We start from the raw sequence: 144,179 nt of genomic DNA on the forward strand, positions 1-144,179 counted from the left end.
TGTTATCTCTCTGCTGTTGCATCTTTATCTTTCTGTTCTGTTTAATTATTTGCTTTGCTTAGTGGTTTTTTCCTTTGTGTATCTAAACTGTCTTTCAATATTTTTTGCAGGGTCGGTTTGGTGTTCATGAAGTTCTTCAGCTGTTCTTTGTCATGGAAGTATCGTATTGCAGCATCTATTTTGAATGATAGTTTTGCAGGATATATCAGTCTTGGTTGGAAATCATTTTGCTTTAGGATCTGGAATACTTCACTCCATGCTCTTCTTGACTTTATCGTTTGTGCTGAGAAGTCTGCTGTGATTCTGATAGGTTTCCCTTTATAAGTGATCTGTCTTTTCTCTCTGACAGCTTTTAATAATCTATTCTTATGTTGGATTTCTGGGATGGTGATTATTATATGTCTGGGTGTAGTTTTATTTTGGTTATGACTGTTTGGAGTTCTATATGCTTCACTGATCCTGATGTCAGTTTCTGATCTCATGCTTGGGAAATTTTCAGCTATTACTTCTCTAAATATCCTCTTGACATCCTTTATGTTGTCTCCCTCTCTTTCATTAATCCCTATCATTCTTATGTTATTCTTCTTTGCATCGTCTTGCAGTTGTTGAATTGTTGTTTCCTGATTCCTTGTTATTTTCAAAAGATCTTTCCTTTCCTGTTCACTAGCTGCAATCATGTCTTCAAGGTCTGAAATTCTATCTTCACTTTCATTAAGGCGGTTTTTACAACTTTCAGTGGAGTTTTTTATTTCCTGTTTATCTCTGTGCATCTGCATTATGTATTCTGTTTGTTTCTTATATTGCTCGTCTAGGGATTCTATCTTTTTGTTTAGTTCCTCCAATTTTTTATCTGTGTTTTCTTTAGATATATTTAGAATCTCTTTCATTTCTTTTATCATTTCTTCTTTTATCTGGGAGATTATTTCGAGTTTGAATTTCTTTAAAGCTTCCTGGAGTTGTTTGTCAACTTCAGTAGCTATTATGTCCGATATATGAGGTGGATGGGATATATTTTCTTCTATATACATCGCTCCTAGGGTTTCCTGAGATGGGCTGGAGGTTTGAGGTTGTAATTTGGTCTTTCGTTTTGTCATTTTCTATATTTCTGTGTTTCAAGTGTTATTTGAAAGCTTCCTCCGGATCTGTTGAAATCCCCTTCTATGTTTGGAGCTACTGAGACTCTGGCACCGCGCTACCCCAAGCCATTGGGCCTACAGAACCAGTGGCCCTCCTCTGCCTGCTCAGAACTATGCAGTTCCAGACAAGCTGGGCCTCAGGGACACTGTGTGCCTACCTGCCCCTTGGAAGATCCACAGCTCTTCAATCGCAGCCGGGTTAGGGTGCTCACCACAGGCCGCAGTGCCTCAGGAGCCTGTGATCCCTCCCTGCTTGCAGAGATATCCACAGTCCTCCAGACAAAGGAAGGGACTTCTGCAGGCACTCCAGATCCGCCCAGCTCCTCCTCTGCATGCAGATGGCTAGGCGCGGCTGGGCTCGGGGGATAGTGTAGGCCCGCCCATCCGTCAGGAGCTCAGCAGACTTCCAAGTGTAGCCGGGAGGGATGGGGAGGCGGCTGTAGTGGCCTCTAACCCACTGCTCCACTTCACTGCACCCAGAAGCCTGGGGGGTCCGGAACAGTCTGAGATTTGGGCAGACTGTGCTGGGCACTCACCACAGGCTGAGGTGCCTCAGGAACCTGCGATCCCTCCCTGCTTGCAGAAATATTCAGTCCTTCAGACAAAGGAAGGGGCTTCTGCCCCTGCTGGTTTTTTTTTGAGGACTATTCCTCCCTTTTACTCCCCCAGAATGAACTGTGTATTTTTGGGTCTCCCCAATACTCACGGTTTTGTATTGGGGAGCAACTTGCTATTTACTTAAGTGTTTCCAAACTTTCTCACTCCTGGGCTGGATTTCTAGTTATGTTTCTTCATTTATTAAAGCCGGTCTGTTCAACCTATCCATAAATATTGGTCTAGTTACCCCTATTACTCTCTGGTTCCCTATCACATTGAGTTCCATTTTCTCATGTTTGATTTTGCTCCATATAACTTTCTTCAGGCTAATTATATTTCCTATAAAGAGCCTCTTGGTGGACCCTATCTCTTGATTCACTCTGCCTGAAATTCTCTCTTTTCTCCCTTAAGTTAATATATCTAGGTCATCTATATTTGAAATTATATCCAACCTTCTCTGTCTCGTTTCTGTTGAGCTCTTTTTCTGTCATTAGTTGTCAGTTTGTCTTCTTCATTTCACTTTCTACTCCATTCATTGTGGCCTCTCTCCCACTGTTTCTGGAATTTGGTACTTTTCTCTTTTAGAATGTCCTGCAGTATTCTCTGTAGAGTTGAATTGGTGGTTGCAAATTCCTCTAGTTCCTCTTTATCCTGGAGGCACCTTGTTTCTCCATTAATTTCTAGGGACAGTTGGGCAGGATATATCAATCTTGGCCGGAGGTTATTGTCTTTCAAAGCTTGAATTATTTTGCCCCACTCTCTTAATGATTTGATGGTTTGTGCTGCGGAGTCTGCTGTAATTCTGATGGGTGTTCCCTTGTAAGTGATCTGTTTCTTGTCTCTGACAGCTTTTAATATTCTGTTCTTATATTGGATTTCTGGAATTTTGATTATTATATGCCTTGGTGTCGTTCTGTTTGGGTTGTAGGTGGCTGGAGTCCTGTATGCCTCATAGATCTGAGTATCTTTACCTTTTCCCATATTAGGAAAGTTCTCCTTGATTATTTCTGTGAATAGCCTTTGCAGTTCATTTGTTTGTATCCCTGCTTCTTCCTTTACGTTCTTTTTTTCCCTTTACATTCTTAATTCTTAAGTTATAGATCCTCTTATCATCTTCTAGCCTTTGTATTGTTACTGTTTGTTTCCTTGTTATTTTTTAAGAAGCTTTTCTTTTCATGCTCCCACATTACAAATCAGCCCTCCAGTTCAGATAATCTATCCTTAGTTTCTTTGAAGCTGTTATACCAGCTGTCAATAGAGTATTTAGTTTCCCAGTAATCTCTTTGAACTTGCTTCATGTATTCTATGTTTTCTTTATTTTCTCCATCAAACAATTCCCCCCCCCTTTTTTTCTGTTCTTCTATTCCACTATCTGTTTTTTCTTGGGAGGTGCTTAGCATTTCTTTAACTATTCTACTTATATCTTGCTTTATTTGGTTAAATACTTCACTTTTTTTTTGGTCTTTTTCATTTTTACTGGTACCAGGGATCGAACTCACGACCGCCTGCTTACAAGGCAGGTGCTTATGCTGCTGAGCTAAACCCCCAGCCCCCAATACTTCACTTTTTAACCTGTCTATGAGGTCCTGGAGATATCACTTTAAGTCTATTGGTGCCATGTCTGATATTGCATGTTTTCTGTCCTCATTCTCCTTTGCATTTACCTTTCCTGGATCAGTGTTCTCAGGATTGGGGACTGAGGATGCTTTCTTGTTGCCTCCTCTTCTCATATTTTTTGTTCCTTCCATAGAGGCATATATAGGAGGCCCAGTTTCTTTTTATGTCGGTTACAATTTGTTTGAATCACGCCGGCTAGGTGTTCCCGCCCACTGCAGTGTATTAGAGAGACACAAATCAGAGCAGCCTATGCTGGGCCCGCCCCTCCAAGTCAGTCAACCTACTGAAGGCTTCACTGCATTAGCGTGCACTGCCAGGCGCAGGGACCTGGTTTGGGCTAGACTACTGGGTCTTAGTCCATGGCTTCACCCAGGTCAAACGCTCCCCACCAGTCTCACTTGAGAGGGGAATATGTGACTGAAGTCACTGCAACGCCCTGTTCTGGCTAGTCTGCTCGGTCCCAGAATGTCCTCTGTTGGAGCCTCTTTGTCTATGGAAGGGTCCTCTCACTCACCACAGGTTGATGCAGGGCTCCCCACCATCTCTGCTCTCAATTTGGTTTGCCGATTTCCACTCTCAGACATTTCACATCTCTATCCCTGCTGTGCCAATTCAGATACAGCAGTGGCAGGGAATTCAAGCTGCGGTTTCCAGAGGCATGGGTTCCAGCGGTAACACTGAGACTTTAGCGCTTCCAACCTCAGCACCAGATTGCATTTCCAATTGGTTTCTCTCAGCTTAGTTTGTTCCTTGGTTGGCAGGGTATATCTCCCCCTGTTTAGGACTCCCCACACCACACCATTCCTGGAATCTAAGCTGGCTATCTCAGAGAGCCTCTGTAGCTGCTGTTATCTATCTGCCATGTTCTCCGCTCTCTCCCTCACACTGACTTCTTTGCTGTTCCCCAGACACACTTGGTGTGTTCCCTCTGCCTGGAGTGGTCTTTTCCCCAGAAACTCACTTGGCTTTCTCTCACTGCCCTTTAGGCTTTGCTCAAGTCTGATCCTCTTGGCGTGCCTACTCTACCACGATTGTTCATGTTGTACACACTGCCTGCACCCCATGCAGTCTTCCTTGCCTTCATCTTGGCCTGGGTTCCTGGAAGTAGAAGCTGAAGCCCAGCCTTGTATGCTGGTGCTTTCTGCAAGGGCAAGTGAGTGTGAGGAAGAAGGGCAAAGCAGCCCAGAGAAGGAGGTTTTAGCAAATCTGCTAAACTCCTCTTAGTAGAGGACTGTTGTTTGGTCTTTGTTCCACAGAGCCATCTGAGAAGCAGAGGACATGAATCTCAGGCCGTTCTGGGGTTGGTATGGGTGGTCTTTCCTCTGCCTCCTGTCTTCTGCAGCTGAGGAGCACCCTGGGGAGTTATCTCCCCTGCATTCTGAGTCATGAGCACCTTGAGAGCATAAATCTGAGGGGGAACTGAAAACAATATCATGTCTTCATGCTGATGTTCCTGGAGTAAAACTGGATGTTCCTCCAGTTTTGGGGGGCTTTTTCTAGCCCTGTTCTCACTGTGTTGCTTTTGAGGGGCTGAGCACTCTGACTTCCTTTTGCAGGAATTACCTCTCCCCCATGCAATAAAGTCACAAGGGTGTTGAGGAGCCAATGTCTCCCCCCAACTCTCCTCCAAAGGATATAAGGCCTCAGAGAGGTTGATTGAAACTTCAGTGATTAGCAGTGATTAAAAACACTGGAAACAGATGGAGCACATTACTTCTAGTGGTGGCCTGTGGCGCACTTGTAAAAATTGTCTGTACTCACATTCTCAGTGTGGCTAAAAATTGACCTTTACTGTCTTCTTCTCCAATCATATTCTTTTCATTTTTTAAAGTTCAGTCAACTCCCCAATACTTTTCCAGAACATTCTATTATGTGCTCAGATCAGCACTCTCTCTGCGTTTTGACCAAAGGAGTCTGACTGTGCTCCAGGTCATTTTCCTCTGCTATGTCAGCTTTGGTGATGGGAGCCTAGACCTGAGTCTTACCTGCCTTCTCCTTGGATTTTTAACATATCTTTCCTTCTTTGAACTAACCTGCTCCTCCAGATCCCACCTCTTCTACTCCCTTTCATTAAAAATGTTTCAAGAACTAGCCACACTCTGCCTTCACGTTTTCACATCCCTAGCTTATAGAATTAATGGGAAGTGAAAGTGTGGAGACCAGGTAACCAGCAGGCATCTTATGGCTACATACAGTGTCCACTTTTTTCTTGGTGTTGGAGATTGAAGCCAGGGCCTGTACACACTAGTTGAATGCCCTACCACTGAGGTGCATGCCCCACCCCAGTGTGTATTTCAGTGCTTATTTTCTTAGTCTCTCGAAGGAGTTCAATGCTACTGACCCCCAGTCACCAACATTTTCCTTGTTTGATCTCAGAGACATCTCCTTTTTTGCCTTTATCTGTCTGGTTCCTGCTTTCTATCTTCTTCCTAGGTTTCTCTGTCTCTGCCGGATTCCTGAAGGTTGGCCTTCTTTAAGCTCCTGTCACAAGTCTTCTTCTGTTTGTTCCTTTTCACTTGTCTGTATCCCATGGATGATCTTGTATATTGAGATTTTAATTAATAAATATATTTACTGATAGCCAAAATCTGTATCCCTAGGTCTGATCATATTTTTTATGGGCTCCTCCTCCTTTTGTCATCCTCTCCCTCCTCCCTCCCTCCTGCTCCTCCTTCTTCTCCTCTTCATCTTCCCTTCCCCTTCCTCCTTTTCTTCCTCCTCCCCTTCTCTTCCTTCCTCTCCCCCCTCCTCCTCCTCATCCTCCTCCTCGTCCTCCTCCTCATCCTCCTCCTCATCCTCCTCCTCCTCCTCCTCCTCCTCTTCTTCTTCTTCTTCTTCTTCTTCTTCTTCTTCTTCTTCTTCTTCTTCTTCTTCTTCTTCTTCTTCTTCTTCTTCTTCTTCTTCTTCTTCTTCTTCTTCTTCTTCTTCTTCTTCTTCTTCTTCTTCTTCTTCTTCTTCTTCTTCTTCTTCTTCTTCTTCCTCTTCCTCTTCACAGAACTGGAGATTAAACCATCAGGCACACATTAAGCAAGCACTCCACCCATGAACTATATCTGCAACTTATCTTCTGGGTTTCTTTCTTCTCACTTGACATTTTCATTTGGTTATTTCACAAGCACTTTGGAGCCAACATATCCAAACAGGTGAAAAGTTTGTGTTTCTCACAGATGGTCCATGACATAATTTTAACAGTCTTCAATTGCACAACTCCGTGGTATTCAGTACATTCATATTATCATGCAGCCATTCACTGAGGATATTTTAAGCATCTTAAACTGAAGCTCTCTTCCCGTCCCACATGGACTCCTTGCTATGATTTGGATATGGCTTGTATTTGCCTTCCAAGGAGTCACATGTTGGCAGCTTGGTCCTCAGTGTGGAGATGTTAGAAGGTGCTGGAACATTTAAGAAGTGGATCCCAATGGAAGGTACTTAAATGGTACTGCCTGCAGAAGAGTTTAAGGTATTTCTTATGGAACTCCGAGTTATCTTTCAAGACAATGAATTTTTTTGTCTTTTTTGAGACGGGTCTTGCTATGCAGCTCAGGCTGGCCTTGAGCTCACTTTGTAGCCCAGGTTGGTCTGGAACTCACAGTGACCCTCCCACCGCAGTCTCCTGAGAGCTGGGATTACAGGCGTGAGCCACCATGCCCGGCTCAAGATAATGAATTGTTATAAGAGCAAAGCTGACCTCAGAATCTCTTTGTTTGGCTTCCTGTCTGTTTACATCTCCCACTTGCATATGTCCTCCAACATGCATCATGAAATTCTTATCAGACCAGAGCTGATGCTAGCATGTGTTCCTGACCCTCTAAAAATCTAGCTAAATAAATCTCTTTTTCTTTATAAAGTTACCCAGCTTGAAGTATTTTTTTTATAATAATAGCCAACAGACCAATGCATTTTGGATCTCCCTTTCATTCTGTAGCAGCCTCATGGTAACCATTAATCAACTTTTTTGACTCTATGACTTTGATGCTTTGAACTAATTTATGCTCATAGACAAAGAGCTATTTATTTTATTCTTCTTATTTCAAAGAGATGACTTTATTGTTCTAGTGGCATAGCAGCTATGACATTTGTATTTCTGTTTGGCTTACTTCACTTAGGATAATGTGTTCAAGGTTCAGTGTGTTCAAGCACATATCAGGATTTTCTGCTTTTTAAAAGCTGAATAGTACTCTGTTGTGTGTATCCCACATTTTGTCAATCCATTCATCCATTGAAGGAGTTGTTTCTAACTCTTGTATATTGTAATAATACTATTGTAAATACTGGAGTATAAATATCTGTTTGGATCCATGATTTCAATTTTTTTACTGATTTTATTTGTTCAAAATGGAGCATTTGGAGAAACAATCACTTCTCTCAGTGTTTGCAGACTGACTTTGTGCCAAAGAATATCTTCACCAATTAGTTGAGTATGATTAAATTATTCTTGGATCTGTCATGAGCACTCATCTTGCCTGGACCTGTGGCTTTTTAAAGTCTCCCATAGGGAGAACTAATTTCAAATCTTGTCACTTCCCAGATTTTCACCTCAGCTTCTCCTCCAGGTCTTAGATGGTTATCATAAGTCTCCACCTGTAATGTGGATTTGTAGTTTTTCTGCAGCTTTCCAGAGTAGAATTCTTGGCTGAGACCCTAGGCAAGTTAGAGGCCTATCCAGGATACAGCACTGCATATGAAGTCCATTCAACTCCCTCTGCTCCAAAGGAGGGTTTGGGCACTGAACTGCTACATTTTCCATAGCATGACTGTACTTCACTGGGGAGCAGGAGGACCAACGGCCAATTTCCTGCTACTTTAACTGTGGGATTTTCCTGACTGAACATTCACTTGATTGCTTTAGATCTTTGACTATTTTTGGAGCTTCTATAAAATTATTTTGGTCATTTTCTGGTTGGTTTTAGATCTCCCAGGGGAAAACACAAGCTAGAAGCTTCCTAGTTGGCCATTTTGACCTCCCTGTTCTTGCCTTCCTCAAGCCAGCCTCCTCACAAGGGCCATAGTGACACTTTTCATGTAAGCTGTTCCATCTGTCCCTCTTTTGTCTTTGTCAAGCTAATTCCAACTGACAAATGGGATGTTAGAGTTGGAAGAATGATTAGAGACTCACTCTATTTCACAGATGAAAAAATGTGACCAGAGTGTGAAAGTGATTTATCCCCAAACACATTAGGTAGTTTAGAACAAAGATTCCATCCTTCCCCTTACCACTGTCCACAGGTTTTCTCCAGAACTTTCTGCTCTGCTTCGAAGATGTTTCCAATTTAAAGAGCCTGCATCTGTCTTCTTTATTATCCATTACAATGTTACAAACAGAGAATTTTAAACTTGCTTATGAGTTTAGCCCTTTGACTTGCAAAGACTTCTCTGGGGGTGATTCTTGCTTTAAGCACATAGCCACATGCCACATGATGAATTTGTTAGATGTACCCTGAGTGTCATAAATAAACTCAGCAACATTCCAGGATTTTAGTTGTCCTCCTTTTTGGTTATTTGTACACTGGTCTTGATGTCCACAGCAGGAGGAAACCTGAAGGCACTGAACTGTGGATTCAGAGACTGAAATGCTAGTGTAGCATCAGAAAGAAATGGTGCCTTAACTGCTTCACTTGAACACATGAGGACGGAGCTGTGGTCCAATGGGAGAGCTCTTCCTGGAGCCTTTGGAGTTGAGAAGACTGCCTACTAAGGAAACCCAGTATAGTAAGAGGCTTCTACAGCTGTAAGACAACTATAGATTCAGGGTCCTTACATTACAGAAGAGGAACCGAATCCTATAAAAATGAAGTATTATGCACCATGGGGTAAAAGATAAAATTTGTGTTTGAGACCACACCTGAGTGCCAGTTCTGCTTCTTACCAGCTCTGTTGCCCTAGGCAAGTTACTGGAGTGAGTGATTCTCACTTTCTCCTTTATGAAAGTGGGGTTAACGCTCTGTGCCCTGAAGGGCTGCTGTAGGTTATAAATAATGTAGAATACTGTCTGGGATATCTGCTATAGAGCACACGCTTGTGGAATGTTGATGCTCTTCATCTTTCCCTTTTAACTTGTGGCTCTTCTTTGTGTTCCAACAGGCTCTTTTTCTTTGGGTCTTCAGTTAAATTATGTTGGTAAATGCTGTAAGAAAAAATGGAAGATAAGAATTAATTTCCAAGCCCGAGGTTTAGAGCTGGTTTATTTTAGTGCACTGAGGATCATTTCTTTTCTTCTTCCTACACATATATATTTCAAATAAATAACTTCATTTTTGCAGAAGCATGGTGGCTACTTTTCACTCTTCAAGGATAGCTATTTAAAAAATTTCCTCAAACAAGAAACACCAGTGATTTCTGGGCTCTATTCCTACTGGCCGGTCTACCCTAGAAAGAATTTAGTTCTTTTCCAAGTCCAATTCTGGTTCTTTGCAGGACTCTTAGCTAAGGAATTTCCTTTGGAGTCATTTTTGGACTTGCTTGTGTACTACCACATGTAGGAGGGAAATGAAATCCGTCTGTTGTGTGACTTTTGTGACAGGATCTTGTGAAGGTGGATGGGTGCACGGTAGTGGTGCACAAATCTCATTGGCCCAGGAATCAAGCAATCTGGGTTTTAGTCCTGGTTTAACAACTGTCTGGGCTTCTGGCCTTAGGTGACATGGGATTTCTGCTGCCTGAAATCCCAGTTCCCCTGCTGGTAAAGTGAAGCAAGTAAGGTGGAAGGACCTGTTTTTGACTGGTTGTCCCTGCTTCCTAGCCTTCTTTGCTATTGGGAATTTCTGGTCCTACTCCTTATTTTGTCCTTTTCTGAAACATTCATAACATTTTCCCTTACTATATGGTTGTAAGCTTTAATCAGTCTTACACTCTCATTTTTCTTGAAAGATTCTCAAGCTTTTTAAAGGCTGTTGCTTTTGAAGACATAGCCATATACAAAGACTTTGTTGGTAGTGATAGAATTTCAGCCTGTATCTTATTCTCTCCTTTCTAAAACAAGCCCCATAGCTCTTTAACCCTGCCTTAACATGATCATGGTGGTATTTTGAGCTGTAATAATGTAGTTCCTGTTTTCAAGATTCATTCATTCAGCAAAGTATTTATTGAGTGCATATTATATGCAAGGCATTGCTCCAGACATGGAAGATGTAACTGCAAACAGACTAAATTATACCCATTGAAGATAGTAAAGGGAACAGACAGTAAACAATGTTAGAGTGTTTAGCAGTGAAGAGAAGAATAAAATAGGCAAGGGGGGATAAAGCACTAGGAGTAGAATTACAACTTTGATTGGATAGCTATGGAGGATTTCAGTAAAAAGATGATGTCAATAAAATGAGAGTCATTGGTATTCAGGTGATTGTAAACATCATGAGGCTAGATGAGGTTACTCAGAGAATATGGGAAGATAGAAAGAAGGCCCAAATACAAAATCCTGGGGCTTTCTATGCATCTTTGAAAAAACAGGGAGAAACCAACAGAGTCAAACTGCAGAAACTGAGGTACAGATGGTATATTTAATTGAGATTTCCAAGCCCAGGAGGCAAAGGGAAGACTGGAACTCAGATCTCCACAGTTAGGATTCAGAGCTCCTTTTACTAGCCCAAGATACCTTCTCTTTCATGACACCAGCTCACCTCTTGGGTTGGAATTCTGCTTGTGTTCTTTGCTTGGTGTGTTTCTTTTTAAAAGTCTGAACAGGATGTAGATTTTCATCTGTATTTTTCCAGTGTGTTTGAACTATTTCTTAACTTTAAAACGAAATAAAATAAAAAGACTTAGTGGGAACAGTGCCAACACCGAATGCACTGGACGTGCAAACTCAAATCAAAAGATAGTGTTGTCAGAGTTGCTTAAAGGAAGGAGTCCACTGTCTTGGATCCAGTGGCAGTGCATGGCCATGTGTGGGCACTTAATGGGCCTGAATTAAATAAGCCACATCTTCCTATAATGTCATAGAAAAAATAGTTCAAGGGAAGTTAAGAGTCCTTACTTTCAAAACAGGCCAGCATATTGTGAGATCTTGATCTTGGCATGTATCTTCATTGTACACTTAGAATTCCCAGGACTGGCTAGGCTGGTCTGTTGGTATGATCTGCAGTTTCATAACTTCTGTACTAGTCCCCCTCTCCTGTGATGGTTAGTTTGTGAACTTGATTGTAATGAGAATCACTGAGGGTATTAGTAAAGCACACTTCTAGATATGACTGGGTGGTTCATGGACATAAGACTTTGGGATATTTCTGGTCCCTGATTACTTCTTTTCTGTCACTGTGCCCCTGAATTTGGCTTCTTAGCCATCATGAAATGAACAGCTTTGCTCCCTCATGACCTTCCATCATGATTGTTCCTGCCTCTGGGCCAGCCCATCACAGATTGAAATCTCTGAATTTGTAAGCAAAAATAAACCTATCCTTTAAGTTGTGATTCTTTTTGTTCAGCAATGGAAAAGCTGAAAATACAGAAAATTGGAATCAAGAAGTAGGATTGTTGTTGTAACTACACCTAGTCATGTTGTCCAGAAGACTTTGAAACTGTTTTTGAGGAGGTGTTTGGAAATGTCTGGAGATGCAGGCTAGAGAAACCCTGGAATGCTCGAGAAGAATCTCAGGGGTGATTCTGCTTGCAGTTCAAAAGACTGGAATGCTGATAGGAATGGAGATATTAAAAGCCGGGCTAAAGAAAGTTTAGTACGGAATGGGGACCCTGTTTGGGTTTAGATAGAGGCCATTCATGTTTTTCTCTGTGAAAAATGTTGTCTACATTTTGTCTGTGTCCTAGACTTTATAAGAGGCTGAATTTTAGGATGGTGAATAATTAACTAGGTAGATAATGTTTTAAGACATCCCGACATTAAGGCTGTGCTATGGGTACTAATTGCTTATTTAGCCTGACTTACAGTGATACTAGGGAAGACCTTATCAGTAAGACTTCACCCATTTAGGATCCAAAGATACACAAACATAATCCTTTTATTTGAAAACAGAGCCCTTGGGAAGGGCCACTTGAGGAATTTTCTTTTCATTCTGCTCAACCATGCAGGTATTCAGAGGATAATATAGCCATGGTCAAGGGACTTAGCTACTTTTTGAGCTGGTGGTAGACCTTCACCTCATCTGTGTAATGCTAGTTATTCAGACATAAAGAAATTAAGAGCTGTAGGGTCATGAAAGCTTCCTTCCAGATTTCAAAAGAAGGTCTGAAAAGCCAGGTAATGTTCCCCTGAGAGACAGTATGTGAAGCTATGGCTATGAAGTCAAGGTGCAGTAGAGACATGTCATGGTTTATGTTGGTGGGCCCCAGACCTTATGCACTTGATTAGTTTGTGATTGGTTCATTGTCTAGCACTTGGATTGGGAGTGTGAGTGCTACCTTGGCCTAGGGGTCGAGCCAGGATGTAACATAATGGCAGGAAGAAGGTGTGTGTCTCTCTTGCAGGTTTCTGCTTGCTGTTTGTAGCTGCCATAAACTGCGGCCCTGCCATGCCACCCTGCCTTGGAGCCACCTGAGTATGGACTGAAACTTCCAAAAAATGTAAGAAATAAACCTTTCCTTTCCCAGCTTTGGGCATCAGGTATTTTGTCTTAGAGATGAGAAGACTCTAGCAAGTTGGAGATGCCAGAAACATGGAATGCCTGAAAAGGAAAGCTTCAGACCATGAGCAAAACCAGTCTAAGAAAGAGTTTGTGTGGGATGCAACCAGCAAGGCTATAGTGTGGGGCCACACAAGCCCTTGGGAACTCATGTCTCACCACCATCTGTCATAGACGCTGGGCTTGTAGACATAGGACTCAATGTTTGTCATACTGAGTTCTAGCCTTGCTTTTTTGTATTTTTCTACCATGCTATTCCTTCCTTTTGGAATGGTAGTGGTTGCCCTGTGCCATTGTGTTTTAGGATTAAGTTACTTGCTTTTTCAATTTTACAGAGACTCACAGATAAGAGTTCGGCCTAGACTTTTGAGCAATGCTGGAACTGTTGAGAGTTTGGGGGAAGGCATATTTGTTTTTGATTGAATGCAGCATAGTTGTATCATATGAGGTAGAATTAGTAACTTGTTATTATATTTATTTGGAGATTAAATGTGTGTTAAAGAGAGGTGTTAGGAGTTAAATTGACAAGGAGTAGGGTGTGCTAAGCTTAAATGTCAACCTGACTGGTTTGAAATTATTGAGGAGATTAATAAAGCACACTTCTGGGTGTGTCTGGGTAGGTCACAGAGATGTGACCTTGGTGCCTATGAATAGAGCTGGTCCTTGACTCCTTTCTCCCTGGCACTATTTCCCTGTGCTGGCTTCCTGGCCACCATGAACTTATCAACTTTTTTCTACCATAGTTATTCTTGGCTTGCAGCCAGCCAACCACAGACTGAAACAGCGAGCCAAAATAAACCTGTCCTCCTTTAAGCCATGGGTGTCAGATATTTTTTCTCAGCAACATGAAAACCAACTACTATACATGGCTACGACAAAATACCTGACACAGGATACTTATGAAGTAAAGAGAGGTTTATTTTGGATATCAGTGTTGGAGATTCAAGGGCATGGTGCCTGAATTGGCCCAGGTCTGGTGAAAGTGGTGGATGGCAAAGGTGGGGAGCATGTATCACACTGAATTCTCTTTTTTTAAAAAATTTTATTTAAGGAGAAAAAAAAGCAGAGAAAGGGTACAAGTTATACAGATTTACAGAGAAAAAAAAATAAACAGTAGGAAATCACTAGTTAATGGATTACATATTGTCATCTTAGAAATAATTGTTCAAGTCACAAAATTAAAGCTTGTAAAGTGGACATTCCAACAATGATACTGCAAACAGTTCTGTTCAATGATCTAATAAAACTCAGTGATATCATTTTCTATCTTATACACTTAAATATACATGCAGTTATATAGTTTAGAGCACTTTCTTTTCCTCTCTTTTGTACAATGACTATTACACCTTTTGGGTTTCATTGCTCCCCCGGTTCTTATTATTTTTTTGGAAGAGAGTAAAACCAAATGTGACATAACAGAACAGAGTTGGTCAAATCAAAAGGGTGGACATAATAGATAATGTAAAAACATAATACAAGGTGATCAACAATGGTTACCATAAAGCCTCCAGCTATCTCTAATAGAATTGCCTATATCATTAGTTATAATAAAATTGAACAAAACAGTAAAGAACAAAACCGACAAAACCAAAACATTGGAGACATTGTAGGTCTTCAAAAGTAGATAAAAGTCAACGAGAATGGGCGTCATAATGAATCTCATTATCTTCACAGCTGTTGCCTAAATTTTCGAACCTGATACTATCCAGCAAAACAGAATAGGGGAACATCAGTCAAAAACAAGATGGTGAGAGTAATACAGGGCTTTAAATCGAGATAATGGAAAGTCAAAGTGGGTTACTATAATATATCCTGCTATTTTTATTTTTCCCTTAATTAAAAGGATAAAAATAAAAAAGTAAATAATGGAGTGGAGATTGAGATAAAAGAGGGCATAACAGCAAAACAGCGCAGATCAAAACATAACCATTTAAGCAGAATAGTGTTTCACCACCAGATAATCCTGACATAAAAGTAGTTACCATATTGTCTCTTTCCTTGAACTCCTTGAGTACAACTTCGTATACTGTAGCATTAAATATATCAAAACAATGTAAAACCATTTAAGAGAATGACAGCATTACAGAGTATTTAGAATCGACTAACAGAAAATGAACAATGGTTTCTGTATAATCTCCTTGTCTTTAAAAGGTTTTTGCTTATACCATCGTACATAATAAAATCCAATAAGATACAACCTGTTTACACCAATGGAGACAGAAGAACAAAAGCTTGATGAGACTTCAAAACAAGATGATACTAAATCAGTATTACCTATTTATGAGTATGCCTCATTTCTGTTGAGCTCTTTTTCTGTCAGTAGCTGTCAGTTTGTCTTCTTCATTTTGTTCTCTGCTCCATTCGTTGTGGCCTCCCCGCCACTATTTCTGGATTCTTTGCATTTTTCTTTTTTTAGAATATCCTGCAATACTCTCTGTAGAGTTGAATTGGTGGTTGCAAATTCCCCCAGTTCCTCTTTATCCTGGAAGCACCTTGTTTTTCCATCAATTTCCAGGGACAGTTGTGCAGGATATTTCAATCTTGGCTGGAGATTATTATCTTTCAAAGCTTGAATTATTTCCCCCGACACTCTTTGTGATTTGATGGTTTGTGCCGAGAAATCTGCTGTAATTCTGATGGGTGTTCCCTTGTAAGTTTCTTGTCTCTGACAGCTTTTAATATTCTGTTCTTGTATTGAATTTCTGGAATTTTTATTATTATATGCCTGGGTGTTGCTCTGTTTGGGTTGTAGGTAGCTGGGGTCCTGTATGCCTCATACATCTGAGTATCTTTACCTTTTGCTAAATTAGGAAAATTCTCCTGGATTATTTCTGTGAGTAGCTTTTGTAGTTCACTTGTTTGTGTCCCTACTTCTTCTTTTATGTTCTTAATCCTTAAGTTATGGATCCTCTTATCATCTTCTTGTCTTTGTATTATTGCTGTTTGTTTCTTTGTTATTTTTAAGAAGTTTTTCATTTCATTCTCCCATATTACAAATCTGCCCTCCAGTTCAGATAGTCTGTCCTTAGTTTCTTTCAAGCTGTTATGTCAGTTTTCGATAGACTTCTTAGTTTCTTGGTAGTCCCTTTGAACCTGCTTCACGTATTCTATGCTTTCTCTGTTTTCTCCATCAAACATTTCTCCCCTCTTTTTCTGTTCTTCCATTCTACCATCTGTTTTTTCTTGGGTGGTGCTTAGCATTTCTCTAACTATTCTGCATACTTCTAGCTTCAGGTCATTGATAACTTTACTCCTGAACTGATCTATGAGGCTCTCTATATGGTGCTTTATGTCTATTGGTGCGGTGTCCGCTATTACCTGTTTCTCAGAATTGGGGGCTGAGGAGCCTTTCTTGTTGCTGCCTCTTCCCATATTCTCTGTTCCTTATATATACAAGCTTATATAGGAGGACCAGCTTCTCTTCCTGTCAGCCACAGCCTGATCGAATTGCGCTGGCTAGGTGTTCCCACCCACCGCAGCACACCAGGAAGTTCCAGACCAGGCAGCCTACACGGGGCCCACCCATCCCGGCCACCGTCAGGCTCTGGGATCTGGGTTGGGCTAGCCTACTGGGTCTGCCAGCAGCGTCACATAGGCTAGGCACTTCTCACCAATCCCGCCTGAGAGGGGGATGTGTGGCTGAAGTCGCCACCGCGCCCTGCTTGCACAGGACTGCCCGGGCCCAGAATGTCCTCCACTGGAGTCAAACTGTGGTAGAGTGTCAGTTTCTATCACTCACCTCACCACAAGTCAGTGCATGCCTCCCTGCCTGTCCTGTTTTCGACTCCGTTCGCAGATTCCCATTCTCAGAGCTTCCGTGCGTCTCTCTCCTTGTCGAGTCGATGTAGACGGCAGCCACCGTGTGGCGGGAAACCCAAATCGCGGCTTCCAGTGGCGTGGGCTCCAGCCTCCACACTGAGGCTTTTTTGTTCCTGTTTTAGCACCAGGACTGCATTCTAAGTTGGTTTCTCTCAGCCCAGTTCATTCCTGAATCAGCAGAGCATATCTCCACCTGCTTATGTCTCCTTACTCCGCACCCTTCCTGACTTCTGAGCTGAGCCTTTCAGAGAGCCTCCGTAGTAGCTGTTATCTGTCCGCCATGTTCTCCCAGAAGTTGAATTCTCACATGTTGAGCTGGAAAACAGACAGAGATGGAGAGGAGGGATGGGATCCTGCAGTCCCTTTTAGGGGCAGGCCCTCAATTACCTAATGATCTTCCATGAGACCCAAGTCTCTAAAGTTCCCATTACCCCCTGAGTTTGCTACCCTGGGGACCACACCCTTGACATATGGACCTTTAGGAGACACTACCCATGCTCAAATCACAACAACCTCTTACTTTATAGGGGCCTCTGCTGGGCCTAGCAGCTGTTGGCAGGGGCGATGTGCTCCCACCCAGAATGATCTAGTTTCCATTCAGCACGCCAGCTCCAGGCAATGCCCTGGTTTGACACACCTTCCTTTTGTCGTGACACTGCTTTTTCCTAATACCCATTTCTCTGTGGGGACTCCCTTGGAGGCTTTTATGATTTGTCTAAATGTTGAAATAGCCTTGGCTCTTTTTCTGTGTGATCAGAAGCTCATTGCTGGGAATTGGGCTTGTGTTTATGCATCCCAAAGACATTTTCTTGATCTGTCTGGAAAAAGAAAAGGCCAATGTGTACCAGATGCAAGAAAGCATTGCAGAGGGCCTGTTTGTTTCCTCCTTTCAAGTTCATAGTACTCTATGTTTCCTTTCTAGAGGCAACAACTGATGCCAGCAGAGCAAAGAAGTATCAAGGACCTGGCAAAGTTATCCTTTTGTGTTTTGTTACTTTCCATTTCTTCTCTTCTTCAAATCCTCTCTGAAGTGTTCACAGACTCTGGGAATCTGGTGGCTTCTTTATATGCAATCCTATGTTCTCAGAGCCCCTAGAAGCACTTTGTTCTGTTCTCCACATGCCTGCCTCATTCAGGACCATTAGGTTTCCTGACTGGTGTCTTTTAACCATCTGAATCTCCTAGAGTTCACTCTCTGAATTAAGATCTTACTGGAAAGGTAAAGGTGATACCATCTTGTCTTGGTTAAAAAATAAAACACCCACAAAGTCTCAATTCTTTTCCTATTCTGTAAACCAAGCAGAGTAGCAGGGATTTCCTGACTTTTCACTTACAGATTACCTCCAGTGCTGTGGTGTCCTTTCACCCAACACATCTGTCTCTCAAAGGACACTGTTACTCAGTGCCCATGCCTTGAACAGGGTGGCTTCATATCCTCTTTTTTCATATACTATTCCTCAGTTTTTGGAATGTTCTCCTCCTTTAGTTTACCATTGCAGAAGAAGAGTATTGTTCTTTTCAGGAAAACACTAATGTAGAAATGTCTTAGCAATGATTTTTTTTACTGAGACTCACAAAAAAGTTCTGGATCATGAGCTGGAACATCTGGCCATTTGTTCCATCTCTTACCAGATGACTCATCTCAGTCAGAGATTGAGTCTGGGAAATAGAAGCTCCGATCATTCTTCAGGGGTCATGTACTGGCAGGAGAGCTCAGAACAGTGGTTCTCACGCTGGATGCACATTAGTATCACCTAGAGTATCTTCTAAAGACCATAATGCTCTGGCCTTATCAGAGTAGTCATATTCAAATCTCTGAGGGGAGGGACCCTCGTGTTGGAACTCAGTGCTTGTTGACAAATACTGGTGAAGAAGTTCAAGGACTGGACTTTAGATTTCATCAGAAGCAGTTTTCAAATCCAGCTGAGAGATCTTGGGTCAGATTTTTTAAGAGACACTTATTTTTAGAATAGTTTTAGATTTATAAAAAATAGTGAGGATTGTATAGAAATTTCCAATGTATACGACACCAGTCTTACCTTTTGGCATCTTACATTAGTATGGTACATTAGTCAAAATTAATAAACAAATACTGATACATTATCACTCCCTAAAGTCCATATTTTATTTGGATTTCTTTGTTTTTATCTAACTTTTTCGTTGTTGTTGTTCTAGGATTCTAGGCATGATGTCACATTAGATTTGCTTGTTATGTCCCCAGTATTAATGTCATAGGGTTGCTGTAACCAAACAGCTCAAGTTGGGTGTCTTAAAGCAACAGAGATTCTTGCAAGCAGGCAGTCGTGAGTTCGATCCTCGGTACCGATAAAAACGAAAAAGACAAAACAAAACAAAACAACAACAACAAAAAACAAAAAAAACCCCCAAAACCACAGAAATTTTAATACTCTACAATTGTGAGGGCTAAGAAGTCTGGATTCCAGCAGTTCCTTCTGACACCAGCAGGAAAAGCCTTTTTTGCTGTCTTGAGCTTCCTTTGGTTTGCTGACAGCCTTGGCGTTCCTCGGATCACTCTCTCTATGTGTGTTACATGGTGTTCTTTCATGTGTTTTTGTCTCTGTGTCTCTTCTATTCTTATGAGGACACTATTCTAATTGGGTTAAAGACTCGCCCTGCTCTATAATGACTTCTCAGTTAATTACAAACTCATTTGGGATTAGGAATTCAGCTTGTTTTTTGAGGAGGACAAAACTTAATCCAATATAGGCTTCTTTTGGCTATGACAATTTCTTAAAATATTTTTGTTTTTGATGGCTGTCACAGTTTTGAGAAGTGGTAGTCACGTGGCTTGTAGAGCGTTTCTCAAATGCAGTTTGCCTGATGTGTTTCTCATGATTAGGTTGGGATTATTAAAGTGGGGGAGAAGGAATACAGGTGTGCAGAACTATTTTGGGTGCACAACATCAAGGTCACGCAGTATCAATATCCCTTATCACTGTTCCTAGTCTCGTTGTCCACCTGGCTGAAGCAGTGTGTGTCAGATTTCTTCACTGTAGAGCTGCCATCTTCCTCCTTTCCATATTATACTCTTTAGAAAGTGGTCACGGGGTGCTGTCAACACCAAAGGAATTGGGGAGTTATGCTCCATCTCCCTGAGGCCAGAATAGTCACAGAAATTACTTCTCATTGTTCTCTGTGGGAGATGTGTCCATCTTCACAACTTATGCATTCATTTGCATCAGTATGTACTAATGGATGTTTATTTTATAATTTGAGTTATTATTCAATGCTATTTTATGTGTTTTGTTGCTGAAATTTTCCAACTTTGGCCATTAGAGCTCATTTAGTCGGGTCTTGTGTCCTTTTCATATACTCCCACTATCAAGAGGTTCTTTGATTATTTCTTTACTTTCTGGCACTATAAGATGCTCCAGGCTCCTCTTGTGTGTTTCTTGCTGTAGTCTTAGAATCAATCATTTTTTTTGGAAGGGGCCCAAGATACTTTCATTGGAGAATGATATTAGAAACCAGGGTCTTGTGTGCTCATTCTGAATCTTGTTGGGTGCCATTTTTATTTTACTTTATTTCAGTAAAGTGGAGATACTAATTGTACTTTCATCACAGGTTATTGTCAGGCTTAAGTTAGAGAATGTGAGTAAGAGCTTTCCTAACCAGTTAGTAAATGCTTAAAAATGTGATCATTTTCTATAGAGCTTTTTAAACTTGGGCAAAGTTGACAATTTTCCTAAATATTTCCTTATCTGGTAGATCATCTGATTCAACAGTCTCAGACAGAAGGGGGAAAGATCACGCTGCCATGGTAGAGACAGTAAAATTAAGAGGATAAAGGAGTCAACCTACATTACACTGTAACCAAAGTCTTACTTTCCAGCCCCATTCTAGCTGAGACTGGTGACACTCCTGCATGTGAGTGGTTTGAAGTTTCACTCCTTGACTCTCACCTAACTTTTGCTTGAAGGACTTTGTAGTGGTCCTGTGTCTTTGAGTTATCCATCTCCAAAACCATGAACAAGATTAACTCATGACACAAGGAGTATCTATACACTCACCCCACACAGGCCAGAGCAGACGGGGTGCCACATTTTCTGAACCAAACATTGAATATATACATGATCTGGAAATATTTTTTATTCAAACATGGGTAGCATTCAAGAAATCCAATTTGGGTGCTGAAAACATTGGCATTATGGATTATTTGGACTATTGAAAAATAATAATAGTACAGTGCATTTAAGCATAATAGACCCCAAAAACCCAAGACAAGCTTTTGTATCTATAATGTAAACATCCCATCATTATCTCTCTTTTCATAATACAGTGATCCTAATCAAATAGAACAGAACTTTGAAACATGAAAGCAACTCATGAGAATCATCATTGCATGCAAAAACATATAAACCAAACAACGATCCTTGACTCATTGCAGATGTTTATTAGAAGAAATCTGTAACTTCCCATAAGAACAGCTTCTGTCGCTAATGAAATCCAGGCACAACCATTATTGCTAATAACAGGATTCACAGTATGAAATTATGGCTCTCATGATACAAACTATACTCTAAGGAGGTAAATTCTGATTGCATTGAAGCAAACTCTGGCTAAGAGCAGCACATTTTAAAGTTGGAAAGGGCAGCATTTGGAGGTAGTGAACTTCTCATTACCAGAGGCATCCAGGAGGGCATAGAGGTAGACAAGCCAACCAAACAGACACTTCTGCTTGTGCAACCCTGAGAGATCTGGGTAGAGCAGGAGATTCCTGCCTAACAAATGCTTGTAGATCAAGGACAGGTGAGGGTCCTTGGCCCGTTCAGTCACTTTCTCAGTCTGTATGATACTGCAACTGGGGAAAAGCAGGACACACTGAGTCCAACCAGAACTCAGTATCTGTGTACAAATTATGAGGCTGCTTCCAGTCCCAATTAGTAGTCTAAAATTGCAGAGGCTAATGTTCTAGACTTGTAGGAGAAAGCCTCTTTCAGATGTTTATTCTAATCCCAGAGCACCTGTCTCCTGAATATGCCATTTTCATTGGAAGAGCTGGTGTAATTTGAGGAAACTTAAAGTGACATTTACTCTTGCTCTCCCTCCATCTGGAAGCCTGTCTCTGTCTCATCTGTGGCAATGCCCACCGTGAGCAAACATATCTCTTCCGGGAAACCTTTCTGGTGTTGCCTTCCCCAACAGCTCCACGCCAGAATGGCCTTTCTTTGACCTCCATGCCTCTTCAAAACAAAGCACTGGGTAGTGTCCATTCCCATGCAGCAGTCTCTCAGATACTGCTCACAGCTCCTTCTAGGAGCTCCTGGAAGGCATGGGTCACACTCTGCTCATCACAGTAGCCCAGTAGCAGCAGTCAGCCTAGCCTAGAACTGGGGGTGGAGCCAGGAAGTGCAAAATGGGAAGGTACAGAGTCTTGGACTGCCTCGTGAGCAGCCTCAGAACTCTGTGTCACAATTCTTTGGTGTTTAAAATAGAGCACCGCTTGTTTAGTAAATATTTGATGAAGTTGGACCTCCTTGTCATCTCTCTGCGGGACACACAGAGTTAGACTTTCTCCTAGGACTGGGTCGGGCTGCGAATTGCGGTCTCCAGGTGTTTGGCACAGCGTCTAATACCTACAGCTCTCAGTTCCTGTTGTTGTTCCCTTTCAGTAACACACTCAGAACAACCTAGAAACTGCAGTGCTAAGGTCTTCCAAGAAAAGAAATTCTGATAGAAAAGAAGACAGGGACTTGGGGCTTCTGATCCCTTGAAATCTTCCAGAGCTCTGGAGGGGGTAAGGTCTCTAGAAAGCTCCCTGAGGAAGAAAGTGTTCTTGGGTGGCAGAGGCACACTGCTTGGGCTAGGACTCAGGAAAGAAATTCTGCTTGAGAATAAGGAAAGACCCACAGGCTTCATGTTGCCTGGAATGGGTCCTTCAGGACCAGGTTGAGGTGGACGGGGTGAGCGTATATTGCAGGAGCAGAAGCCACATTTTGTTTGCTTCAAAGCTTTTTTGAACCTAATAAAATTTTTGCCTTAGGGTTACTTTAGTTTTAACTCACGTCAGGGAAAATAAGGCTTTGTTAGATCTGGGATTGTCAGAGCTGGTAGGACCCTTCAGGATGAGCTAAAAGAACTTTCATGGGGCCCCATGGCAAGCTGGGGACGGAGCTGGTCCAGGTGTTATTCCCAATCCCCTATCTCTGTCCCCAGTCACCCTTACAATTTGGTGCCTACGTAAATTGCATAGCTATACTGCTGTGGGCCGTGCCACAGGACCAAGAGCCTTATGTGTTTTATCTTTTTGTGGAGGGAGGGCTGGATCAAGGTTGATAGAGATACACGTGGGGGGAAAAAGCCCTAGGGCATGAGAGGACATGTAAAGTTGGTCAGAGTGGGGCCAGTCATCCTTAGGAGTTGGTAAGAGAACTTCGCTATCTGCTTCATCATATTTACTGAACTCGTAGTTAGGCCATTCACATGCTTAAGTGCGTTGTATGTATTAATTCGTTTCATCCTCATCAGGCTTTGAAGAGGTAGGTCAGCTGTGCCCTTTGCACCTTGGGGACAAACAATCAGGTTCAAAAAGTGACATCTGGGCTGAGGACTTCGCTCAGTGTCATAAGTGCCTGCAGCACGAGGTCATGAGATCGATCCCTGGTATCAAAAAAGAAAAAAAAGGTGACGTCAGCTGTCCAGCATCACAAAGATCCTAAGGAACAGAGTGTGGACTTGGCCTTGGCTTCTAACTGCTGTCACAGACGCTCCGTAGCAGTATTGCTCAGTGGTAGGCGGGATGAATGGCAGGGTATGTGGCAGGGCGCTCAGTTCTTCACCCCGGTGACATTCTGGATCCAGCCTTTGTGGTGGTAGATGTAGGAATACACTCCGTAGTGGTCCTTCAGCCCACAGCCCTGGCCCCAGGACACAGTGCCCACCAGGTACCACCGGCCCCTCTCTGTATCCAAGGTCACCATCGGGCCTCCGGAGTCGCCTGCGCAGGCGTCCTTCCCCCCTAGATGAAAAGAAGAGGAGATGAAAGAGCTCCCTTCCCCAGCCCAAACCTAAGGGTTCTCCCTCTCCAAGTCTGACTTGTAGTTCCAACACCAGACACTAGAGGGCGGGGCAGACCGTGTGACCCAAATCTGGGCTGAGTCTGGGAGCCCTGGGCCTCTCCAGAGCTCAGATTTAAGAAAGTGCTGGTTTTTGCAAAGGATTGGTGGAAATTCTCAGCAGTCCTCTCTCTGATGCATCGTCTCCAATGGAATCTGTCTTCTGCAATCTGACCACCACCCCTCCAGCAGCCCGCCAGTCTTTTCCTGCTGGCTACTCCCCACCCCAGGTCTCACCCAGGGCTGACATTCTGTGTCAGCTTCGTGACGCACCTTCCTTCTCCCCAGCACAGATCATGTCCTCAGTCACTTTCTTCTTCAACGGGACATAAGCCTCCTTGCAGGTGTGGTGATCAACAAGTGGAATTTCAATCTGCGGCACAACACTATCATTAGTCCACAGAGCCCTGCTCTTCTGAGGCCTGGAGCTGGCCAGGATCTGTCTGAGACTTGGGCTCAGAAACTGCTCTGTGGTACAGGTGAAGGAAAAGCTGAACGGACAACCAGGAGAACCATAAATGTTACAGTTTCTGTTATGAACTTCTTGTGCAACCTTGGACCAGTAACTTGCAAGGGACAGGTAACTCTGGGATTGTTCTCTCATCTGCAAAATGGGGATAATACTACACATGCCTACCACAGGCATCTTTTAAAATATGACAGTATGTATAAAAGCCAAGGTCAGTTTTCTTTCTCCCACCCTACCGTGGGACCTGAAGTTCTAGGGTCCACAGCATGTGGCTTAGTCACTGCTTATGAGATCTCTGAGACTCTGTTTCTTCACTGAAAAACAGAAGCCATAATATTTAGTGTTACTAATCACCTGGGGTTTTACAAAGAGGAAATGTAGGAGCTGGTGCTTTGTAAGTTACAAATACTGTATCAAACTGTATACTGGTAGGTTCTTTAGGGGTTCTCATTGCTTATTTGCAGCAAGCATTCACTTGTGTTGGTTTCTCTTGTTACAGGATGAGCTTCTAGACACTGAGACCTTATCTTGCTCATTCTGCCTTCCATAACTTGGACAATAGGAGGCACTCAGCAAATGCATGTGAACTATGATGATAAATTGCTGCCTAAAAGTAAGGGATTATGATTATTACTGTTCTCGATTTGACATGAGGATGAGAATTGGAATAAGTGCTTGGAATAAAAGGGAGCAGATGATTTTCATTCAGCCAAGAACCAAGAACTCACTGGACCCCGTGCCTCAAACATGCACCTTCTCCAGTGAGGAGGGACCAAAAGTCCCTCAGATTCTTTTTGGGCCATGGCTCCTTTGGAGAGGTAGGGAGAGGAACCACATGACAAGGATGTGCCCTGGAATTGTCAAAGCTCTGATTAACCTGCCTTCATTAGTCAAGTGTCATTTAAAGGGTCATATTTTGGGGAGGCCATCCTGAACTCCCAAGGTAAAATCAAATCCCTGCTGCATCTTGCACAGCTTCCTTTACTTCTTCCTCATCACCTTCATTCCATCCATAGCTACTGTTTAGGCCCAAGGAGACCAAGAATCACATCTGTCCTTTTATGCCCCTGCACTCCAGGTAGTACACAGGAGACACTAACCATTTGGACACTCACAGATGATCAGGTGAATGGGTGCTGGAAATCCAAAATTTTTACAGTGCATTAAAGTAATGTGTGTTGAAGGATTTAGAAATTGCCTGAAACCGTGGAACTTGGTGGTGTCAGAGCAAAACGGTTCTTTGAGAAGGTCTATAAATGCTTTTAACTTCACAGTTTGAGATTGTACACCCTGGCCTAGTGAGAACTTGCTTCAGATAACTCAGCAAAGCAGTAGAAACCAAGACTCTCAAACATGACTTCCTATGCTTAATTCAGCGTTCTTTACTTAAGTGACAGGAAAGTGAACTCCTACACGCAGCCAGTCAGGTTTGTTTCTGCAAGGACTGTAATTCTCAAGAACTGAATGGCTGAGAAGCCCTGCTCTTCTGAGACCTGGAGCTGGCCTGCATCTGCATGAGACTCGGGCTCAGAAACTGCTCTGTGGTACAGGGGAGGAAAAGCTGAATCGGGCATCACCGGGGAACCATGCCTGTTACAATTTCTGTTACGAACTTGCTATACAGCTTTGCACCAGCAACTTGCAAGGGACAAGTAACTCTGGGACTGTTTCCTCTCATCTGCAAAACGAAGACAACCATACTTGCCCACCATAGGCATCTTTTAAAATATGACAGTGTGTATAAAAGCCACGGTCAGTTTTCTTTCCCCCACCCCTACTGTGGGACCTGAAGTTCTAGGATCCATAGCACGTGGCTCAAACGGTGCCCCAGCATCCTCCCACCACCCTTACCCAAGCTGCCACCCCCCTGACCATCCTCCCACCACCCTTACCCAAGCTGCCACTCCCCTGACCATGTCACATCACCTCCATGAGAGTCTCTGGGAACCTTTGCAAGAACTGCTTCCCCCAGCCACTGACGATGACCATAGATCCTGGAGGAGAGAAGATACCCTGAGCACAGAGAGACAGTCTGTGGGAGGTGCATTCTCCTCTTCCTGTGGGGGAAGGGCTGGCTTACTCCGCCAGAGAAAGTCAGCAAGATGAGGAGGAATACGGGAGAGGCTGCTTGGAGAGGACCTCCCCAGAGCAGTAAATTATCATGTATGTTTCTATATCATATCCTTGGGTTTGTTGGTCTATTCTCTCCCACCTCCATCTGGCACAGAACCTAGACTCTGTGAAAACAACAACCCATCTCCCTAGTTTGCTGCTGCATCGCCATGTCTAAAACAGTGCTGGTGTACAGGTGCTCAGCTAGTAATCGTGAGTAGATAAAAAGCTCAGCCTCTCAGCAACGACCTGTGCTGTCTCACAGCAAGCCTTCTCGCCTCCCCACCCCTTCTCCATGTCAGTCATTCTCCTCAGAAAACTGGGAAGTATTCTGGACTTGGTATTCTTGCAAACCTCTTCCAGCTCGGACATTCTAGGAACCTATGCCATTGGTAAATCTGAGGGTAATGGAAATTCATTGGATGCTGATTGAGCAATTATGTTCTTAGTTGATAAGAAGCCTGTATACTTAACAAAGCTTTGGGCTTAAAGTATCTGTGGCGAGTTCCTTCACTGTGGTGGGCCTCAGTTTTCTCCTCTGTAAAATGGAGTGAAAATGCCACCTTCCAGAGCTTTTATGAATAGTAAGCAACCAGCACATAGTAAGTGCATGACATTCAATCACGTAGTCCCTCCATGTTTCTCGATAGCTCAATTTCTCTAAATGCCTCTCTGGGCCATCTAAGCAATTCTTTACATCTTTGAGGTAAAGGAAGTGAATTATCATATGGCAACAGTGAATTTAGAATGAGAAGGAAGCTAGCTGGCATGGACTGGACTCTTCATGTCTGAAAGTTATTTTTATTTTTGAATTGAAATACCAGGACCACTCCCTAAGGAATGTCACTTCTAGTTTAGAAGTAAGGGGACTGCAGCTTAATGAGGTCAAGTAATACCCTCAAGATCTCTCAGATAGGAAATGCCAGCCACGGGATTCAAACCTGTGCTGGTTATTAAGCTGTGGCCCCTCGGTTTCAGACTTTGTCTTCTATATTTTGCTTTGTGGTGCTAGGGATAAGACCTGGTATGGAAGTTCTTGGCTCACTCATTTCCTGAAAATAGGGATACTTTCAATCTGGCAATGGTTCTCCACCATCATAGTGGCAGTTTGTCTGAGCTGGATTCCTTAGTACATTAGCCACATCTACAGAAGTTCAAATTCTGGTAAGAGTCACTTTTTCATGCTTGTCAGTTCTGTAAGTAGTCTCTGCCTTTCATTCCCCATGCATCTCTATCATCTCAGCTTTCCCCTTTTACTTACTAGGTCACCTTTACATTAAATCCTCTCTTCCAGTCACCAGTCTGAGTTTATCTTCTTATCTGGACCCTTGATCCTGCCTGTTTGCTATGTGCTTAACACTCTTTGTGCAAACTAGGGAATTATGTAGACTCCAATCAACTGACTGCCTGGGCAACAGGGACTCCCGGGATGCAGGATTCCCTGCCAAGGCCCCTGCTGTTCCGCAGAGGTGAGATCAGGGGTTGGGGGGAAGTACCTTCTTGTGAGGGCTCCTCAGGCAGACAGATGGGCATCACAAAGTTGTTCAGTGTTGGGCTCTCTGACAGCTCCAGTAGAGCCACATCATTCTCAAATGTGCTGGGGTTATACAGGGGGTGCAAGATGATCTGTTTGACTCGGAGGTGCTGCTCGTCTGCATCTGAGTGGCGCCTCCAATGCTTGCCTGGGCAAGGAGAAGCCATGTGAGGATGAGGGAAATGGCAGATAAGGCCATACCTTACTTCCTGTCTCCTCCCGGTCCCATCCAGCACCTGCCTCTACCCTCAGCCTTTCATTGCCCTTTGCCCAGCTCCCTCAGCCTGCCTGCAATACCCTATAGGTTTGCCTTCCGTCTTTCTTCATGAACTGCCCATTGCCTTCGACTCCTCCCTCTTGTGTCAGTTGCCACAGCCAAAGCCTTGTGAGCATCCTTCAGGGCCTGGGTTGTATGTCGCTCCCTCTGTGAATCCTCCCAGGTATCCCACTTAGTAGTCTCTCCCCTACCACCTCCCATGACAGCTTTTCTGTCCCTCTGCTAGAGAACTTTCTGCTTCCTAGCTTATAACAAGAGGGTTCTGCACTTGCATCTTGTTCCTTTATTAGACTGTAAGCTCCTAGTGGGCAGGAACTTGTTCTTGATTATACAATGCCCCTAGAACCTGGCTGAGTGTTGGCAGGCAAAGGGATGTTAGACGGAGTTGAATCAGAGGGCAGTCTTGAATTCGTAAGTAAAGGAGAGCCTTGGAAAATGGCAGTTGTGGAACTTCCTTCCCAGAACAACAGCTGGCCTCAGGAGTCAGCTTGCCCCTCACTCACCCATGATGATTTTGAAGTCAGAAGGGTGGAGTAGGTAGGAGGCGTGTAGTCTTGGGTCCTCGGAGTCCACTGGCTGGTGGAGGCAGTGAGCAGCAGTCACGAGCCAGTTGAGGTCTAGAGGGCGGAGAGTATGGATGTAGGTCATGTTGTGCCCCCTCTGTCTCAAGCTGAGGACTTTGGGACCTCTCCAAGACTCTTCTTAAGACCTTGAAAATGACTATGTCTCCTCTATTGCATTTCACAGCCTCAATCTGATAGGACCTACTCTGAAGACAAGGAGTGCTTTCAACTTCTCCTTTCATCCCAGGCCAGGTCTGAACATTTTAAAGAGGATTTCAGGGTTTCCTTGAACCCATGGGGTGGGTGAGAGCCAGAAGCCCAACTTGGGTCAGTGAAGACCCTGTGCTCAACAGCTGCCTCTTGAACTCGTTTCTCAAATCATGGTCCAGGGGCTCATAGTGTAAGCATCACTCTTGGACTCCTCAGAAATAGACTCTCAAGCCTACCTCAGATCTACACACCAGAGCTTGCACCTTAGTGACATGCCCAGATTAATCCATGCACATTAAAGTGTGGCAAGTCCTGAGGAGAATGGTCAGTAGCTAGCTACATGGCTGCACACCTGGAGTTACCTGGGAACTAGAAAACATCAACAGTATTTGAGCTATGTGTGTAGGGCACAGAAGTGCATTAAAGGTTTCCTCAGGTAATTCTGGGCTGCCAGGATTGAGAAGCACAGGTGCAGACCTCTCTTTTTCGGCCATGAACCCGGAGGCCCACAGGAAAGCAGTGTGGCAACAGTCACAGGTTAGCAGGGGACGGTCTCCTGGTGTTCAGTCTCTGGAAATCCTTTAAGTGGAGCAGATGGCAAACCCATAAGAAGCTGAGCCTGTAGCATACCCAGGAGCAGCCAAACAACCTGAAAAGATCTAGGTCTTGGAGGGAAAGAGTCAAGGGTATCAGGTTATAGTTCAGAGTCAAAGGCAGGGTTGCTTTTCTGGAGCAGATTCCAGGCAGGCTCTGCTTAGAGGCAGCTGTGTGCTCAGGCTCCTGGTTCTGGCTAGAGCTCCACACAGCCCTCGATCCATGCAAGAGACCACTGGGTGGACTTCCCAGGTGAGCATCGTAGGAGAGTCTGCCTCAAAGCAGGAATCCGGGCCACTTACACAGTCCAGGGGTGTGTGCTGGCCAACCCAGAGAGGCAGCTGTGGCTCCTGGCTCTGCCAAGCCCTCTAGCCAGCCTCAGCAGAGGTGCTGAGTTGGTGCTTTGCCATTTTTAAAATCCCTTACCTTCTCTTCAGGTTATTCCACCTTCACCTAAGTTATTCTAACTTCACCTCTCCTCCCTTTCTTCCACCAACGGGAGCAAAGAGCTCAGAGTAAGAGTTGTGGGAGGGTAATGCTTAGCTGGGGACAGAGAAGAAATCTTCAAACGACTGTCAGACATAAGTCACAGGCAGTAAGCATGCAATAAAACACAAGTGCTTTAAGAAAATGAATTTAGGTGAAATTGATGGCCACATAATCCATTTCTTCTACTCCCAACAAAACTGAGAATGTCTGCGGAAACAGCCCCTGTCCCTTCCTTCCTCTCTTCCTCGCCATTTCTCTGCCTCTCTTCAGTCTCTCTAGAGGCCTCCTCTCTCTTTTCCTTCTCCTCTGAGTTTTCCTCTTCCTGGGATACCTTGTGTTTTATCAGTCTCTCTTCACCTGGTTGCATTGTCTTGTTTTTCTCTTCTTTCTTCAGTTCCCTTCCTCTGTCTCTTTTTGTTTTCTTTCTTGCCATCCTTTGCCCTCTGTTTCCCTCTTTGCTCTGCTCTTTCTTGTCTCTTTCCTGCCCACGGGCCCCCTAGACTGCCATCGGCTCTGCCCGGCCAAAATCTACCTCTTGGAACACCTCTACTCTTCCCTTGACTTTTGCAAGGCTTGAGGACACAAGACTACTCATCTAACTTTTCTAGAAATATAAGGATCGTGTATTCAACTGGCCATTTTACGTATCTGCAGCACCTCAGCTGCAGCCCTAGCCCTATGCCTTTCCTGATGGATTTGGTCTGGAGCTTCCCATCCTAACTGCAGTCTGAAGGAGGGCAAGGCTGAGGGAAAGGCGTGGCCTCTTCCCCTGCTGGACGCTGCCCACCTAGAGATGGAAAGATCTCGCACTTTTTGCTCTGTGAGGGGCTCAGATGTAGAGTAGCCTGGGATTCTAAATCTCCATTTTCTCATAATTCCAGAGTTTGAATGAACTTTAAATCCTTTAGATCAGGACCTAACTAAGGCAGAGAGGACACCAGCTATGCTTTTCCTCTTTGTGCTGGCTCTTGCCTGTGTTTAGTCTGCAACCAAGCTGGCAATCTTATTTTCCAACATTTTGGATCTGCCCCCTTCTTTCTATCCCTCCAGGACCATTTTTATTTTGACACTAATTACTCTCCCACTGTTGGCCTTCAGATTTCCTTCTTTTGGGTCATGCTGTACTTGGAGAGAACTTTCTAGAACATGTATTCAAATCTGCAGCAGTGTCCAGGGTAAGATCTAAATTCCTAAGCATGGTCTATCTTCATTATCTATGCTTTTCCTGACTTTCCAGAGTTTCCTGGTTCTCCCGCAGCCCTAGCTACCTGCCTCATGCTGTGATTTATGCTGGACGTTCTAATGCTGACTCAGTCCTTCAGGAAGTGTTCGGTGCCTGAAGAATCATCAGGAATACAGGGCTCCTGGGTCCAGCTAATGACTCGTTTTTCCACATCATACTTCTAGGCTCTGATGCTGTTGTGAGCAGTGATTTTCAGCAAAGAAACCTTGGTCAGTCTCCTCAAAACCATGTCTCTAATCTAGCTCATCCAAGCCTGAGACTTTTGCCCTGCTACCTTCTCCTTACCTAGAAGCGTGCCTCCACAGAAGGGCACATCAGTTGGGTGAGACAGCATGGCAATCCAGGGAGTGGTGCCCTTCTCGGCTGGGCGTCCATTGAAGATTCTGGCCATTTGCTTCCGGTGAATCTTCGGGGATCCACACACTGCAGCCAATGGAGGAAGCACACATCACTCTGGCTCCACTGCATCCTCTGGTAGCCAGGGCTACCAGCTCATCATTTGTCAGAAGCATCTGTTACGTTTGCTCTCCCAGCATCTGGTGCCCCTTCTGATAATCACATACTGATTTTTCCTGGGGTGGCCCATTTTCCCACTGCTGATGTACGTATTCCAAGATGAGCTGAACTCATCAGGGATAAGGAAGTTATTTATCAAAGCCTTGGACCTCTAGGTCACAGCCATTGCTCAGGGATGAAATGTCACTTTGGCATGACCAAAGAAAGGCTGGTTTGCAAATTATGTTAAACATATTAGAGAAATTCATTCTCTCTTGAGGTTGCTAAGTTGTTGACCACAAGCCCAGATCTGGTAATGATCATTTCATGGAGTGTCTATGGAGAAAAATACTACAGACCTGGAGGAAAGTGGAATGGAAGGCTATGAGGGAAAGCAAAACAGGTTGTGTCTGATATTTGAGCCTTTTTGTCTAATCATCCTGGAAGCTTTGGTCTCTTTATTTCCGGTGAACCTATACACTCTCTATCACTTTCTCTTTATGCTGTTTATGTTGAGATTTTGTGACCTTCAAATGGAAGTGTCCAGACTAATAAAGAAGCCTCTTGTGCTACCCACAGGACCCCACAACAATAATACATGGGATCTACCTGTTTTTCATTGAACTGGATACATACACACACAGACACAGAGGTGAGTAGCCTCAGAGACTATGCAGTCTATTATTCTTATACAGCAGAAGAAATTCAGGACTATAGTGAGAAATGGACTTACCAAAAGCTATTGAATCCATTATGGCAAAGCTGTAATTCTGGGTCTCTTGACTATACTCTAGGCTTGTCCTACTCTGGCCAGCACCACTGTCTCTTTACTGTGTGACTTCCTGGGGCACTCAAATCACAATCGCGACATGTGAGCAGTTCCCAGTTGTCACCAGGCTGAGCTAAATCAGACAAATGCGTTGCATGCTTGACCACATCTTCAGCATCTCGCAGCATTGTTCTATGTACTGTTGGCCTGCCAGCCCAAGCTAATTTCCTGCCCCTGTTCCCGGAACAGGCTTGTAGTCCATTACTGGGAACTCTCTGACAATCCTCCCTGCTGTGTTCTTTCCCTGTAAGTGTTCTTCCCTTCAGAGCTGATTATGCATTCCAAATGTCCTTACTTCTATAGGTTTAGTAATCTGGCCTTCAGGCTTGTCACACATCCTCTGTATTTTCCATCTCCTTCTCTTATACCTCTAAAGACGGTCGAGCCTTTCATTTTAAAAGTCCTGATTCCCTTAAATTTCAAATCTTTCCTTCTCCTCCATCCACAGTCAAGCTTCTGCAAAAAGGAGTGGACAATCAAAATTCATGCTATTCCCTGTGTTTTGGAGATAGGTTTAGAGGAAGAAAGTATCACATACTGCACAAATCCAGAAATAAAGTGGTCATTTGAATTTTTAATAGAACTACACTCATCGATGGCTCTGGGTTCATAAATGGAACTTCAACAGTGATATTAATGTGTATGGGAAGATAATGTTCTTAATATGTTTTTCATCTTCAAGAATTCTCCTTGCCCTGCAGCTCCCCAAATACTAGGTCTGGAGTATCTATCATTTTAGGTGAAAGACAGATAGGTTTTGGCTTTCTTAAGAGCAAAAACAGAATCCAAAGTCGGAAACATTTTAAGAGTTATGCAGTGTGGTGAGAATAAAAGATGTGCAAGTATTAAGGAATCAAAATGTGAAGAACTGAGCATATAATACTTACTATAATCCATAGAGGATAAAGGAGGCACGAGCAGTTTCCTGTCCTTTGAAATAGTTGAAAGGCCTTTTTCAGGTAGAGTGAAAAGGCTGGAAGGAGACCGGGAAAGAGAAGATACTCAAGGAGAAGGGACAGTTAACAGTGAAAGCACCCTACTCCTTGGATGTTCCTTCAGGGATGACAGGAAAACCTGGTCCCCATTCCAGAAAAGGTCCATCCTGGAGGCCTTCACCTGGACCTTTGAGCTGCGGGGTGCTGCTGATTCCTTTGTCCTGATTATGGCTTAGATCTAGAATGTTCCCCCAAAGCCTCTTCCATTCATGGGAAAGCTCTGGGAAGGTGACTGGATCATGGGGGGACTATAGCTATCTTGCCGTCAGGAAATGAGGTTTGGTTGGAAGTGGCGGGTCACGGGGGCGGTGTGTGTGAATTGGAAGGGTCCATCTCCCTCCTAAGTGCTCAGTTCACTGTGTTTCCTGGCTACCATGATGTGAGCAGCCTTCTCCCCCAGACCCTTCCTCTTTGCCTCTTCTGCCTTGCAGACTGCCAGCTATGGACTGAGGTTCAATAGACCATGAACCCCAAAAGTCTTCGCTTTCTCTAAGTAGTGGGTGCTGGTTATTTTCTTCAGGAATGAAAAAAGTTTTAAAGACAACTCCTCTTGCCTTTTATTTCCTCCCTGGCTGCTGAACACTTTCCTTCTTTTTGGGAACCCAGTTCTTCCTATTCTCTTTGTCTCTCTTTCTTTCTTTCCTGGCTTCTCTTTCCTTTATCCCTTCTAGGATGGTGTCTGCCTTGCTCACCCTCTGAGGAGTCTTTCTCTTCTGCCCATTTCTAACAGGCCATATCCCACTACATCCTATTAAACTTCTTTAAACCTGTTCTGTCTTCTGAATTCATTGTTATTTACTGCCTACTTGTGTTTCATAAACTCTTCAAACTCAGCAAAGCTAAGTCCTGGCCTTAGACTTCACCAGTCTTCTCCCCTTGTTATTGTAGACCCTTGTTGGTACCTGCACAAACCACAAACTGATGGTCTCCCTTTTCTTCAGTCCCCCTACCTAATCCACCACTAAATCACCAGGAGAAGCAGGGGAAAATCTCTCTCCCACTCCATGTCAAAATATTCTCTCCATGTAACCTCTGTGTCTCCAGATGCTATAATATAAAATCCAACATACCGTGGTCCACCATGACCCCAAACAAAACTCTCCAGGGCAAATCATGAGCATGTCTGGGGGGAGCCCTCCCCCTCTGTTAACTTATATCACCCTTTGTATCCTTATGGTGGTACAGTCTCAAGAGATGCTATAGCACATAAATGGATTAAACCACCTTCACCCCATGTGGACACTGTTGCATCACTAGGTCTGGGAGATCGTCTCCATCTCTCACCAGGATGGATGCAATTGCTTCCCCTCACCCCAAGTGCAGCTTCTAACCTGTTCTCTTTCTGCACCATGCTGCCCACCCGCAGACTTGTCTAATTCAGATATTTCCATGTGTGAGACCCAGAAGTCTGCAGGTTTAACAAGCACACCTGGGATGATTCCAGTGTACTGGTTATGATACAGAGTTCAGAGTACAGCTTTTAAGATTCTTTCCACTCTTCAAACGCACACTGCCCTCATGACAATCATGACCTGCTTTCTTGGTTTGATGCTTTTTCCCACTCTGTGCTTCCTCTGCCATCTCCTCTGACCCCCTACGAAAATCTATTCTGATACTTTTCATCTACATAAAACCACATCTTCAAGTTCCCATGATGCCTAAATCTTGATTCCTCTTATGACATTCAACTCATTTTGGCCACGTAAGACCTACACACAAAGGAGAGTATCTTCCTTCTAACATGAGCTCTTGGAATACTTAAATAGCAAACAATTAAAGCAATGTGTAGCCTCTAAGAAGCAAACATATTAAGGAGCACTTTTTTCCCCCTCATTATCTCTTTTTGCTTAATGAAGGGAATGCAGTTTCTTTAAAGTTCAAAACAACTAAACACACTTCAACCATAGTAACCATACTCCCAAACCAAGATTATTGGTTACTCACAGAGGGTTTATTTCCATTTTAGACCCCTGACAGGAGGAACAGAGTGCAGAGACCAGGTACAGAGCAGTGAAGCAGGTTGTATTAAATATACACAATACAGCATACTCTACATCACCATAAAAGATGCAAGAGTGTGTTTTGGTGAGTGAATCAGAGAAGTGGACACTTCTCATTGTTCTCTGGGAATCCCTCTCAAGGGCTTCTTTGGCTGTCTTTATCAGATGGAGATTCCTGGGATGGAGTGTTCCGGGGAGAAGGAGAAGTCAGTCCAGCCTATGAGATCCAGGGAGAGGCTGAGTGTGAAAGCTGGAAAGATCCTGGTGGGATCGTGTGACTTCCTTTTATAGATGGAGAAACTGAGGCTCATTAAGGAAAATAATTTTCGAGAGGCTACATAGCCAGTTGGAAATCAGAGATAGGGATAGAACCCAGAACTCCTCGCTCTCCACCACTTTTTGTTGTTGTTGCAAAGGAACTCTACTTTTCTTGGCCTCTGGCCCCTGGAAAACAGAGAAGTGGGCCCCTCTGATGTCCTGCTGGGTAGGTTTTCTGATGAACTCAGGTCCCAGGGTTGCAGGGCAGCCTGGTTGGATTTGGGTGACTCCTAATGGTCTAAGCTCCTTTTCCTTTTATTTCCTTCCCAGAAGCAGTGAGATGCAGTGTGGGTCTTCTCTCTTTCAAAGTAACAGCCAATCTTCACACTTGGAGCTGGAGCTAGGTGGCCTTTGCAGATGGTGTATGTCAGGGCTGGAAGCTGGATTTGTGCTTGTCTGCAGTGGCAGGTGTGGACATCTCATGGTGTCAGCTGTTATCTTAAAGTAGCACCTGGATCTGAATGATGTGCTTTGAATTGATAGTAGGAATTTAAGGAGCTTGGAATTGTACCTGTGCTATTCTTTTCCCTGTTGCACAAACCTTCCCAGTTTTCTCTTGGTCCTTTGAGATTCTTGAATGGGGAGCATAAAGGAAAAGGCCTGGACTAGAAGAAGATTTTAGGAGAGAAAATCCCTGGAACAAACAGTGCTCCAAGATGCTATACTGGCAAAAAGCATCCTCCAGCCTCTGATCTTTGCCCTGCAGCCTTGAATGATTTTTTGTTAAGGAGGACTAGATTGGGTGCAGGTCTAGAGAGTAAAGTTGGTAGAACATACAGATGCAGAGCTTAGTCCAATGTGAGAAATTATTTCCCAACCATCAGGCCTAAGGTCACTTGTGCCAAGGATGAGACCAACAAGATTGGTAAGCGAGTAGGAGTGAATAAGACACTTAAGGTACAGCTTCATGCTTGACTGGCCAGTGGCCAGTTCAGACTGGTTCAGTTCCCACATTGCACTGCTGTAGAGAGTGAGCCCAGAGAGGAGAGGGGACTTGGCTAAGGTCACAGACCCAGATCTCTTGCCCAGAATTTTTTCCTTTTACCACTTGCTTCCTCTCAGAGCTCTGGAGGCTGTCCTGGGAGGACAAGTGCCCCAACAGGTCAGTGTGTCCCACTTTATTTGGTCTGCCAAGTAACATGGAGTGTGCTTTTGGATGTGTGTATACAGCCTCACTTGGTGGGGGCAAGGTAAGCAGGCCCCAAGGAAAAAAGTCAGCTCACCGCTCCACCTGGAGTTCCCCTTCACTTTGTGGGGAGCGCATCTGCTCCCACAACCAGTCTACATAGTTAGAGACCTTCGTGTACACTCCATACACCTGCTTGGTGCCACATTCTTCAGGGCCCGCCCAAGAGACCAGGCCTTGGGCCACCCAATGCTGGCTCAAGTCATCAAGGATGACAAAGGCCCCACCACTATCTCCAAGGCATGTGTCCTTGCCACCCTCGTAGTAGCCAGCACAGAACATGTTCTCTGTGACACTGTAGTTTCCCGAACGAGACTCATAGCTGGCTTTGCACTCGGCGTGTGGCACCACTGGTAACTTGACATACTGCAGGATATCTGACAAGGTTCGTGTGCCGCTGCTGATGATGTCATCTACTGTCACATTGGGACTGGAGATGCCCCAGCCGGCCACCAGGCCCAACATGTGGGGGGCTAGACCTTCAGGCTCTGGCTGCGGCAGGCAGACAGGCATGACGTGTGGTCCCAGGGGCACCGGCTCCTGCAGCTGCACCAGAGCTATGTCATGGTTGTAGCTCTGGATGTTGAAATTGGGGTGGAGAACCACTCGGGCAGCTGAGCTATTGACAGCACCTGATTTGTCCCGTACGTCGTGCAGGCCCAGGTAGACAGTGATGTGCTCCTTGGAGACCGGGACCACCGTGTTACCCCTGCGCTGGGACCGTAGCACATGAGCTGCTGTGAGGATCCAGGACTCAGAGAGCAGAGCTCCACTCCCAAACCACTTGTTGTTTGGCACTCTCGAGGTGTCTTCTACCACTATCAGGGCCTGCCACGGAAAGAGGCCTGGCTCTGCATTCCGGCCTCCAATAATCCTCTTGACCAGGTTTGGCAGAGACCGGGAGGGCTGACCACACACTGTGAGAAGAGAGAGAGATTGGGGACAAGAGACAGAGACTGATTACGGCAGGCACATGAAAGAAGACACTAAGAGAAATTCACATGTCACTCACTGTCGATTATGCCACCACAGGGCCCTTACTTGACTGAATCAGCTACCCTGGGGAGCTCTGCCCTGGGTTACTTTGGGTCTTACTCCCTCCAGGATGGCTCATGTCCCATTGGAGCTGGCGCCATCTCTGGACTAGATCATTTCATGCTTAGGCCTTCTCCATCCTGAAGCACTTTTGGCTAAGAACACTTTGAGCCAGGACTTTCCTTTGCCAGGTCCCCTCTTAGCAATGGCCACATGTCTGCTTTTTCCCCTAGGAAGAGATCTCCTGTCTCAGAAGACCTCCATGATTGGACACCCAGAGAACTCTTCTCCCCATGTCACTGGCACAGAGAGATGGAAAGAAATTAAGAAACGGTGTCACAGGTTGCAGGATACAATGGGCTGTAACAAGACACTTGGGGCTTTGGCAAGCTTTTCTATCACCCATGTGACTCTGAGTCAGGACTTTTCCTTTTTGGATTTCAATTTTTGACTTGTCAAAGGAAGCAGTTGGTCAAGATAATCTCCAAGGATTCTTCAGATTTCAAATTTCTTTGATTTTTATTTAATTTGCTTTGGTTACTCCTAGTGACATTAAAACACTCTCCAGAGCTTAAGAGACCTGTTTAAGGTGACACAGTTGTCAAGCTGAGTAGCAAGGTCCTTGCAGGATTCTAAGACATGCCTTGTCCTGTATTCCACATTGCCTTGTTACAGATTTAGACGATGGCCATGGACCATCAAATCCTTCCTTTTCTGGCCTAAAAGACTTTGGTGCCTATGGATTAAGAGGTCCAGGACATAGAAGGTTGGGAGAAGGTGGCATAATCCACAAGCAATGATGCATGGGCCCTGCTCAGGACCACCCATCATTGCACCCAGGAGCCCTGTAGTACCTTGAAGGGAAGAAGAAGGGTCTGAGCAACTTCGTTCCACTGAGCTGCACCCCGAGCATGCACAAGCACCACCAGCCTCCTGCAGACAAATAAATGCCTCTGGCCCATGGCAGAGGGTCTTCCTTACCTGCCCCCTGCTGGCTAAGAACAAGTTGGCACAGACCTTTCCCAGGCAAGGCGCTTGAGCCTGGGAGGGAAGTGTGGTGTGAGTGTGGGCTCCCTCATTTTGCCATTAGGTATGACACACTCTGGTTCTGGAGACTTTCCACAGCCCTTCAGAGACCAAGGAGCATTTGAGTTTTCTTGGCAACTTTGGGAGGCAGGGTTTCAAAACTTAATTCTTTTCGGCTGCTCTTGCTGCTGGTGCCAAATACTTCTTGCGTGATCCCAGGGTACCCTGTCATTCACCCCAGACCACATGTGGATGGGCTTTTGTAACTTTCTGTGGCTTGACCTTTCAAAGTTAAGAGTTAGTCTCCCACTTCACCAGTAGCTTTCAGAAGGACATCCCAAAGCTGTCTGTGACTCGTCTTCAGCTCATTTTACACGGAAAGACCTTAATCTGGTAAGGGATGTGTTGATAGTTCAGTCCATGGTCACGGCAAAGTCCATGGTCAGGACTGAATGTACCTCCCTCCCTTCAGGTGCTAGTGGTACACTCCAGGTCACAGGGGCTTAGAGTTAGAGGAAGCTCAGAGAATCACTAAGTTACAGAAACGAAGTGGAATTAGAGATGGCCAGTGACCTACTCAAAGTTATTAGTGCCAGAGAAAGAAATTGATTCTATTGACCCTTGCTTCATTTTCCTACCCAAAAGTCTTCTTGTCTTTTCTGGAGTCTGAATGATATAGTATATCTTTAGGAGAGCTCCCTGAAACGGGAGTCATTTTTTCTTTCTTCCCTTGATTTTGAGTAGGTATACTCCATTGTATCCATCTGAAAGGGGGCCATTTTTATTAGCTGCCACCATTCTCCTTTCAGGCTTTCCCTGGGACAAATGAATATTTTTGAAATGTTATGGCAATGTTGGAGCCAGACTTATTTTCTAAAAGACAGTGGTGACTGAGGGAAGTGCCAAAAAGCAAAAATGTGAACCTGTAGGATTCTGAGTGCACGAGGGTGGCATACAGTATGACCAGAGTGTAAGAAGATTCAGGTTTCCTTGGGTTGACATCAAAAGTCTTGGGTTCATATCCCAGCTCTGCCATGAACTCTCTGACTGTGCTGTGTACAAATCACGACACTATTATCCTCAGTTTTCACATCTGTAAAATAACTGAAGCAGATATTTGCTTAGCAGTCCTCCTGAAAATATGGGCATTTAGTGCTGGATTAATGGCTTTCTCCATCCTGATTAGCATCCTGGTTCCATCCCGATCTTTTAGGAGGAAAGGATTTGGAAACTTCTATCTTGGTCCAATGACACACCACAGTTTTGCCCAACACTGAGTCTTCAAAGAATTTCATGACTCACTGTATCTAAGATGCCTCATACAAACACAGAGGGTGATGAATACCAAAAGTTCTAGAATGCCACGGATCTCCTGATGACTTCTGAGGCAAGAAATCCCTGCCCCACAGAGGTAAATCACTTAGTAATGATCACAGTGTATTTTCCCCTTTCAGAGGTTGCCACATGACATCCCAGAATGGAATGACCCCTGGTTTTCTTTATACCACATAATATTTTAGCAAAATCGAACCTCTAGTTTGCCACAACCAAGCCATTCCTCTCTTCCTTGAGGCTTCGTGTCCTGGTATCCTTGCGCATACTCATGGCCAAGCCAACTTGAAGTGAGTGGGACCAGCAGAGTGCAGGTGAGATGACACAAGTTCTTTCTAAGGTGAAGTCTTCTTTCCTGTTGCTCTTTCCCCTACTCCTGAACCACTGTGTGCAGCTATTTCCTCCTCCAGGATCCCTTTGCATTTGTGAGGTTGGAGAACTGACCTTCGATGCTAGAATTTTCTTCACTTTTTAAGGATCAATGGTACTTTGGTACTGATCAAAGGATCAGTCTTTCTTTGTGATGTCTAGCCTTATTTCTAGAGTGAAAGTTACTAAAATGTGCCATTCACCTAATATGTTTCTCAGCTTACCTGATATTTTATTTAGAAAGAGACAAAGCCACCCAATGCTTCACCATAATGCAAGGTTCAAGCATTCATATGAAATCAGGAAGGACAATTACTTTTCAGTGTTCTTCAGTGTCATCTTTAATGATTGTCTCATGTATGTTCTGCTGTTATTAATGTTTTGATTTCAAAATGTGCAAGTTACTATGAATATTAAATTTATTTTAATGAGATATTTATGTAACTCTACAGTCTATGCTTTGGGCTAAAATTTGAAAGTTTGATTTAAATGTATATGTATTGTACTTTCAATACAAGGTGTCCATACATTTAATTCTAAAGCAAATTTCCCCCAAATATATGTGCACAGTGATCATCCCTATTACCACAAATGTCTCGAAAGTCAGATGGTAGATAAGCATGAAGAAGGCGGCAATCAAAATAATTTGTGCAAAGGCTTCTGTGGAAGAATTTGTTTCTGTGTCCTACATTGTTCCTTCTTTGTCTCATGTGGTCATCCACATGATACACCAGTAGGTACCCAAGGGCAGGGCACCATTTTCTTGATGTTAGATGAAAAGTCTAGGGGGAAGGGAGTGGAGCTAGACAAAGAAGAAGGGCTCCTGGAGGACCAGAACAGGCTGAGTGTGGACAATGGTTAGTTTGAGGCCTGAGGCTGGATCTCCCTGGCCTTTTACCTGCCCAAGGTATCTTTTTAAAAACAGTTCAAGCACTTCCCTCTCAACTCCGTCCACAGCCAGCAGGCAGACCTGGGGCCCTGGGGCCTTGGATGGGGCTCTGAGGATTTGGAGGGTAAGGTACCTGGAAGGCAGATAGGCAGGCTTCTCCCCAGCACTTCATTCATCCAGATCCCTTGGGCAGAGCAGGTGTATATTCCTGGATGAGTGAAAAATGGTAGGAGGAAGGAAAGTAAATGATTGACCTGTAGTACACAGAGAGCAGAGCTGGGATCTAAGATTCTCTTGTCAGATCATCTCACTTTGAAAAAGTCTTCCAAATGGTCTCTCATACTATTTTTTATGAGCCGGTTCTCTCTGCAAGCTGAAGGGTATTTCTGAAATGGGAACCGGACTGTGTCCCTCTTTAGCTCAGAATCACTGGTGAATTCTCACAGTCTTCACAAATGAACACCTCCCTCTTCAGCAAAGGTCTGTGCTGTCTCACTCCTGGCTGTGTGACGGCTGCTCCCCACCCCACCTAGTGCCTCCCCCACCCCGCAGGTGCCTCTTGCTGTTAGTCACAGAGACCTTGTTTCATCAGCTCTCCGCTGCGCAGGTATCCTGTCCTCAATTTTCATTTAAACTCTTTAACAAGCCACGTGTATGTCTCTTGTCCTATGGAATCTCACAATACCTCTGTGATCTCTATCACCATTTCCTCATGGAAAGTGGGGATTTGAAGAATAGAGAAGCTAGAAGACACTTTCTAGTGCTTGTACACCCCAGAGGCAGAGTGGAGGGGGCTTTTCCATCTCTCTGAGGCTTTCTTTTCTGCGAGGGACTGAATGGGTGGAAGTGTGGGGTGTCACAAAGTCTCACTCTTGGAAGAGGTGGGGGCCTGTCTCCAAGTAGTTCTCCCAGTTCCTCCAAATCTTTGCTGCAGCCAATAGTCTTGTAATAATGGTGGCCCTTCACCCTTTGGCCCACTGTGCTTCTGCCCAATGCTGGGGCATCTTGGGTCTCCCTGCTCAATGGTGTGGATAAGGTCTAGATGAGGACAGCTATAGCTGTGCTTAGGCGTTGGTCAGGTGATCTACTGAGCCACCTGGCAAGAGACAGATCTGCACCTCATTCCCAAGTTCCATCTGGACCCTGTGCCTACCGGAGGAACAGGTCTTTGAAGGGCTCTTTTGAGGCCTGCCAAATGGCACTGACCGGGATAGACATTACACTTGGCCAGCAGATGAGGCAGAGACTGACTAAAATAGCAACACTGGTCATTTCCTGGAAACCCCAGCTCGGCCTCCCCCTATATGAATGGGTTTACTTTGGTAGAACTTAGGCTTAAATTCCTATTTCTTCTCTTAGTTAGGTCATGCTTCACCAACCAGCTCTAGACTCATCAGTAGAATCAGTGTGAGATTTAAAATTAAAAAGAAACCAGCCCGGGTTTCGGTCCTGAGATTCAGTGTTTACATCTCTAAACGAATTGTTAACATCAGCTCATGGAAAATGACATGAGATGATAGGTGTGAACACACTTTGTGCAAGGGCCCACAGACTTACGAGCAGCTGTTCCTAAAAGAGCTGTTTCAGTTCGCAGTCTAACTCCCAGACCCAGCAGACATGAGGAGGAGCAGGATGGAGGGCTTACCTGTGATATTGTGAAGCATCTTGTAATAGGGATGCTGGCAGGAGAATCTGATTTCAGATTTGTAAGTGGTAAGGTTGTTCATCGAGGAGAAGGTAACCAACCCATGTTCCAGCTCTGTTGGGGCTCCGCAGTCTACAACTGAGAGAGAAGTGAGACCCCTTAATTGTCTTTTGCTTGTTAGCTTAATGCCATCTGATGGATCTCTTTTGCAGATGCGCAGGTTATGTACTGCACTTTGGTTATCACTGCATCCAGAGTCCTGGGAAAACTTATGGTAACTGAATATACTTCTAGAGTCCTCATAGAGCAGCCTTACTATGGTGGTAAATCTGGTTGGTGTTCATGGGGTTGTACAGTGTGCAACTTGTACAGCCACTTGTGGACCTGCTACAAGTTTTTTTCCCCGTTATGATACTACTATATGATCAACTCACCTGGGCATGAGGTCACTTTAAGGGCAGGGACAGGTCTTCCAAGATTGAAGGAGACCTCCATCTCCTCTCCTCTGCTTCCGTCTTATTATGAAATTGCCTCTGCTTCTTTTGCCCAAGTTTGAAACCCATGACTCAGAAAGAAAATTCCGGGTGACATGAACCAAAAAAATCTTCCATTCTTTTAGTCCCAACCACAGGCTATATAAGAGCAGTTAAAGTGCTCACATTGGAGCTTAGTACACACACATACACACACACACAATAACCAACCAGACAAAAAAACATCTTTCTCTGGCATGAGAGTACACAGCCACAGCCTGCTGGCTCAGCCACAGAGGGTAGGAGAAGGTGAGGGTGGACCAACTCTTAGACTTTATCTCCTCACTATCTCAAATTATTGGTGGCTGGATGTTGGAATTGGTTGTACTCACACACTACAGCATGTAACCAAAGATGCTTGCTCCTCCGCCATGGGTTTGGGGAGCTGGCAAGTTTAGTCAGCTCTCAGGGGATCAGCAGCACTGGTGGAGTTCAGCAAGCGTCAGCCCAGATTCAGGCCACCTTGTCATGCCGTATTAGAGGCTGAAGGCCCGATTTATAAACGTCTTTTCAGGAGCCTCCTTTAGGAGGGAGAAATGATGCTTGCTTACTTCTAAAACAACCCTGGTCTTAGGTATTAACAGCCTAAGGCAGAGTTGAAGGATCAGAGGGGAGCTGTGGAATTTCACAATGGAAAGGGACCCTGGGTAGGCAACCTAGAAGATTCTCTTTATTTTTCAGACAAACTCAGAGAGGAGACTTGGTTCATCTAATGTCACCATTGAGTTAAGCACTAGATCTGATCTTGAATTCAGTGCCTTTTTAATAAATGGTACCGATAGTTTCTAAGTTTTCCTGCTCAATGGTTTCTGTTTTCCTGCTCAATGGCCTATATTAGATGTTAGCTAGCTTCCTGGTGGACTTTAAGTCTCAATATTTCCTGAGTCTTGGTGGAATTTCTAAAGTTTTACCTCCTCTTGACTTCTTTAGGAAACAAAGGGACAATTTACTCCTATATGTAAAGTAAACACTGTGTTCTTAACTTTAGGATTTCTAAGTCATCTTTTTCATCTTTAGAGAGTCATTTAACTCAAATATGTAGGACTTCAAGATTCTGTATGTTAGAAGAAGGGGATAAAGGAAGGGAGTAAATGTAGGTACTACTTATCTTCAAGGAAAGCAAAATCCGAAATATATACAAACAAACTAAAAAACAAATGGGTATTTTTCCCCTGGCCTCTAACCTCTCTGGACAAATCATTTTCATTTGTTTAATCACCCAAAAGTGAAGATACCTTTCTAGTTTGTGAAGTAAATGTGTAAAGGTTAATATCAGAATAATAAAATGTAATAATAATATTTATTATCTGGAACTATAAACAATTTTAAATTTATTTTTCTGCTGAGTCTCAAGGCAGACTTTACTTCTTCTTTAGGAAATGCCACTGTCCAATTCCTAGATACTCATATCACTCTTGTCTCCCTTAGTATTTTGTAGCAGTTCCTTTGGTCTAAAGTATCCTGGAGATTTAACTGCTTGGTTCCTAGTGGATGAATTCCAGGGCCAGCCTTGGACTTGTGTGGCTGGGGCTGGTGGAGAGATATTTTCCTGATCGAGGGCATGATTTTGCAAGGCTCCAGAGAAGTGATTCTATTCACTGCCAGAGCTAGTTCTATGACCAGATAAAGGGGTTGGTAAGCACTGGAAAACAGAGGGTGATATCAATATAGTTACAGTGAATGGGGAAGGGTGCATCTTTTCCCATAGGTACAGCAGCTGGCAAAGAGCTTTTTCTTTCTGGGACATGCAGGCCACTTCCTTCGCTAGGTCCCTGAGCACACCTGGCACCATCAATACATGTCTACTGCTGTGCCTCAGCTCACCTACCCCCGCTTCAGGCAGGGTCTCATCTTTTTTTTTTTTTTTTGTAAAGCTTTCTCTGACGACTTCTATATGCTGGACTCAAAAATGCTTGTTCTTTCCCATTTCCTTGACCTTCTCTGCTCATCATCCTTCAGTGTGCCTCCACTGTTACCACTTGCAATTTATCCTTCTTAGCCTGCAGCTCTGAGCATGCTCAACTGCAATCTGAGGCCTTCATAGAGGGCTAATTCTCTGTCATTGTCTCTCAGAACCAGAGATCAGACCCCAGTACCCCTTTCCAGCCTCATCTTTTTCTGTCCCCACATCTCAGCTGCCTCTGCTTATTGTTCTTGCCGATGCCATCATTTCTGCGTGGGACACCCCATGTCCATGTGGCCAACCTCTCTCCCCAGGTTTTGATCAAATGCTACTTCTTCCTGAAAATCATTTCTAATTCTTCTTACTGGACAAGGCAGCATCCTTGTTCTAGAACTCTTTATATAGGTCCCTCTGATAGCACCTGTCTTATGTTGCCTGGTATTACAATTATTTGGGCAGATATCAAACCTCCTTATTTCGTTATGGTTCTCTCTATTGCAAGGAATATGGTTCTCTCTATTGCAAGGAATATGCTGCATGAATCAAGCAGTTAAACCTCCATTTTTTTGAGCTGACACTGGGCATCAGCAGCCAGTGGTATTCCTATGCTAGCATGGCACGTCAGCCTCCAAACTGGTCACTGAGTGTGCCGGCAGTATCCTGCCCTCACCAAGTGGTCAGTTACTCATTGGGGAGTCACAGTCTAATGCAGGGAACCTCTGAAATGCGTGTCCAGACCTCATGTGTGTTGGAACAGAGCATCTGGCATGCAGGCTGCTGCTCCTCAGCCCTTCAGCAATCATAACCCAGTAATGTCCACCGTGCCAGAGCTGAGCCACTGCTCTCACAGGTGATGCCTCTCATTTCAAAGTCTTTAGTCAGCAAAGTCTAAAAAACACAAAGCTTGTAAACCCCAGAGGAAAGAACCTCCAATGGTAGGCTTTCAGCCCTGGGTGAAGTATGAGTAGGAAATATTCAGATTCCCCAAAATCCATACTGTGTGGGTCATTTTTTACTGACTCATGGTTGGTTTTTTGTTTGTTTGTTTTTGTACCAGGATTGAACTCATGACCTCATGCCTACCAGGAAAGCATTTGAACCACTGAGCTAAATCCCCGGCCCCTGTACTCATGGTTGTTAAGAAAGTAGCAATAGATATGAATTTTAAAGTCAAAAATTCATCAGCAATCTAGGTCATTTGAACATGAGATGTGGTATGGATTAGAAGCCAAGGCTCGTGCTGATCTCCTTGGCCAAAGGCTGTGTGATTGTATGGAAAATTTTGCATTTCTAACTGAAGGTATTCTTGCTTTGAGAAGTGTGTGATCCATTGAGAGGGTCTAAACATTGTCCATTGTCTTTTCATTATTTTCTGAAGCAATGTTTGAGTGCTGAGTGAACCCCAGATACTCGGCAGCTTCAACTGCTGAGTTGCATTGTTTGGTTCAGCATCCATGCTGACCCACACCAAAATGGGCAATGGAGTGCAGGTGGGTGGGGAGAGGTGGAGTAGCTCTGGGACCCGGGGTCTTTGAGAAGGTCCATTCCTGGATGTCTGCACTGTGTGGGATTCCCATCATTCATCTGTCACTTGCTCTGCCTGGAGTTCACTCTCCAAATCAATCTCGCTTTCTGCCACCATGGTGGAGTCAGAGTGGAGTCAGGAGACACAGAGGAAGGAATCAGAGAGAGGAAAAGAGAGAGACAAAGGAGAGAAAGGGAAAAATTAGCAAGCAAAGCAGAAATAGTTGATGCAGGAAATACAGAAATCACTCAATTGGAATTGATTAAGAATGCACAGTTTAGGGACAGACAGCATGAAGGACAGTTTGGGATAGTTGAATTTGTACCTTTCTAGAATTTGCACACTTACACTCCTTGGCTCTTTAGGAGAGCCTTGTGAAGTTTTCCCTTGTAGGGAAGTTTGCATTTATCAGGTCCAAGTTCTCGTCCGACAGATAGCATTTAGAGTCTAAGAGGACTTGTCTCTATATCAAGGTGCATGTGGCACCAAGCAAACTTGCACAATTGCTACTTCTTGATTGGGTGCATACATATTTATCACACACTGAACCTTTCTTATCTGTTCTTAGTGCCTTCTCCCAGAATTCCTGGGACTCAGCCCACCATGAAGGAGTAGGGTCATATTTTCTTTTCTTTTTGTTATTTTTATTGCTTTTCTTCTTATTATTCTTTTTGATATCTCATTATTTTAATTTATTTTTTATTTTAAAAAAGCAAAACAAAAAAGAAAGAAATGATGCAGAAATTCAAAAAAATACTGGGAAATTAATATTAGTTAATATATTGCATATTGTTATCTTAGAAGTAGTTGTTCAAGTTACAAGACTTAGGCATAAATGATTAGTCAAACAATAACAGCAGTTTTTGTTTCTTTTTTTCCCCCTTTTCTTCCTTTCAGTGTTGGGAATTGAAAAAAGGGCTTTCATAAGTGGTCCACTATTGAACTGTAGCCTTAAGGTTGTATTTTCTTAAAAGAACAGAGAACTTTTTATTGCCTCCTAATACAAGTCACAAAAATAGTGTTTCTGATTATGGTAGTGATATGTGTTAATGCTGCCTTTTAAGAAAAAGTATGTGTCTCATCAGGGAAAAATATTAATAATATTCCCTAATCTCCTAAAGGGCAAATGAGTCTCTTTTGCCCTTTCATTAGGAAATCCTTTTCCTAATGAGTGGATTAGGCTAGGTATAGAGAGAAATAAGCTTTTATTGAGCTTTATTTATTCTTGGCTCTCCAGAGGTGTGGTACATATATTAATTAACCTGGTTAGTTCTCAGAACAATCTTAAGATCAGACACTGAGGTCAAAAGAATCTGAGTGGGTTCCTTGGGGACACTCAACTCAAAGGATCTGCCTCTGAATCTGGAACTTCATGGCTCTAGAACCAAATCCTGCCCCAAACATCTCAAATCTTCCTTCACTTTCTTCATAATGACTCTTGCTTCGTCCCAGAGTGCCTAGCCTAGGCATAGCGCCACATGCTAAGCTGGGCTGTGTAGGATTGGAGTTCCTCTTGCTTGGATCTTATCTTCCCCACCTGAATTCTCCTAGAACTCTGTGTAGGCATGCGCTAAATGATAGTTGAAACTTTGCCATAAAGTATCTTTCTTTTCCCACATTGGGTTCTGACTATAGCCACACTATCATATGAAAAAGAAAGACAGGCATATTGTATTTCCAAATTCTGCCTGGAACTTGCTTCAAGGAAATCCTCCTGTCTACCAGTATCCTCTCTGGTAAGATCAATGTGGGAGAAAGAAAAGACGGCAGCACACCCAAGTTTGCATGAAAAGTCATGAAGTAGAGGTGATTAGGACCAAACTTAATTCTTGACTTCCCTTTCTCAAGCCAGTTCCCACCCACTTCTTTCCTTCTCTCACTTACTCTGTCACTCATTTCATCAGTGTTGTCCCATGTGAGTTTCTAAAATTGTAGTCCACTCCGGTCTTGCATTGAAACCACTTGGGTGTGAATGGAGAAGAGTTAATAGATGTAACTTGAACAGTGGTCAGTAAGAGGATGTATATGGATTGTACTGTTTTAGAACCACTGGCATATGTTCTAGAATATTAAAGCTAGTACAAATTAGTTTTCAGTTGAGATAAAAGATCATGTCCATGATTAGTGAGGGAGTTAGGGGCAGAGCCAAGGCAAAAACTCTAGGTCTCAAAAGCAAGTAAGTAGCTATATCTTCTCTGCTTCCTATAGTGCCACTGTGCTGACCCAAGAGCCATGTCCACTAAGCCCTAAATTATGAGCTTATCCTGAAGACTCAGCGAACATAGAGGATGGCTATATAGACAAAAGGATGACTCAGCTCTGGGCACCAGTGCCAAACTGGTTTCCTGAATGAGCAACTGTCAGAGCTCGTTTCAAATCTGGCAAAAATGCTATTCCTTCAGCAAGTTTGGCAACTTTTCTGGAGACTGAGGTAAAAATTAATATTTAGAAAGTAATCTTGGGCCCACAAAAGTTTGCTTTGGGATCCCATGTCTAATTGCAGGGAGAGGAATTAGCGTTCTTTCTGCCAACTCTCATGGGCCTCTTGAATTCGCGCCCATGTCCCTCTTACAGAGCTCTCACCAAGCTCTTGTCTTGGCTTGGTCTCTGCTTCCATTCCATCAGCAAAGGGGGATTCATTAACCTAATAATGAATTCATTTGCTTTTCTTACTTTGACAGGTGGGTATCTTGTTGCTCCATGTTCCATCTTTCAGACACTCAATTTGAAACGTGTCCATCATCACATTATCCTGAGAATAAACCAGAAGAAGGGAGGGAGAAGAAAAAGGGAGTGGGGTCAGTGGTTGTTTTCCAGAAAAACTAATTCATACTCCAAATATGGCTGAACTCAACTGGGATTTTCCACACATGGACTTCCAAGGGCAAGCTGGAGGAGAAGGGTAAGGTTGACAATGAATTCCATGTCCCACTTTATACTCTGAAAAGACACAAGGTCCATGTGCTCACGAGTCTGGGGCAATAGTTCAGAAAGAGAAAGCCTTAGCCTTGATTCCTTTTTCAGAACACTGGTCTCGAACAAGCGGTCAGCATCACCTGGAGGGGTTCTTAAGATGGACTATTGGGCCCTGCCCCAGAATTTCTGATTCAGCGAGTCAGTCTACCTAAGCATCTGCATTTCCTGCAAGTTTCCAGGTGATGCTGAGGCTGCAGTCCAGGGGCCTTTCTTGGAGAACCATAGAAACCAGTGGTCCTCTAGCTTGATTGTACTTTATGTTCACCCGGAGAACATACAAAACATGCCTTGCCTGGTCCCAGTTCTTTAGTTGATCTGAAGTGAGACTTGGGAGATATTTGCTTTATTTTTAATGAGAAGAACCAGTATTTCAGAGGATGGTAGAGTAAGCAGTGCCTGTTTGCTACCTTTAAAAGCTCGACTTCCCTTTTTAGCACCCCACCCCGCTCTTACAGGCCTGATGAACTATGTTACAGTTCTGAGCCCTGATTGTACAGTTGTATGGACTGGAAATTTTAAAAGCCAAGCCATTTCATTCTCTGATACAAGACTTTGGTGCCAGTTCTAGGAGTAAGAGAAATCTGGGACATATGCTTTAAAATGCTAGAATATTTGGGAGGCTCACAGGGTGGCTAGGAAATACCACACTAGCGCTAAGGCAAGTCCCAGCAGCCCGTCTGCTCTGGAAGGCTCTGGAGAGTTTCTGTAGCCTGGCTACTGCTCACCTTAAGCACTTTGTAGCCTGTGTCACAGCTGACGAGCACTTGGTCTTTGAAAGAGTATGTGGTTTGCAAGGGTTCGATTTTCCCGTGGACAGGAGGCCGTAGCCCTGGGCACTCGTTGCCTGGTGGGAAGCAAATAAATAGACAGCAGGTGAGAAAACAAGGAAAAGTCTGCAGTAAGTATAAGCCCCTAGAAAGCATGGCCTGATGAGGCGGAAGTAACATAACTGGGTACTGGAGAGGTTTCTAGGCCCCCAAAGACACATGCTTTGCAGCCAGGAGCAAGTTAATTTCCAACCCCCCTTCATTTGCTGATTGGCAAACCGAGGTGGTTGGCCAAATGATTTCATTCAAACTCAGGGTTGTGAGGAACACTGAAGTTCATTAAATCCAACCCTTGTCTGACGCTTTCTTTACAACACCTTCCATACTGACTCCAGTGTCTATTTGCATTCCTACAGGGACCATGAGCTAACTCCTTTCCAAACCTGTGCATTCCATCTATGGATTCCTCTAATTAAATGAACATTGTTTTTTTATACAACTGAAATTTGTGCCCTTGTAAGCTTTATCCGCCCAGGACAACTGCAATCAACCTTTCTTCCCATACCTGTTCTTCAAAGCATTAGAGGTGCCATCATACCCTGCTGAGTCCTCTCTTTCAAGGTGAATTATGACAAGTTCCTCCAGGTCTGGGCCTACCCCTGATACTTTTTCCTAGGTAAACTCTCTTTTGTTAATTTTCTGTCCACTGATGTCCCCAGAGTGGGTGCTAGATGTGATAATGAAGACAGAGCATCAGGGTCTATGAAATCGACCAGTCATGCTGAGCTGCTAGTCACCCTTCTTTTCCTTGAATGCATGGGCTTGTGGGGTCCAATGGTCCCATCAGAACTTGGGGCAGGACTGGCTGCTTTGGGACATTAGAGGTGGGGATTTGTGCTTTACCAGTTTAGGGGCCTACAGGGAGGCAAACTACCAGGATCACACATTCAAGCTACGAGTCATACCCAAAGTCCAGTCCCAGAATTAGAGAAGGCTGGAGCTGGAAGCCCCTCTGAAGATGTGATGAACCATCATATGGGGGTGTGAGGGTGGGGTTCAGGAAACAAGATTTCTCTTATTATTCTCCTCATGCAATGCTGAAGGATAGCCAGTTTGGAAAACTACCGATCCAGTCTGAAATAACATCACTGCTCCCCTTGACCTCCTTTTATCAAAGGGAAAGTAAATCAGGAGGGAGCATATGGCTTGGTCCCAAGTTATTCAGCCAGGAGTCTGGCTTAGTCCCAAGTTATTCAGCCATGTTCCTCTGTTGGGGACTTGGTAGGTCCCTCTCTTATGCCCTCCTTCCTGATGAGGACCATGCAGGGTGTTTCAGTAGGGCCCAGCAGGACAGGTGTTACCTGCAGCCCTGTACGAGAGCCTCCAGCCCCGGTTCTCGCCCGAGTTGTCGCTGTGGAACAGGATCTGGACACTGTGGCTCTGGGTACTGATGAGTTCTGGTGCCTTCTCCCCACAGAAGGGTCCAAATACATTGGAGCCGGCTTTAATCTAAGGAAAGCAATATAGACAAAGAGAAGAATTACATCTGATCCACAGAGCAGCATCCCTGCTACACTGCACTCTGGGGTTTTCTGGAAGATGTGATGGGAATCCATGAACTCACTTGTGGTTTTAGTAGGACTTTCCAATCACCAAACAGCTTCATCTCTACTCTCTTATTTACAGTTTACAATGGCCCTGGCAGAGGACTAGGCAAGTTAATAATCTTCTGCTTAATGGTGAATGAATTGTGGCTCAGAGAGGGATAGCACCTTGAACCACACACAAACCAGAAAGTCTCTGCTTTCTATGGATCTGCAGTGTGGATGGAGGAGATCAACAATAAATGACCCACATAATAATGGTAGCCTGTTATAGACATATATGCTATATTTAAAATTCATTTGCTAAAATCTATGCAACCTATAGAACCCATCATTTATACAGTAGACTAAATAATAGCTAACAACCTCAAATAGGTGGTCAAGTAGGACCTTATAATGAGGTGACACTGATGGGTCAGGAAGAGTAGAAGCCTGTTGTGTGAAGAGCGGGAGAAGCACTTTCCAGCCAAGGAAAGCAGTGTGAGTAGAGGTCAAGGGCAAAGGTGGAAATGAAGTTGGCAGGAAGGAAGCTGCGGGGCTGGGCCTGAGACAGTGGCATGACCTGAGCTTGGAAAGGCAGGTGAGGACCACGCTATGTTGTTTTATTTCAAGTTCAACCATGACTGAATCATTATAACTTTGAATGCTGTGGGAAAACCAATTGTAGAGTGAGGTCAGAAGCAAGAGAACCATTGGGAAGTTTCACAGTTGAGCAGGAGAGTCAGTAAGAGTTGGATTAGGATGGATGCAGTGTAGAAGTGAAGAAGTTAATAACTGACCCAGAGTCCCCTGACTTCCCAGAGTCCTGTCCTGGGTCCTTCCGGTATGTTTGACCATTTTTTATTCTGTCTCTGAGGAATGACCCCTTTTCATTCTGTCTCCTTAACTGGAATTTGGTGACTTCTATAATCCTGAGTGACATCTTTCTTTCATCATGCAGAGGGAGGAAAAGTGAACACTCAAATGTTAAGTGCCTGAATGAGTCTCCCATGTGAAGCTTCTGGAATGCCATGCATGGTAACCAGAATTTTAGAAGATGCCTATGATGTCATACGTGGTGTTACTTTGTGACTACATTATAATATAATATGAATATATTATACCCTAACTAAACAATGCCCTAAAAAAAGAAATTTTTCAGAGAGTGACACAGAAGGACCTGAGAACAGCCTCTAGATGCTGAGAGAGACCCCGTTGCTGGCAATCAGCAAGAAGATGGTACTTCAGTCTTACAATTGCAGGAATCCAAATTCTGCCAGCAACTTAAACCTAGAAGTGAATTCTTCCACAGATCCTCAAGGCAAGAGCCCTGTCCCACTGACACCTTGATTTCAATTGCATGGGACCCAAAGTAGAGAACCCAGTTGAGCCCACTCTTATTTCTCCTCTGCAGAACAGTGTAGTGAGAATTGTAAGCTGTTAACATTGGTGGCAGTTAACCACACAATGAAAACCTATGCCCTAATTTATTCTGCCATCTCACCTATAGCCATGCTGCCTCTTAGCATCTGAATCTAATTTCAGGGCAGTAGGGCTCTAAGTTCTTGAGTTTCCTATCACAGTTTCTTAGCTATCTCTGCTTCTCCCATTACTGGTAGTTCCTTTTTGCATATCTCATTTTATGGCCTTTCCTGACCTCATTTGTATGGGTCTCTTCTATTTATCTCTCTGAATTTATTGTGTTGTAGCTTGCAACTATTTCCTCCTCAGGGCAGTTCTCAGGAGCATTCACCCAGTTCACACAGCACCTATTTGTGCAGGTGATGGGACCTGCTTTTTTCCCCGGCTTACCTTCTCTCCTGCAATCAGACCCTGATATTCAGTTCCACTTCGCTATCTCAGCTGGTCACTGTCTAACACTTGCTGATTTTATTTCCTACATATCTAAAAAATATGTCTCCTGCTATCTCAGCCACAACTTGATTTCAGGCTGCCTTTGTATTTCACCCATGCTACTGAAATAGTTGCAATTTAAATAGTTATTGGTCTGTGGTAGTTTTTCATTTCTTTATTTGCCTGGTACATAACATCTTCTCCAAAGCAGGACCAAATGCATAATTGTTGGGTCCAGTGCAAAATAAAAGTGGAGACTCTTTGTTCAAATTGTATTCAGAAATACAAGGGGGCAGCTGTGGAACATTACAGTGTGGGTTGTTTTGGGGTACCGGGTCCTAGGTGACCACATAGGCTGCACACCTACAAATTGAGCCTGTCTCTAAGGAATCTTTCTAGAACATACATTTGACCCTGTGACTCTCTAGTGCAAACCACCATGGTGGCCAGGGGGTTGTTTTTGATTTGAGAAAGATCCTCGTACTGAATCTGATTAAGCTGGTACCTGTTATTTTAAGTATTTGGCTGGGGGAGCAGCTGCTTGGATCCCAATCTTGGGAGAACATGAAAAGCCCATGATGTCAATTTTCCTGGTTCAGTCCAGAATTCCCAGCATCCCCAGGATAAGTGTCCACTGCAAGCTCACCTTGATGAAGTCATAGGGGCAGGGCACCTCAGGATGGTCCTCAATGTCAAAAAGGTCCTCAAACTGCAGGCTGACCATGAAGCCTTCCTCCAGCTCAATGGTATAGAAGCATTCAGAGCTCTTGGGATAAGGGTTGGGGTAGTCGGGGCTGGTGATCAGGCCGGTCCTCTGGGTAAAGAGGTTGTCACTGCACTCCACTGTGAGAAACACATGGGGAAGATGGCACAGCTGGACCATAGCCCAGCAAACCCTTGCTTGTTTTCACTGTGTGCCTTTGCTTGTGGCCCCACAAGGTAGGCAGGAAAAGAATCAGCATCCTTACTTCACAAATGGGAAACTGAATCCGCATGAAGGGAAGTGAGTTACCCAAGTGTATGCTAGGTAAGCTGCAGTCAAGATTCCAGTGCAGAATTTTTAAGCCTCTACACAGAGCTGTTTACCCCTGGGACAACCTTTCTCATCAGAGTCCTTGGCACTTGGAGGGCGCAGGCAGGGATTCCCAGAAAGGAGAGTTTTGAGGTGGAAGGGCCATGTGGAGATTTTTGGCTCTGTTCATCCCTGTTTTCCCTTTTGCCCAGATTCATTGAGGTCTCTGCTCAGATCTTTCCTTGATTCCCATCTAATACAGGGTCCTCACTCTCCAACTGCCCTTCCTTTCTTCACAGTGAGACTACTACCCAGCACTATGTCACATTCACTTGTTGATTTCCTTGCTCCCTCTGGACTCCGCATGCTCTGAGGCCAGCTTTGTTTGCCTTTTTATTTACGGCACCAAGGACCCAGTGTCCTGGGAGCCTGGCCATGACTTAGCCATGTGAGGAGCCTTTATTGCCACTGAACTTTTGCCCTTGGGCTAACCCGTGCAAGTGCTACATATTCATGCTTTCTGAGTCTTTGTTCATCCTGCTCATTTGTAAATGAGAAAACTGTAGCCCAGTGAGAGAGTCACAACTCACTGCAGTTCTGAAGCTATAAGCTGCAGAAAGTTTAGACTAAGGCATCATGATTCTGTGTTTGTTTTTGTTTTCTACCCTGTTCTCACAGGGCTAATCCTTAACCCAAAATGGGCCAAAATGGGTCCTCAAGAGGGTAGGTCTTAGTCTTATGTACAATGCATAGGTAGGCATATAATTCATAAATAATGTGCAGCATACTTGTGATGTAAATAAAAGAGAGGTTTCTAGGGGCAGGTGCAAAAGAGAATTGAGAAGTCTTGCTTTCCTTCAGTTTTTGCAGCCCTTACTCAGCTTAGAGTATGTACTTAATATTTACTGAATAAAATGCTATAAAACATAACCTTCTATACTCCTATATGTTCTTCTCTTTATACTGCTTTATACTGATAGGTAGGTAGGATAGGCTTTATTCAGAAACAAGCAGCACTTCTTGAAAGGGAAAGAAAACTCTGTCCCTTCCCTTGCTTTTCTCCAGTGATCACTGACTCAGCTTTTGAGTGAGATTCCAAACACAGTCCCTCCTCTGGATCATACTAAGCTCCCAAGAGTTTCCCAAATGTCCCAAACTTGGTCACATCTTGAAATGTTTGTGGAAGCTGTTATCTTTGATGGAATCCCTCCTTCTCGTATTCTTTCATCCCTGCCAAAGGACATAATCTGTAGAGAACATTTGCTCACTTCTCCAGGCCAGCTTAGGTTTGATTGTGCTATATCCTTTATATAAATGTAGTAAAGGTCACATTTGTTGCATCTAACAATTTGTTTATGTGGCTATTACCCCTGAGCCCTTCTGTTGGTTGAGCCAGCAGAAGGTGGTGGAATGCCAACTTGATTGGCTGTGGGGTTGGCATAGGGCACTGCTGGAGCACATTTTTAGGTGTGTCTGGTTGGGTCATGGAGCTGTGGTTTTGGCTATATCTGGTCTCTTCCCCTTTCTTCTCTGGTGCTGCTCCCTAGTTTGCTTCTGAGCCACCATAAACAGAGCAGCTTGGCTCCTTCATACCCTTCTATCATGTTGTTTTTCATATTGGAACCAACCAACCATGGACTGAAGCCTCTAAAATCATGAGTGAAATGAAACCCTTCCTCCTTTCAGTTGTGGGTGTTAGATACTATGTCGTATCAAGAGTAAAGATGATTCATACATCTTCCATTTCTGTATCCCTGCCCCAGCCCAAGACTATAGTGTAGGAGCCTCGGTGATGGGAGGTGAAAACAAGGAATGATAGGAGGAATGTGAAGTTTTTTGCTGCATCCTCTTTACCTCCCTCATTTTTCCTTTGGAATGAGGTTCTCTCTTTTGCTGATGAATTTAGGGGCCATTGAAACAAAAAGGAATTGCTGAGAGGCATAGTTCATGGCTCAGAAAGAAAAGACTCAGAAACCCAGATTTCTCTCAAACTGAGGTTGACAACCTGCGGTAGGAGAGGATTCAGAGATCTATGGAGCAGCAATACTGCCCAGGAATAAACAGGCAATGATAGCCTAGTAGTCAAAGCCTCTCTCATGCACTGTTTGGAGAACCAAAGCCCAAGCTTCAAGGTTGGGTGAGCATCTCAGCATCTCTATGCATATGGTATCTAAGCTGCATCTCCAAATTCATTTTTAGTTGTACCTATTATGTCTGTCTGTCTTCGGATCTCCTCATTGGAAGATGTCACATAGCATAGCCATGTACAACATTATCCTCAAACCTTACCTCGACAGGTCCTGTTGTCTGTGTGAAGGATGTAACCAAAGCGGCAGGAGCAGTAGTAGCCACCGATATAGTTGTGGCAGTAGTGGTCACAGGACAGCTCCTCGTCCTCCCTTTCCTTGCATTCATCCACATCTGCAGAGCAGGTACCTTCAGTCAGTCAAAGCATGCATGATGCTGGAGATGAGAACTAACATGCACAGAGCACTTAGTTGAGGTGCCCAGTCATTCTCAGGAGGTGCATGCTTTCTCTCATTCTGTCTTTATGTAACACACAGAGGTGGTCGTCATCTTCCTTTCACAAGCAAAGAAACTAGAGCGCTGAGTAGTTAGGCGGCTCACCCAAGAGCACAGTCCACCAGGCTCCAGCCTAGGCCCCCTGACTCATGGTAGGAAAACTTCCTTAACAGTGGTGGTAATTACTGCGCCAGGCAAAAATCTCAGGAAGCAGAACTGCTACTATCCTCACATTATAGATGGTGAGACAGAGACACAGAAAATCCAGGGGGGCTGGCTTCAGAGCCATCTTACTCCATGTCCCTTTCCTTTCCTTTCCTTTCCTTTCCTTTCCTTTCCTTTCCTTTCCTTTCCTTTCCGTTCCGTTCCGTTCCGTTCCGTTCCGTTCCTCTCCTCTCCTCTCCTCTCCTCTCCTCTCCTCTCCTCTCCTCTCCTCTCCTCTCCTCTCCTCTCCTCTTTCCTTTTCCTTCCCTTCCCTTACCTATCCTATCCTTCCTTTCCTTTCTGTCTTTCTTTTTTTTATTTCCCTCTAACATGGATCAAGTTCTATCCTAGATATCTGAATACACATGTCTCCTTAAGACCAAACATCACATGAAAATATGTACACCAAACACCACCCTCATCAAGGGACGCAGTTTAAACCATAATGCACTACCTCTGCATACTCATCACCATGGGGAACATTTTGAAAACTGGCAACATTTAATATAAGGAGCAACCACATCATGCACTGGTGGGCATGTATAAAGTGATGTCATTGGTTTGGGAAAGGTCTGATAATTTTTCTGTAAAACTACTCAGCATCACTTCATGACCATCTAATTCTACTCCTAGATATTTACCCAAAAGAAATGAGACCATATGCTCATAAAAAGAGGTATCAGAAGCTTCATAGAAACTTTATTAATCAGCATCAAAAATGAGTAGAAACTAATTGCTCATCGGTAGAACAATGAATAAAGACTTGTATTCATACTATGGAATGTTACTCTACTAGGAAAAGGAATAATTATTAGTACATGCAATGAAATAAAGAGCATTATTTCATTGAGTAAAACAATCCTCATCCCCTATGTCTATTTTCCATGTGCTCATTTATAAGTATCGGAAGAGGCATAGGAATCTATGGCTAAAATAGAAGAATTGTTTGCTTTGAAGGAACTAGAAGCAAGGATCAACTGGGCAGGAGCATGGGGGAAATTTCTGGGTTGAAATTATTTTCTTGATAAAGGTTTGGATTATATGCAAATACCAAATCTTTAAAATTCAACAAATGGATACTTAAAATTTGTGTATTTCATTTCATGTAAATTCCACACTTAGAAAAACTCTGTAAAACTTAACAATATCTATACATACTGAAGTATCTAAGAAATAGAGGACCAATGTCTACAATCACTTGGAATGAATTGAAAAAGATGGATTGATGAATGAACTGATGATAGACAGATGATGTGGAAGTGAGGGTGGAGCTTCCATTTGATTGATTTTTGGGATCCCCCTGGGGGAGTGATGGAGAACAGGTTTAGGCGGGTAATGGAGGCTGGCCTTGGTATCTATGTCTGGCTCTTGATCTCTCCTGCTCTGGTACAATTCCCTTGCTCTGTTTTCCAGCTGATATGAACTAATACTCTTTCATGTCCTTTTGCCATGATGGTTCTACCTTGAAGCCAGCAGATCATGGACTAAATCCCCCAACCGCAAATGAAATTAATACCTTTAAATTGTGATTGTCAAGTATTGCATCCTGGTAACTGGAAAGCTGACTAATTCAGATAGATAAATCCATGGCAGTAAGAAATGAATGGTTTCTATGTGGTACACAGATGTTCTCTCTCCAGGAAATAGTGCAAAGCTGTTTTCATCTTTATAGAGAAAAGCAATCCAGGAGTTGAATCGCCCAGGTCCCCAACTTACCCACAGCCATATAGTGGGCATCAAAGCCTGTGAATCGCTCCTCATTGGAGAAATCTGATCGGAAGGTGACGGACATGAAGGAGCCAGGGGAGAGGACCACTTCCTGGCCTGGGGTCTGCTCTGTATCTGTGGTCTCCTTCCCACAGAAAGTTGCCAGGACCTGGTCTTCAGTTTCTACCTTTGAGGTTAAAGTGAAAGGGAACAACATGAGTGACTTCACATTATAGCTTCTTTCTTGATTTCCGGGAGGAGAGAGGAAGTGGCGGAGTGCAAGTAGACTCAGATGCCTGGGAAACTCAAAGAAAGAGGGTTAGGCATCCTTGGGTTTGAGGAAAGATGCGTGACAGGTTAAGTTAGGGTGTTCATCTGGTCAGTTTTGTTCATTTGGTTTCGTCTCTTCAGAAGGAGCTTAGTATTTGTCATTCCTGTTGCCAACCAAGGGGTTTACTTATTGAACATAACTCACTGTTAAAATTTAACAAGAGTTAGATACCTTGAAGGCAGATTGGATATTTAATAGAAATTGTCTACATTTGGAAATTATAAACAATGTAAGTTATTCACTGAGTACCCAATGTGTCCCAGCCACTGAGCACAGCATGAGATGGGGGTGCTGAAAAATGAAGAGACAGAGGACACAGGACAGCAGAGTTCAAATCAAGGGAAATGGACACGAAGGGAGTTAGGATGTAACATGACAAGCACTTCAATATGAGTTCTCAGGAGTTGCAAATCCCCACTAGAACATAAACAAAAGAAAGCAAGACAGTTGTTATAGCTATGTCCTCAGGGAGTGGGCGAGACCTGGCACATGGTAGTTACCCAGTAAACACTTGTTTATGAGAACTAAAGTTGCAGACCCATTCTGAGAACTATGAGAAACCAGGGAGTCTCGAAAAATTGTACGAGGCGATGTACTTAGAAGGATATGTGGAAAGTAGATTATGATTGACTATGGGTACCAGTATTTCTGTAAGTGGAAGATACTAAGATCTTCTCAACAGGAAGTTAGGTCATCAAAACTGTATTTAATAGATGGTGTTTAAAATGCAGAAAGCATATTGAAGTCATCTAGAAATGGTGTCTCTGTATGTATTCAGACCAGATGCAAATAAATAAAAAAAAGTCTACTTGCTGAAAAAATTTCCAGCTTTGAAAGAACTGGAAGGCCAAGGGGGATTCAGAGAGCAAAGCAGAGATCCTATGATGTTACCTGAAGCTCACTGTGTGTGTCTGGTTCGAGATGCAGGTTGAATAGCTGGCTAGTGAACTGAAGTTGACTAGGAATACTTGACTGCCCACTGGTCTTGTCATCTTACACTTAACTTGATTCTTTTAAGTTTGTATTTGTGCTTGTAGTTTCTGGGGTAATGCTTTAGGCAAGATACATGTGGAAATCCTATGAAGGATGGCAAGTCATTAAAACAAAGTTTCTAAAGGCTGTCTATCTCTAAGTAGCTTCTATTAAGTTCATTGTTTTGTTCATTAACTTAGTATGTCAGAAGTATCTGACATTTGACACTTCTGTTTTGAAACTAATGGTTTATTTATTTAAAATAAGAAGCCTTTTTAAAGAAAAACATTTTGCCCTGGCAACAAAACACAAGGATAATTAATCACTAACATTGGGAATTGAAGTGTAAACAGAAAATGAGATCATGGCTTTGCTATTTGTTCTTCCTTGCAGATACCAGGGAATTCACAGCAGCCTCCTTAGTATAGAAAGTGCCTTTCTTTACACAGTGGAAATGTCACTTAACAACCCAGCTACAATGTCATTTTGGTTAACTGAAGTTTCTGGATATCTGAAAGTCTATGTATAATCTTTTAAAGTTCTTTTTTTCTTCTAGATGCAACACTTCTTTGTAAAAAGTGCTTCATAAAAATCCCAGTTACATGAAATGTGCTAACATTTCCTTGGTGATCCATGGGCATTCTTATGACACTCATTAAAGGGAGACTCTTGGGGGTATTGAGTTGTGAGATATTGCTCGTTTTCTATGGAATGCTGTCAGACTATATGCCTTTGTAATTTTTATGTCTCCTTTATGTGATAATCTTTTCCTTCTTTTAATCAGTCTAGTAGGTGTACTTTTTGGTTTATTTTTAATATGTTCTGAGTGATAAAACACTTAAACTTCTCTTGTCAGAATTTAATGAAAGAGAAGACTAAACATATGTGGGGGGATTGTTTTATAGGTAGCTGTATGAACTGAGTGCTCTAACTTAGCAACCTCTACTTTGGGAGTACTCTAAGGTGTATGGACCTGCTATGTAGAGGTTCTGATTCTACCAAAAACTACTTTATAGTTGTCCCCTTTTTAGCATCCAGTTATACATCTGTAAAAGGGATTTGGACCCTGCAGGGATCTAGATTCCCTTGTAAATCTGAAAAACTGGTGTTCTACCCAGTCAGCATTGCGGACACTAAAGCAGCATTGTGGTCCACCCAGAAGATGGTGGACAAGACTGCTAACACACACATTGCTGTTGCATGATGATGTGCTTGATGATACTGAACTTGTTTGTGATCTGCATCTATGCAATGCAAAACCAATTACCAGTGAGTATTCACTGCTTGAGCATTAACAGTTCCAGCCACAGAACCTCCTTTCTATAACTTGGCATCCTTGGGGCCTCTTGGCTTCCGTAGTGTTTGAGCATGGACATTTTCAACTGAAATGAATCAGAGATCATTTGGAATAAAGAGATACCTACTGAGAACCTGGGGTAATGTCTTCCCTCTTTGTAACTTCTGGATTGCAGATAGTCATCGCCTGCAAAGTCACACATTTCCAGAGAACAGGGAAGCAGGCCCAAGCAGAGAGCCACAGCAAAACTGAGTCACACATACTTTTAGAAGTAGAAGAAGCAAGGACAGTAGCCAAAGGCCCTGGGAATTCAGTTTGCAACCCAAAATAGAATCCTGAAAAAGCAGAGCTGGGAGGGTGCTTTATGAGTTAGTTCAATTTCCCTTCTTCTACAGGAAACTAAGGTCCAGAAAGGGAAGTGACTTTCTCAATGGTCGTGAGATAGCACACTGTTTTTGGATATCAATTTTGCTTTTGGATGTGTTCTGAGACTGTGGAAAGGAACCACCAACCCAGGGAGTACATGACAAAAGACACAGATGCCTGGTTAAACAATTTTTCTGGCTCATGAACTTCTTGAAACCTTATCTTGGGTGCATGGATTGTTTCCCAGAAAGGATGTGGCTCAGTGACAGCTCTAGCCCTAACCTAAACACAGGGGTCACCAGCACTGCTTAATAGTTGTATCTTCTGCTGTGGTTATAATGTTCTACAAAGATCCTTTTTCTCAAAGCACAGGCACAGGGTTGCATCTTATTTTCTGCTTGGACTGCCCTATCTCTAGGATCATCATATCAACATGAAGGAGGGAGCCTATTGAGTGAAGTCCCAAAATTCATAACAATAGATTCCATGTGGCAGAGGATGACAGATGTTTCATTTTCCTACCTTTTATTGTGGACAGCAGTATCCTTGTGGACTATTGTTATTTAGGGCACCAACATGTGGTTACATGTACTCAATTTGTTTTCTTTCAACTCAGTTCAACAAATATTTATGTACCAAATTCTGTCTGGGCTTTAATATGGAAGATGCCCCAAATTGCTTCTTTTGTGGCATGAGTTTAAAAAGCCCACCTCCTGCCTTTGGGAATGTGACATTTAGTAGCATATGGTAAGTACTCAAATGTGTACATTAGAGAATTGCTTGAGTATGGCAACTTCAATGAAAGATGGGTAGCCTCAGGGATTTCAAGAAGGTAAAAATTGCATTCAGCTGAGGACCAGAAACATGTAGGAGTGGGGTTGTAGCTTAGTGGTAAAGCACTTGCTTAGCACACGCAAACCCTCCTTCATTTGGTTTGATTCTCAAAAGAGAAAAAAACCAAGTAAACAAATAGCTTAGGGAGAAGAGAATGTCCTTTGGGCTGAGGAATGGTTGTGAGCAGGATTCAGGCAAGTAGAAAGAGTAGACAGAGGGTGGGGTGGTACGGAGGAACAGCCTGGCACAGTGGATAGTGAAGACTTGGGCGTTGGAGTCTCAACCAAGCTTCCTTGTACCACTTGGGAGAGGAGAGGAGCTCTGTTGAGAATAGGGAACAGGGAACCATCTCAGAAGAAAAAGTCGGAGTCCCTGTTTTCTAAGAGTTTTCTGAAGCACAAACCTGCAGCAGGGAAGCAGGAAGTGGTCCACATTTCTATGGCAAGACGCTGTGGCTTCACGCCTCAAAAGGGCTCATGTCAGAGTTCATAGCTGCTTTGGCAGTGCCCAATCAGCTACTCCAAGGAAAGTATGGAGAAAGTAATTCAGGAGTTTTATAGATGAGGAAACTGAAGCACAGACTGTTTAAGTGTGAATCCAATGAACAATGAATGATCCGGTGAATGGGGAATGAGTTTAGTGAGTGATGGGGCCAGGTCCACAATTGTAGCCAACATCCAGATTCCCTGGCCAGGGCTCAAGGGCTTCTGGATCCCTGATCAGTCCTCTTTTAAGTGCTACTGATTCTCTAGCCCACACTTCTTGATATATTAGACAAACAAAGGCTCTCCTACAAGTCCTGGTACCTCATGATTTGGCTTATCAATGTTCACAAAGTATACCATGAGGCCTTCCCAAAATCCGCTCTGGGTCTCTAAAGACCATTTTGTACTAAGTTTAGGCACACATTCAGGGTGAGTGCTGTATTATTCCATTCTCCTTCTCTCTGTAGTTTCAGATTAGAAGGGCTCCATCAGGAATTTGTGCAAGTTTGGAAGAAAATAGTCATTACTCCTGATAGTTATTTTGGACAGTCGTAGAACTGCCCAATAGGTTTTAATGTTCCCATTTCCTCGACTCTGTATTCAGCTCTTCTTTTCTTCTATTGGCTCTAGCGACCAATCAGGGCTGGTGCCTGTCATCAGCTACCTTCATGTGGAACCGCAGAGGAAATCTCTTCACGTGAACTTTACAGTCACAGCCCTTCTTTAGCCCTCCACTCTGAATCACCTCTTCCAAGGAGCAGACTTGGCACACTCCTTTGGAGATGCCAACATTTGCACCCACGCCATGGCTCTGGGTTGGCGATCTCTTCTGTGGCCCTCTAACTTCCCACTCCCAACTTTTACCTCTTCAGCTCATTTCATAATTGTATGAGTCCTAATGTTCATAAATACCCATTACCTCATAATAGTATTAGAGATTCTGCTTTGCTGTTTGATAGAGTCAGGGGTACCAGGAGTAGGATAATGCACAGACAAAAAACTACTACGTGCACCCCTGTTTTGGGGGTTGGCTGACAAGTGGATGCTAGAAAAATGATGAGGAAATGACAATAGGAGTCTTGAAAAAGGACACTTGTATTCTATAGTGGTGAAACAACTGGGAAACTGTGTGGCAACTTAGAAAGTAGAACACTGATCACTATGAACTTGTGGATCTGGCTAAGGAGACCTCTGGACAGAGCACTGAAAAACAGTCTTTTCATTAGCAAAAGACTTTAAAAATCTGACTGTTATGGATTCAAAACTGGTGGTTAACTTAATGCCAGCTGGATTACATCAGCATGGCTGAGCGTAGATGTCCCACTTGAGGGAAGTTGCCAGCATAAATAGAGATGTGGAGAAAGAGAGGCATGAGGTGCATTGAGGCGTTGAGGTATTCAAGGTTCTCCTACGTGTTGCTCTTTGAGCCACTGGTTTTCCTGGAGAAGCTCTAGTCCTCACATTGAGCATTGCTTCCTGGCTCTGGAGGGGAAGACATGTGCCACCTAATCTCCAGGATGAACTCGTCATGCTGGCTTCCTGGCATGTACTCGACTATGCTTATCATTGGAGGAACTTAGGACCTCCATGTCACTGGGGATGGCTGTGATGCTTTTCAGGACAGCCCTGGTCTTTATTGTGAGTGTGACTTCTTGGCTCCAGCATAGAGCTCTCATCCCACCAGCACAGCTCCTTCACCCCACTGGCATGGACTTCCTAGCTTCCACCACTGACCTTTGGACCTTCCCAGTACAGATCCATAAAAGAGACTGGTGTGAGCCCTTCTTGTGGGCTCTAGACCCTGAGGAGGACTCGTCGGTGGCACTGTCATGGGCTCTAGGTTTTCATCTGGACTCATGTGGGACATTGCTGTGGGATTCAGGTCCTTGGCTAACTATTCTGCGTTGTGGATAAGATTTCCTGCATTTTCTTGTGTTAACTCTGGGTGATCATTATAAAAATAGTATTATAAACTCCATGTCCTGATTCTAACTGTTCTCCTCACAACCCCTGACTACAACAGTGACTATATTAACCTTTTTTTTTTTTTTTGGTTCATAGAATATACAGCAATGCCTAGTACTCCTTATCAGCAGACCAAAAACTATCCAAGAATATAAAGGGTCCTAACACACCCTCCAAAGTGGAGAATCCTACTTTGAAAAGAAATCTAGAGTCTTTCTTCCTTTCTTTCTTTCTTTCTTTCTTTCTTTCTTTCTTTCTTTCTTTCTTTCAAAGAAGCAAGCTATATTCTTATATGTAGAGATCCCAAGGGAGAATTCAAAGGAGCTATAATGAGAAGAGGCCCCCGGGGCCAAGCTTTCTACATAGAGAAGATAGGTAGACTGCAGGGAGAACTCAGCTGTGCACACAAGCCATTTCTTCTGAATGAGGTGCCTCAGAAGCAGAAGTGAAGAAGTCAGAGGCAGAGTTAAGGCAAGAGTCAAGGGCCATAAAGGGCAATGGGTTGGGAACCACTCCCAAGCCGCAGAACTGGGCTCTGATTAAGGAACATTACTACTTAGTGGACAAGACAACAGGACCTGGCTGAATTTCAGAAATACTATGGGCCTGTAATTGTTATACCCCTTCTGTCCTCCCCACTTGTCAATGGGAGCGCTATTGTGGTTATCTTATTCGTATCTCATTGAAACACAAAGTTATTGAGTATATGGGAGGAAAATAACTGTATTCTTGGGTTCAGAGGTCTCTGGAATAAAAGTTGCTGTGCCTAAGTAGCCAAATCCTTGGTACAACAGCTACAAAATTAGGTGTAGACCTAATTTGGATCATGAAGTTCTGGACTTCCAGCCTGACAGGCTCATGCAATGAAATTTTTGTAGAAGAGTGGAAGTACGTGGAGTATGGAAAAGACAGAAGTTATTTTGTCCAAAAGATGTGGCATATTGTTTTCAAAAAATAAGCATAATAATACTTCCCATTCCAAAACAGAGATCCTTTTGCAATGTGACTTTGCTACGTGCGGATTGACCTGATAGGCGACTTGCTTTGAACAAAAAGCCTATATGTGTTATAAGTGGTATGTAATTTGCCAACTGAGGTCTCAAAGAGCCTTGTAGTTATTGAAAAAAAAGATTCTTTATTTGTCCAAATTCTGTCAAACTTCTGAACTTTCTTCCAGGCCACCTGTGTACTTCTGTGTAAACTCCAGTGTCAGCAAAGACTACAGCAAGATCAGTTTGGTAAGAACCAGTCCCCACCTGTGATATGATCACCCTTGATATATGATTGGGTTTCTCATCCTTCCTATCTTCAGCAAGAATCTTACTAGGTCCTTTTATCCCACATCCCCCTTAACCTTGATGCTTTTTCCTAGTACTTTTCCATCCGCTGACTTCCAGTTCCTTGGTCATGTGTTCTCTCTTTCCTATGTTATGTTTGGAATTGAGTACAAGCTCTCTTCCTACTGCAAGATCTCATTGCCATGCCTCCCATACTATCATGCTGGTCCTGAATAAAGTTTGCCTTATTATTCTTCAACAAGCATCACCAAATAAATTTGTCTCTAACACTCTTGTTCATGTGGTATATTGGCCTGGAGGCCATTGTGCATAGAAGCCCTGGGAGGTCTACTGGGGACTCTAAGACCACACAGAGTACAGATGAACCATCTATTGAGATCTCTGGATGAGCAAATTGACATTCACCACCAATTACCAGACGAATGACTGAGGCCATCATGGGCCTTCACAATTCAGTCAGCCTTTGAAGAATTGTGGCCACATGAGTAAGCACAAGAAGTCCAGCAGAAGGGCATCCCGCTGAGCAACACACAAAATCCTAAGCACAGTTATGTGCAACAAAGCAGATGTTTTAACCATTATGAGCTCTAGTAGTTTCTTACACAGTAATAGATAAATTCAGTTGAGGATAAAGAAATGATTTGGGGCAATGAATAAGAATGACATTTATGAATGGAAATTTCCATATCACAATGAGTTCCTGGGGCCTTGAAAAATCACATAGTCTTTATCTTTTTCTACAGCTTTACCCAAAATTCATACTTCCTTTTCACCATCACCTAGGCAGACAAAATACTCCAGATCTTCTAAGATGTACAAGGTAGTTTTGATTATGTTTGGCTTAGAAATTTATCCCTTGGTTTCTTTCCTGCAAATGTAATCTAGAAGAAAATAATCCAAATATGAAAAAAGCTTTAATGAACAAGCATATTTATGGCAGTCATACATGAGTGTCTTTAGTTGTGCTTTCATGGCTGCCTTGATGTCCTGAGTTGGTTCAAAATGTTTACCTTCTAGAACTGCCTCAGAAAGCATGAACAGTGAGATAAGTGTGTGCTAAGAGAGGCTGAGTATTCCGAGGGGAACTAATGGCAACATGTCTCTTACTACAAGGAGTTCTTAAAATTTTAACATATACCATACTTTTCAGCCAGCCCTGTGTAGTAATTAGAAAAACAGAAACAGTGTAAATATCCAATTCTAGAGTAATAGTTAAATTAGCATTAATTGTAAATGTCAGGCAGCCATTAATTAACACATTAAGGGAGAATTTACAGTGAATCGAGCCTATTCTTAGGAGGTGACTCTAAGTAAGTGAGAAAACAGGAGACCTTTATATGTGGTATAATTACATGTATGCTGGAAGCCTGCACTAAACATGCAGAGTGAAAAGAATTAGTTCAGACCACTAACAATGACTTGGGGAACTATGAGTTGTATTTATTAGAAACCTTTATTAGGTTTTCTATTTAAAAGGAAAGTTAGCACTAAAACTGCTTCCCTTTATCATCTGGTTAGTGGTATAAAATTAATCATTTCTAGTCAACAAAGGGAACACAAGAAGGGGCCACTGAGCCAACTGGCAGCTCACAGTCCTTCTTGCCATCACCTCTGTCTTACCTTGCTCACAGGACCTGGGATTGGGACTGTTTGTCACCCTATCACCAAAAAATTTCATTCTTTTCTAGCTTTGGGTCCTCACAGAGTTGAAAAAGAGGTGAAGATCTTTGCCTTGTAGCCAAAGTAAAAAAAAAGAAAGTTTTGATCATGCAGTCAAGAAACACAGAATAAGACACAAGGCAGTGTGCAGACAGGAAGGCCTCACGTTAGGCAAGAGTTTCTGGAGAATTTAAGACCACATAGGGCACAAAGGAGCCATCCATTGAGATCTCTGGATGAATGAACTGACATTCAGCACCAACCACTGGATAGATGAGCGTGTTCATGTGTGTAAGGGGATGGATGAAGAAAGACCTAGGAGGGCTTCTTAGTCTAGAGTTCAAGAAGACTGAAGGAGAACCCTTAGGGTGAGTGGTAGGAGAAGGATAGTACTGAACATTTGAAAACTTATGTACAATTTTGTTTTCAAGAAAATGAGTGAAACTGTGAACTGGTTTCAATTTGGTAAGTTTTCTGTTCTTATGATGCAACCCCTTACGGAGGCTGGATCGTGCGGCACTTCATTTTTACATTGGTTGCAGCTGATATTCTCTATTAGAAGTTGAGGAAACAACTTAAATTCTCTGTTTTGTGGAGTGAACTTTGTTCCCCAAAGCATATATTCAAGTCCCAGTGCTTGGTGCCTCTGAATCTGGCCTTATGTGGAAGTCAAGCTAAGATGATACTATGCTGAGTTAGCTTGAGCCCTAATCTGATGACTAATATCCCTATAAGAAGCCGGAAATTTAGACACAAAGACACCCAGACAGGAAGCCATTCAAAGACAGAGGTGGAGATTGGAGTTTTGGTGCCATAGATCAAGAAACACCAAGGACTACTTAAAACTGCTAGAGAGCCAGAAGAGGGAGTCTCCTCTAGAAATTCAGAGGAAGCATGGTCCTATGGATACTTTAATTTCAGGGTTCTAGGCTCCAGAACTGTTTGAGAATAAATTTCTGGTCTTTTAAATCACTTAGTTGTAGTAATTGGTTATAGCAGCCCTATGAAACAATATACTCTTTCTGTAGATTTTCTCATAAGCAAAGAAGCAAAAATAAAGGAATTTTGCCACAGGACTGATGGGCACATGAGGTGAATTAATATATTTAGAACATTAAGATAGATCCTGTGGAAAGTGAGGAAAGCAGGACTCTTGAGACCCAAAAATGATGCCCTCCTGGGCTCCCCAGTGTTTACAGACTGATATTTTTGCTGCATATCCCCTAGTTCATAGATTTTGCTTCATTAGAGAAATCTCCGCTGCCCTGCCTCTTCATTTAGCAGATGCTTTTAAGGTTTATTTGGATCTTTGCATGTTACCAAGACTTCCAATCATGCTGGGGGTCAAGGGACACGAACATGTTGCTAACCTTAGTGTGTGAGTGAAGATCAGAGTCATGTAAGGGGTCTCCAAAGGATTAGATCCAGAGAGACTAGCTTCGCATTCCTTGTGTTTCCCAGAATTTTACTGGGTGGATGATGATACACATATGATTCAATGGCAGCCCTAGGGATTCTGTTTCTAGGCAAGTGCTCCCAGCTCCGGGAGCTCACCCTCACTAGAAGTCCATCCAAGGACTCCTGGCACTGGACCAACAGCTATTGGCCCCATCTTGCTACTTTCCCAGGTAGCTTTGAATTTCAGCTAAAGAGCACAGCTAGGAGGAAATTAGAGCTACCAGACATGGGACAAGCACTCGGGTTTAGAAAAGCAAGTGTGTGTGAGGTGGCACACCCGATACGGGTGTTTCTCTATGTGTGTGCTGTGTGTCAGGAACTCTTCAAAGCCAAATAAGTAAAATAGCACAGTTGCCAGGTCTAAGACTGCAACCAATTTTGGATAAGAGATGCTAAAAGCACATGCTCCATTCCTAGCCCAAGTCATTTGGTCATAAAAAAAGTAATAACATTTTTTTTTCTTTTTTCCATGGAGCATTTTCATCTTTTCTATTTTATTTGCTGCTCTGAATAGAAAATGAATAATGAATGAACATCAGGTAACATTGTTTCTGTGCCCAGAAAGGCAATGTGATGTTTTCAAGGCCACATAGCTTAGGACTAACAGACCTGAGAAGAAAAAACCCAGATGTCTTGATTGCCAGGTTTGATTCAATAATTAGAATCAGATAGTTATAACAGGTCAGAGGTGGAATAGGCATGCAAGGTTGTCATATCTGTACCTTTTCTTCCTTAAATAGAGAAACTGAGACAACAGAAGATTGTTGCAGGTAGCTGAATCAGTTAGAAATACTAAGGGAGTGAGATAGGGCTGGGTTCCCCAAGGAGCCAGTGCAGAAGCTCAGGTACCTTGCAACTATGGGGGAGACAGGCACCTCCCGTTATGGGCCAGGCCTCAAGACATAAGATCAAGCAAATGCATCCATATCCTAAGGACTAGCTCGCTATTACCCTGAGGAAGCCAGAAGTCACCATTCCAACCCCTAGGGAAGAGTCCCTGCTCTGAAGAATGCCCACTTTCTATGTGACTCACTTCCCCATTTGCCCCCAATTTAATCAGTTTTGTCTGATTTATTAATCTTATTGGCCAACCATAGCTCTGTCCCACCTTATGCCCATCTGTCTTGTGAGTTCCCAATTTTCCCCACCTTGAACCCATCTCACTCCATGTTTTACTCTATAAAATTTAGTCCCTAGAAAAGACAGAGTCCTTAGCAACCCACTTGGGCCCCCTCTGTCTCTCAGATAGCAGCTTTCTTTCTCTCAACAAATATATTCTACTCTTAACCTCTATTGCTCCTAAAATTCATTCTTCAATTTTAGAGAGTATGAACTCATACGGGACATAGCAGGTCGCGAGTTTCATTCCCCTATATCAAGATGGCCACTCAATGGCAAAGCCAAGCCCGAGGTCCAGGTGTACTGTCCTTCTGGGACAGTGTTTTTAGTTGTTATTTGTCAATCAGATAAAAGCCTCCTAAGAGAGCAGGGTGGGCCCCTATGGAAGTATTGTGTACATGCAAAGGCAAGATGCCATAAACAATGAGAGGGCCTGAGAAAGTGCTCTCAGGTCCTGAGAATGGAGGAATCCACTGCTGCCAGGGGGAGTTCCCTTCTTAGGGGGGCCCTGCACAGAAAAGGGCAGTGTGCATAGGGAAAGAAGAAAGCGCTGGCAGGGGAGGGGTCTTGCCCTGAGCCTGGGAAGCGGGCATCCCGCAGGTGGGAAAGCAGCAGTGCCCACCATCTCAGCAGGAGCTGCAGTGGGGGCAGACGGGCAGGAAGAGTCTGAGAATTGTGGCTAGGAGAGAGGGCCAGGGAGGATTTACACTCTCTCTGGCTGGTGAATGGCTCCAACTCCTCCATCCCACCCTTTGTGGGCTTCAGATCTACTCATTCACATGCAAATCCCTTCAACAGCTCAAAAGCTGGGACCCAAACAGTTCAGGACAAGAGAACAGAGAGAATAGGGAAAAAACATAAATAAAGGATTGTGTCCTTCTGCAGAAGAGGCTGCCTGGCTCTAGGTATGTGACAGTCTCAACTGGAGAGAAAGCAGTGATTAGGCTGTGACAGAAAGGACCTGCTTTGAGGCATTGTTCTCTGGCACAGTTTCTAAGAATGTGTGAGCTGATACATTCCAGACCCATTGCCCTGGATGCTCTCCTGCCCCAGCCCATGCTTAGTTCCTTAAATCTATGCACAGCAGCCCTTCAAAGGTACAGGATGGTGGCTACAGGACCCAGGGTACTAACCACAGCTCTGCTGCTCACCTATCACTTTAAGCTTCTGGGCTGTGGCGTTTTGGAGCAAGGGCTTCCTACCAGCTCCTCAGGGCCGTCCTCAACTTTTCAAGGAATTTGCTGCCCTGTTACTAAACAACACAATCCTTAAAGATTGCCCTTCATAAATTTACAAATTAATGAATTTTATTAGGAACAAATTATATGAAAACTTCTCACCCCCTAAGTATTTTAGCATTATTACATTATGTTATTGCACTTATAGCATTATTACAGTATGTTATTGAAGTTATTAATATCTATCGTATCTGAATGCTGGGGAAATAGGGTGATTGGATATATCTCGTCTTTACTGTCTTCCTCCACCCCGTTCTAGTTGTTAGTCTTTAACAGCACACATATCTCTGTCTCTTGGTCATCAGGAACATACAAGGTGTATATTAAAACTGTCCTCCAGGAACCAGGAGGTTAAAGGAGACTTTGGGTGTGAAAGCAGCTTGCTAAGTCTGCTGTTATCTGGTAGCACTTTGGGAAATCCTGTTTCTCAGCCTCCTTCCCACTTTTCTCCTGCAATTCTCTGTCTTTATCTTCCATTCCGAGCCTTCCAGCTATTCTGTCATCCTTGCACTCTGCAAACACACCGGGCACTTTCTCTCCTGAGGACCTCTGTCCATTTGTTTCCTCTGACTGGAGCACTCTCCCCCAGAGAGCACCCCATCTTCTTCATCTCCTTCAGTCTTTGTTCCGATATCACCCTCTCTGAGCCCTATCGTGACCACCATGTTTAAATCACAGAACCCACCTCAACTCTTGTAGATCCTTTCTCCAGCTCTGTTTCACTTCTTTGCCTATCAACTTCTTACTCACTATATAATTTGCTTGTGAATTGCGTTTAGTGTTTACTGTATGTTTACTCCAGTGCAATGTGAGCATCACACTGGTAGAAATTTTTATTGGCCCTAATTACTGCTGTACTTTAAGCTCTAGTAAGTTGCAGGTACTCAATCAAATATTTATTATGTAAGTAAATATCTTCTCTATGCCTCCCTTTCCTTTCTATAGGAAAGTAAACTCAAGCTCTGTTTTTATATCAGGATGTTTCCAAGAGATGCGGACTCCTGTACATGTACACCCAGAGCACTAATTTTATCACACTCATCCACCCTCACTTGCATTCCCTGCCTCAGCACTGGGAGCCTCCTGGTTTTCATCACCCCTGATTTTGTGCTGTTTCCACTTCCTGTATGAAGTGTTCTTGGGTCACACTTTTCTGAAGCTCCTTTTCACTTTCTGATTTTTCTGAATCAGCTGGAATTGGTGTTGGGGGCCCAGTGTTTTTGGAGGGAAGACTCCTGCTGGAGAACACAATTAGAATTCATGAGAAATGATCTGTTTTTCATTTCCTCCTGGGACCAAAGCCTCCTGTCCTCTCCCAGAGAATTAACAGAGCGGCTGCAGTAGTTGGGGTCAATGTACATTGAAGGTTGAGGGCATATTCTAAGTAAACATAGAGTACTGCACAGAATTAGGAGCTTGGGGTGAGAAGATTTCTCTCTCAATTATGCAGCAGGATGCAGATTGCCCGCTGAGGTCAGAAAGAGGTTTAGAGAAGCCAACTAATGCAATTCTTTCAGTGGGGAAACTAAGGCCCAGAATGTGCTGATGGCTCTTCCAAGGTCTCAGCAGGAGTCACTGGCTGATTTACAAATCAAAGCCCTTTCCTTTATAAACTCTGATGGGAGAAGTGTGCCTTTTCCTGTTCAGCCACAGAACTGTGCTTGCTTCTGGAGAAAACAGAGACAGGGGCCTTGACCCCATGGGGCTGGCAGTCTGATGGGAGTGAGCAGTGTGTCATAGACAAATCAAGCCCTTTCCCATTCTTTGTAGCTCAGATTCTATTTCTAATAATTTTTGTAAAATAGTATCTATCCCCAAGCTAGGATAAAAGTGAAAGTTCATTGACAAAATTTAGACACAACGAGGACCATCATCGAGATCCTTCAAAGTTCTTTGATACATTTTACTAAATACCATGAGAGAAAAGGGGTTATCTTAGAAATAGTGCATAGGTAAGATGCATAGCAGGGTTCCTTACACAATACAATATGCTTGAGAATGGCCCTGAGCCATGACTTAGCGTAAGAAAATCTGAGATTGAGAACAGGCTTTTTTGTAGAGATGTGTACAAGTCTTTTTATGCCTCAGTTTCCTTTTTAGTAAGTTAGGTGGAATAAACTTTGCTCTTCCTATTCCTTAAGAATCAAGTGAGCTAACGTGTTTAGAAAACTGTGTCATAACATTTGTGACAATATAGGATAAAGGCACAGGAGAAATAATCCTTTCAAAGCACTTTTCCATGAATTGACTGAAAACACTGAGTGTCATGAACCAGGTCATGTAGAGCTGGATGGTGATGGAGTCAGCGTAGAGAAGCAATCTGGTATTCATTTAGCAGCTGGTGATGCCAGGCAGACACTTCACTGCTCATACTGTCAGCATCACTGCCAGTATAACAGTGTTTATTGAGCTAATTACACATCAGTTGGGCATATGTAATTCAAGCATTTACTTCATTTGGCATTTACAATAAGACCATAAGAAAGGAGTTACTTTTGTTTCCATTTTATAGGTGGGGTAAGGGAATCAGAGCTGGTGAAGTGCAGTGTTTGCTCCTGGGAGATGACTCTGGGTCTGACTGTCTGACTCCTAGGTCTAAACCACTGAGCAGAAACCCTTGTACAGTTCTAATTCCAATCTCACAACCCTCAAAGAAGACACTCTATTGTGAAATTTATTTCCACTAACAGGAAGAAAACCATTGCTCTGGGAGATAGAGAAGCTTGTGGAGGGATCTCACTCAGATAGTGGCAGAGACAAGATGTTGTCATTGTGTCTCAAAATCTGGACTAGCTTTTCAGCTGCCTTCTAAACTCCGAGCATTGCCACACGTCCTTTTGCCCCTCTTTTTGCCCCTCTTCATGTTCCTGGCTTCCACCACTGAAAAAGGGGTCATTTTATGTCAGATCCTGCGGTTAAAGCAGATTCTTCCCCCTCCCTCTCCCATGCACGGCCAGGTCTTATGGTGTTTGTTTATCTGCACTATCTCTACCTGGGCTTCCCCAGCTCTCCTAGAAGCTGGTGGGCTTTGAAACGCACCCTGTGTTCATCAGAGCCAAACTCATTCTACTCAACGCAGCCCCAAACAGAAAACCTCCCTCCACGATCTCTTTCTTCTGGCTTATACTATGATAACCCTCCTTATTAGTTCCAGACCAAGCTTCCACACGTATGCCACTCCTGTGGCATCTCCCCGTATCCTGCCCCCTGTCCCCAAACACCTCACAGCTTTTCATTGGAGGTCCTAGACTGAAATGCCCAAAGATGCCATTCTCAAAACATAAACAAATGAAATAAGCTGCTTTGTAAGCTTAGGCAGAAACACATTTTGCCCATTAAATACAGATGCAGTCTTTGCACACAAATTTTTTACTAGCTTTTTGTGAAATACATGTTCTCCCAGGCACTTTCATCTTTGCTCCTTTTGGTAGAGACACTTGGGGTTGGAGAATGTTTCTCTCTTTTTAGTGTAAGAGAAGCAACGGGCAACCAAGAGAAAGCTTCAGCAAGAGGGGATTGTGGGGTGCTGGGGACCTCACTGAGCCACCCCCACCTCGTGCCAGTTGGTCACTGGCAACCAAGAAGCTGGCAGAGTTGCCACACTTTTATGTGTAGATTTTTGTGTAATTCTTCAGAATTAATTCAGCCTGGTCACCGCTTGTTTATGAATCTGGGTGCTCATTTTATAGTCAAATATTTTACCAAATATTTTCTCAGCTCCTCCTCAGATGATCTTTCTAGGCTTTTCTCTTATAGCCCCTAAAGATGCCAATTCCAGCTATCCTGTGTCAGTGCATCATTTTATCCCTTTTGGTGTCCATGCCATTGTAGCTTTGCTGAGACATCCCACTTAAGAAACTGCATTTGTTGGGTTCTTGTTTTTCCTTCAAGACTCAACTCAAACATCACCTGTTTCTGAGGCATTTCCTCGTGATGCAGGAAGGACCATTCCCAAATACATATGTTACATATCCTCTTCTGTGTTACTTTGTAATTTATTAAATATGCATGAAATTGTGAAAATTCCTGGGGGGCAGGACTATCTGACTCTTCTTTGTGGGCCCAGTTTCAATACAGCAAAAAGCTTATAGATTTTCAATATAATTGTTGGCCTTTATTCTTTAGGAAATGGGCAGTCATTGAAAGATGTTGAGAGTGACACAAAATAATGTTCTAGGAGATACCCTTGGACTGACTAATGAGAGGAGACTGCTATCCGGTGGACAGTTAGGAGGTTTTTGCAGTAATTAAGCATGACAAATAAAAGTTGGAATGAAGGGGTGAACAATGGAAGGAAGGAATATTTGGTACATCAGAGACAGGGTTAGCAGGAGAACAGTGGCAAGGCAGATAAGAACATTTAGCAGATGCAGTTTAACTTTTTGCACACAATGGGAGAAAGCATAAACCTGAATGCAGGTGACTCATGCTTTCTTTGTCAATGACCAGGCATCATGAAGTGAGCTTGAAAATAGGGTGTGTGAGTGTGCTGTTCTCTTGGAGGTTCTGGTTTCTCATTAATTGTACCTTTCTGTCACAGCCATACCATGGCTCCTTTCTAAGTCAATCACTTCATCTGATAAACTCTAATTTGTCATATTTCTGGAAAGAACAGTGCTCTTCTGAACATACTAAAAGATAGTATTTTACTATATTTAAGGAATTTTTAAGAGTGGATTTGTCTATCATAATACTTGCCTTATACTACAACTTGGAGGGCACTATAATTTAATTTACATAAAAGAAGAAAAGATTGAGAGTCCTGAGATGTTCAAGTGTGATGGCCAATGAGCTGCCCTTCTCTGGGCTTTGGACATGCTGATGATGGAGTTCTTCCTTAACTTCTAAGATCTCAGATGCACAGAATATGAGGGTAAAGTGGACCCAGTTGTCCCCACCATTTTGGCACCAGAGACTGGTTTTGTGGAAGACAGTGTTTCTCCCAGTCATGGCGTAGTGGGTGGTGGCTTCAGAAAGATGCAGAGGTACACGCAGCCTAGCTCCCGCACCTGCACAGGTCATAGTAGGGTTCATGGTCTTACGAGAATCTAATCCCTCTGCTGATCCAACAGCAGTAATTCAAGCAATGGGGAACAGCTAAAAATATAGATGAAGTTGCATCAACTGCTTCCTTCTTCCTGTTGCAGGAGCACTAGGGGTGGTGAGTGGGTTTGGTTTCTCTTGTTATAAACGATCTGGCTATACATCTTGTATCTGACAGAGGAGGAGCCAAAGCCCCCTCTGGAAGGAGTTTTTTGCCCAACGATATTTAGTATAGCATGACAGTGGGGAACCAGTCTTCCCAACTCTCTGACCATGACTGTTCTCTACCCTTTGCTTGTTGCATCAGCCAGATGTGGTTCACATGCCTCATCTGTGCACTGCAGGAATCCACAATTGAAGCCACATTCCACGGAAGCAGATGCTGCTGTGCAGATGTGCACGTGGCTTGAAGACCAAGGACGGCAGGAAATCAGATCGGAGAGGAATTCTCATAAATAGGAACATTGGGCCCACAGCCTTGGGGTCCTGCTGTTCTTCAAGCTACTGATGTGCACTTGCATCCTGGCAGGCCTGGATGGGAGGCCAGTTTGTGGGCTTGGTCTGGGATAGCTAATTATACCACTTTCTGTCATTTACCCCACTTCAACTGATGTTCAAACAAAAGAATTGTAATCTGTCATACTTTTGGAAAAATAATGTTTCTTCCAGGCATACCAAAAGACAGTATTTAAAGAATAAAAACAAACAAATACTGTATTTAAGGAATTTTTAAGAGAGTCTCTGTGATATGGAAGAATCTTTAAACCCACTCCCTGCCTGCCAGGGAAATTCAGTCGTGAAGTAAAAAGGGTTCAAAATAAGAGATGGTATCCAAAGGTAAGTCAGTGATATTAAAGTTCCTTGGTGAAGGACAGTGGTGGCATGATATGTTTACAAGCTCTACTTGAATAATAAGTCACTGAGGTATCCCTGGTAGACTGCAGGCTGTAAATGAAGGGCATGCAGTCATGAAACTTTGAGATGCTTTGATTGTTATAAAAACATTACTCCTATCTCTTGGAATCATCCTAACTAGGAAAATGAGGATTTGGTGGGGTTATCTGGAAAAATTTTGGCAAGGAGGGCTGGGGTTAGAATGGTAGAATTTAAGGAACCTTAAGGATCAGCTCAGCCCACCTTGTCATTGAACAGATGATAAAACAGACTTTGGGAGAGCAGGATTGACTTATCCTGGAGTCACATGGCACACGTGTGCTTTTGTTCAGATGGAAAGAGACGAGCTTCACTCTCATTCTGAGCCAGAAAAAGCACATATCTGGGGGCTGAGTTTGGGAAGGTAATTATCAAAAGTGAACAGGTTTCAACCGTGTGTGAGGCTGCTGGGCCTGGCAGTTCTTAGGCAGACTGCTATCCTGTCCTTGATCTTCAGCCTTCAGTCTCCCCTTTCCTCCCACAAGGACTTGACCACAGTGGCAAAACTCGAGCCATGATGCCTCAAGATGCTGGAGAGTGATGACCAAAGAAGGTGAGCAGGCTGAGGAAGCCTTCAGGTCACCTTTACCTGAGCAGCTGCTGTCTCTTTTCTCTGTTGGCCCTAATTGAAGGGTTGTTAGGAGAACGTGCTCACTGGGGGAAACTATGGGAAAACAACCACTTACAGATAGATGGGTTTTTTAGAAGCCCTGCAGACTTGTGTGTTTTTGACTTTTGACTTTTTCCCAAATTCTACTGGGTATGTGTGCACAAGGGCTCAGGGGCCTGTCTCCAGCCGATGACCGGGTATGGGGTGGGGGAATACTCCAGCAGGAGGCCTGCACAGGTCCCTTGGATGCCAGAGCTTCTGTCTAGGGCTAATGCTGATGTGAGGATGGCTTTCCACAGGAGTCAATGGTGCAGGTCCACTATATGTTAATTCTTTTTTCTGAAGGAATCAACAGTTTAATCCATGAGTCAACCACAGCAGACTGTACCTTTGCAACTCCCAAAGACCAGCCTCATCTGTCTTTTGCAGGCTACCAGTCCCATAATCCCTAGCACAGGGCATTCGCAGAAGGCAGTGCTCTACAGCAGTGACTTGGGGATATCACCAACATTTGGAGACATTTTCAGGTGTCACACCTGGAGGTGAGCCATCACTGCCATCTAATAAGTAGAGAAGCAAGGGAGGTTTCTAGAAATTCTACAGTGTCTCAGACAGCTTTCTCCTCTGGCTTAAACTGAGGAACCCTGATGCGAAGCACCATGGCTATTTCATGTGGACTCAGCATATTTATTGGCCACACACCTCCTATTAAATGACAAAAGTAGAGGCGGGACTCTTGGCCTGTGCCCTTGGAGGAAGCTCCTCAAGCTCAGTGGCACATTGGTGTGGTCGTTTAACATGAGACTCAAACACATTTGGGATCTTGACGTGCTCCTGCTTAACTGTACAATGTTGGGTGTGTTACTGTTTGTTTCTTTGCCATGAAGTGAGATATTTGCTTCTGTCTTATAGGACTGTTGTATAGTTTAAACGAGGTTAAAAATGTAAAAAATAATTTTTTTTACAACAGTTACTACTTTGCTGTTGACCAAATATTCCGGTTAACACAAGTTTAACTTTTTCTGAATTACTGGAAAATGAGACTACATTAATACTAAAAATAATCAAGGCCAACTCTGGGTTTCTTTGATGGGAACCTCTTCCAGGAAGCCAGAGAGAGCTTAGAAAATAGGTCTTGGCTCTCTACAGCTTTCTGAAGTAAATACAACTTTAATAAACTTGGTCTCAGAATGCTTTGAAATGAGAACAGCTTCTTCCCCATAACATTTTTTGTGGGTTCTCTAAATTCCAGGGAATATTGTTTGTATGTTGTAATAGTGTCTTGCTCAGCTGCAGTATATTCTTTACATATCCTTCATGTAGTAAAATTCCTTCCTGCAATGCTGTTTGCTGATAAAATATAAATTACTTAGCATGATATTTAAGGGCTTTCAGAATCACATCCAACCCTCCCTTCCAACTTTCAGTTACTGCGTACCCAATATTTCTCAAACTCTTGATTATTATTTGGGGAATTGGGCAATGCTTCCTAATATATCAGTGTTGGGCATTCTGGCACCATTTCAGTTTGGTTTTGGTATGCTCTGGGGTCTCTGGGACCTTCAAGAAGAAGCTGGTAGAGAGATTACAAACTTTGAGAATGAAAAGGATTTGTGTGTGTGTGTGTGTGTGTGTGTGTGTGCGTGCGCGCGCGCACGCACATGCTAAGGATGAAACCCATGCCCTCAGGCATGTCAAGCACAGGCTCTACCACTGAGCTATCCTCCTAGTCCTGAGAACAGAAAGAAAAAAGATGTGTTTGGTTGAGCCACTCACCACCAGTTCCAATTTCTCCTGTTGTTTTTTCTAGTTCTACTTACTCAGCTTGAACTTGGCATACTACTCCTGGCCTTCATTCAACACATTGAGACCTCTAAACATAAGCCTGCAAGGTCGGTTAGAACAGTATCCAACTCTAGACTTCCTTCACTCCTGGCAGACAGCCTGACTCAGTTAAGAAAAGTGGGGGCCTCACCTTCACGTAGTCATATTCACAAAGGTACGATGACTCCAAGTTGAAGTGCATGAAGTAAAGCTTGATCCGAAATCCTTCAGGGACAGTGATATTCCAAGTCACCTCTGAGTCGCTTGGATAGGAGTCAGGATAGCCAGGGGACTGAATCTGGCCAAACATATCATTTAGCTCCACAGTGTGGCCCGAAGCCTTCAACAGGGAGAAGCACAGACCGTAACAGAGGAGGAGCCACCTGAAAAACATGAATGTGGATCTATTTATTCTCATGGACACAGGTCACCAGCACCTGACTGGATCTGCAGCCAGGAGCTCAGATGGTCTCAGAGCACTGCACCTGCAGTTACTTTGTCTGCTGGTCCTTGCTTACCCAGTCTGTAACCTGAGCGGAAGTAACTCTATGATTTCTAGGGTCCATTCCACATTTAGTCATTTGAAAAGTTGCTAAGAGTTTTAAACTTTTCCAGAAAGTACATTTGGCACGCTTACATAATTTGCTTTACTACTGAAAATGTAAATTTTACAATTAGGTAAAATTCAGCATCATTTCTTCAGTTCAGCTTCATTTATGAATCATTATGATGCATTTTTTCTAAAAGATGAGTAATAATAAAATGGTAGAAGCGGGATACATTCTCAGTGATGAAATCTTCCAACCTTAAACAAATTCAACATGTTGAAAAAAATATTTCATCACAGCATCAATCAAGACATGCAAAATCTTGAATAAAGGCAACATGAGTGAAATGGATCATCTTCCTCTTGGCAAGAGGTTTAATATGAGGGTAAAAATGTTATGATTCATTTCTAGAGGAATGAAGATATTGGGCTGTTAAAAAAGAGTTGCAAAAGAAAGCAGAGAAAACAAAACTTACAGAAGGTAGCAAATGTGAATAATGGAGTAATGAGGTTCAACAAGCAAGCCTGGCCAAAACCCTAATGATCAGTGCACAGCAACACACCAGGTGTCTAACTTAGTGTGTCACGTCCCCTACAAGACCCAAGGCATTAAACATCCCAAACTTGGCTCATCAACTTCTCTCCTAAGAGGCTGATGAACTGATTTCTGATATTCAAAAATGTGTTTACCATCCATCAGTTTGCTAAGTTTACCATTCCCTTTTCCTGTTACACCTTGTGTAACAGTCACGAGGTTGTACCTGATTCTATTTCCTATGTTTTGGAAATCCCTCTCCTCTCTTAATTTAAACCATCTGCTCTGGAGTATCGCTATAGCATCCTAACAGTCTCTTTCCCAGTTGTATCATTCACAAGGTGATTATATGTCCTCTGCCAAGGTGGGTTTTCTAAAGCACAAATTCCATCATGTTGTTCAACTGTGCCACAGCCATGGGGGACACATCTGTTCTCTGTAAGGCTGATGAAGCTGGTGTTGATCCATTTTTCCATGTCCTTCTTGATATCAACTATGCCACTTCCTCTCATGACTTGGTTTCAGTGCCCATGACCCCATCCTTCGCGTGCTGGTGTCTCATTTATCTTTTACTGCTCAGCTCAAAGCTTCCTGGGCTATGAAGAATCCCTCATCCCTCCAGATCGTACATCTCCTTGGGTCTGTCTCCCTGTACACACCTCTGTTAAAACAGCTGTCACACTGTACTGCATCAGGCAAAAATGTACTTGGGTTTAAATCCCATTTCCTCCACTTAGGGCAACAAGGTTCTTTGAGCTTCAGATTCCTCGTATATAATATAGAGGTTATAATCCCTAACTTACAAAGCTCATGTGAACGTCAATTATGGTGCATGTAAAGGATGTCACAGAGAGACTGGTATCTAATAGGTTATGAATGGATGAGGAAGAATTAATGAATAAAAGAAAGTGGGCCAGAGTTTTAAATAACCTAAAAAGTCAATGCTGAGAAGCTATACTAGCATTTTTGATTAAGTTAAAGCTTTGCTAATCAGAAAGTTATTTCTCTGCCAAGACCGCCTTCCATGTATTCAAATGCATATTTCAGTTTATATGCTTACAAATGAATTTTTGAGTCTGTAACAGGGCAAAACAACTACGTGCATAAATTATTTAGCTATTTCTTGAGCTATTCACATAAAAAGTAGATAGATAAGCAGGAAAAGGTCTAGAAAGATACACATCATAGCATTACCAGTTTGTCTATGAAATGGGAATGAATGTTTTGAATTTTGTGTACAGAAAATGCTTACATTTATCTAGAAGGACCATGTATTATTTTTTTTCAATAAAAAGAAAGTGAATTTATTTAAAATTTTTTAAAGGCCCCTACAATAGCAACACGTGGGATGTTGTAAAGAAAACAAAACGCTTGAATCCAATAGCCAGCGTCAATATTTTCTAAACCAATCTGTGGAGGAAGACTTCACAGGCAGAGAGAAGAGAAGGTTTGGGTCCAAGTTATCCAGGTTGCTGGTAGAAATATGGAGTCCAGAATGCGGGGCCCAGCCACTCCCATCTCCAAGTAAGGAAATGCATTATGGTTCAGGGCTAAGAGTTCAGGTTTAGCTAGCTGAGGCATGGAGAGGAGGTTCAGCTAGAGGTCTTGACTTTGTTTATCCTACCATTCTAGAGAAGGTATAGGAAGCCTGTGCGCTTCCTCCTTTCTTGTATGGTAACAATAACGCTTCCCACAAGGTTGTTACCCCCAGGAGCATTAGAAAGGGTTTTTAAAAAATGTCCAGCTTTAGGCAAACATTGTGATTACTCCATCCTGCTGGTTCCCGAAATGCAGGAGTTAGGAGTGAGCTTTGGCTCTCTAAATCGACTTCCCTGCAATAGAGACAACAAGATTACGTAAGGCTGAAAGGTCAACATTCTCCATGTCTGCTTTTTCCAGACCACAGTGGGGAGGCTCTGGGCCTATCAAGGGCTGGAAGCTGCCTGGTCCATCTAACTCAGGGGCCCAGTGCCGTGTGTGGTGGGCAACCAATGAGTGTGGGAGGAAGCCTGTGAAGCTTTCTGTTCCTCTCTGTTTGCATCTTGAAACAGTTTCAAACATATGAGGCAAATATCTCCTTTCACATAATGGGCTTGAGCATATGCTTGCCTGCTTCCTTGCTTAAGGGTCTGTAAATCGAAGAATGTAAGTGGCAGCTTTCATTTCACATCATGTTAGGACTATTTTTGGCTTCTTACACACCAGGCACCGGCTGTACAATTTCTGACACCTGTTATCTATCCTCCAGTTAATCAAAAAGTTTAGCTACATTTGCTTGAAATGTCAGAGTAATATATAGAGCTGGGATTTCATAGGCTCCACTGTAAGAATCTGTGCATAAAGATACATCAGATGCCTGCGTAGATCTCGTATGATTTTAGAATGAATAGTGATTTCTAGCCTCCCCATTCACTTCCCTCATTTAACTTACACAACACTAAGATACCATTTTTAAGCCTAAGAGTTGGAACGGATTGTATGGCTTTCTTACACACCACCCTCATTTGACAGATGATGAAAAGATACCCCGAGAGATGTCACATCATGCCCAATGGCATATGGTGAAGTAACTTCAACAGAGAAAGAGGATAACAAAAGCTCATGGAAGAAGTTGGGTCCATGCCCATATCATGCCCAGGCATCTGGCCAAAGCAATTAATCCTGTGAAAAATAATTTTAAAAAAACATGGTTGTATGTAGAAATTTAAAAAATACTAATGCGTGAGCCCTTCCTCAAGAGATCTGGGGGTAACTGGTCTGGAGTGAGACTCGGCATTGGTGTTTTATAAAATCCTACAGTTCAACAGTTCATTCTGATATGGGGCCAGGATGGAGTCTGGTGAAGTATCATAGCACAGATGCTGGCCTTGGAGCCCAAAGATTCAAGCCCATCAATCTGGCTTTGGGCAAGTTGCTGCATATATTTTCTCCTCATTCATCCATCCAAACTTCATCCAAAATCTGAAGACTAGATGAGACAATACCCATAAAATTGCTTTGCAAATTCCAAAGTGTTGTATGCGTGTAGACAAAACCTTTTAGAGACTTTTTTCACGTGGCACTTTTCTAGCCCTTGCTTCACTATTCAACAGTTGCATTAAATTAAAACAATAGTTATTAAACATTTAAGCAGGGAGCAGACACTATGTTAGCTATTGGTTATACAAAGATGCACATACTGACTAAGGTGTTATACTTAAAGAGGTGCTCCAAAGACAGTAAGAGATGTAGCTCCAAAGGCTAGAACAGAACAAAGGAGGAGATGCTATCTCTAGAGGATGGAAATTAGGGAAAAAGGAAGTGTACTGGAATTGGTTGAAATAATCAGGTGGAAAATAAGGAACAGGGCTTTTCTAGACTGAGAGATAAAGGAGCACAAAGATACAGGGCTGTTAGCTCTGTAGTTTGGCTAGCTGGCACTTTAAGTTATATGGTGAGATTCCTATCCTTTGCAGGTAAATCAGACTATCATTCTTTGGCATAAGGACCTTTTTTTTTTCAGTGAAAAGAAAATGAAGATTGGTGGTAGGAATACAATAAAAGAATGCTTGATTGCATTTAAGGATCCGATTATTGCTCTGAACACAGGCAATTGGAATTAGAGCAACCTATTGCCTGAAGCCCCTCATTGGCAAAGTTACTAAGCGACTCTGCCAAAAAGAAACAAATAGAAGCACCCCCAATTAAAAGAAAAATTAATAAGAAAAAGGATATACATGACTTCACAGATCCGTAGATTTCTCTTCCCCACTTTTTTGGTGTTTCCACTAACGATAACACTTACATACAATAAAAATAATTAGGATGATTGTGTTTTCAGACCTTCAGACAAAAACATTGTAAGGAATATCTGAAGATATTCCAAGTGGAATTTAAAGTCCTGGGTTACAGAACTCCAAAAGCTCCTTAAAAAAAAAAAGGTTGGTATCCCTTTAAGAACCATTTGGTACAATTCATAGCTTGATTCATGTCACCAGCTGCCTCTGATTTCAGTGAGAAATGCAGAAATTTACAGGGAACTGTAAAATGGGGACAGGTTTTTAGTTTTCTAAATTGAGGTTTAACTGGCAAACTTCTGAAGGTTTAAGAAACCACGAAGCTGGGCTGTGGAAAGCTGGTTTCTTTTCCGGTCCGAACAAATAAATACACAAACACATACCTAACTCTCAAAGTGTCCGGAGAGAGAAACCAGTGCGCGTTGCAGAAGGGAAAAAGAAAAACTAGCCTTGTGGGCACCAGGAAGACAGCCACCCTGGCCGGCAGGCAGCACCCTGTCCTGACAGAGGGGGAGATCTGAGCTCCAGCAGCACCCAGGGCAGGATTGGCACAAACTCTCCCGCTTCAAGTTGCACAGCTCGGGAGTCCCAGGCATCCAGCGCCGCCACAGCTCTCTTTGCAGAGCCCAAAGGTTTGACGAGAAACACCCAACCTCCCACGGGACGCGCAGGTGAGTCTGCCTGGAGACAAGGTCAGACCCTCTCTGCGGCTTGACAATTGGTCTCCGAAAGGGTACAGTGCCCTCTCCTGCCTTGGCACTCACCTCATTGTGCTGTCCGGGCTGCTCCTGGCCGCCTGGTCTTGATCCCCTCTGCCGGACTTGTCTGTGAGCTCGTCCCCGGTGTGGTGGTGTCAGCGATGCCTTATCTTTGTTCTGAAGTCCCTGTGTGTCTCTGGAATTGGCTGGCATTCTCCATTCAGGTCACGCCTTCCCCTGCCTGCAACAGATCCCCTCTCCCCCTCTCTCCCTCTGGCTTTCTCTCTCTCTCTCTCTCTCTCTCTCTCTCTCTCTCTCTCTCTCTCTGCTGACACACTCAGAAGAACCTGACGGAACAGAATGTGTCTTCTTCCTTAAAAGATCTGCTTCCCTAGCTCCCTCCTTTACCCCAATGGCTGACTCCAGCCCTTTCCTTGAGACACAGTAAGGGAGAGGCACTAGCAAAGGTATTGCTCCTCCCCCTCTCTCCCTAAGAAACAGTGCAGAGGGACAAAGCCTAATCTCTCTTCAGCCTCCCTCACTTAATGGCTGTAATTTTTGCCCTGCCTCTGGACACCAGCAAAAGAAAAGCAATGAAAAGAATCAGTCATCTCACGAGACAACTTCAGCATCTATGTTACAAGGGGAAACAAGATGTAAATTCCAAAGTCTCAGTTTTTCTGCAAACAACTTGTGAACAGAGTTGCAGACCTGGATGGATGATGATGGAGCACCGAGTTCTGCGGTTTGCCAGCTGCTCTTCCCATGCATAAGCAATGTTGTGCTGCTGTTTATCAGCTTAGAGTGTATGGATTGCAACTTGGCCTGGGAGGGGCTGGCACTGGCCAGAAAGCCAGTTGCTCCCTCAGGTAAAGAAGGACCCCGGTCCCGTGACCTTCAATGCCCAAAGTTTGTGGGAGAAATTCCATGGAGCCTAGGCTGGGATGAATTATAAGGAACATCCACAAAATGCTGATAAGACTGAGTGGAAACAGACATTCCTCCCCCATACCCATTTCACAGAAATAACAGTTGACACTGAATAGGGTGAGATCTCCAGCAAAGTAACAGTGCCCTCTACAACAGTACCCGCCTCTCAACAATGGTGACCCACATGGAATAGGCATGGGACATCTGGGTGTAAAAATATGCTTTTCCAAACATCCTTTCTGTATTAGATGTCATTTGCATTGCTGTGCAAACTTTTGAGGGTCTACTGCTGTACACTGAGGACCTCGAGGCTTGGAAAGATGATATAACTCATCAAAACACTCCAGCTCTTTGTTTATCACACTACTAGCAGTTACTTACAACAGACATGGTGTCAAGGGTTTGGCATATGAATCCTTTTCTATCATCTTTTTACTTGGTATAGGTAAGTAGGTAATATGTCCATTTTCCAGAGGAGGAAACTTCTAAGATAGCTTAAGTAATTCATCCAGGGCCATACAGTTAGAAAGTCTTTGAGGAAGAATTTGAATTCTTACATAGTATGCAACCATGCATGTTGCTAATATAATGAATATAGAAACAAACACATGCACACGCATGCACACACACACACACACACACGCACCATTCATGGAGTCATTTTGAAAAGGGTCTTAGATTTAGAACTTAGTGTACTGTTTCCCTCCTATTCAAACTGGCTGTGCACTTTTGGGTACAATACTTTTCTGGTTCTGTCTCCTCATTTGGGAAATGGAGGTTGCTTTGAAGCTTACATGAGATTACGTCTGGGGAAATGCTCTATCTTATTTTCCTGCAGGTGGCAAACCAGGCTCTCCACCCTCTGCTAACACTAATTTGCTGCATTATGGGGAGCAATTCTTGTCCCTTTTCTCTCTAATTCATCCGTTTAATACTTTCAGATGGTCACCTTGGTCACCAATGCAGGTGCATTTGGAGAAATGAGAGGAGAAAACATGTTCGAATTCAGACATAGTTGCAACAAAATGTTGCTGTTTCAGGCAGGGTAACAGGAAAAGCCTTTAAAATCCCCATTTAAAAGACTCTTCTGACATCAAATAAGTCACACAAAACAACATTTTAATGATTTAAGTGTAAATGAATCAGAAACACATGGACTACATTTCTCTTGGAATAGCTAGGCTTTAAAAACTAAAGGAAAAAGAACTTGGCAAAATCCACACAGTTCTGTGCAAAGAGGCCCCGCCCGATGGACATTCACTAGTTTTGCACCCAGGCTGAGCTCACCTTCCCCTAATTTGGGGGCATGCACTAGGAAATGCCATCATCTGTTCTGGTTATGGGCACAGAGGGAAGAGGTTGGGAGAAAAGGCCAAGTGTCATAGAGTGTAAAGTGTCATAGAGCAATTAGGCCTCTTGGAATAATTCCCTGGCCATGTTTTTCCAAGACTGCCAATGTTCAATGACAGGCATTTGAAATATGCTCCAAGCCAAAGTTCTGCCAATATATAGCAGATCTGATATGAGTGCTTCCCTGGGAGCCTGCCAGGCTCAGATGAAGTCTGTATGACAACAACTGCGAGGCTGAGGAATGGAAATGAGTGTGATCAGGGCGCTTTCCCAACCGTTGTGGTGCATCTGTGACATTGTCCTGTACTATTGGTAAAAACTCTCCAAGGTGTCATTGACAGATCAGGGGCTCTGGGAGGAATGTAAGGGCCATTGGTCTGGGCTCTGGAGAACTGGGCTCCATGCCTATTGGCTAAACTGTATGTGATCTCAGACAAGTCATCTGTTTTTGTTGTTGTTGTTGTTGTTGTTGTTTTTGTTTTTTTTTTTGTGGAGAGGAGAGGACACCAGGCTGCTTATGGGCTGGACTGTGCTAGGCTCCTGAAGTGTCTAAATGTGGATGTGGAACGGCAGGATGATCCTGCAGTGAAGGTGGCTAGGTGGGTTGCTAATCTGGAAAGGAAGAAAGGGACTCCAGAGGAGACCTCACAACATCCTCACTGTCTTTCTCTGAGGTCACAGTAGTGCTACCATTACTGGAAATTCAACCACAGATATTCAAAAAATGATCTTTGAAAGAATTCCAAATCTTTGAAAGAATTTTTAATGTCTGACCAAAAACATGGTTTAGATATGTATACAAGGAGCTAATGGGTCGCTATTCAGAATCATAAAGCATAGAAAGACAGAGGTGAACTTGTTGCCATGGACCTTGGAGTTATGGTCAGGGAAAGGAGTCAGGAATTAGTTACTAAGACAGTGCATGCCACAGCCTTTTCTACACTGGAGCATTTTGGTTTACATGTTCTACCAAAGTATTTATTTTGTGTAACTCCTGAGGCAGGGTTTCTGGAATTCCACGTATGTGTCAGGAAATGTAAAGAATTTGGGCAATGGATTTTTTAATGGCAAAAATCCGAAATCTAGGCTTCCTATAGACTACTTAAGAAACTGATAAATAGTTCAAACGAATGCAGATAGAAACAAACTTTGGATTGCTCAGCACATGGACGACAGAAGTCACAGCTTTTGAGATTATCACTTCAGTTCATTGAAATAAAATGTGGGGAATTTAAACAATGTGGGTCTCTGAACTTTATTCCAGGAAATTCAGATTCAATAAATCCGGGATAGAGTTCCTGAATATATAATTTTAAAATTTCTCCTGGCATACTTTGCTCCCTCCTCTTTTTGGGGGGAATATAATTTATGGCTCATCTTATAAATTTGTGATGACTTATATTTGACAAAAAATTTAGTACATACCAAGCACTTCTACATACATTATTGCATATAACATTCACATCTTTTTTACAGATGAAGATACAAAGGTCCAGAGAAATCAAGTGTGATGTAAGTGGATGATTAATGTCTAGAGCCCAGGTCTTCTTAACCCTAATATCAGGGCTCTTTCCCCTCTTCTGGAGACTTCTGATATATCATGGAGGCTCCAGATATTAATGAGACATCCCATCATCTGATTACAGTATTTTCAGGTAACTTATATTGGAAAATAAAGTATAACTGTTGGTTTTGTTGTGGGCTGAATTTGATTATTCCCCTCACCCTTACCCCAAAAAACTAAGATATTAAAGTCCTAACCTCAGCATACTATTATATTGAGCTTTGAAAGAAGTGACTAAGACAAACCGCAGTCTGTAGAGTGGATTCCCATACAACATGACTAGTGTTTTTATAGGAGAAAATTAAGGGGAAGACATGTAGACGATGACAAAAAGATACAGGAAGAAAACAGGCACCTGTCAGTCCAGGAGAAAATTTTCAAAAGAAACCAAAGCAGCCAACACCTTGATCTTGGACTTCTGGCCTCTAGAATTGTGCAAAAACCAGTTTTTGTTGTTTAAGTCATTCAGTAGTTTTGTTCTGCTAGCCTTGCAAATTATAATGCACCCTCCACACCTCCTTGCCTTTGGTGCCTACATCCATTTTATGCTAATTATGTCAGTTAGAGATCTAGCTTCTCACATTGTTTTCCCTCTCCCAGAGTTCCCCTAGGTGTTCCTGGGCCACCTGGATCCAGCAGCCCCATCTCCAGAGCAGGAGAAAGGAGGTCACATAAAGCAGATATTAGCTGAGCTCCGGCTGTGTGGTGGGCAGACCCTGGAAGAAGTCAGAGTCTAATTCCCTTCCATTGTTTCAGGAGCACTAGGTTCCCATTCTCCCTCCACAGCCTTTTGTTCTTCTACATCCTGCTCATCTCTGCCACTGTCACCTCCTTCATTGCTGTCACGAGAACTCAGGCACGTGCCACCACTGCTCACCGTATCTTCTGGATTCTTCCTGACCACCTGGGTGACTCTGAGCTCTCAGAAGCTTCCCTTTTTCATTTTCATCTTTGAACAAGATACTGCTTTCAATTTTCCACCAACTGAAAGAGAAAAGACATGAATACTGGACTGAAAGCTTTACGAGGATGCAAGTTGACACATAGTATAAAAGCTTTATCTAGAATCTTGGCACTAAAATTTCAGTATATTATGGGAAAATCCTAACAATAACCAGAGAAAATAAAGGCATATTCCTGCTAAAAGGATGAAAATGAAGTTACATCAGAAATAAGGGGGAAATGGAGGTTAGCTTAAAGTATAAAAGGAAAAAACTTAAAATTCATAATTGTTCACAGATATGCAAGTAAGAGCGATTCTAGATATACTTAGCCTCTAAAAGCTTCCAATTTGCAAGCTTTTTCACAACGATTTACTAGAGGGAGGCTACCAAGGGAAAGAAAGGTGGTTAGACACAGTTGGTGTCTGGAATATTGTGGAAAAATTGATGCACTCATACAATGCATTGGAAATTCAAAGTGACACAGACAACAAAGGATAATCTGAGGGTTTAGGTAAAATAAAAATGTGTTTATACAGGCAATCACCAGTTTACATCTGTCTCTGAAACACTTTCACATGGACAAGAATTTTCATTGCAGTACTTTTTGTCAGGGATAAACCTGGGCCTGGTTGGAGAGAGGCTAACTATAATATAATTCATTCATGTCGTGAACTATTTATCACACACTAGGAAGGAGAATGAGAAAGAGAATGTGTCCCCATAGATGTAGCTGCAGTATTTATTAATGAGTGCAAAGATTAGGTGGAATTTATATAACTAGGGTATGGCTTATTTCACTAAAAAACCAATAGATTCACTAAACAACATCTATTTTGTATTTTCCACGAATATACTGCACATATTTGTTATATTATAGAAAAAAATATGGAAGGAGATATATCAAACATAAATAATTATTGGTATGGAGGAAGTGACCCAAAGAGATTTTATTCTTTTATGTTCGGGTATCTCCATGTTTAATTATTTGACTCAACAGACATTTATGGGTGTTTTTCTAATTTGTGGTACTGCCTTTAGTGCTAGGCCTTTTAGGTCAGGGCCAGAGGTTTGGTTGCATTTTTAGTACAACTGGAAATCACTGATGCATTGTAAGCAGGTTGAGGTGCGGTGCAATACACAGTTATAAAATGTTCCTCTGGGTACTGTGAAGAGAATGGATTTGAGGAGCCAGAGGAAAGGAAAGCAGTTACAATATACCTGTTAGGACCCAGACCCTTGGTGGGCATAGAGCCTGGAGTCCATGGAAATGTTTTGATTTTAACTTCTTTTAAAATCAGAATAAAAAAATAATTGAGCATGAACTATAATTGACTTTATACCAATATGGCATGAAAATGTGATTTTTAGTATGTTTTTTAATAGGTGAGAGTCCTGAGTGTTATAGACCATCCCTGACTTTGCAGAATCCTTTGGTTGGGCCAAAGAGTGACCATAGACATGGTCACAGAGGCACAGGGCAAAAAGCAAAGACAAAATAGGTTTTGGAAGTAGAAAACCTGAACCTGGTTAAAAATTTAGAGCACAGAGTGAGGCAAGGTGGGGAAGCAAAGACAAAGTGCAGGATTTGGACTCAGAAAGGCCTTGTTTCCATTTGCCTGAGATGGGGAAGAGAGTCCGGAAGCCGTGGATATCAGAGCACATGGACCTCACAGCGCATGGACCTGAAATGCCAGGCCCCACATGGCTGGTAAACTGGGCTTCCCAGGCTGGTGATTCTCTTTTTGGGCCGAGTTTAATGGGGAAGTTCAACAAGGTGAATTTCTAGCCCCTGACAAACTGGTCCCAAATCTCCCAAGTGGACCAAGAGGGCTGCTGATTTTTTAGGCAACAGGGAGAAAAAAATAAACACACAGAAAGGTTTCCTAAACAGAGAATGACATAACTAGATAGGTTTTTTTTTGGTTTTTGTTTTTAAAAGCCCTCTTTGGTAAATGAATGGGAGACAAGAACGAGGTGTGAGATGCAGGAGGATAAATTAGGGTGTCAGCTACACTTACTGTTCCCAGGCTGCTGACTCTTGGGCTGCTGCCAGCCTCAAGGAAAACGTCCTGAAGCTAAAGTCATTTGGAAACGAGCTGGAAGGACCTCCAGACGAGTCCCGGGCAGAGCATATTTTGGCTGAGACTCTGGGCATCTGGTGTACATGGGCCTGGTGGCCCTTAACAGTTTTTTGGCTAAACCACAGGGCAAATTTAAACACTTTCAGTTGTCACAACATAGCAAATCTGAATGACAATGATTTTTTTTAAAGAAGGATTTTAAAAATAAGAATACATCACAGAAGTCATTCCAACACAGCTGGCTGTTTCTCATGCAGTTTTTTTCATATTCATGCATTTTATTTTATAAAATCAATTACCTAATTGACAAAATCGTGTCTGTTTATGGTGTTCAACGTGATATTTTGAAATATGTACACATTGTAGAATATCTAAATGGAGTGAATTAACATATACATCATCTAGTTTATTTATTTATTTTTTTTGTGGTGAGAATATTTAAAATGTACATTCTGCGATCTTCCAGAGTGCAATACATTGCTGTTGACTATAGGTACCAAGCTGTGTAATAGATCTCTTTAACTTATTTCTTCTATCTAATTAAAATTTTATATCATTTTATTAATGTTTCCCCGCCCATTCCACCCCTGCCTCCTAGATACCACCATCTACTCTGTTTCTGTGAAAAATGTATATACCAATGAGATCAGGCAGTATTTGTCTGTCTATGCCTGGCTTATTTCACTTGCCATATTTCCTTTAGATTCATTTATGTTATCACAAATGTTACTATTTCCTTCTTTGTTAGGCTGAATTATACTTTGTGTGTGTGTGTGTGTGTGTGTGTGTGTGTGTGTGTGTGTCTGCGCGTGCTTGTACTGAGATTTCAACCCTTCTGCCAACACTGGGCTTAGTTTGATGTCCTTTTGCTAATTCCTTGAGGTATAAAGTTAGGTTATTTACTAGAGATCTTTTCTTTTTTGTACTGGGGATGGAACTCACAACCCTGTCCTTGGCAGGCAGGTGCTTACTCCCCTGAGCTAAATCTCCGGCACGCTCTTTTTTCTTAATATAGGCATTTATTGCTGTAAACTTTCTTAAAACTTTGTTGGATCTCAAATTTTGGTATGCTGTGTTTCCATTTTCATTTTTTAAGATTGATTGTCCTTTAACTTATTCATTGACACACCAGGTTTTCATGAGTGTATTATTTAATTTCTGCACATTTTAAAGTTTTTCCACATTGCTTTCTCTTGATTTCTAGTTTCAGACACTTGTGTTTGAAGTCAATCCTTGATTTGATTTTGCTATTCTTAAAGTTGTGTAGACTTGTTTTGTGGTCCAAGATTTGATCTATCCTGGATAATGTTTCATGACAACTTGAGAAGAATCCATATTCTGCTCTTCTGAATGAAATATATATGTCTGTTTGGTCCATTTGGTTTATAGAATTATTATTTTTTTAGTCTATAGGATTATTCAAGTTTGTGTTCCTTTTTGATTTTTTGCTGAGACAAAGTTGCCTACTAACACATTACTCTCTATTTCTTCCTTGACTTTTGTTGATATTTGCTTTATATATTTGTCTGCCTCAATGCTTGTTATATTCATGTATGTTTTCTCTTCTTAATGAACTGATCTGTTTATCATTACATTGTGACGGTCTTTGCCTCCTGTGGCCAATTTAGACTGAAGTCTATTTTGTATAATATAAGTAGAGCCACACCAGCTCTCCTGGTTATCACTGCATGAAACGGTTTTCACTATCCTTTTAGTTTCAGTTTATGTGTGTCCTTGAGACCATCCTGAATCTCCTATAGGAAATATATTATTAAGCGTTATTTTAAAAATTCTGTTCATTCTCTTTGTGCCTTTTGATTAGAGAATTTAATTCATTTATATGTAATGTAGTCTTTGGTGGTGACAATATAACAACTGCATTTTGTTGATTGTTTTCTAGTTTTTAGTCCTATATTTTCTTTTCTTTCTGCTTTCCTTGTTTCCCTTCTATGTTGCAGTGGCATGCTTTTATTCCTTTCTCTTTATCTTTTGTGTACTTACAAAACACTTTAATTTTCTATTTAACTTGTGGCTTGTATAAAGCATCTTAAAGTTATAATATTCTATTTTAACCTGATAATAAACTTATTGCATATTTACAAGAGATTTTAATTTTATATTTAACAAGGGGCTTACATGATACATCTCAGAATTATAACATTGCATTTTAACCTAATAATAGCTTCAATCATATACAAGAACTCTACTTTTACTATGCCTCTATTTTATAATGTTGTCATCTCACATATTTTCATTTTAAGTATTCATTGACAAATTGTTATAGCTATAGTTTTTTTAAAAAAATACTTTTGTCTTCTCAATTGTATTCTACAGTTAAGTGATTTACACACCACCAATATGTCTAAATACAAAAACCTTTTGATTTATAGTGGGATCATACCTTGATTAATATTCAGAATTTAAAGAAGAACTACTGAATGTGTATTACTTTTGCAGTATCATAACATTTGAAAGTTACAACTTAGATGATTATAATTTGAGGACAATTTGTGTTTAGCATTTTTTGGCTATGTATTTCCCTTTGCATTTGGGCCATAATCTCCTAGAACACAATTCTGACAATCTTGAACACTGAAATTTTGAAAGATCAAAATCCTCAAAATATAATTCTGGAGCAAATAATTTAAAAAAGTATTTAAAAGGCATTTATTTAAATTTCAAAAGAAAATCTGAGGATCACGTAAAAACATGACAAAACAATAGACTGCTTAACACAATAAAATAAGAAATAATAACATAGTACTTTTTCAAGATAAACACTCAAATAAATGGCAGTATCACTGGTATAACAGTTATGAGCAGAACAATCACAAGGAAAGTAAAAATTGCAATGGATAAATGTTTATCTCTATAGTTGGTAATTGCGTCCATCCAGCCGTACACCTGCAGTTATGTGACATATGGTGACGGACCATCTAAGTCTTTTGTGGAGATCAGTAAAAAGTTGTGATGCTAGATGCTGGATGGTGGGACCCAGTGGCACCCACCCCAAGAATATGAACAGACAGGAAGGAAGATGGTTCTGCTTCACAGACATCTAGCGTCTCCTCCCTGGCCTCCTGGATGTGTATTTGGACAGTGAAAATGGCAAAGGGAGACCCTGAATCGCATTTGGATTCTTCCCCAGGCCAAAGGTCACAGGTTTAGGCGTTATGATACTGCAGGCTGGAAGACCTGGTGCTCAGGGCTGGAGAATGGGACATAGCCATCAGCATCATCCAAATTTAGAGGCTCCAGAAAGGGTGTCAGCCCAGGGACTCATGATCCCTCCTGCCCTCCATCAGCTCGTCAGCACCCCATGGACCCAGCTCTTCCTGTCTCCCCCTAGCACTGTTGAATCTGCAGCGTCTTTGAAATAGCTCCTGGCTTTGGCATGATCTTCTGGTTTTCTCTTGGCTGGTGCCTGAGACCTCAGTCATATTTTGGGCATGTGGGTGAGCCCACCTCCTTCCAGTTGTCTCTATCCCTTCCTCGCTTAAAACTGTGTGAAACCAATACAAAAAAGGTCTCTTTGGGAAATAAAATAATAATGTGTCATCAACATAGATGCAGTCAGGCAAAATAACAAGATTTTGATGAATTTATTGTTCACAAATGCAGATATACAAAAAGGACATTGCTTCATTTATTAAGGAAGTTTTCATGTTTTCTCATATGCAGAGAATTCTTAACCACAAAGCCAAATGTGTGACAATGTGCTTTTGTGGAATTAAATTTGCAGGAAAAATTGAATAAAACATTAGAACTCTAAAATTTTTCACACAATTTATAGCTCCAGTACTGGAAGTGATGAGAAGATTTAAATATATAACACAGAAAGTTATAAAATACAGTGCTGATAATGTAAAATAGTAGGGGAAAAAGTAAAAAATGAACAAAAAAGGAAAACCCAAAAAAGAACTGAAAAGAAAACTTGAGATCTTAGTCACTTTCCCATCGCTAAGACACAATATCTGACACCCACAGCTTAAAGGAGGAGAGGCTTATTTCGGCTCATGATTTTTACAAGATTTGGCCCATAGTTGTCTGGCACCAAGACAGAAACAACATGGTAGGAGGGCTGTGGGAGGGGAACGCTTCCCATGACACTGCAGAGAGAGAAGGGAGGACCTAATGAAAGAGATATGCCCTCCCGGGTCACACTACAGTGAGTCACCTCTTCCAATCAGGCCTAACCACACACTTGGCTCTCAGTTCTTCAGCAAGTTAATTCACTGATGAGTGTAGCATCTCCCTCATTCACACATCCCCAAAGCCCAGCCTCTGAACACATGACTCTTTTAGGAGGCTTTCAGATCTAGGTCGTCAACATCTGAGATGTGCAAAATTGTATTCCAGGAACAGATTATGAGCAATCATGTGGAGCTAGTCCACAAGAGCTGGCCAACACCCACAACCATATATTTTGCTGTCTTGCAGCATGATGAATAGCTACTTTGAAGGTAGTGGCTTTTGATTTTTTTTTGTTTTGTTTTTTCTTTTAGGTCATAGCTTTCCATGGAGAATGAATTCACATTCATATGTTCTGTGGCACTGAAATTCTATGATTCGATATACACTGTTTGAATATTCCTCATTAAATATTTCCATCTTTTATTTTGTGTTCCTATGTTGTTTTGGGCATGCAGAAATCCATTCTGTATTCATTCAGGCCACAAATTTGGAGGATAAAATATGAGTGGTCAAGCAGCCACACCATTACGTAAGTGTCTTCTTATCCTATCCTGCACATAATTATCTTCAAACTAGTAAATAAGTACACTGTCTTCTTTGGGGAAAATGTGGCTTTAATTCATTAAAAGCTCCTGGAATTCTATCAGCTGGAAGGAATGCTAATGCAGACAAATGACCCACTTGAAACTGAAATTTTTGTCGCCGCTCTATTATGTGGCCAATGCTTTCATCTTAATTTCCCCCTAAATGCATGGGACTGAATGGAAAAACCAAACTTTTTAACACCTTGAAATTCGCCTTTAGAAACCTTGATCATATCTAATTCCAAATGTGCTAGTTGAGAGGTTAACTGAAATCTTCAAACACATACTTATAAAGTGTTTCAGTATCAGGGAGGGGCTCTTGGAAGGAGGTTGCATGATGGGGGGCACTTTACCCATAAGAAGATTGGCCCATTGATGAGTTCATAGCTGATTGCTCTGTCCACAGGTAGAGCTGGGTCCGAAAAGGCAGGACACTGGGGGTATAGCTTGGAAGGTTAATTCTTGTCCTGGCTCTTTCCTTCTTTTCTGCTTCCTGTCTACCATGACATGCACACTTTTTCCCACCAAAGTCTTTTACTTTTTATTGTATTGTATGTATTGCACATGTTTACAGTACATAAAGATTGCATATACGTAGCATATCTTAATTCTTCTGATGTCTTCTTCCTACCCCTCCACCTCTTGGTGCCTTTCCCATTTGCAAAAGATCTATCTTTCTCTTTCCTTTCATCTACCTTTTATTTTTGCTCTTTGATTTATTTATGCTTCTTACATGAAAGAAGCAATGTGATAGTTAAATCTGTGTGTCTAATTTATTTCACTTAACATTGTGACCTCAAGGTATATCCATTTTCTTACAGATGACTTAAATTTGTCCCTTTTTATAGAAGAGTAATACTTCATTGTGTATAAATACATTTTAAAAGTCCATTCATCTGTTGATGGACATATAAGCTGCTTCCAATATTTAGCTATTATGAATTGTATATACATGGGTATTCATATATCACTATAATATAATGTGTTTAACATTCTTTAGGAAGATATCTAGAAGAGGAATAAGCAGGTCTAAATGAATTTCTAGTTTTAGTTTTTTGAGGAATCTCCATACTGATTTTCAGAACACCAGTTTTTATTTCCACCAATAATGTTCGGTGGAAGTGCTCCTTTTTCCCTACAGTTCACTAACATTTGGCATTATTTCATTTCTTAATGACTGCCATTCTTTCTGGATTAAGATGAGATCTCAGTGTTGTTTTAATTAACATTTCTGTTGTCATTGATACAGAACATTTTTGTGTACCTTGTTATTTTACTGTGCCTTTTTTGCCTTATCATCTTTCAACTATGAACTGAACTCACTGAAACTGTGAGCCAAAGTAAATTTTCTTTTTTTAAATTGAAGGTCTCAGGCATTTTGTCTCAGGAACAGGAAATAATTAAATATTTAATTAAAAATAGTAGGAGCTATTTTTAAATGATCATCAATTACCCAAAGAGAAGCATGAAATATTTTCAAATGAAAAAAGAAAGAATAAAAACAATGATGCAGAATTTTAAAATAAAATAATAGATTAATACTGGTGAATATATTGCATGTTTTTCTAAGAAGTAGTTCAGATGACAAGATAAAGGCATAAAAATGATCAAACAATTGAACAATGAAAGCCCAACTGTTTTTTCTGATAACCTAACAGAGATTAATAGTGTAATCATCATGCACTATTTTTAAATGATGTATTTAGTGCAAAATATATGAAGTCTATCTTTTTCAACAGACTCTTAACCAAAACAATTTAGTATTCAATGTTTTGTAACACTGGAGAAGCCTCTATTTCAGTAAATATCTTTCCTGAGCTTGTCAAATTATTAATCTTTCTGAGAAAAACTTACGTGCAATGCTAAATGTGAGGCGGTGGAAGTGGTATACAATTGAATAACAATTATCCTGTCTGCAGCAAAAGCTTCACTAATTCCTTTCCCAGAATTCAGCTTCCTATTTCTCTTATATAACATTTTTTCTCTACTGAAAATAATAGTTTTCAGGATTTAGACTTTTAGAATTTCAACACTGAAATTTTAATGTATCAATGATGTTAGGGGTTCTGATTTTATAGATTTTAGCCTTTCGAGATTTCAGTGTTTGGAACTGAGGCATCCAGATTGTGTCTTTTAGGATTACACTTGGCACCAATTTACATTTCCAGTGAGTTTTATATTTTCAAATGTTTTCATATTGCTACTTAGTGGCCTTTCATTGCAACTGAAAAAACTCTGATTAACATTTCTTCTGAGTCAGATAAAATGTCTGTGAATTCCTTCAGCTTTTGTTAGTCTACAGGCATTTATCTCTCTCGTTCACGTCTGAAGGCTAGGTTTATCAGGTAGGGGATTCTTGGTTGGCAGATTTCTTTGTTTTATGTCAGCATGTTGGATGTATCTTCTGATTCTCTCCTACCAGGTTTTTGCCAAGAAATTTGCTGATGTAGTCTTATGTGTTTCCCTTGATTATGATGGGATCTCTTTTTCTACCTTCAAGATCTCTGTTTGTCTTTGATTTTTGACAGTTTGATTATAATGTATCTTGGGCTATGCATACTTGGATTTTGCTTTTGGTCTTTCAAGTTGTATGAATATAGATGTCCATACAACTCTTAAGATTAGGGAAAGTTTTAGGCATGATTTCTTTAAGCTTACTGCCTCTTTCTCTCCCTTTTCTTTCTGGAACGCACGCGTTTCATGTGTTTGTTTGCTTGAAAGTCCTTCTGTTCTCCTAACGCTTTAATTACTCTCTCTTTTTGCATCATTACTGGACTAATTTCAAATGTCCTTCCAAGTCTTTCAACTTTGGTCTTTCTCCTTTGTGACTGATCATACCATTGAAGTTTTATTTTGCACTTTTATGTTCTGTTACTATATACTTCATCTCTAGAATTTTTGCTTGGTTCTTTTTTATGATTTCTGCATCTTTATTAAACTTTTAATTTCGTTCATGCTTTGTTTTCCTGATTTTAGTTGGTCATCTATGCTGTCTTATTTAGCTTCTTTATGAGATTGGTTTTAATTCTTTCCCAGGTACTTATTTGACCCCTATTTCTGTGGGACTGGGCGCTGGAGCTTTATAAGTTTCCTTGGGTGGCATTAGGTTTGCCTGATTCTTTGATACCACAGTAGCCTTGTGCTGGCATCTGTGTATTTGAAGGAACTAACACCTCTTTTCATCCTTACAAGCTTATTCTAGCAGGTAAAGACCTTTTCTTGTCATGTGTCCAATTGGGTCAGATGGGTGTTGTTGAATATGCCCAGGGTTCTTCAGTTGATGAGTCTGTGATCTGGGCCTTGTTAGCAAAGATCTTCTCTGATTTAGAAGATTAGGCAGCCTCCAGGACCTTGGTCAGCAGCTCTAACTCTGGGACAAGGGTCTTTTTCAGGATTCCTATTGGAGTCCATAGATGATGTGCTGGTTACCAGGTATATTAAACAGATGTGATCTTTTCTGGGTCCATGGGAAGTTTCCTTCTAGGTCATTGAGTTGACTACTGACCAGGCAAGACTGGCAAAGGCCTATGTGGAGAGGAGTTGGAACCAAGTCACAGAGCTGTATCACACTCTACAGCTGAGGATAAGGTCTGCAGGTCTCCTGCAGAACCAAGGTGGGTAAGCCCACCCTCTAGGGTATCTGCAGGACCCTTGGTTTAAAACTCCAGTAAAAATACCTTCGTCCATGTATGACTACTAAATTTTTGTTGCTTGAGGATACAAGCAGGGTTTTTTATTTTTATCATTGTACCAAACTGGACAATTTACATTTAAGGTGTCTAGTAGCATGGTTGGATTTGAATATATCTTATTCTTTTCCATACATCCTATCTGTTCTTTGTCTGTTTCATTCTTATTTTTTCTTTTTGTCTTACATTAGATTAGAAATAGTGCATTCATGATTATTCCTTTCTATCTCCCTTGTTAGCTTATTATCTGCAATTATTTTGTGACTTTGCTGTTTTATGGTTTAACTTCTGTGTGAATAACTTCAGCTTATATTATACTACTTGTGTGAACTATAAAGAACAATATCTTTCTAGTAATCTGCTCCATCCAAATCACTCTATAGCTATAACTATTAACTCTCCTATGTACATATTATAGACCTCATAATGTGTTGGTATCATTTTTACTTAAGTAGATAACTATCTTTTTAAATGGTACTAATGAAGAAAATCTTATGCATTTACCCAGGTAGTTATTATTACTTAGGCAGATAACTATTTTTTTAAATGGTACTATTGAAGAAAATCTTATGCAGTTACCCAGGTGCTTTTTGTTTGTGCTCTATATTTCCATTTGACATTATTTTCCTCTGTCTCAAAATTCTTTGAATGTTTCTTTTAATGTGGGTCTTTCGATTAGTAATTTTTTTCCAAATTTTGAGTATCTAGAGAAGTCTTTATTTTGCTCCTGTTTTTAAAAAAAAATATTTTGACTCAAAGTAGAAGAATCTATGTGCTTTTGATGGCAATGAAAGAAGCTGTTAAAACAAGTTTACATATAACAAACCAAAACTCTTTGAGGTAAATATTATTATTTGCATTGTAGAGCCTTGGAGATTTAGGCCCAAAGAAGTTGTCTAATGTCATACATCAGCAAGCTACAGCACTCAGGTAATGTTAGCGTGGGTAATCTCAGCCACAGTGTTCTATTGCCTAGTAAGATAAATAGAGGATAATTAATAAAACTCCCAGGAAACCCTTCATGCTTGTATTCTTTTTTTTTTTTAAACTTTTTATCGGTACCGGGGATCGAACTTACGACCGCCTGCTTGCAAGGCAGGTGTTTATGCTGCTGAGCTAAATCCCCAGCCCCTAATGCTTGTATTCTTGAGAAAAAAATCCGTTAATTTCAGATTCTTTCCAGGGCAGTGGTCTCGACAGGAAAGTCCTGGGGTCCCATGAATCCCTGAAGATCCCCAGAGACTCACTTATAGTGCAATCAACAGAGCTCCACCATAAATCTATTTGGTCTAGGCCAACCAAAAATCATTCCCAGGACCTGAGGAATAGCTTTGTAAAAGTACCCTCTTGGAGATTAGGAAAGGGATTCATGCCACATAAAATAGCCCTTCCCAAGCCAATAGTAGGACAGGGAACAGAAGTTCTGGGTTTTAACCTTGCCTTTAGTGCTCTTTCTGAGCTGTAAACTTTTACAAATAAGTTCATCTTGTTGAGCCTTCGTCCCCTTATTGAATTTAATTATTTATAAAACAAGAATTTTTACTGAATATGCTTTGGTCTTCAGTTAAGGTTTTTGTAAACTCAGGCTCCATGTAGTAATAAAACACTAGCTGTACTAGTTAGCAATTATTTTATTTAAAACAGAATATGTTAACTCAGTAGTGCCTAGGACCAAATGCAAAATCTTTAGGTGGCTATCTTTGCAAATGTCAGAGACCCTAGTTATTTCACTGGACAAGGTTTGAGGGGTTCCCCTAAGAAGGAGTTGGGACCCTCAAGTCTCCCACCCACTGAGTAGGTTCTAGGGTCTAGGGTCACTGACTTGCATCACAGAAAGAGTTCCAAGATGTGGCGGTAAGAGGCATAAACAAATTTACCAGGCAGAAAGACAGTGTGGTGATGCATAAGGTTAGATGCATTGTGATCTGTGGTTGGACGGTTTTATGTAATCTTGGGGGTACCCTCAAGACAAGTTATCAAGGATGTATATTCCCAGTGCTTGTTAGCTTTCCAGCGAGTGAATCCATCAGCCAGCTTTCTCATCACGTAGACACTACCTGATACCCGCAGTTTAAAGGAGATGAAGTTTGTTTCGGCTTACAGGTTTTGGAGGATTCAGTCCATGGTTGGTTGGCTGTAAGACAGGAAGAGGCAGGTAGAAGGACATGATTGAGGAAAGTTGTTCACCTCATGGAGGCCAGGAAAAAGCAGAGAGAAGGGAGAAAGGGCAATAGGAATACATCCTTGCAGGACATGCCTCCCAACAACACATTTAATCGTAAACTCATCGGTGGATTAATCCACTAATGAATGAAGACAGTGCCTCCATAATAAATCACCTTCCAAAATCCCTACCTCTGAATACATGAGATTTTGGGGGTACATTTTAGATCTATGTCATAACAATGAGCTAGACTAAGATGTAAACTCCTTGCATGTATTTAAATCTTAGGGATAGGGTATACTTTTCCTTAAATATGGAAGCCTGTAGGATTTGTTAATATGTGGTACTCAACAAAGAACAAAGCACAGGCTCAATTTACAGGAGTACTGTATTTTTAAGATTTTTAGGAACTTTTGGGGTAAGTTTCCTGGAAGGGTAAAAAGCTTGTGGGTAAAGGAAAAAGAAAAAGCATTGCATTCTTCAGCAACTTTGATTGCACTAAAGGTGCAATGCATTAAATTCTAAAATTATGGTTTTCTTTCCCTCCTTCCTACTTATCTTTGTTTTTAATCTATCCTACTTTGATTCCTAGTAACCATTAGGTTGGTAGCTGAGATTTCTTACAGAATGTGTATTTCACCTAACATTTTTCCTTTGCCTATTTTGTCTGTACTTTCTAAGAATGATTGCCATAGCTTCTTTTCCTGGAAGAGAAACTGAGGCTTGTAAGAGATGACAGAACTTGGGAGGCTATGAAGCAACCCAAGGCATAGGGCAAGGGCCCTTAGCCAGCCCTGATTGCTGTAACACACAGTTGCTATGTGTGGATAGAGAACGAATGGGCTACTTCCTGAAGATAGGGTATGTAAAGAGCTTACCACAGAGCCAGTCACTAACTCAAATGCTTTGTAAGACTTAGCTGTTCTTCTTTGTCCCTCACTTTCTGGTAGAGCACATGGGTGCTGACAAACACAACCGCAGACAATGTCTAACTTATGCAGTTGCCCTCACCACCCAGGAGCATTTCTTCAGCAATCCATTCTGGAACAGACTAAATCTTGTCCCAGCTCACATGTCCTGTGTCTGGGGAACTTGCTTCCATCCTCTCTGTCCTTTGTGGTGCTCTTGTCACCCGCACTTTCAGCCTGAGCTGTGTCCCCACTTTTCTGCACCTGAGTCCCAGCTCACCTGGCTCTGGAGCCTCCGAGGGGCAGAATATATATGGTGGTGGGGATTCACTGTGGGTCAGAAGGAAACAAAAAGAGAAAAAAGTTGGAGTAATTTGTCTGGCTACCACTTTCCCCCAGAGAACCCTCCTCATCTCTTTCTGGACTTAGATCTCCTGGGCTCGGAGTTTCTATCCTTGTCTCAAAGCCAAATTCCTTCACATCTACTTCTACTTTCCCTCTAGAACCTAGAAGATAGTCACTTCTGGGCTGAAGTAGTATCAGCACCAACTAGGATTTCACTAGAAATGCAGAATCACTGAAGTCGCTCTCCAGACCTGTGCAATGATAGCTCTAGCATTGGTGTGCTAAAATATGTGTTTTACAAGGTCCTCAGGCCATTTAGGTGCTATAAGTTTGAAAACCACTGTTCTAAGGAAGCAGTGTAAGAGGAAGCAGAGGACCAGCACATTCCTCTTTGCTCCATGCCAAGTGCTATGAGGACCTGTTTAAGTCTTGTTAAAGACTCATGCATTCTCTCGACATGGTGAAGGGTAGAGAGATGTGCATGAATAGCTGATTTCTGCTTTATGAGAGTGGAAGGGGTAAATGTTGCAGGATTCCACTGTTAACTGAGCATGGACTGTGGGCCAGGTACTGGCATGCATTGTTTGTTTGTTTGTTTTTGCATTGTTTTATTTTTGACAATGTTGCAAAGTAAATGCTATTGATTCCTATATGATAGATGGGGAATCTGAATAGTTGGACTTGGGAAAAGATGGAGAGAAGAGGGTAAGAGTGATACAGACTGGAAGCACAGATTGATCTGCAGATGAGCTAGGTTGTGTATTCAGGACAATGAGAGATGATACTGTTGGACACTCTCATGTTACAGTTTGAAGCCAGAGGACTGGGAAGGAGAAAGGACTTAGGCAAGGTCTCACAGGAAGTCAGTGTCTGTTAAATCCTATCCTAGTGTCCTGCCCCTACCTTATCAGTGAATTTTTGTTGTAAATCTTTATGTAGAAGCAGGTTTGGGTTTCCAGAAAACTTGCAAAAATAATTGAGAATTCCTTTAGGTCCCCTTACTCTTCTTACAGTGATAAATCTTTCATAACATAGTATAACTTATGAGCTCTGATAGAAAAGAAGGTCATTTGTAAAAGAGAAGGGCACCCAGAGATGGAAAGAGGGTAGAGGAAAAAATGGAAAGGTATGAGAAAAGAATTAAGGTATGTGTGTGTGTGTGTGTGTGTGTGTGTGTGTGTGTGTGTGTGTGTGTGTTTGTGTGTGTGTGTGCACATGCATGTATGATCTTTACACAATGAATATAATCATTACATACTGGAAATATGTACTAAGAGAAATAAAAAATTAGCAAACAGGCAGGTGTTAAAACATTTTTGAGGCAATGGCAGATTTACGTTGAGTTATAAGAAACAATAGAGACTTCCTGTGTCCCTTTGTGCAGCTCCCCCCATAGGGGAATCTTACTTGGAACCTCTATATTTGTTTAAGGGATTGTATTTTATTTGTCAGGTTCAACCTTACTGGGAAACAGGTCTCAGATCTCTTCTGAGGGAATCAAAAAGACAGAAACTAAAGAGAAGTGATTTTGAGAAGTCCTCTCCTGCCCCCCCCCCCAGGAAACGCAGGCGTCCCTCTTTTAGGTCCCACCTTTCTTTCAGAGGTACCTCAGCCTTCCTGCAGAACCTGTGGCTCTGTATTCTTGCAGGTGTCACCACAGAGACCTACAAACACCGGGAGCAGGGCTGCTGTTGTAGGAACTAAATGTTTCCTGAAACCTTGTCCTAGTAAGGGCCTTGGAGGTCAGCCTCAATTCTTTATCTCATGCTAAGTCTCAGTCAAGAGTCTCTGTTGAATGCTTCCAGTGCTAAGGACTAGCCCTGACCCAAATGCCTCGCTGACTTGGAATTCGAGAAAGCGCCCTCCGAAACAGGAGAGCAGGAAGGACTGTGTTTTCTTGTTCCTTCCTTCATTCCAAATCTGACTTCGTGCTCAGTGAGCATCAGTTGAGAAAATGGATGAACAAATAAACTACTGAGTAGACGCATGCCACCCTTCCCACATGGTGGAGGCACCATCTTCCTGCCAGGGAGGGCTAGACTGCCAGGGACCCTGCAGTCATAATCAAGACTAGTGTGTCAGGGACCAAGCCAAGCTGTCTGTGTCTTGCACAGGGCCAGGGCTCATGGGACTTGAGAGTGGGTGGCAATGCTCTAGGGTATGAAGTCTCTGGGGTTGAGGGGACAACAGCTTTTTCAAGCGTTGGAGTGCCAGCGCAGAGCAGCAGCCTTTCTCTGTGGCCCTGATGTACTGCATTCCTGAGTAAGTTGAGAGAAATTCAATTCGTATGTTCCTGGTTAGTGACAGGATTCTCAGCAAGCTGCCACCATTGTGTAAGAGCCATTTGACGTCGCTGGGCTGCTTGCTTTTTTTCCATTCTGAGAAGAGTTCTTGGAAGACATCCAACTTCTCCATCCCTGAAGAAAGAGTGAGTGGGAGCAAAGGGCACAGTTGTCTGTCACCGGATCCCCCCGGGGCACTACGGTGTCCAGGGAGACTGGTTTACCAGGCTCAGCCTGAGCTGGGCTAGAGGCTGATGGGAGGAGTGGTGAGGGGGCACTGCGGTGCCATGTCTGGCCCTGGGCCACCTGGGCTTTGCTAGTCTGGCCAGCAGGACTCCAGGGAGGTAGAAACTGATCAGGGGATTTCAGAAGAGCCAGTGACACCCAGCCAGGAAGCTTGCATTCTGGCCTAACCTTGGAGAAGTTACTTTTTCCCCATGGGCCTCCTCTGCAATGTGAGAGGCTGCCCTCTGCTCCATGATGTGACTTTTAGAATTGTGCATGCTGGCAGTGCATTAATTTACATTCCTCTTGTACGGCTCTTTCTTTCTTTCTTTCTTTCTTTCTTTCTTTCTTTCTTTCTTTCTTTCTTTCTTTCTTTCTTTCTTTCTTTCTCTTCCTTTCTTTCTTTTAGTCCTTTCTTCTTTCTTCCTTTTTTTAAAAAGACAGACTCTTGCTCTATAGTTCTGGCTGACTCTGAACTCACTTTGCAGCCCAGGCTGGCCTCAAACTCACGTGATCCTCTTGCCTGTCTCCTGAGTGCTGGGATCACCCATGCACACCATTATGCCTGGATTTCAATTCCTTTTCTCATCCTCTTTCCCTCCCCTCTTTTCATCTCTTGATCTTCTTCCAATCTGAGAAAGATCTATTTCTCTGCTTCCTATTATCTGTCTTTTACTTTATTTGTATTTATAATTTTGACTTCTCATATAAACGAAACCTTATGATATTTAATCTTGAAGGTCTGATTTATTTCACTAAACATTATCATCTAAAGGTGCATTCATTTTCCTATAAATGACTTAAATTTATCTCTCTTTATAGCATTGTGGGTAAATACCACAGTTTCTTTATTCATCTGTTGATGGGGACAGAGGCTGCTTCTGATATTTAGCTGTTATGAATTGTGCTGCAGGAAACACAGGCATGCATGTATCACTAAAATACGACGCCCTTAGCTCTTTAGGGAAGATACCTACAGGGGAATACCTGGGTTAGATGGAAGTTCTAGTTTTAGTTTTTTGAAGAATCATCATACTGATTTTCACGGTGGCTATACTAGCATATATTCCCATTAGCAAGGCAGAAATTTCCTTTTTTCTTGCAGCCTCACCAATACTTGTTATTACTGGATTCTTGATAATAGTTATTTTTTCTGGAGTAAGGTGGGATTTCAGTGTTGTTTTGATTCACATTTCTCTCGTGGCCACTGGTGCTGAGTGTTTCTTCATGTATTTATTAGCCATTTGCAGCATTTCAGGTGCTCATTTTGAGAGTCTTCTTTTTTGAGGGGCCTGATTCTTTTGTGTTTATAAATTTTAAAAAATAGTCCTGTGTCTGAGGAATGGCTGGAAAAGCTTTTTTCGATTCTGTAGGTTTCCTTCTCCCTCTGTTGGTTTCGTGTTTTGCTGTGGTGCATTTTAATTTGATAGGATCCCATTTGTTGATTCCCACTACTATTTTCTGTGCAACTAGGGTTCTGTTCAGGAAGTCCTTATCTATGCCTATGACTTCAGACTTACCTTTTTATTTTCCAGTTGGCTAAATGTTTCTGGTTTTTTTTGTCTTTTTGATACAGTGAGTCTTTTGAACTTAGGCTTACTGATCTCGAACTTGCAATGATCCTCTTGCTTCAGCCTCCCGAGTGTTGAGTGTTTCTGTTTTGGCATTTATTCTCTGACCAATTTTGGCATTAGCGTAGTGAGAGATATGGGTCTAGAGTCCATCTTCTGTATGCTAAAGGTCAGTTTTCCCAGCACCACTTACTAAAGAAGTAATCTTTCTGTATGATTTAGGCCCCTTTGTCAAAAATCTAATACTTGAATGTGCGTAGGGTTGTTTCTGCCTCCACTGGCCTGTTCCATTGATCCATATGTCTGTTTTTGTGCAGGTATCAAGTTTTTTTTTAATCACTGTAGATTTATAATATAACTTCAGTTCTGGGATTGTGATGCCTCCTGCTTTATTCTTGTCACCCAGAATTGCTTTGGCTATTCTGGGTCTCTTCTGGTTCCATATGAATTTCAGGATTGCTTTCTTGGTGCTTGTAAAGAGTGCTGTTGGTACTGATTTGGATTGCATTACATCTGGGTACCACTTTTGAAAGTATGGCCATTTGATACATTAGTCTGTCTGTCCAGGAACAGGGATTGTCCTTCCATTTTCTGATGTCTTCTTTGATTTCTTTTTTCAGCACACTGTGGTAGAGCTTTCACTTCTTTAGCTAGGGTAACTCCTAAGTAAAAGGGACACTTCTTTTTCCTGCCAGTTTCTCTTACAGTGTTTCATATATATGTTTAATATGAGCAGTGACAGGGGACATCCTTGCTTCGCTTCTAATTTTAGAGGGAAGGGCTTTCTGTTTTAAACATGTGGGAAATAGATTTGTCATAAATGGCTTTTATCAGATTGACTTAAGACCTATTTCCTTCATGACAGGATGTTGGATTTTGTCAAAGTTTTTTTGCATCTTTTGAGATGATAATGTGGTTTTATTCTTTATGTGATAGCCTACATTTATTGATTTGTGTATATTGAACGATTCTTGAATTCTTGCCAAAAAACCTACTTAGTCATAATGCATGATTTTTTTTGATAATTTCTTGCATTCTATTTGCCAGCATCTTATTGAAGATTTTTGCAACTTTTTTTTATTAAAGAGATTAGTTTGCTCTTTTAGAATCAGGGTCATGCTACCTTCCAGGAATAACTTTAGGAATACTCTGCCCTTTTCAACTTCATTAAAGGGCTTGTGGACTTTAGTAACTTTTGTGGGTCTTAATATCTTACATATTTGTAAGATCCTTTTTATGCCATATTATAAATATTATCTGCACTACTTAGGTGAATGCTTCGAAAAAAAAAGACCTTTAACCCAACCCTCAATAAGAAATATATTTTACACAGCAACCAAACACATGCAGAATTGAAACAAAGGTTTCATAAATTAATGCCTTCCTGCAAAATCAATTTCCTCTCTCCAGAAAAACATACATAGATTGATGGAACCAAAGACAGTCCAGAAATAAATTTACACACTTATAGTAAGTTGATTTCCAATAGAAGTGACAAGGTAATTCAATGGAGAACAATCTGTTTTAAAAATGGTGGCTCAATAGATATCCATATGCAAAGAGAAATACACACAGAAATATGTAAACTTAGATACTTGATTCATAAGGATGGATTAAAATGGATTGCCGACCAACATGTGTGAGCTAACCACAGGGAATAAATTATGTATATGCTTTGCAACAAGAATAGTCCTTGTAGACATTGTATAAGCAGAAGAAGACAGACACAAGAGTGTAAATGCTTTTTGGTTGCATTTATGTGGAATTTCTATAAAAGAGAACAACAGAGAGAGAAAGCAGATCAGAGGTCAGCGGGTCTGTGGGCCTGCACACAGCAGGAGGGCTTTGTGGGCTGTGGAATGGCTCTGGAACTGTGGGGTTGGTTGCACGGCTGACTAACTTTACTAAAAACCACCAGACTCTAGTCTGTTAGTGGGAAAATTTAATGGTATGTAAATTAAAAATATGACAACTAATAAGTTTCAGTGTGAAGGATAAAGATAATAAATGACTCGTCCATTTGTACTGTGTCCTTTGGGCCTGATGAGTTAATTGCAAACCTCTCTTCATTACTTTGTTAGTCTCTCTGCCTTTATTACATGCATGGCATTGCTGTACATAGATAATGTTTATGAACAGCTGGTCACTCAAAAACATTAGCAAAGAGCAAGTGTACGCAGATCACATTTATCTTAAAAAGTAAGTTCTTAGCCAGGTGTGTCAGGCCTGTAATCACAGCACTTGGGAGGCTGAGGCAGGAGGATCTCAATGTGTTCCAGGCTAGCTTGGTTTATAACCTGTATAAAAAATAAATAAAAAACAAAGCCCAAAAAAAAAAAAAAAAGGGCAAAACTAAACCAAACTAAACCAAACCAAACCAAAACTCCAAAAAGTTATTTCAAGAAAAAATTTGCATAAACCTAAGTCTTTCTTTCTTGCTTGCTTTCTTTCTTTCTAGAGGTTCTTCCTATGGTGCCCAGTCTGACCTTAAACTCCTATGCTCTAGTGATCCTCCTGCCTCAGCTTCCCAAGCTGAGGGACTGCTGGGACTGCTGTGGCCGACTCTACATTTTTATATGAAATTCATAATTAGCCACAGGTTCAAGAGGTAAGTCTGTCGTATTTACTAAAGGTACAGTTGAATGCTGGTGAGGAATATGAGAAAGAGCTGTATCTCTTTTCCATAATCCAGGATGAGACCAGCCTCCTCCAATCCAGCTCTCTAGTTCCCTAACCAGTTTGGTGGTTCCAAACCTAACCAATCATCTGGATGACTGCTTAAATCCCCCCACTACGTGCCTAATCAGAATCTCTGGGGGGAGGGTCTTAGGAGGTATTCAGGTGGTCTGGGATACTGAGGAGACCTCCTCCTCCTCACTTCTTTCAGTGTAAGCAGTTTTGAGAGTAATCACAAAGAACTGGCTTTTGACTGCTTAAAATACTGAAGTTCGCAGATTTAAAAAAATGCTTAAAGCAGGGTGCGAGGTCCACTGTCTCAGCAGTCACACTAAGCACCATTCTCTGATCCCATGCTTTTGAGACAGTGGCAGTGCTGGTTGATAGCCTAGCAGTCTGTAAATCCCGGAAAACCAGCCAGCATGACCTCAGATTGGTAGCTTTTATGTCTTTTTGGTCCGATTGAAAAGGCCATGAATTAACTTCTTAGCTGTTTGCTGCTATCAGGTCCAATTAACCTCTTGTATTTGCGTATCTCATTTCCAAATCAAGCGCAGAATTTCCATTCACACCTTTGAAGCCGGTTCACCGCTTGTTTGTTCCAGACTCTCATTTCTTCTTGAATCTTCAGTTGCTGAATGAATGCAGGGATCTCACAATTCACATTTTTTTACTATATGAGCTTTTGCTGGTCTGGATACATGGTGCAGGGCTCACTGGGTGCTAGTGCTGAGTACTCATTCGTGTGTGGGTTTTGCATCCTGGGGTGCTGAGTGTAAACCGTGTCTGCCTCAGGAGAACAAGAAGCTACAAACTGGCTCGTGAGTGATAGAAAAGCCACTAGCAACCTCCCAAGGAAGAGGCTCCTGTCACCCGAGGTAACTGAGGCAAATGTGGCAGTAAAAAGCAGGCCTGGCCGCCCAGGCTCTGGATTCAAATGGAAAATTCCTGTCCCAAGAAAGGAAGGGCAAAGTGCAGGAGAGGTTAAACGCGTTGCGCAAAGTTGACAGGGACTGAGAGAGAAGCCTGAGCCCTCGTTGGCACTGCCATCGACGGTCATACGATACACTGATCACACAATCCCTGACCTCAGCTCACACTAAGAGACTTTAGTTTCGCAATCCGTGAAAAATTTTACAGCCGCGCTCCAATGTAGCATGAAAGGTGCAGTAATAGGTTATGACCACCAGATGGCACGCGAGGATCTCTTTCGGTCCACAGGGCTTTGTCTGCAAGGCTTAACCTCAAGCTGCGTGGGCCACCAAAATTTGGGGCTGATAGGTGCCACCAGCTCCGTGCACGTGAGGCTATTCTAAGACTCATGAGCAGAGTTTCTCGTTTAAAAAGAAGCTTATTGTGGAGGACGTAAGAAACCAGTCTATAGTCGTCTTTAAATATGCCAGCAGCCTCTTGCACCTGGCTGGTGCATTTGGGAGGTTCTCTCACTTCTCCTACCCTGGAGCTTCCTAGCCCAGACCCAGACACTGGTCACAAGGGGAGGTGCTCTGTTTGGTCCTGGCAGGATCATGCACTTATCACCTACAGGAAACGGCCTGGGTGGCCTTGACGGGACCCACCTCCCTTCCCCAGGGCTCTGCCTTAGCTTTAGGCAGCTGGAGAGGTAACTTCAGATCATGGCAGGCTGGGTTTGAATCAGAGGCCCCTCTGCAGCTCCGATGAGCATCCTAATCTCCCCACTTCCTCCCCGTGTGCAGGGGTGATTAACCCTAGTACTCAGGTGATGGTATGGCAAAGGCGGGCTGTCCTGTGGGTCCCCGCTTCCTTTCTTCTGGGAACGTGCGCTCTGCTTGGAGCTGCATTCTGAAGCCGCGCGGCAGGGGAAGCTAAAGAGCCGCGCGTGTCTCCAGCCGGGACCTGCTGCCTGGGGATGCACCAGGGCTGCACCAGGACTGCATGAGGAGGAAGGGGGGGTTCTTGCCAAGGGCTCTCCTGCATCCCTATCCCGAGTCTTTGCAAATCTTCCTCTGTGCCAGGAAGCCCCAGGGATTCTGTCTGCTTTTCTCTGCGCTGTCCCGCGGCTGCATACACCACGCCTTTGGGGCTGTCTGGATCCTGAAACCAACGACCCAGAAGCATTTTAGGACAAAGGAAACTGGCCGCGGCCTTGGGATTAAGAGTTTCAGCCTGGCTCTGGCTGCCTAGGTTTTGTTTTTGTCTCCTAGTTTCTTTAACAAATATGCTGCAAGTGCTTGTTAGGTGCTACTCACTGCCTTTAGCTTTGTGAGTAAAAAGAATGAGACAGACGCAGTTTCTTGGTTCAAGGAGACTGACGGTCCAGGGTAGCTTGAGAATCAAATCAAACACATCCTAATGTCTCCTGTTAACAAGAAAGTTGCCACACCTTCCCTATGTTTTTGTCTGGGAGGTTTAACAGCCTATTATGGTGGGAAGCCCTGGGATTGCAAATCACAGACATGGGAAAAGTTTTCTCCAGCCGTGCTGATGGACCTTTCTCCTGGGCAAAGGGAAACTATGATGGGATTGGCTCTTCCTGTTCTCTTTCCCCCTCTGCAGTCTGTGTCTTGAAAGATAAGCTTGGGGGGACTGGGACCTCCATTGTATTCAAATTCTCAAATCCACTATTGAGATCCTTGCCCAGGTCTAGGTGGAAAGGAATAATATTCCAGAGAATGAAGGCAGAGTGATGCTGGTTTCTGAAAAACCCCAGGGGATGCCCTGGGTCTCTTATTTCTCCATGGCCCTTCTGCCCTCTCTGAGTCTGGGTATGGGTCATCCAGCTTCATGCCCTTCCCAGCTGGAGCCCTGCACCTCTTTTCTGGTTTTCTTTGGCATAATTAACTAAACAGGGCATTGGAAAAGTGACCTTTGTTTAAACTTGAGGGAAATTACAGGCGTGATGGCACAGGCCTGTAATCCCAGCACTGTTGGGGATTACAAATTTGAGCTCGGTTTGGGCAATTTATACTTTATATCTTGTCTTAAAACAATAAATAAAAAGAACTGGGGATGTCGCTCAGTATAAAGCCCTGGCTTCAATCTCCAGTACTGCCAAAAAGAAAAAATAAAGAGAAAAAATGAAAAGCCATATAAAATGAGACTTGTTTCTAGAAAAGGGAGTTTTTAATAATGAGGAGGTTTAATTTCCTCTGCCCAAAATCAACTATTTGCTAGATGATTTAGTGTTTTCTACATAAGTCCTCTACTCACCTGTGTAAAGTAACTTGGTCTCATCTTACTTAGGACCCTATTTAAGGACCAACTCCAACTCCCCTAGAACTAGGGCTTTACTTTTATGCAAAGCCCTCTTGCTCAGATCAAGTGTTCAAGATATATGGAGGTCGCAGCTGATTTACAACCTTCTTCTGTTTTTCTCCTCAGCAGTCCTGGTTCCCCCTTCTCTCTTTAGTCTACCTGTATAAAAGGCTGAGTGAAATAATTTTCATGCCTCTCTGTATCTGTGCCATCTGCTTATCTCTCTCAGATGGCTTTTGGGATTGGCTGGGAGACATGCCAGGTATCAGAAAGGAGGCAAACTCTATGCCAGCAGAGGTTTTAGAAGGCATTTAGTTTCTTTCTTGGATCTTTGCCATGGAACCTGCTTGGGATAGGCTGCTGTAGGGACATGATGGATGTGTGGATGAGCACAACTAGGTGACCTGTAGACTTATGACAAACGGTCAGCTCCAGGATGACTTGTTACACAGCAGCACCTAGCGGACACAACTGCTGCTCATGCCATTATCCTGTCTTTCTTATACTGCAGTGATGGTAATTCATTTGGTAATTAAATGTATTTTTTGTCCTAATCTCCAAGGTACATCTTCTCAATCCACCGTCCACTCTGCAAGACTAAGCTGACTTCTTATCTCTGAAGAGACAGAAGATAATTTTGTCCATTTCACGGCTGATGAAACAGACACATAGAGAGGTTAAAGTGAGTAGGACTCCAGTCAGCCTCAAGACAGGAAAAAGTCTTCTAGATTCTACGTTTGGGGCTCTTTCCCTGCACTGGAGACCTGCTGCCTACCCAGAGTCCCTCATTCTCACTGCACATTCTAAAGAGTGTGTCACATGCCAAATTTCCTGACAGGAAATGCCTATCTTCCCATAATTGAGGAACATTTCAAAGGTTCCCATACCTCTCCCTTGATGTCAAGAGTGACTGGTGTGTGATTGCCTAAGAGTCCCCAGGGCTCATGCTTCCTTCATCTCAAGGAAGCATGAACAGAAGGGCTCCCAGTGCCACCCGTGGAAAATGACACTTCTTCCATCTCTCAGGCCCCTCTTCCCTTTGCCCTGTTTGCAGACAGACCCGGTTCCTCTGGCTTGAGAGCCAGGTGGACCCCTGTACCTTTTTGATGATTCTTTACATGACCTGTGGAGCTGCTGCTTGCCAGACACCCGTGGACCTTGGCAGGTGCCCCTGGACCTTCCCGGGTCTACTAACACTGAAGCAGTGATTCCACCTTCTTTGTTCCCTTAAGAAAGCAAATGGGAAGAGGATGAGGGTGACCTTTTTAAAGTAACAACCTTGACTGCTATGGGTTTAGAGAGCCGTGAGTCATTTGAAAATGATTTGGAGCACAGCTCGAAGCTGAACAGGGCCACAGACAAGCACACAGCAGGTCACAGGGCAGAGCCCTGGCTTTCTCCTGGCCAGGCTGCAACTGAATTAGTTCAAGGCCTCCTGATCCTGACCACAGTCATATTCTCATTCTTTTCCCATGGTGTCCTGTGCTTCCAAGCAAAGTAATTCCCCAAAAGAACCAAGTCAAAATTCCATTCAGTAATACTGCTTCATGTGACCCTAAATTTCCTTAAGCACAGACTGCATACATAAAGGAAATTAACATGGGTAGTGGGGCTCCTGGAGATTTGAACCCTTATTTCTCACTCCTGCCCCCTTTCCATTTTGACGCCTCCTCTGGGTCAGTCTTCATTTCTGGAAAAAGAGCTGTGAGCAGACACCACAGCTGAGCAGGAACAGGAGCACCCAGGTAGGAGACAGGGCTCCTCTTCCTCCCCAAGTGCTCAGAAGCACAATGCAGTGTTCCTAGACTTCCCCCAGTGCCTGTCGTTGACATGTCCTCCTGCCAGCGTTCTCCTCCCCAGGAGCCCTGGGCCAGCCTCTCTTTCCAGTCCATCCCTGCCCTCTCCTACAGGATGCTTTTTCCTGGGGCTTTCTCTGCATCCTTTGGGTCCGGGTTCACTCAGATGCATGTGCAGGTTGCTGACCATGGTGGTTCTGCCCTGTAAAAAATATTTAGAAAACTCAGTTTTCTTGGACAGAGTAAAAATTTTTTTTAAAAAGGAAGGATTAATGATTAGGCACTGTGAATATGAACTTTTCTCTTTTGTTTCTAAAATAATGGAAAGACAGACATGAAATGGAAGTGTGAAAAGTCCAAGTACAAAACCATTCACTGTGACCTTCATGTAGCTGGTCTGGACACTGCCGTGTGCCCAGGTCCAGTGGGGTGCTCTGACCTCTCCCTCTACTTTGGCCAGGGGACATTGTCTTTTTTAGGGCTTAGCCCTGAAACTCTGATATGTTTTTTATTTTCCTTTTTACCTCTTGCTTGTTTTTCTCATGCCATAGATCCAACCAGTCAGGAAATCTTAACAGACTCTATTTTCAAGACATTCCTGGGACCTATTTCTGCCCTCCTTCTACCATGCCTGGCACTGTCACGTCCCTGACCGGCACAATTGCAATTGCCTCTTAATCCTTCTCCCGGATATTCCTCTCCCACCATATATTCTGTACTAGAGATCACAGGGTAGCCCTGTCAAACATAAGTAGCACGAAATCGATGCTTTAGTAAGCCTTTGCCTTAAAATGTTTAGGAAGTATTTCTTCTCTGTACTGATCATTGGAATGTTCTGACAGGAGGCCTAGGACCTGCCTGTCCTCTGCTCAGTAGCATTAGCCTCTCCCAGCTCTCAGGTGGGGCTTCATTCTCTTCTTTGCTGCTAATGACTGAATGACCCTGACAAGAGGTAATAGCAGGAACAGGCTGCGTTTTCTCTGAGGTTATTAATTTTTATTTCCTGCTGGCTAAGTTGGGCCCGTGCTTCTCCCGAGAAACACAGAGAAGTGATTTGAGCTGAACCTTGCCATAATAGGTCCAACAGATCCATCCGAGACTGGCACAAGGGAGCAGTTGGATGCAAACGGAAAGAACCCAGGCAAAGTCAAGTGGAAACAAATGAGTCTTGGATAAGCTTCATTACCTGGCAGATATTCTCTGCCTTTCCCTCCTCACCCATTGTCTCTCCTCTGAGGGCTGCTCTGCAAGCCACATTCCTAGGTCTGTCCGCTGCAAATTCTAATGTGAAGAGTAAGTGGCAATAATGATGGGTAATGATTATTAACCACGGATTTGGTGTCAGATGACATTCTAAATGTTCTCTTCATTCATTTGCTCATTCTTTCATTCAGCACACATGTACCTGTGCGCACACGCGCGCGCGCACACACACACACACACACACACACACACACACACTGAGTACTTATTACATACTTAAAGAAATAAACAGAAAAACTAGAGCTTACCTTCTGGTATGGGAAGACAAGAATGTATGATTATAAGTTATAATTATGTGTTAGGGGATGATGAGGCAGAGGAGAAGGAAGGGAGTTGGGTGCAAAGTCGTAAGATTAAGAAGTTGGTCCAAGTAGAACTTGTGGAGTGAGTGACATTCTAGTGGTGGTTCAGATAGTAAGAAAGCTACTGCTCTGGGTGACCGGGGGCACAGTACTTTGGGCAGAGAGACGTCCCAGTGCAAAGACTTTGAGGTGACAGCAGCCTCACTGCTCCAGGACCAGGAAAGGGCTCTGTGGCTGGAAATGAGGGAGAACAGCGACAGAGCAGATGAGATCAGAGGCCCCAGAGGTATGCAGAGGCCCAGGAGTCTGGCAGAGTCAGCTTTCAGGGGTCCACCAGGATGGATGACCTAACTTGATGCCTGTATCTTCAATGACTTTGTTTCCAAAGAGGTCACATTCTGAGGTCCTGAGGGTTAGGACTTTTACTTGGGGGCTTTTGGAGCACACAACTCAAAGCGTAACAGTTTTAGAGAGGAAATGGAAAATTTATCATTGGTAACAGAAAATAGAATATTTGTTTGATATGCTGGCAGGTACATAGATATATTTGTGAGTCCCTAAAAATATTCTTTTGACTGCTGCAATTTTCTCAGTGATGTGAAAAGCAAGACCATTAGTTGAAGGTGTCATAATGGCAGATTGAGAAGAGGGGAAGCCGTGAAATTGTTTTTAGCAGACAAGGCAATGAGCAGGCTAAGGAAATACAATATGGCAGCTAGTAGCTTAAGGGCACACCTGACTTCTTTGTCTTTCATTTTAAACAGAGCGCTTTGTGTCACTGTAAACTTTTTCTTTTTCTTTTATTTTAAAGATGGTAAAATTAAACAGAACAAAACAGATCATAAGGAAACAATTTTAAGAAACACGGATTTCAAAGCAAGGCCACTGGAGATCTTCACTGTCTATCATATTGTCCCTTGTTCTCTTCCAAATAGTTGTCCACATCTTCACACACAGTGAATACATACTGAACATTATAGTACTAAACTGCTCAGAACAGGATGATGACAATGGCTGCCATAATGTCTCTCGTTCTCTTAGAAATAGCTGTTCATATCTTTACGTTTGTTGAAATGAAACATAAGAGACTAGACTAATATCATTCTGAACAGTGAATAATAGTATTGCTAGATTTTATATCATAATACTACAGAATTAGCATTGGGTATCTTTTTTTTTTTTTTTTTTTTTTTATCGGTACCGGGGATCGAACTAACGACCGCCTGCTTGCAAGGCAGGTACTTTATGCCGCTGAGGTAAATCCCCAGTCCTGCACTGGGTATCTTAGTGTCTCTTCTTCTTCAGAGTATCTGTTCATTACATTGTGCATTACATAATCTGTTCCCGTAGACTGTTTAGAAATTCTACACATGTGTGAATCTCTACATGTATACTTACCCCTTCTGTATTACATGGAAAAACAGATCAAAAAAAGACAACAAAACAGATTCCTAGAAAAACATGAAATGAAAAAGACATATAAAACCATAGTATTAGGTGATCTACAGTAGTTACTATGCTTCCTCTTGTAATTTTCAACAGAATTGTCTACATCATCAGGCATAATATAATTGAACATAGCATTACACAGCAATTTTAATAAAAGCACAACATTGGAGACATTGTAGGACTTCAAAGCAGTTAATAATCAAACTGGAATGGGTATCTTATTGCATCTTGTCATCTTCAGAGTAGTTGCCTCTACTCTTAGACTTGATACTATCAAGCATACCAAATTTGAAACATTTTCAAGCTTCTGTCTGAAGAATAGGGACAGGAGAGTTGTGATTCTAAAGGTTTTGTAAAATGAGTACAGCACATGGAGAGAAGGAGAAGCAAAGGAATGAGAAGACAAGAAATAAAATTGCAATGATAGATCCTGGAAATAAAATTAAGAAGGAAGGAATTAAGAAGGAAGAGAGGACCTTGCATAGAAATCCTATGGTTATTCCAATTTTATACATGAAGAAAGTTATGCACAGAGAAGTTAAATGCTGGGCACTGTGGCTCAGAGCACACGCTCTAGTTGCCTAGATCAGACACATGGAGGACAGAGGGAGGAAGGATGGACATCAGATTAGACCTACTAGATTGCCCTCTGCGCTGACCTGCTATGAAACTATAGGCATCACATTCTTACTCTCTGTAATGTGGCATCGCAAACTCCAGTGATTTCTCTCTTTGGAGAAGGATTTTCTTTTCGCCTATCACCCTCTATCTGTTCCTTTCTTTTCCCCCTTAAAATTATACCCTATTTCATTCACCATCCTTTAAATTCATTTTCACACTGTGCCCACAGACACCTTTGATGACATTTGTTATTATTTCTACCATCAAAATAAGATAATGAGGCTTTAAATACTGGTGAACCCAGAGGTTGATTAATAGCAGACCTAGACTTCATAAGAAAACCTTCTCATCCTATTCTTTTTCTGTCTCTTAAAATACTTTCTTTGAAAAATAATGTTTTCTTGAGTTCAAAACAGAATGATTGGAGTGGAGCTGCGTTTTCAGCCAGAAGAATATCAGGAGTAGAGTGTAACACTTTTGTGGCATTAGGTAGATTAAATTCCAGAAGTGGTTGCAGGGTTCAAGTTTGTGATCACTGACAACCCCTTCGTTCTTGACTCTTGATACACAAGGGCATAAGCGTCTATGTGTACAAGAAAGGCAGATGCATATGTTTCAGTTATGAAACATTCTATCATTTACATAGTGTTTTGTGTAGAAGATTGAGTTTATTTTTTTAGGGGCTGTCTTTAACAGTAAAAACTCTTTTGAAATGTGGCAAATACTCGTAATAAAGAGTAATCATTTAAATATTCACTTATTCATTCATCAAATTTTTATTAACCCTTTGCTAAGTGCTTGGAATTGTTCTAGGAGTTGGATCCTTTCCTTGAGGAAGTTTATACTCCATCAGATAAACTGGAGCTATATACAAACAACCCCTACAAATGTTGCAGGAGAGAAATGCACTGATTGCTAAGAAACACTGAGCTGTTATCACTCAACTGCCTGGATATGGAAGGCAGACATCAAGTAGCAAGTCTTTTTCCTTAATTATTAAAGTTCTATAGGAAGTTCAGGAGAATAGTTGTGTCGTCTTCAGAACTGGCTTCTCCAGAATGGTTTTAACATGACCCACACACCTGCAACTACAAAGCGCACACCACACTAATACTTCAAGACAGTCAGAGGGCAGAATGATTTCCTCAACTTGGAGCTACCATGAAATCTAGCAGACAGACTCTGTGACCCATGACTGTGTACAGGAAGGGACCATGGACAGGAAGAATTGAGGGTTCCTCTGAGCTTATTATCGGAGACAGTCCATCCAGGTTCATTACCAATCTTGTGCTTCTCCAACTCCCAGAAAACTCAAAATCTTCCTGTTCCAGAAATTTCAAAGAATAGTTGGATTCTTGATCTGCCATTGGATGCATTTTTGGTTTTCCACTTCTCTTGCCCCAGTAGCCACTCATGACCTGGTGGAGCTGACTTTGTTAACTGTTTCTAGTGGTGGACTTTTTTTTTTTTTTTTTATTTAAGAGGAAAAAGAGAAAAACACAAAACAAAACAAAGCAGTGTAAGGTTACATATAATACAGAACTACAAAAAAAAGCATAACAGTAAGAAATCACCTGTTAATAGATTACATATTATCATCTTGGAAATAGTTGCTCAAATCACAGTATCAAAGAATACAAAGTAGACATTCAAACAGAGAGACTACAAACAGCTGTGTTCAATGATCCAAAAACATTAATATAGTCAGCTATTCAACATCCCTATACACACTTGCTGTTATATCCGTTAGAGCTCTTTTTTCCCCTTCCTCTCTTTTTACAACAAAATTTACACATTTTAGATTTTATTACTCCTTAGTTCTTATTACTTTTTTGGGGGGGGAGAATAAAGTCAAATATGGCAGAACAAAGCTGTCAGTGAAAACCAAGGATAGACTTAGCACATGATGTAGAACAGAGTATACGGTTATTAACAATAGTTATCAACGTTGTCTCTTGTTTCCTTAAAAAGATTTGTCTATCTCATTAGATATTATAAAGTTGGACAAAACAGTAGAGAACAAGACCAATAAAACTTAGACATTGTAAAGATTACAGGACTTCCAAAGGAGACAATAGTCAAACCAGAATGGGCATCTTAGTGAATCTTACTGCCTTCAAAGTAGTTGCCTATACCCTCGGACCTGATACTATCCCACAGAATGGAACAGAGTCTAATCAGTCAAAACAAGATCGTGGGAGCATTACAGGACTTCAAAACAAGTTAATAGGAAATCGAAAAGAGTTACTATTATATATCCTAATTTTTTAAATTTTTCCCTTAATTAAAATAAACATAAGAAATAACTAAATAATTTTTTTAAAGAATAATAGTTACCATAGTGTCTGTCTTTTTCCTTGAGATATTTGGATAAAACTTCATATACTATAGCTTCAAATATTTCCATATCAAGAAGCCCGGAATAAAGCCTTTCTAATTAATAAGTGAAAATTTTATAAGGCTTCAAGGCCACATAATGGGGAATCATGATTGCCACATATTTTCATATATTTGAATCATTACTTACATTAGGGAAACTATTCGGTATTCATACATGCGAGATTGATTTATTTCACTTATGAGTATGGTCTCAAGCTGCGCCCATTTATTGATAAATATCTCAATGTGATCCTTCTTTATAGCTGAATAATATTCCATTGTATAGAAATACCACAACTTTTTTATCCATTCCTCAGTTGATGGACACTTGGGTTGTTTCCAAGATCTGGCGATTACAAATTGTGCTGCTATAAACATAGGTGCACATAAATCACTGTGGTATGATGCTTTCAGTTCTTCTGGGAATATGCCTAGAAGTGGAATAGCTGGAATAAATGGGATTTCCAATCCCAACTTTTTGAGAAACCTCCAGACAGACCTCCACAAAGGCTGTACCAGTCTACACTCCCACCAACAGTGCAGGAGAGTTCCTTTTTCCCCACATCCTCTCCAGCATTTGTTGTTGTTGGTTTTCTTGATCCTGGCCATTCTTTCAGGAGTGAGATGGAATCTCAGTGTGGTTTTAATTTGCATTTCTCTGATGACCAATGATGATGAGCATGTTTTCATATATTTATTTGCCATTTGCATTTCTTCATCTGAGAATTGCGTATTCATCTCAGATGCCCATTTTTGGATTGGATCTTTGAATTTTGGAGGTCTGAGTTTTTTTAATTCTTTATATGTTTTAGACAAGAGTCCCTTGTCTGAGAGAGAGTTCACTAAAATCTTTTCCCAGTTTGTGGGTTTTCTTTTCACTATGCTGGAGATTTCTTTTGACATGCAGAAACTTTTTAATAAGATGTGGTCCCAGTTATTGATTCTGGGAAGTGTTTCCCGTGCGGTTTGAGTCCTGTTCATGAATTCTCTACCTACTCCTATGTCTCCAAGGTTTCTACCCACTTTGTCTTCCAATAGATTTAGTGTTTCTGTTTTAATATTCAGATCTTTGACCCATTTAGATTTTAATTTAGTACATGGTGATAGACATGGGTCTAGCTTTAGTTTTCGGCAAATGGAGAGCCAGTTTTTCCAGCACCATTTATTAAAGAGACTGTCGTTCTTCCAGTGAACCTGCTTGGCTCCTTTATCAAAGATAAGGTGGTTGAGTGTGTTTGTAGTTGTGGTTGTATCTTCTAATCTATTCCATTGATCTTCGCCTCTATTTTGATTCCAATACCATGTTGATTTTACTACTGTTGCTTTGTAGTATAATTTCAAGTCAGGGATTGTGATGCCTCCTGCTTTGCCTTTGCTGCTTAGAATTGCCTTTGCGATTCTAGGTCTCTTCTGGTTCCAGATGAAATTTAGGAGTGATTTCTCTAGATCTATAAGGTATGTTGATGGTATTTCTATTGGGATTGCATTGAATCTGTATAAGAGTTTTGGGAGAATGGCCATCTTCACAATGTTTGTTCTTCCTATCCATGAGCAAGGGATGTCTTTCCATTTTCTGAGATCATCTTCAATTTCCTTTTTCAGTGTATTATAGTTTTCACTGTATAAGTCTTTCACTTCTTTCGTAAGAGTAATTCCTAAATATTTCATTTTTTTGCTTGCTAATGTGAATAGTCCAGTTTCTCTTATTTCCCTCTCTGTAATTTTGTTGTTCGTGTATAGGAATGCTATTGATTTCTGAGTATTGATTTTGTATCCAGCCACATTACTGAATTTATTTATTGTATCTAAGAGTATTTCAATGGAGTTTAGGGGGTCTTCTATGTAGAGTATCATGTCATCTGCAAACAATGATAACTTAACTTCTTCTTTTCCTATCTTTACCCCTTTTATTTCTCTTTCTTGCCTAATTGCTCTGGCTAGTACTTCCAGTACTATATTAAATAGGAGTGGTGATAAAGGACATCCTTGTCTTGTGCCTGATTTTAAAGTAAAGGCTTTCAATTTTTGGCCATTTAGAATGATGCTGGCTGTTGGTTTGTCATAAATGGCCTTTATTATATTGAGGTAAAGACCATCTATTCCAATTTTCTGTAGAGTTTTTATCATGAATAAATGTTGGACCTTATCGAAGGCTTTTTCTGCATCTATAGAAATGATCATGTGATTCTTATTTTTGGCTTTATTGATATGGTGGATTACATTTATTGATTTGCGTATGTTGAACCATCCTTGCATTCCTGGGATGAATCCCACTTGGTCATGGTGTATAATCTTCTTGATGATTTGCTGGATCCTATTTGCCAATATTTTATTGAGGATTTTTGCATCTGTGTTTATTAGGGAGATCGGTCTATAGTTCTCTTTTTTAGTTGGGTCTTTCTCAGGTTTTGGTACTAGAGTAATATTTGCTTCCAGGAACGACTTAGGAAGGATTGCTTCCCTTTCAATTTCATTGAACAGTTTGAAGAGTGTCGGCATTAGGTCTTCTTTGTATTTCTTGTAGAATTCTGCAGTGAATCCATCTGGGCCTGGGCTCTTCTTGGTGGGTAAGGACTTAATTACATTTTCAATTTCAGTAACAGAGATTGGGTTATTCAACAGTTTTACATCCTCTTGATCTAGCTTTGGCAATTCATATGCTTCTAAGAATCTGTCTATTTCTTCTGTGTTATCAAACTTTTGAGAGTAGAGGTTTTCGAAGTAGGTGTTGATGATCTTCTGTATTTCTATTGGGTCTGTAGTGATTTCTCCTTTTTCATTTCTTATTGCATGAATTTGAGCTTTTTCTTCCCTTTTTTTAATAAGGTTGCCTAGGGGCTTATCGATTTTATTTATTCTTTCAAAGAACCAACTCTTTGATTTGTTGATTCTTTGGATTGTTTTCTTAGTCTCTATTGCATTGATTTCTGCTCTGATTTTTATAATTTCCTCTCTTCTTTTGGCTTTGGGCTTGACTTACTCTTCTTTTTCTAGCTGTTTGAGGTGTAGCATCAAGTTATTTATTTGTATTCGTTCTGTTTTCCTGATGTGGGAACTCAGTGCAATAAATTTTCCTCTCAGGACGGCTTTCATTGCATCCCACAGGTTCCGGTAAGTTGTATCTGTATTTTCATTTTCTTTTAGGTATTGTTTGATTTCTTCTTTAATTTCCTCTGTGACCCACTGATTACTCAAGAGTGTGTTATTCAGTTTCCATGTGTTTGTGGGATTTTTGCAGTATCTTTTATCATTAATTTCTAATTTCAGAGCGCTATGATCCGATAACATGCAAGGGATGATTTCAGCTCTTTTGCACTTGTTTAAATATGTTCTGTGAGCTAATATATGGTCTATTTTAGAAAATGATCCATGTACTGCTGAGAAGAATGTGTATTCTGATGTTGTTGGGTGGAACATCCTGTATATGTCTATCAAACCCATTTGTTCACAGGTATGATTCAGTTCTGTTATTTCTTTGCTCATTTTCTGTCTGGTTGATCTGTCCCTTGGTGTCAATGGCGTATTAAGGTCTCCTGTTACAATTGTGTTACTGATAATTTGAGTTTTCATTTCTGTTAATAATTGTTTTATATAACTTGGTGCTCTGGAGTTTGGTGCGTATATATTTAAGATAGTTATCTCTTCCTCTTGGAGTTTTCCCCTTACAAGTATGTAGTGACCTTCTTTGTCCTTTATGGTCATTGTTGGTTTAAAGTTCACGTTGTCTGCAAACAGAATGGCTACTCCTGCCTTTTTCTGGATTCCTGCTGCATGAAGAATTGTTTTCCATCCTTTGACTTTCAGTCTGTGAGTATCCTTCTGGGTTAGATGGGTTTCCTGTAAACAGCATATGGTTGGATTTTGTTTCTTGATCCATTCTGCTAGTCTGTTTCTTTTGATTGGTGCATTGAGACCATTTACATTAATGGTTATTACTGTTAAATGCTGGTTAATTGTAGGAATGTTATCTCTCTGCTGTTGCATCTTTATCTTTCTGTTCTGTTTAATTATTTGCTTTGCTTAGTGGTTTTTTCCTTTGTGTATCTAAACTGTCTTTCAATATTTTTTGCAGGGTCGGTTTGGTGTTCATGAAGTTCTTCAGCTGTTCTTTGTCATGGAAGTATCGTATTGCACCATCTATTTTGAATGATAGTTTTGCAGGATATATCAGTCTTGGTTGGAAATCATTTTGCTTTAGGATCTGGAATATTTCACTCCATGCTCTTCTTGACTTTATCGTTTGTGCTGAGAAGTCTGCTGTGATTCTGATAGGTTTTCCTTTATAAGTGATGTCTTTTCTCTCTGACAGCTTTTAGTAATCTATTCTTGTGTTGGATTTCTGGGATGGTGATTATTATATGTCTGGGTGTAGTTTTATTTTGGTTATGAGTGTTTGGAGTTCTATATGCTTCACTGATCTTGATGTCAGTTTCTGATCTCATGCTTGGGAAATTTTCAGCTATTACTTCTCTAAATATCCGCTTGACATCCTTTATGTTGTCTCCCTCTCTTTCATTAATCCCTATCATTCTTATGTTATTCTTCTTTGCATCGTCTTGCAGTTGTTGAATTGTTGTTTCCTGATTCCTTGTTATTTTCAAAAGATCTTTCCTTTCCTGTTCACTAGCTGCAATCATGTCTTCAAGGTCTGAAATTCTATCTTCACTTTCATTAAGGCGGTTTTTACAACTTTCAGTGGAGTTTTTTATTTCCTGTATATCTCTGTGCATCTGCATTATGTATTCTGTTTGTTTCTTATATTGCTCGTCTAGGGATTCTATCTTTTTGTTTAGTTCCTCCAATTTTTTATCTGTGTTTTCTTTAGATATATTTAGAATCTCTTTCATTTCTTTTATCATTTCTTCTTTTATCTGGGAGATTATTTCGAGTTTGAATTTCTTTAAAGCTTCCTGGAGTTGTTTGTCAACTTCAGTAGCTATTATGTCCGATATATGAGGTGGATGGGATATATTTTCTTCTATATACATTGCTCCTAGGGTTTCCTGAGATGGGCTGGAGGTTTGAGGTTGTAATTTGGTCTTTCGTTTTGTCATTTTGTATATTTCTGTGTTTCAAGTGTTATTTGAAAGCTTCCTCAGGATCTGTTGAAAATCCCCTTCTATGCTTGGAGCTACTGAGCCTCTGACACCGCACTACCCCAAGCCATTGGGCCTGCAGAACCAGTGTCCCTCCTCTGCCTGCTCAGAACTCCGCAGTTCCAGACAAGCTGGGCCTCAGGGACACTGTGCGCCCACCTGCCCCTTGGAAGATCCACAGCTCTTCAATTGCAGCCGGGTTAGGGTGCTCTCCACAGGCCACAGTGCCTCAGGAGCCTGTGATCCCTCCCTGCTTGCAGAGATATCCACAGTCCTCTAGGCAAAGGAAGGGACTTCTGCAGGCACTCCAGATCCGCCCAGCTCCTCCTCTGCAGGCAGATGGCTAGGCGCGGCTGGGCTCGGGGGTTAGTGTAGGCCCGCCCATCCGTCAGGAGCTCAGCAGACTTCCAAGTGTAGCGGGGGGGGGGGGGATGGGGAGGCAGCTGTAGTGGCCTCTAACCCACTGTTCCACTTCTCTGCACCCAGAAGCCTGGGGGGTCCGGAACAGTCTGAGATTTGGGCAGACTGTGCTGGGCACTCACCACAGGCTGAGGTGCCTCAGGAACCTGCGATGCCTCTCTGCTTGCAGAAGTATTCAGTCCTTCAGACAAAGGAACGGGCTTCTAGTGGTGGACTTTTGAATATGTTTTTTAATATATCTTTACATTTCCTGTCCTTTCCATAATGTTTCCAATGATATGTTATAGTTAACCTTAAAATATCAAAACTTTGATTTAAAAACAGTGAAAATGAAGGGATTCAAGCAAATGGCTTCTAAACCTATCCCGACTGAACATCTGCTTTAGAGAAAGAATGAAGACAGAGGAAGAGGAGAATGTAGGATGCAGCGACAGTGACAGTATGTGACATTCTGTGAAGAATGCTTCTCAGAACTGCTCTTTCACTCAGTCAGGTGCTGGGAAAAAGGCTTTATGCAATCAAAAGTATGCAGTCATTTGAGTGTAACTTCATAATATTCATTTCCCTAAGTATCTGGCAATTCTTGGTAATGTACCCAGATTTGTAGTAGGTGTTTCTTTTGAGGCCATCTGAGAGGGTTTTTCCTTTATCAGAATCTAACTCTTGTCCTGCGGAACGAAATGAGATGTTTTGTAGGCAATGAGTGGGATCTGTGGCCTGACTTCTAGAGGGAGGACTTCTAATGCGCCCTGGGCATCACGGGTACTGCCCTGCCTCTGCAGCCCTCACACCGGGGCACCGCCCATGCTCTGTGTTCTGGCCCAGACAGGTTTCTGCTCAGCACAGCGAAGGGAGTTGGAGGTGAGGACTTGAGAGCACTAGCAATGGGCTGTGAGGCAACTTGGACTAGGAGGTAGACTGCAAAGGCTCATGGGGAAGCACGTTGGCCTCTCTTTGAATTTTGCAAGCACCAGGCTCAAAGGCAGATGGGAAACATGAATCCAGTCATAACCCCCAGAATCAGAAGGGCTTCTTAACATTGTGCCGCATTGCTCAGTGTTATAAACTTGTGAGTTCGCCTCTTGAAATTTTAACTTTCTTTTCTCTTTGCTAATGGTCACTTCCTAGTGGACAGTGCCATGGTAATTTTTTTCCATGGGATAAAATCCACAGGCCTTTGCACAGCATGGGTGCTATTCATACCATATGCATTTGCTCCATGAAACATTACCCTCTCTCTGTCTTTTGGTTCAATCCAGTCTCTAACCATGTCCCCAACCCTTTCCAGCTGAAAGCACATGTAACTCAACTAGTTCTGAGATCCTTAGCACTGTGAAGCCTGCTGGGCCCTACCTGGAGTTACACTGTCCTGGCTCTGTGTTCCTTCACCACCACTTTCCTCTGTGGAAGGCAGCAGTCACTGCTGTGGGTTATAATTACATTTCTTAGATGTTAGTTTGTCTCATGAGACCACAGGGAACTATAAAGCAAAGGGTAGAGCTATGTGTTCATCTATAACTAACACCGTGCCAGGCACAGATAAGCATTTATCAGGTGAAGGAATGAACTACTGAATGCAATCATCTAAGACCTACCTGACCAGGTTTTGGAGCAAAGATCTTAAGTTGTATTCAGATCAGAATTTGATCTGCTCAGCATGAGAGTTTGTTAAAAATGAGTATTTTAGGCCTTAGCCCAAAAGAATTTGATTCAGTAGGCCTGAAGTGAGGCTTAAGTTCAGGCCCCATTGTTAGCTCTGGGGACCTCACTTGACCTCAAGGACCTTGGAAATTCTTCCTTGGGAAGGTTTGTACTTTTTCCCTTTTCCTAGATCCTCCAGTCCAAAGCATACATGGCTGGTCACTGGGTCTACTTGTCTCCTCCCTCTCCAGTGAGCCTATGTCCCGTCCCTAAATAAACCCAAATCCACAATGGCTATGCCCTGAGTAAGGCAGTCCTGTGCTCAAGCAGGCAGACACAGTCACGGGATCCACTGTAACTGCATATTTGCATTTGGCAGATCTTTTAAATCCAAGAGGATCTGAGGAAAATAGAGCCACATTTGGGTTCTGGGGTCTGGGCATCTCATTAGTTTCCAATGAGATTGACAACTCTAGTATGAGCAGTCTGCCTTTTAGCTCAGTCTTTTTCTAAGTGCATATTGATGCTGTGTTTACCTTCAATTAATATTCATTGCAATAAATGAATTACACTCATTCACTTGTAATTATATCCTTCTTGCATAAACAGGCTTTTAATAACAGACCTTCCAGGGTGGCAAAAACAAACTGTCTGCCCCCAGCCTTGTCTGATGCCAGGAAAGCCGCCTCTGATGGTGATAATGGCGATTTCTATTTGTTACTTAGCACAGTGGAAGGGTCTGCGGATAGAAAGTTAGCTCTTCCAAGTTCTATCTGCAGTTCTGTCAAAATTGAAGTGGATTCTTGGGCCAATTCCTTTCCTCCCTGTGCTTCAGCCTTCATAGCTGAGAAACGGTGATCAGGGCAGATCAGTGGTTGTCATCCATGGCTCCTTATTAGGATCACCAGGAAGAATTATTTAGAATACAAAGCCTAGGCCATAGTCTGGATCAACTAAGTGAAGTCTCCATGGGTAGCTCTGAGGCACGAACATTTTTTTAAAAGACCCCTAGACAGAACACTTTTGAGAATTTTGGGGTTGCTAACCACTGATTTTGGCATCGTTCTCGTGGGACTTCTGGCTGCTTGTGGTTCCTTTCTTGGACTGTAGGACACACAGGGCCCAAGGAAAGTCCCAAGCACTAGCTCAGTTCTGCTCTGTGCTCCTCTGTGCTAAGGGCTCACTTGGTACCAGCTTCCAGGGGTTCTCTAGGAGCAGAAAGGAGGGAATGAGATTTACTGAGCATCCACTAAGTGTAGGAGAAATTCAGCAGTTTTTCTGCTGGTCTTCAGATATCTTTGCAAGTCCACCATGTGCCAAGTACGGGGGACTGAGCAGTGATAGGCAAGACATTTTCTGGCCATACAGAAGTAATTATCTGAGGAAAGACTTTCAACTGATAACTTTATAAGTTTAAGGAGTTGCAAAGGAAAGGTACACGTTGCCACCAGAGCATAGAGTAGTGGTGTGGGATGTTGCTGAGAGAAATTCTTATTATAAAACACTATTTGAGACCTTAGGTTGGAGAATAAGATGATTCAGTTAATAGATGATGAGGTGGATTGGTTTCAGGTGATGCTATAGAAAGCAGGTATTGTTATTATCATGTTTTACAGATGAGTAAATTGATGCCTAGAGTGGCACAGTGCTTTTCCTGAGATCCTAGCAAATACTCTGGTTGTAACATTTCAGCTGGGAAGAGTATGAAAAACCCATCAACATCATATGGAGAGGCAGAGCTGGCTGAAATAACTCTGACCGGATAAATATCAGCAGAAGCAGGGAAGGAATAAAGTCATAGACTCAAAGAAGGCAGCCTACGGGTAGAAAACGCCACCTGCTCCCCTGAGTAGCAGGTCACATGGAGTCTTGGTAAGGAAGTGCATCGTGGTGTTCGATGTGAGCTCAGGATGGAAGTGGGGCTTCCTGTGAGGCTGCTGGCATGATCAAAGAAGGGACCCATCAGCAGCTGATGTTTGATCCACAGCAGAATGTGGTCCAGAGCAGGGAAGTGTTTTACCTGCTGTAAGTTTCCCCAAATTCAACTGGTTTAGGACCCTGACGACAGCAGGAATACTCTGGACCCATCACGCAGTTTGCCTAGGAAATAAGGTGAGCACCACATCTCAACATGAGTGAGGCTCACATGGAAGATGGATAGCACGGGCCAGGCCAGATCAGTGCTAGAGCTTTGAAGCTGAGATCCAAGGCTTTAAACCAGTATCTACTTAAACTCCCTGACCTGAGGATAGGATTGGTGCTGAAAATTATAGTCAACCTTCTTAGGAGGATGGTGTAAGTCGTTCCAGCAGTTGGGAAGCAGATGTGCAGAAGTGTTAGGTAGACAGGCCTGATTGTTCATTCCAGTGGTCCTAGTGGGCACACAAGTCTCATTTCCCTGGCAACTGCTACAACATATCTAGAGTGTGGTGTGGGTATTTTTTGGTGAAGTTCCACAGGCAAATTTCATGTGCACTTCTAGTTGAGAATCACTGTTCTAGATCAGCCTTCTCAGTTTTCAGATGAGGATATGGAGGCATAGAGGGACTTGTGTAACTTACCCAAGACCATACAACTATTAATGGCAAAACTGGGACTAAAACCTTGTTTTCTTTATTCCCAATCCAATATACCTAAATGTTCATCTAAGAAATTACCATGAACAGCCCCAGCATCTCCATCAATGCATCCACTATTTACAAGATGCTTCCTTGCCCCTGGCATCCTACGTTCTTCATGGCCGAGAAGAAGCAGAGATGGTGTGAAATTAAATTGTTTGCCCAAGGACATATGAGTAGGCTGACAAGAATTTACTCCTCTTTCCTAGTCCTGAGAACTTTCTCCTGCACCAAGTATCATATTATAAAGCTAGTGCCTCGGTTTTTCTCCCAGAAGGCAAGACCTGACCTTTTCCAACCTGGATGGTCTACTAATTTCCAATCCATTTCCTGTGCATGTCAACAACAAGCTTCTAATGTAGTGTAGTGATAAGGCTAAAGGGGACCCCAATAATTAGTAGCACGGAGCCATGAGTGACATTTGAATAACTGGCTAGATGTTTCCAATGCATTTGGCACCCCAAGGGCTCCAGACCAGAGTCAAAGTGCCAAACACATCAAACTCAAGTGTCACCGAGGTCTGAGCTCAGCTGCTCCCTTAGCATTTGCAAAATGTCCTGCCCACACTCTTCCCCTCCCACCCTCCCTTGGCCATTTGCAGGAGCAGATGAGCTGAGGTTGTGTGCAGCTGATCCCGGACTTGCTGGTTAATTATCGTGGCCTGTAATTAGCATTTCCTTTTCCTTGCTCCTTGCCAACTCCCACGGTTGATACATCATGTCTCTCCCTGCAGACTTCTTTGAGAAGGCTCTGAGGAGGCTGTGGAATAAAACTTTCTGCTGGTGGCAACCTTTGGAGATGTTCCATGTATTCACTGTCCTATCACTCCTAGTGAAACTCCCTGGCATCATCCCTGATCCGTCTCCCTCAAACTCAACATCAGTCACCAAGTCCTACCAAGGTTCCCTCTCAAACATTTCATAAACATGTCTCTCTCTTTCCATCTTTATCTCTTCTGATTCATTTGGGCCTTATCATCTCTTATGTGTACTCTGACAGTACTTTCTTAATGGACCTTCGCGTCCAGTCCCACAGTATCTCCTCTACAACGAGTGCAGAATCATCTTCCCATTGCCAGTCTGCAATGTCACTTTCCTGCTGAAATGCCCATCATCTTAGATTGGCATATCATGTCCTGTGCAATACAGCCTATTTTTCAACCCTACCTTTCACCTAATTTTTATACTCTTATTAATTCAGAACTGCTTTCCCCTCCCATTCATCTGAATACACATGTATACGTGCATATGTATGCCTCACCCATGCACAGCACACATCCAGCCACCTATGAAATGCTTCCAAATGATGAAAAGGACAGGAGATAGGGTAGGAAGGAGATCTGATTACTTTAGGTGAATCCTAAGATTCATTTGAAGAAAGGCAAAAGAGATTTACTTATATGGTTTGGGACACAGGACTATAAACTACAAACTCATTTACATAGTAAATATTTGACAAGTAAGTTTGAGCACCAGATGGTTCTCTTGGGAAGTGATTAGTTGTGCCCCCTGGAGGATTCAGTACAGCCATCTCTCCAAGATGGGTCACTGTACTTTTCACGTTGGGCTTAATCTGGGAGTCAGTGGCCCTCAGATGACATTTGTGTTCCAAAGTTCCGTAAATCTTGGGTACAAAATCCAGTTCTTCTATTTCTATAAAGAGTTTTATGCTTGGGAAACTCATCCAGATTTCTTTGAATACTTGTGTCCACATTCTGTAAACACATAAACAGTACACACACATACAAACCTACACACATACACAATCACTCTCTAACATGGACCATCTTTAACAGGTCCTGGGAACTTTACCAGATACAAGTTTATTTTCAGATGACTTCCAGCATTCCCTGGACTCACATATGTACTATTTCACTCCAAGAGCATGAAAGGAGGAGGAATAGGAGAAGAAGCTGATACTGTGAGGGAGGTCCTGTGATGTGGAGATGACATTTGCTCACCATGCCTCATTCCTTGTGTGCCACCTGGAGTTGTCAGTATCCCGAGTTATAGTCTCAAGTCAGGAATTTGGTTCATTAAATCATTCCCAGTCCTAGATCGCCAGTTGTTGAAAACGTTGAGCCAGTTTCCATTACGAGGCCTTCTTGAGTGCTTAAAAGGAAATTTTGATGTAGTGTGAGGTCCCAGATGCTAAGGATGTTAAACTATAGCTCCATCACTTGGTAAAGATTCTCATCATTGTAGGATGGATCCCATGATGAGAAGACACCAAAATTCTAGTACTTGTACTACTGCAGTACTCTGAGAAAGCCTGATGCTATGGACTCAGTGTCTTCAGGTTTATTGAGTAATTGTTTAGAAAAGAAGTTACTTTACGCTTTCAGAATTGGTGTGGTAGAAGGAACAAAAGCCTAGTGTTAGGGATCCAAATTATGTTCTCTTGTTAGGTCTGTGATTGGAGGCACATCTCCTCTGTTTCCGGGGTTCAGACTTTATCTCTGGTATATGGGTAGGAGGGAGAGGGAAAAGGGGAGAAGGAAGCAGATCAAGTGGCTGCATCTTTCTTCTGGTGTGACTATGCTGGGATTTTCTACCTGAGAGGCTGGCAGTATTTTCGGTAAAACAATAATGGTTATTAACAAAATGAGCAGCAAACTGACCTTGGTTTATTGACCCTTGGTTTGTCCACCTTCGTTTTAGTTTATTCTATTTTCTGCATAATAGGGCTTGCTATTCTTATTTGTTTTCAAGCATATGTGGGCCTCCATTCTGAGCAAGTCCATTGTCTACCTTGTGGCAAGACCTCTCACATCCTGCCAGAACCAAGGGGTTCCAACCATGGGAAGACTTTCCTCTTAGATTATCTCAGAGTTCTACTTAATTCAGTTTAAGAAATCTGTTTCATTAAGGAAGAGACAAGAGTCATTATTCTCACTGCTCTCAAAGAAGTCCCAGTTTTCCAGAGTTCCCAAAACACTGCACTATGGTTTGGGTAAGTGATCCCAAATGGTTTGATTGAAGGTTTGGCTCCCAGCCCGTGATGATATTGGAAGCTGGTAGCGATGCAATGGAGGTGCTGAGGGATCCACTCCCTTTCCTTCATTCAGCTGAGGGCATAGCACTGCCCATGTTTATCCATGTTTAAGATTAGGAGATCACGTGCTGCCTGACACAGTAGAACATTAGTTCTAACACCAGGGAGAGATGGAATAACAGGCAGCTGGAATCAGAGGGAACTGGAGCTTAGTGCTGTGTGATCCTTCAAATACTAGAACTTGAATTGTGTTAGTGCTCATCAATTCCTCTTCTCTTTCTCAGCCCAGCACATGCTGGAGCCCATGAGCCAATGTGCCAACCCTGGGAGTGCCTGTTGGCATACCATCAACACCATCACTTCACAGAAAACTTCACCAACAGCAGCTTTGCTTACAACTGCAAGCTTTCCTTCCACCTTTTTGCCTGTTCCTGCTTCCCTTCTGCATCTTCCTGCTACTAACCATGATCTTCAATAAACATAGCTACTTACTATGAGGTTTACACGTGAAAATACTTTCTTTGATGTGCACAAAAACCTGGACTATTTTGGCCCATTCAACTCTAACAGTGGGATCTTTGTGCCTTTGAAGGGATATTGCGATGCCTGCCCCTTCCTATCTCGCTTTGCTTTTTGGCCACTAGGAAGTAATGAGTTTCCTCTGCCATATGCTTCAGAGCCCAGTGATGACGGAATGAAAACTTCAAAACTGTGAGCCAAAATAAATAATTTCTCTTTTAAAATTTCTCAGGTATTTTGTTACAATTAAGGAAAGCAGATTTAACACTTTGAAGATTGGAACATGTAATGAGTAAGAGGTAGGTTGAATAGTTTTAGAAATAAGAGCTAGTGTTTACCACCTAAGTTTGGCATCCAGTGGCATCTTGATCTAGTATTGGCAGCTTTTAGATATGCTCTCATATAACCACTACCAAATGGTACCAATTGTATCACACTTACTTATGGCTCAGATAAGGCCTTAGCTTACCTTCATTCTAGATCATTTATACTTTGCTGGTCAGGAAAATTTCTCTTATTTTTAGAAATGTTACCATATTCCTCTCATCACTCTGTTGAACATACTTCTCACGGTTATTTTCTACTCTTCATAGCTTTTTGGTACTTGGTACTGTAAGTATTTTAGGGGCAAAACATGTCACAAGTTCTTTTCTGGATCTCTTCTGTGATACTGAGCCAAATTTGTCAACATACAAAGAATTTTTGGTTAGCATTCATTGAATTAACACTTCAAGTAAGTCAATAACCTTCAGCAGTCAGGTTTTACATTCTGCTACTTTGGGTCCATGCAGATGGGGCTTTGCTGTCAGTTTCCAGAATATGCTGGATCTGATCAATGACAGAGGTGTGATTTGCTCAGGTTTTCCTTGCACATGAGTGGATGGATTTTCATGATAACTTGTAGAGCCTATAAATTTCTCAACTTATATCACACAGACTGAGACTTAGAGTCCTGAGCCTGCAAAGTATAATGTAGGAGCAGATGACCTTGGTGCTTAGGGAGAGCAAAAGGATTTGTCCAATTTTGCTAATTAAACCTGGGATCCATCACTCCCTGAGCCTTCCAGGATGATTCCAGTGGGCTGATGCTTGTAATTTTACTGAAGAATTCCCACTGTAATTTTTCTCCCTATCGTTAGTGAAACAGATGTGTGCAAACGTTTTCTACATACCAAAGCCATTCTTTACCACAATTTATAACACCTAGTCGCTCCTACTTGATTTAAAATTTGTTGAATTGAGTTTAACTTCAGGGAAGCTTTTTCCCCAGGTCTATGACAGTGCCAAGTTCTGTATGAGTCACAGACTTTCAGAAAATTGAAGTGGGACTTCAAGATTGATGATTTGAGTGTCCTATTTATCAATATCCCAAATATCTTTAAAAGAAGGTTGTGAATGCTTCCAGTGATGGAGAGTCTTATTATGACTTGAGGTTGTGCATCTCTTTTTTATTATAACTTTATAATTGTAATGCTAGCTTTCATTTTCAAGATGAGTTACCTCCAGAAAGTATTTTAACATTGTTTTTCACAAGGTTTTCGGGATGAAGCCTGGGCATATTTTACACTGCTGCTCAGTGTTGGGAAATACAGAGGCCTGTCTAGCTCCAAGTCATGAATCTAGCATGGCACTCCTAGCAGCAGAAACAAGGTGATACCAAATGTGTTATGAACCACCGCCTGCCGCTTTGAGACAAGGTCTCACTAGGTAGTTCAGGCTCATCTTGAGCTTGCTATGGAGACTGAACTGACCTTGATTTTGCAGTGATCCATCTGTCTCAACCTCCCAAGTGTTGGGATTAGAACTTACTTTTTAAAGATAACAATTATTTTTATTTTCCAAAAGACAGTATGTTTTCTAAGAGTGTAGAGAGGAGATGAAATATTCTGTTTTGAATGCATTACCTGTCTCTGCACTCCTTTGAGATAGTTTAAGCATGCACCCACTGAAAAAGGAAGACAGAAATCCTAGAGAAGGCCGCATCTGCCTGATTATGGCCTTGGTTTCCATGGAGGTGATCGAGGTCACAGACCTGAACCAGATTGGGGTGCAGTGCATGACAGCACACACCTATCAAGGTGGAAATGAAGGCATGGGAGAATGCCTTTCCAGTCAGCGTGCAGGGTTGACACCACCTCTGCCAGGGAAATCAGCTCTGCCAAGGGGCACCACAAACTTCTCTAGGCATATTGAAAGGCATGAGCTGCCCACTGGCTCACTTTTTTCCTCAACTTAGGAACCCAAGTCTGGTTTTAACAAGGTCAAGAAATCATGGTGTTGCTAAGGCTAGGCCTATGTTCCTAAGAATGAAAATCCAAAACAAGTAGAATACTTTATGAAATAAACACTGGAAATTTGAGTGAATGAAGGGTATTAATGGAGAAAGATTTATCTATGTTTTGATTTAAGCAAAATGAATCCATTACCTGTCTCTGCAAAATGGGAGAAGGAGAAGCATGAAAAACAGAATTTTCTGACATCAATGCTCAGTGGGAACTAGGGAAAGCTGAGAGTAAAAATGAACCCTAAGACATTAGAAAAATAATTAAAAATTATTTCTGAAATGAAACAAACCATACAGAAAGAGTGCAATTACATAGGGGAACTGAAAACTGAATTATTAATTTAAACCATACATTCAAGATATGCTTTAAAAGATAAAGCAAAAAGACCACAAACTAATGAAAAGTAAGAGAGAAATGGAGGAAAGAGTCAGGGAAAGAGGCTAGGTTATGTTCCAGAGGAAAAGACTGATTTTGGACTTACAGTTCCTATGTCTAGCCCTGGAAGATGGAAGACCTTGGAAAATACTTAAAGAATATCAGCGAGAAAAGATTCATTCCAGAATCTTCAACCAAGGACTAAAACACTCCGAAAATATGAAATTGTGAACATATTATAAAAAAGCAGTTTGCCTTCTAAACTAAAATGTAATCAAGAAAAAGATATCAGAATGAGGAAATGGAAATTGTAAGAAAAGTTCTGATCCTTAATGATTTATGTAAATCTCATCCTTAAACATAAAGCAGTTTCTTAAAATAGAACAGGAAGTACTAAAACTACTTTAATAACTCAAAGTAAAAATTCCAATCATTTTAATTGGAAAAGGAAAATAACATAAGGACAAAAATTCCAGGAGTCTCTTCTTGAGGAAATATAACAAATATTATTTATTTACGTTTAAAACTTTATATTTAAATAAGCATAAGTAATAAGTTATATAAATTTAAAGCATGAATAGCTCAGAGCCAAATGAATTCAATACATAAGTTTACTAATATAAGAAAGAGGTGGGCTGCTGGGGATACAGCCACATACCAGCATTTTCCGTGAGTCAGCACCATTCACAGACTGCAGGAGAAGAGAACAAGAAGACTCCAAGAATCAAGCCCTCCATTCACAGGCCACTGGGGAGACAGCCAGATGCTCACTCTTTCTAGCACATGGGCTGGGAAACAAGAAGAGCTCCTTCCCCCTGCTGCTCTGGAGAAACACAGGCTGTGGTAATAGTTAATGAGGTAAAATATAATTTAGTGCTTGTAATGTTTAGTGTTTCACTGACTTTGCAGATCTAAAGCCTACCTAGTCTGATCATCTATTCAGAGGATAACACACACAATGTGGCATCCATGAGGATATCTCCTGAAGATGGTGGTCATTGTTAATTCCCTATCATCTTGTTTTGAAGTTCTATATCATTTTCATCAATTTGTTGGGTTGGGATTTATTCTGTTTTGTTTTGCTTGATTTTGTTATATCTGATAATCTAGGCAGCTATTTCAAATATATCAAAATAGGTTATGGTAGCTATTTTGGATTTACTATTATCTTTTTTTGAAGTCCGGTATTGCATTCATTGTCTTGTTTTTAAGCTTTTTTTTTTTTTTTTTTTTTTTTTTTGTACCAGGGATTGCCTGGCAGGCACTTGTGCCACTGAGCTAAATCCCCAACCCATTGTTTTGTTTTTATTGATTCTATTTTGCTCTGTTTTGTTTGATTTTTACTCTGTCTGAAGATATCGGCAGCTATTTTGAAGACAACAAGAGGCACTGCGGTAATCATTGTTAATTTCCTATTGTTTTGAAGTCCTGTGTCACACTAGTTTGTTTTGATTGGCTTTGTTTTGCTTGGTTTTATTATCTTTAAAATAAAAATAACAAAGAATTTAAAAAATGAAAAAAAGAAAGAATATCAATATTGCACAGGTTATCCCGGATAATTGGCAAAGGAATCATGTTCTAATTTATTTTTAAGATCAATATAATTTTAATAACATGTAACAAGTATAGTACAAAAAAGGAATATTATAGGTTACTTCCTCCTATAAATATAAAGTCCTAAACTAAAGAGTAACACATGAGTTCTAGCAATATTTTGAAAATATAATGTATCCCATTCAAGTTGACTCTTTACAAAATTTCAAGTCATTTAACAAAAAAAAAATTTGTCAATTAATTTGCCACATGGATACAGAGAACATCAGATGATCATAGGAACAGATGAAGAAAATATACTTGATAGAACACAGAATCTATTTATGATAAAAGCACTTAAAAATCCTGAAAATCCACAGCTACATAAACAACTCCAGAAAATTTATACATGTGGTAAAATGTTGAAAGCATCTTTCTCAGAATAAGAACAACATAAAACACATCATTTCTTTCTATTTATTCACTGTTGTTTAAGAGGTTCCAGATAGTATGATAAGGCAAGGCAAAAATGGTACACAAAATTTAAAAACAAAGACTAAAACTATTATTAGATCCTGGAGTGGTGGCCCACACCTGAATCCCCACACCGTGGAAGGCTGAGAGAGGAGGGAACTAAGAAACCTTTGCTTATTGTGAAATTGGGTTTTACATTGAGTTGAGTTCCTTATGTATTTTAGATATTAGCTATTTTTCTGATATATGGTTTCCAAATATTTTCTTCCATCCTATAGTTGTCTCTTCCCTCTATTGACTCCTTCTTTTGCTGTGCAGAAGCTTTTTAGTGTGGTGTAATCCCTTTCATCTACTTTCAATTTTGTTGTCTTTGCTTTTGGAAGTCATATCTAAAAAAAGAATCTTTTCCAAGACCAATTGAAGCCTTGCTTTCTGTCTTCTTCTAGGTTTTTTGTGCTTCCAAGTTGTACATTAAAGCCCTTAATCCATTTTGGTTTTTCATGTAGAATGGGATAAAGGTCCAATTTCATTCTTTTGCGTGTGGCTATCTGGAGTTCTTGAAACCATCTATTGGGAAGTATGTCCTTGCCCACTTGTGTGTGAAATATAAAGTAGTTGAAGCCATAGAAGTGGAGAATAGAAAGGTAATTACTAGAGGCAGGGGCTGCGGTGCTAAGGAGGCAGTGGGGAGATGTTGATCAAAAGTACAATGTTCTGGTTAGACAGGAAGAATAAAGAAGATCTACTGTAGAGCATGTAGGTGACTATGGCAAAAAACGATATGGTGCATGCTTGTAAATTGCAGAGAGTAGATTTTAAGTGTTCTCACCACAAAACTGATAAATATGGAAGACAATGGATGAGTTAATTAGTTTGATTTAACCTTTCGTGAAGGCACTGTGCATGTATCAGAATGTAGATTTAACACAGGGCACATAATTTATAGGATTATTTTATAGTAGTCACCCAAAGAGCCAAATGCAGAAGAGTACAAGAGATCTGTTTATGTGCTAGAGAACTGAAAAATCCAGCAATCCAGCTGAGGGTCTGGATCCCATGGCAATATCCCACATGAGTCCAGTTGGAGGAACTGGAGCCCCCAGCAATGACTCATGCCAGTCAATATCAAGGATGTTCACTGGGAAGGCCCAAAGCCCAGGGGTGGAAGTTAGAAAGTCTGGGCCAGCAAGGTGAAGGATCTGTGCCAGCAGCAAAGACATCTGCACTGGAGCCAGGAAGCCACACTCAAGGCGATCACTGCTGCCCCAGAAAACAGCGACAGCGAGGACCTGAACTCCTCTACTGACAAGAACAGCTGAGTTTGTATCAGGAAAACTGGCCGTAGCAAGCTTCTTGAGGAAAATCAGCAGCACATAACCCTCTCCTCCTGTTTTCCTCTTACACCACTCTGGCAGCAATCCTCAGGTGGGCCTTCTGCACCCAGAACCACGCTGACTCAGTTCAGGTGGCTGTTCTATTCACTTTGACCATTAATTGGTCCACTGCAGTACCCCATCAATATATGCAACAAAAATAAATACACATGTAGAAAAAATTCACCTTCTCAAACTGATGGTTGCAGTCTTAACAACAAATTTCAAAGCCAGAAGTAAAATAGAAAAAGAGCAATGGTGCATGCTCATAGTCACAGCTATTTGGGAGGCTGAGACAGGGTGCCAGGCATTCTAGCCCAGGCTAGGCAACATGGCAAGACCCTCATCTCAAAATAATAGGAAGGGAAATATTCCTTATTTGATAAAGTATCTGGCTATATACTTATCATTAACATTCATGTACTCTAAATAATGTGTTGCAAGTTATAGGAACCTTAACTCTTAGAAGTAAAAGCAAAAACAAAACAAAACAAAACTAGAGTCCTTTTAATACCTTGTCTTAGAATCTGGTGGAACTAATAGGCAAAAAAAAAATTTAAAGTGAGGGCAAAAATGAATTTAATAATAGAATTATTAGGACAATTCTACTAAAAAATTAGTACTTGAAACTTATAGGGAATAAATATTTTCACATTCTTAAAGAAGTGGAAAAAATGTTAGTCATGAAGAAAATCCTTCATGCCACATTTCAAGATTTTAAAATTTTATGGACCACATTCTGGAAACCTTACACAATGTTGGATAGAGTCACATAAATGGTAGCTCCAAACTGAAAGTTTGGGAAGTTGGGAAGTTAAAAAAATCTAACAAATGAAACCCCACAAATCAAATCAAAACGATCCTCTGAGATTCCCTAAAAGTGAGCAAAAATGAAAACTGTATAGAAAAACTATGGACTGGTGGTAAGCAGTATCTTAAAGATTATTCATAGATCTAATGATAAAACGTTTAAAATAACCACCATGCTTTTAGATCAAGACAGTACAAAAGTTAACCAAAAAAGTTAAATATACATAATAAAATAAAAGGAAGAGCTAATAACTTCTCAGAATCCTAAAAGTAAAAAACTAGAAGTAATGAACAGAAGAGATAATTCAGTCAAAAGTTAATTCAGCAAAATTATCTTTCAGTCAAAAGATAATTCAGCAAAATGAGCAGGTTCCCCTTGGATAATGGGAGAAAATAAAAATGTAAAGCATTAAGAGCCAAAAAAGTATAACTAGATGAAAATCCTAACTGAAATGTATAGGAAAACTGCAACAACCAAGATTGGC

The 144,179-nt window shown here is 42.1% G+C and overlaps 1 protein-coding gene and 2 long non-coding RNA genes across 6 annotated transcripts; 2 read left to right on the forward strand and 1 right to left on the reverse strand.

Moving 5' to 3' along the window:
- Nucleotides 1–21,138: 21,138 nt before the first annotated feature.
- Nucleotides 21,139–87,476, reverse strand: Masp1 (MBL associated serine protease 1). Of its 4 annotated transcripts, none has more exons than XM_063261219.1 (15): nt 81,601–81,843; nt 60,027–60,204; nt 57,873–58,004; nt 55,218–55,414; nt 52,496–52,643; nt 51,093–51,211; nt 50,065–50,143; nt 43,431–43,568; nt 41,919–41,993; nt 31,597–31,734; nt 28,716–28,829; nt 27,898–28,083; nt 26,216–26,283; nt 24,094–24,193; nt 21,139–23,723 (listed from the first exon to the last, which is right to left on the reverse strand). In XM_063261219.1, exons 1-15 carry the CDS (start codon nt 81,841–81,843, stop codon nt 23,533–23,535), a joined length of 2,106 nt encoding a protein of 701 aa, XP_063117289.1. In that variant the 3' UTR covers nt 21,139–23,532. The 4 variants fall into 4 exon arrangements, with proteins under 4 accessions (XP_063117289.1, XP_063117290.1, XP_013015726.2 ...); XM_063261220.1 differs by lacking the exon at nt 21,139–23,723 and adding an exon at nt 87,072–87,476 and having other exon boundaries at nt 24,062–24,193; nt 81,601–81,832; XM_013160272.3 differs by lacking the exons at nt 21,139–23,723; nt 24,094–24,193; nt 26,216–26,283; ... (1 more) ...; nt 28,716–28,829; nt 31,597–31,734 and adding exons at nt 35,560–38,051; nt 87,072–87,466 and having other exon boundaries at nt 81,601–81,832.
- Nucleotides 27,742–79,358, forward strand: LOC134478766 (uncharacterized). Its single transcript, XR_010051645.1, has 3 exons — nt 27,742–27,870; nt 67,445–67,505; nt 78,390–79,358. It is a non-coding gene; the product is annotated as an uncharacterized LOC134478766 (long non-coding RNA).
- Nucleotides 86,369–94,127, forward strand: LOC106029209 (uncharacterized). The gene is made up of 3 exons (XR_001202903.3): nt 86,369–86,978; nt 90,762–90,797; nt 91,450–94,127. It is a non-coding gene; the product is annotated as an uncharacterized LOC106029209 (long non-coding RNA).
- Nucleotides 94,128–144,179: the final 50,052 nt, after the last annotated feature.

This window comes from Cavia porcellus, unplaced genomic scaffold (genome assembly GCF_034190915.1).
Source record: "Cavia porcellus strain 051 isolate PalLab524CR breed Dunkin Hartley unplaced genomic scaffold, mCavPor4.1 scaffold_14, whole genome shotgun sequence".
NCBI lineage: Eukaryota > Metazoa > Chordata > Mammalia > Rodentia > Caviidae > Cavia > Cavia porcellus.

Coding starts and splice junctions, on each gene's coding strand:
- Masp1 (XM_013160272.3), bottom strand. Junction 60,205..81,600: donor GTGAATATGACTACGTGAAG/GTGAGGCCCCCA, acceptor TTAACCTCAAAG/GTAGAAACTGAAGACCAGGT. Junction 58,005..60,026: donor TGCCCACTATATGGCTGTGG/GTAAGTTGGGGA, acceptor CCTGCTCTGCAG/ATGTGGATGAATGCAAGGAA.